Source organism: Scyliorhinus canicula, chromosome 7 (assembly GCF_902713615.1).
Source record: "Scyliorhinus canicula chromosome 7, sScyCan1.1, whole genome shotgun sequence".
In the NCBI taxonomy this organism is placed as follows: Eukaryota; Metazoa; Chordata; class Chondrichthyes; order Carcharhiniformes; family Scyliorhinidae; genus Scyliorhinus; species Scyliorhinus canicula.
In genome coordinates this window covers 111,692,124-111,836,302 of record NC_052152.1, presented here as the reverse complement: position 1 = coordinate 111,836,302, position 144,179 = coordinate 111,692,124, and the positions used below count along the sequence as shown (strand labels likewise).

Here is a 144,179-nt window from a genome sequence, read left to right as displayed (position 1 = left end):
CGCTGTGACGTCACCGTAACCCAGAAACTAAACCAAAGTCTCCCGTCTCTCCCTGCCCGGCCTTGCGCCCTCTCTGTCGTTTCTCCTTCCACCTCCTATATTTGCTCATTTCAACCAGCTTGGATATTCTCTAAGAGTATTTATTGGGAGATGGGGAGGATGTTTTTACTTGTTATTCTGTTGATTTGAAGATCTAATATTGAATTAGTACTCCATGCAATGTGGGCTCCAGTTCTCGTAACAGTGAACTCTTACTCTGTGCTGCACCCCCTCGCATATGTACCACAGACATTGGTGCTGAAAGGGTGAGAGGAAGTTGGGTGTGAGAAAGCTCATGTAGAGCATAAACAGCTGTATAGACCAGTTGGGGGAATAATGGGCTGGATTCTCCGCAGCCCCATGCCAAAATCGCATTCAGCACGGGGTCGGAGAATCCAATTTCACTCCGAAATCGGGCCCGGCGCCAGTCCGGCGATTCTCCAGGACCCGAGAATCGGCGTGATCGTGGAATACGGCGCGCGGCTGGGGGCCCATTGACAAGAGGCCAGCCCAGCGATCCTCGGCTCCTGACTGGCCAAGTTCCCGACAGTGTGGATCTAACCTGGTATTGCCGGTCGGGATGCTCGCATGGCGGCTGCAGATTCAGTCTGCGGCCGTCCTGGTGGGGGGGGCGGGGGAATTGGACACCGGGGGGGGGGGGGGGGGGGGGGGCTTATAGGCGGCCAGGGGTTAGATCCGTACGGTCAGATGCTCGGGCACGCGGCCGAATTGAGGGGGAGGGTCTAATTTTTCAGTCTGCCTCCGCGGTCCGAGTCGGCCATGCAGCTCAGCGAGGCCGCCGCTGTGCGCATGCACGGACTCAAAACCGGAAGTCGGGGGCGCGTAATCCGCAGCTAAAGCTGCGTGAATTACTCCGGGTCCCTGCTAGCCCCCTGCAGGGCATTGAATTAGCTGCACTTTTTTGCAGGAATCTCTAGAAAAAAACTCCAGCGTTTTTACGCAGGCGTGAGGACAAAGTCCCATTTTGGGAGAATCCAGCCCAATGTATTTCTGTTCTGTTCTGTTCTATCATTACAGTGTAATATGTAACTTGTTCTCTATGCCTCCTGAAAGTTTCCCACCAAATATCCCACCAGACAGTTGCATGTCAGGGTCTGGCTTGCGTGGGAAGTATTTGGAAAGCTGAACCTACGAACTGAACCATTGCATTTCAGCGCCCAGCCTCAAACAATTCACCTCAAAATGGTGGGAGGTGGCTTCGGCCAAATTTCAAAATAACGTTGTACCTCAGTATTTTACATCTAAAATTGATCGTCCCCACAAATCGCACGGTGCTGTACCGAATTAATAATTGAAAGTGAGGCTGTTGTCTTTCCTTTTTCTAGAATATGTTTTTTTTTACATGTAAGGGTCCAACTTGGTGTGGTTTCTGAAGGGCTAAGGGCTACTTTCCTTCATGGACTTGACAATGTGTGTGTTTGTGCTGAAGGTGAACGGTGTGTAATGTAACTCTGCTGTGCTTTCCCCAGCGGGCAGTGTTTCAGGGCCTGTCGCAGGAAGCCTTGTCCGCTTGTATCCACTCATTGCTTGGAGCTGCTGATTCAATCATTAAAAACAAGGTTGGTGAAAATCTTTGAATTGTTCACTGTTTGTATTCAGTTCTGTTTTCCTCGCACCCCCTCCCCTCCTTCTCTTGTTAACATTTCTCACTCACCCCATCTTTCCTGAAAACCGGCTCCTTGCTTGTGTGTATTCGTTTTGTGGCTGTTTGACTGCAAGGTCCAGCAGCGCAGGCTGCATAATGGTCAGTGGTCAGGAGCAGACAGACTCTTCCCTCCTACCCAGGAATACTGAATTCAATATCTCTCCATCCAAGCTGACATTAGCCATCTCTGAACAAATACACTGGGCCACCTAGAGGGAAGGTGAAGACGTACTTGATCTTTCTTTGTTCCAGCCAAGATCTGGATTGTCACTTTTTTAACATGTTTTAATGATAAATTTCAGAAAAAGCAGTTTTAAAAAAAAACTTGCATTTATTTATTTATTATTAATTTAGAGTACCCAATTCATTGTCTTTCCAATGAAGGGGCAATTTAGAGTGCCCAATCCACCTACCCTGCGCATCTTTGGGTTGTGGGGATGAAACCCACGGAAACACAGGGAGAATGTGCAAACTCCACACGGACAGTGACCCAGAGCCGGGATCCAACCTGGGACCTCGGCGCCGTGAGGCAGCAGGGCTAACCACTCCGCCACCATGCTGCCCCCGAGACTTGCATTTATAATAGCGCCTAGCTTGACCTCCGGATGTCTTAAAAGTATTTTACAACCAAGAAAGTGCTTTTCAAGTGGCGTCGCCATTGTAAAGTGGGAAACACAAGGTTGCTTTGTGCACAGCAAGCTCCCACACGTGGCAATGTGCTAAGGGTCAGATAATCTGTTTTTGTGCTTTTAGTTCAAGGGCAAGTATTGACCAAACCACTGGGGAGAACTTCCTGCACTTCGAAATACTACCATGGGACCGTTTGCATTGAACTGAGAGGATTGCTGGGATCTTGGTTTAACATCTCACCTGAAACTCAACACCTCCCGACAATGCAGCACTCCCTCAGTACTGCCCTCAGATTTAGGACAGCCCTGATTTAAACCAGTTTATCAAAACAAATCCGCACTGTGAGGGTGAAATCTGTTGATTCAAATAAAATCTTCTATTCACAGGGGCAACCTAGCCCAGCCCCAAGCAGGGTTGAAGGAACTTTGTATTTGAAAATGAAAATCGCTTATTGTCACAAGTAGGCTTCAATGAAGTTACTGTGAAAAGCCCCTAGTCGCCACATTCCGGCGCCTGTTCAGGGAGGCTGGTACGGGAATCGAACCGTGCTGCTGGCCTGCTTGGTCTGCTTTAAAAGCCAGCGATTTAGCTTAGTGAGCTAAACCAGCCCCTTTGTGGTTTTGTTTGTGAATGCACCATGAGAGGTCCATGCTAAATTGCTCTGCATGTCCTTTGTGCTATGCCTGGAGGCGTTCCTTTGTGTTTCCTTCTGAATATACCATTCCCAAATACAGAATAAAAAGAGAGCAGCTCATTATTCAATTTATGCAGTGTGTTTTTAAAAATTGCTGTCTGATGTTTGTATGTTTCTTTAATTATTGGTCCGAATCTTCCCAATTGTAATGTCTGATTGACAGGTCATCTGTGGCAAATAGGAAAAATATTTCAATAAAATGGGTTGGTCAGTTTTTCTGAAGTGTCTTGTGGGGAAAAGCATTGATTCATTTTCTGCATTTCTGTTTCAGACTCAGTCAGATGGACAGCTCTTCCTTATCAAACACCTCTTGATCCTTCGGGAACAGATTGCTCCTTTCCACACTGACTTTGCCATTAAGGAAATTTCCCTGGACCTTAAAAAGACTAGAGGTACTGCTTGGTGCTGGTTGGTAGAACTGGGTGGCCAAATTCTGCCCCCCTTTAACAGTTCAACACAGCTCCAGGTTTATTCTATGTTCACTTGCAATGATCTGCATGCTTTAGGTCCTGTCATATCTTTTACTAACTACTTCTGCTACTCTGTGTTACTCCATATGTTTTTGACCCGTTCTTAGGACAGCCCTGATTGAGTTGACTTACTCCCTTCTAAATGTACTAACTCTGTGTTACATGGACGGATACCAAGGCTGATCTTCAACTTAAAAATAAGCTTTGAGTTGCGAGGAAGAAGTTAGTCTCTGAACTATACCTGCTGATGTTGTAAATTCCAGTAATTATTCTAAACTCTTAATAGAATCATAGAATCCCTACAGTACAGAAGGAGGCCATTCAGCCCAACGGGTCTGCACAGACCCTCTGAAAGAGCACTTTACCCAAGCCCACTTCCCTGCCCTATTTCTATAAACCCTTAACCTAACCAACATATTCCTAGACACTAAGGGGCAATTTAGCATGACCAATCCACCTAACCTGCCCATCTTTGGACTGTGGGAGGAAACCGGAGTACCTGGAGGAAACGCACGCAGACACTGGGAGAACGTGCAAACTTCACGCGGACAGTCACCCAAGGCCGGAATTGATCACTGGTACCTAGCCCGCATCCCCAAAATATTGATCTGAACGCATGAGTTTCTTGTAGTTATTTGGAGAGAGAACATCTGTCACTTCAAATATTTTTCATATGTTACTGTGGTATAGATGTGTAATTAGGGGGTGACAAAGTCATTCATCTAAAATATAAATATTAACACCTATGCAATGCTTGAATTTCTTGACCTTTCGATGACCCTTGCATGCTTGTCTCTGCGGTGGTGCAGTTTGGTTATCATCAGTGAGACCTTGCAAGACATCATTGAAGGCAAAGGGAGAAACTTTGTTCCTCCATGTCAAGTTGAAACTACCGTGGAAATGTGCAACACTGGCAAAGAACGTTGCAGTGTTCCAGTGCATGGAGCACCAAAAGGGGAAAGGGGTCACTGGTTGGAATATTGCAGTGTTCCAGTGCATGAAGCACTGACGGATCACTGGTTGGAACGTTGCACTGTTCCAGTGCACGAAGCACTGACGGATCACTGGTTGGAACGTTGCACTGTTCCAGTGCATGAAGCACCGACAGGGGTCACTGGTTGGAACGTTGCACTGCCGCAGTGCATGAAGCGCTGACAGGGGTCATTGATTGGAACATTGCAGTGTTCCAGTGTAAGAAGCACCGTCAGGGGTCACTGGTAGGAACGTTGCAGTGTTCCAGTGCATGAAGCACTGAAAGGGGTCATGGCAAGGAATATTGCACTGCTCGCAGTGCGTGAAGCACTGTCCGAGGTCACTGGTTAGAACTCAGCAGAGGTCCAGTTTTGAATTCACCATCCAATCAAAGAAGAGTCTTGCTCTCAGTGGCTGAAACCTCAGTCACCCAGGCAGAGGTGACTTAGGAGGGTGAGGAATTTTTGAACTGATTTTTTGAACAACCTTGCTAGGAGCATGGTCTCACCAACATCAGCGGGTAGCGATTAAGTGCCTACCTGGAGTCAATGTTGCTAGGATTTTACTGACAGCACTGGGCATTGAGGTATTCTGATGGTGCCTAAGTTAAACCAGGCTTGCCCACCTGCTCCAGTGGGGCTGCTGAACTACCCACAGCCTCAGGTACTCTGATCGGCCCTCCCGCCTGCACTGACTGCTGTTTGTGTCTCTGTTAAGGTAACGTGAGTGGGCAGACCTCAGAAACCTTAAGATTAGGATTCAGCAGTGATCCCGTACCTCGTTTAGGGCCCTCCCACCTGCACTGACTGCTATTTATTGGTTGTCTCTGATAAGTTAACGTGAATGGGCAGACCTCCGAAACCTTCGAGATCAGGACTCAGAATTGGTCCCGTACCTCGTTTAAGAACAAAGATAATAAGATTCACCCAGCCTGACGGCACCCTTCCTAGTCCACCCTAACCTCTGACAACTGCACAACAATTGAGGTAGAATTTGGAGTCCTTAATAGTGCAATACCTTTGTCATAAAGCACACCCAAAGTTTGCATTAAATGACATTTACTTGTGAGCATATAATTTGTTTCATTTTGCACTGAGCAAACTTTGTACCATGATTTGGAGAATTTGCAATACTGGTGCAGTGATCCTAAAACCGGTCCAATGGTCCTCATCTTAGGCAATCCCTCTGAGTCGAGAATGACTTGTTTCCGCACTAAAAATGAGTTCTCAGGTGACTGAGAAGTTCAATGCACAACCTTGCAATGTCTTGTCACATGTGGGTCAGACGGTGGTTGGAGGAGTCCTGAAGAAGCTGATCACTGTGAGGTGGGGTGCCAGGGTTGCCACGCACTCCTTTTTCTGTTCAATCTAGGTAATGACTGGTAGGTGTGGGGCATCCCAAGTGTGTCATTTGGCTGGCATTTGGATAGTGGCTTCCCCCTTCCTGATGGCGAAACTGGACTAGACTAGAAATACAGTGGTTCTACCAGGTTGGCACATTTATGAATGGACTGAGCTACTTTTGCAAGTAGTTATATCATCTCATAAGCTGCAATTGCATGTTTAGTGAAGCTATACTAGTCGACTGTGACCGTGCGAAAATATTAACCCTGTTTTGTGTCTGATATTTTTTCTCTCAGCTCTATACTAACAGCGTGTTAGCCTTTGTAGTGGATTACACTGTATGTTATGCTGTGCATTCCAGAACCAGTAAGCACTTTCTGCATTGCACTTGAACATTAATAAGCTCCTTGTTTTACATTGTGTGGTTTCTAGTCGAGAGACAGGTAAAAGGGGAATACGTCCTTCTGGTATTGTATGCTGGCTGACTCATGGCTTTGCTCTCACATTGTATGTGCTGCTACCACATGGGCAAAGCTGTGAACCAGCCAGCACATGTGAGGCAATGAGCTGGTGGTGGTAAGTAATCAAAACTCCATGACCCCACAATATAGTAAAACACCGTAAATAAGCTTGAGGCCTAGGAATATTTCTCTTTTTAAAGAACATTTTTAGTTGAGAACTTCACTGTGAATGTTTCATTGTTCAGTCCCCATGCTTACTTCATCTCATCTCAAGGTCAAAGCTGCAAGCTTTGGATGGGAGTCAGAATATTACATTGGTGGAATGCAGATTAAACCTGATTGGGTTGTCAAAGCTCCCTCCAACGGAGACTGGGCGGCACTGTAGCACAATGGTTAGCACTATTGCTTCACAGTGCCAGGTCCCCAGTTTCGATCCCTGGCTTGGGTCACAGTCTGTGCGGAGTCTGCATGTTCTCCCCGTGTCTTTGTGGTTACCTCCGGGTGCTCCTCTTTCCTCCCACAAGCCCCGAAAGACGTGCTGTTCGGAGAATTGGAGATTCTGAATTCTCCCTCCGTGTACCTGAACAGGCGCCGGAATGTGGCGACTTGTGGTAACTTCATTGCAGTGTTAATGAAAGCCTACTTATGACAATGAAGATTATTATTATTAAATCAATTGAACCATAAAAGTATGTTTCTGTCGTATCAAACTACTGCTAACTCTCCACCGGATACTGAGCTCAACTGTAGAGGCCTTTTCTGCAGCAAGAAACCATGCCTATTTGAGTTACAGAAACTCCTGTTGATGTCAAATTAGCTGTATCATTTACAAAGTTCTGGTCTGCTCTACTGGAGATTTGGTTGTGTGCCTGCTGATAATGTCTTTGTCACACCCCTCTGGAACCATGCAATTAACCAATTCAGCGAATCATCTTTGTGGTTGTGGGCGTCTCAAAGGCCTGTGCCAAGATATGAAACCATTCACTCATACACCCGTTACCGTTAGCTCCCGGCTGAAGCCATGTCCACCCTTCTTCTGATCCCACCTCACAGTGATCAGCTTCTTCAGGACCACAAAAGTTCATCGCACACACCTTTCACTCCCCTCGCAAGAACTGACTCACTCTCCTGATTGCCTCCATTTCTTTTGATGGACCAGCGAGAAGAAAGGCACTAAGCAATTTATCCATATCTTGGCAATAGCTTTCATTTCTTGGTTTTAAATAGCTGAACTGTCATGTACTAGCATTATTCTTATCGATGCTGGAACTGTCCTTACAAGCTTTCAATCCTTTCTTTTTACTAAAACACTTCTTTTCCTCAGCAGCTCTCACCTTTGTAGAAAACTCAAATCTTCCAACATTTGACTTCAGTCTGTCAAGCTGGATTGTTCCAACAGCATTTTGCATTTCCGGGCGGGTTGCAAGAAAATAAAACCTTGTCTACGTAATCCTATTCTCATCGCCTATTCTTCCTTTTATCTCCTTCCTCCAGATCATTTTGTCTTTTATTTTCTCAATGCTACGATGATCCCTGCTCTCCTCTCTTTCCAAAGAGAATACATTGTTGTTTCAAAAAATATATTTAAATTTTTCCATTTAAGGGTAATGTAGCTGGCCAATCCACCTATCCTGCGCACCTTTGGACTGTGGGGGTGAGACCCACGCAGACACTGGGAGAATGTGCGAACTCCACACGGACAATGACCTGGTGGCCAGAGTCAGCACCGTGAAGCAGCAGTGCTAGTCAATGAGCCACCATGCTGCCCTGAGAATACCTTGTTAATTCCCAGATATAAAGGGCCCAGCCCCTTCACTGAACAATTTCCCATTGGAATCATTCCTTCAGGAGCTTCAAAACTATGGCATCTTTACTCTCCTTCATAAGGGCGGCACAGTAGCACAGTGGTAGCACTGTTGCTTCACAGTGGCAGGGTCCCAAGTTCGATTCCCGGCTTGGGTCACTGTCTGTGCGGAGTCTGCATGTTCTCCTTGTGTCTGCATGGGTTTCCTCCGAGTGCTCTGGTTTCCTCCCACAAATCCCGAAAGACGTGCTGTTAGGTAATTTGGACATTCTGAATTCTCCCGAACAGGCGCCGGAATGTGGCGACTAGGGGCGTTTCACAGTAACTTCATTGCAATGTTAATGTAAGCCTACTTGTGACAGTAAAGATTATTATAATTATTATGTGCTGCATGCTATCTGTCAGTCCTTCTGACACAAATATTAAAGATTGTGGGTTCATGGAGTTTAAGTTTTAAATTCTTTGTCTTGACGATGTGAAACTACTGACCATTCAAGGTGACTGGAGCTATTTTATACCATTTCAATTTTATTTTAAAATATTTTTACTGGCATTTTCAGTTTTACGTACATCGCATTTCATGTTTGTTATTGTATAGTGCATAAGGTTTTCTTGTACCTATTCACAATTAGTTACCATCTGTCTTAGTGCGCTATCTCCCCCCCTTGGCACCCCTTTGATATCCTCCCTACTTGCTCGGGGGTGCGGCTCCCCTCTCCCCTTCTTTCCTGTGTGTTTCCGATGCGGGCGCCTTGTGGGTGGGGGCTTCTCACTCCCCCTCTCTCTCTGTTCCTTTTATTCCCCTCCAGTTCCTTCCTCTCTTCTTCCCCCCACTCCCCCTGGGTTGTGTATTCCTGTCATTCCTCATTTGAGTTTGTTTTAATTTCCCTCTCTTATTGTTGGCTTCGAACAGGTCTTGGTACTGGCTGACGAATTGCCCCCATGTTTTAAGGAAGCCCTCTTCCAACCCTCGGATGGTGTATTTGATATTCTCCAAGTGGAGAAATTCCGACAAGTCTGCCAGCCAGTCTGCAGCTGTGGGTGGGCACTGCTCCACTCTCATCCCCACAACCTTGGACATCACCTTGGAGAAGGCTGTCCAGAACCCAGCATGTTTGGGGGCCCCAAAACATATGGGTGTGATTGGCCGGGCACCTCTGGCACCGTTCACATTTGTCCTCCACCTCCAGGAAGAACCTGTTCATTCGGGTTCTGGTCAGGTGCGCTCTAAGCACCACTTTGAGCTGCATGAGGCTGAGCCTTGCACAGGAGGAGGTAGAGTTGGCCCGGCTCAGTGCTTCGCTCCAGAGACCCCAACCCACTTCTGTCCCCGGTTCGTCCCCACATTTCCGTCTGGTCTCGTCTAATGGTGTTCGGGCCCTGTCCAGAAGCTGTCCATATATTTAATTTTCCCACAGAGTCCCCTTATTTACTCTTCATATTCATCAGGTCCGTTATAGTGTGGTCTCCAGGGCCCTGGGGTATCCTACTGGCTCTTTGCGGAGGAAGTGTTTTATTTGTAAGTGGATAAAAGCAAATTACTGCGGATGCTGGAATCTGAAACCAAAGTGAAAATGCTGGATAATCTGGAAAAGCGCTAACGTTTCAAGTCCAGATGACTCTTTGTCAAAGCTTTATCAGAGCTTTGACAAAGGGTCATTTGGACTCAAAGTTCGCTCTTCTCTCTCCCTACAGATGCTGCCAGACCTGCTGAGATTGTCCAGCATTTTCTCTTTGGTTTTATTTGTATGTTCCTCATTTCTTGTCCTGTCGGTAGTTCCCATTCCTCCGTCAGTTCGTTCAGTGTCATTAGTCTGTTTCCTATGTAGAAGTCTCTAACTGTCAGCACTCCCCCGTCCTGTCTCGATTTTTAAAGGTGGTGTCTAGCATGGCTGGTGGTTTCTGCAAGTGGGGGTATCTTTTCAATTTTAAACAAGAGGAAATGCTTTCTTATTGATAAAGGGTTGCTGTCAACTGTAACTGCTGTTCTCTGGCAGACATCAGCATGAGAGCTTTTAAAGATTGGTTTATGCTCTGTCTTGTCTCCAACCATTCAATTTCTGTGACAAGACCTCGGAATCTCAAAGCACATTACATTCAATGACATACATGTGAAGCATACTTTTATAATGTAGAAAAAGATGACAACCAGGTCCGATAACAGCAATGTGATAAGTCTCCAGATAATCAATTTTGGGTGTTGATTGAGGGATGAATGTTGGCTAGGAGACTGGGGGAAATCGTTTGTGTCCCAACTGCGAAGGTTGACAGAGCCTTGGTTTAATGTATCAGAAAAGGCACCTCCAAGAGTGCAGCAGTCCCTCAGTAGTGCACAGAAGTGTCAGTGGGAATTATATGCTCAAGTCGCTGAATCCATCACCTTCCAGAGCGCTCTCCAGTGAGTAAAGGTTGATACAAAAGGGGCGAGTTTCAAATCTAGTCTTAATTGCTAAGACTTTATTTTCTTGTTGTGATGACTTGATTTTCTTATTGGTGGATCACCGTTGCAGAACTCTGGGAGGGAGAGAGAGATGAAAAGGGCCAATTGTCTATCAGAGTCAATTCGATCGGAGTCAGTGACATTAGTATGGGGTCGAAGTGCAGATAAAGAGGAGCAGGTTTAAATAGAGGATATTTTTCCAATTTTGTAGATGATGGGCTTTGTGGGTTTTTAAAAAAAGTTTTAAAAAATCTTATAAACCTGTTCGTTAGGGTGCAGATTTTCCGTTGCAGTTTTGTAGCTGTTGAGTTTCAGGTAGGCCGATCTATGTGGCCAATGACTTGTCATTGGAGCATGACACATGTTTCAAAATGCCTTGCCTTCACAATGCATTTCCTTGTTCTCGTGTTGAGATTTTTTTTTAGGCACATTTCCACCTGAAAGATTAGTGTTGGGTCAAAGTTGTTTTAGCTTTGCACCGATTCTAAACCTGGTTGAATGCCGAGGCCTGAATGGATTCCAGAATGAAATGGAACAAGACTCCCTGCTCCAGGAAACCTCTGCCTAAAGCCAGATTGGACCCTACAGCCAATCCAGATTGGATTTGCTTGCTAACGGAATGGGCAAATACACCTAAAGAATGGTGGTAAAACAGATGCAATTGTACCACTAAATGATTCTTTGTGAAGTTTAGCCCTCAAGACATGTTTTGACCCATATCTGATATAATTTGAATCTTACCAAAATGCTTTGACTTCCAATTTTGTTCAAAACATGAGTACAACCCCTGCCCAGTTCCACTTTTTCAAATGGGAACAATATGGAACATTTATCTCACAGTTGAAAACAATGTTTAAAAACTCTTTCTGAAGCAGTGGCTCCAGATAATATGACTCTTGCGCAAGCTGCAGCAGTACTGTTTGATCCAGAAAATAAATTATTTTTCTACATCCCTTTCTTCATTTGTTTCATGCGACTTCCCTTCCTTGGAGCAATAGACATAGAGCTGGTCTCCAAATTATAAGAAGGATACAGAGGCAGTGAAAAAGATACAAAAGTAAAGATTTACAAGGATGATACCACAATTGAGAGGTTATGACCATCAGGAAAGATTGAACAGGTTGGGGCCCTTTACTCCATGAAACAAAAGTTTGAGGGCTGAATCGATGAGATCTTTAAAGTAATGAAGTGATTTGATAAGATAGATATAGTTAGAGAAGATGTTTCACTTGTTAGAGAAGGTTCAAACTATGGATCATTAATGTAATAAAACCATCAATAAATCCCATGAGGAATTTAGTAGAAACCCCTTTAATCGGAAAGTGATGAGAACGTGGAAGTCACTAATGCAAGAGGTAGTTGACGGGTAGAGCTCGATGTATTTAATGGATAGCTGAAAAGACACAAGAAAGGAATAGGCGATTATGCTAATAGAATGTGAGGGGGCTCGTGTATAACCTGTGCACCGACACAAAACATTTAGGCTGAATGGCCTGTTTCTCTGCTGAAAATTCAATGTAATTTTATGTATATTGATTGTGGTACCTTTGCTGATCACTCAATTGATTAGTCTTCACCTAAATATTGATATGGGGAGGTCTTGTGGCACAGTGCATTGTGTCCCTGCCTCTGAACAGGAAGCACTGAGTTAGAGTCCCACCCCAGGACTTGATGGCCAAGGTAACACCTTCATAACGTGGTCAAGCAGGTTGATTGTCAACCTGTAAATCCTTTCAACACACGGCATTGGGAATGAGAGAGATTCCTGGGCAGATGGTAAGAAAGTGGGATCGTCTACCATCGCCGTCCATGACTAGCTCTAGACTGCAGCACGCATGTAAAAGTGCATGTTGTCATAGCAACCTGGGACTCCGAGTGAGCTGTAGCACACCGCCACCAAATTTCGATGCTAGTTTTAATACAAATGGTTCTTTACACAGAGTGGTGGGTGTGTGGAATGCACTGCCAGCGGAGGTGGTGGAGTCAGAGTCATTAGGGACATTTAAGCGACTCTTGGACAGGCACATGGACAGCAGTAAATTGAAGGGGTGTAGGTTAGGTTGATCTTAGATTAGGATAAGTGGTCGGCACAGCATTGTAGGCTGAAGGGCCTGTACTGTGCTGTATTGTCCTATGTTCTATGCTCTGTATTTTTGCCAAATGCTTTTAATTCATAATTCTGAAAAATCCAAGCCAGACCTCTGCAACGTTTTAACTGCTACACAGCGACTGCATTTTAAAATGGGACCCCAGCTGACGACAGCAGCAGCTGAAAATTGTACAAATACACAACAGGCCCCTCAGCAAGTCAGAAGGGAAGGGGCAAAAGACACTTTGGCCGTTGCACCGTCGGAGAACAAACAGCACGGTAGCACAGTGGTTAGCACTGCTTCACAGCGCCAGGGTCCCAAGTTCGATTTCTGCTTAGGTCACTGTCTGTGTGGAGTCTGCACATTCTCCCCGTGTCTGGGTGGATTTCGTCCGGGCCCTCCGGTTTCCACCCACAAGTCCTGAAAGATGTGCTTGTTAGGTGAATTGGACATTCTGAGTTCTCCCTCTGTGTACCGAACAGGTGCCGGAGTGGCAACTAGGGATTTTTCATAGTAACTTCATTGCAGTGTTAATGTAAGCCTACTCGTGACAATAATAAATATTATTATTATATTATTATGTCTTCCAATAAGAAGGAAGTCAGCAAGTTGAATGACCTGTACTGTTTAATATAAAAGTAGATAGCTATTAGACCCCCTTCCTTCCTCCTCCTTTCACCCAAAACACAGGGGCTGTATCATCTTTCAGAATTCAGTTCTGCTTGCACCCCAGAGGTTTTTTTTTACAGATGTTGAACATCCCGCTCTGTACTCGTGTTTTCTGTTGTCATCGCAGTTTTGGGGTTCCTTTTCTTTTTGTTCCCCAATTGACCCTCGGTCTGCCCTGAATTCATGGGGATGAGGGGTTTCAAAGACCGTGCTGTATTGCTGCAGCTCGATTGTTGATGTTCTACCTGTAGTGTAACTCTGATAACGCTTTGTAACGCTTCCAGTGCCTGATTGAATGTGCCTCACAGAGACAGCTCTTGAGAAATGGCGGGTACGGATTAGTGATTTTTACCGCGCATTAAAATTAATGGATGGGAAATGGTCGGCTGTGCGCTCAGGATGTGCTCTTTACTGCAGGGGGTCTGTGTTGGGAATATGGAAACAAAACATTGTAAATATCTGTGGGAAACGAGCTCAAGCAGAGAACAAATTTTCATTTACTTCTGGCCATTTCCATCTTCTTTTAGATTTAAGTTCCGTGTGTTTAAGATATTCTGTATGGCCCTCAATTGCTTTAATTGATATGATGTTTGATGTTCGAATTTTTTCTATTACAGAAGCAGCATTTAAAATGCTGAACCCTAGATCTGTCCCCAGATTATTCCGGCTGAGCAGCAACAATTCCATCCTCGAATTCCTGCTTGAGGTACGGCTCAAAGTATGTTCAGTGTTCTTGGGATCTGTTGGTGAGTGGGGTGGATCGAGTGTATAGTTGTGGAATACACTTCAGCATGTGTACCAACAACATAACACAGGAAAAAGGAGCCAAAATCAGCCTCCTGATTCCCCAGCCGAGCTTGCTCTGCCATTCAGTAAGATCATAGCTGATCTGATTGTGGCCATAACTGCACTCTCCTACCTACTCCCTATAACCCTTGGCTCGCTTATAGATCAAAAACCTGTCAAACTCAACCTTGAGTTCCACATTGAGCAAAGTGTGCCTCAGTTCTCTATCTGGTATCTTTCTACAATATGATGGACAGTAACATTGATGAATAAAGCATGCAGGTACACATAGATTGTTGCAATGCCTCAGTTCAAACTTTTTTAAATTCATTTATGGGATGTGAGTATCATTGGCTAGACCAGCATTTATTGCCCAGCCCTAATTGCCCTCGTGAAGGTGACAGTGAGCTGTCTTCTTGAACCACTGAAGCATATGTGGTGTAGATACACCCACAGCGCTGTTAGGGAGGGAGTTCCAGGACTTTGACCCAGCGAAATAACGTTCGTATATTTCCAAGTCAGGATGGTGAGCGACTTGGAGGGGAACTTCCAGGTGGTGGTGTTCCTAGTTATCTGCTGCCCTTAACCTTCTAGATGGTAGCGATCATGGGTTTGGAAAGTGCTGATGAAGGAGCCTTGGTGAGTTCCTGCAATGCATCTTGTAGATGTTACACACGGCTGCCACTGTTCATCGGTGGTGGAGGAAGTGAAAGGGGTGCCAATCAAGCAGGCTCCTTTGTCCTGGGTGGTTTTGAGCTTCTTGGAAGTGTTGTTGGGACTGAACTGGTCCAGGCAAGTGGAGAGTATTCCATCGCACTCCTGACTTGTGCCAGGTAGATGGTGGACAGGCTTTGAAGAGTCAGGAGGAGAGTTACTTGCCACAGGATTCCTAACCTCTGACCTGCTCTTGCAGCCATAGTATTTATATGGCTAGTCCCGTTCAGCATCTGGTCGTGGTAACCCCCAAGATGTTGATGGTGGGGATACAGCAATGGCAATGCTATTGAATGTCAAGAGGCAATGGTTAGATTCTCTCTTGTTGGAGATAGTCATTGCCTGGCACTTGTGTGGTGGGAATGTTACTTGCCACTTGTTAGTTGAAGTATAACTCTGGATCTTTGTAGATGTTGACTTGAAATGGATGTAAGTATTTGATTCATAGCTGCTTTAGTTGTCCATTGCTCTGGGAAATGGATAACTCTTCTTGTCTTTATCTAGGGGTCTCCAGAGATCAAGGAACACTATATAGATTCGAAGAAGGAAGTAGACCGGAATTTGAAGTCTGCTTGTGAAAAGTTCATTCAGCACCAAACCAAACTCTTTGTGGGGCACCTGGAAGAGTATATGACCAAAGTAAGGACGTTGCAACTTTGTATTATGACCTGGTGTTTGTAACGCTGGGTGATGTGTGCTGGTGACTGGGATCTTCATTCTTTCACCTATGCGATTAAATAGAAGGTCCAGTATTGGGCTGACCAGTTGGAAATATAGGATGGATATGTAATACTTTGTCAAGGCTTTGGTCATTGAAAAGGTTAATTGTTAGTGTAGTACCATGCCTAAATAATATCTTTTCATTTATTGGATCACAGTTAATTGCATGGAAGTATCTACACTGATATTTACTTATCATGTGTCATGTTAGACCTGTATAGACACAAAACCCACTTGTTGCCTATCTGAATGGGATTGGCAACTAAATTGAATAGAGTCCCTTTGCAATGTTTATAGCTGTTGGGTGAAGCCGTGTTGGGACATTGATCCTTCTAGTTCAAAATAATATAAATTTGCACGTTAGAATTTGGGGCATGTTGTGTAATTGCCATTATTCATTTTTAGGATGTGAGCAAACCTGACATTTATTATCTATCCTTCTCTGCCCTACAATAACCATTCAATGCAACTGAGTGGCTCAGGCAATTAAGAGTGTGGGACTGTGGCCCTACCATAGGCCAGAGTGGGTATGGACAGCAGGTTTCCTTCCTACAAATTAGCTGGGTCTTTCCAACAATCTTGCCAACTTGGTGGTGATTTTTACTGACAACAACTTTTTATTTCCAGAGATTTTCTCAGTAACTGAATTCAAACTCAAGCTGCCACAGTGGGATTTGAGCTTGCATTCTGTGGCTTGTTAGTCTGCCCCTCTGGGTCAATAGTCCAATAACTTGACCTCTGCATTACCGTATCCAATTCTTGCAAGTAGTTTAACTTGTTTAGAGATGTAATTCAGCACCAGTTATATTCTTAAAGTACCCAATTTGTTTTTGTCAATTAAGGGGCAATTTAGCGTGACCGACCCTGCACATCTTTGGGTTGTGGGGGTGAGACACACAGACACAGGGAGAATGTGCAAACTCCACATGGAGTGACCCGGGTCTGGGATTGAACCCAGGTCCTCGGTGCCATGAGGCAGCAGTGCTAACCACTGCACCAGCGTGCCACCCTCCGCAACCGTATATTCTTGTGTATTTTAAAACCAAAATGGGTAATTATACACATTTGTCTGTAGATTTATACCATCCTCCTCTGATCTTCAATAATTAACTAAATTTCTGTTTTGTAGGTATCCGCATTAAAAACCATGGGTCATCAGGGAGGACCAAAATATAGTCTAGCACAGCAGCCGTGGGCACAACCAGGTACATAGAATTCCGTCCTGTTTGAAATATATTTTACTTTTTAAAGTTTTTTTTAAAGTTCTCTTTTAACCAATATTACAATACGTTGATAAACTTTTCCTATATTGAGATAGTGTTTGGAGAGGTGATTTTCCCTTATTCAATATGACTGCAAGGTGCATGGTTGTGAAGAGCTGGGATTCTGTCCTCCGTCTGAGCAAAGAAAAGCATCTACCACTTTTCATTCTTGCCCGCACCCATATTTACTGGCAACTGTAGTCTGCCAGTTTAATCTAATATCACCATTGACTGTGACAGAAAGAACAAACTTGCATTATGCAAGTGCCTTATTAAGTCCTCAGGACGTCCCAAAGTGTTTCCCAATGGTTTACTCCAGAAGTTCAGTCACTCTGTTTATGAAGGTGAACACAAGTCAATTATTGTTTTTAAATTTAGAGTATAGATTATTTATTTATTTTTCCAGTTGAGGGGAAATTTAGCATGACCAATCCACCTAAACTACACATCTTTGGGTTATGGGGGTGAAATTCATACAGACACGGGGAGAATGTGCAAACTCTACATAGTCAGTGACCCGGGCTGGGATCGAACCTGGGTCCTCAGTGCCATAGGCAGCAGTGCTAGCCAGTGTGCCACTGTGCCGCCCAAACACAAGTCAATTTTCACTCGGCCATTCCTCTCGTTCAGCAATTCTTAGAAATTATTCTTAGAATTGGGCAGGATACTGGAGACGGGGAATGCCACTTGATGCAGGATCTGACAATACAGCATAATCTTGCTACTGCACAGCTGTATCATCATAGGTTATAAGTGTAAGTCCTGGAAGTGGGGCTTGAAGAGGTGCAGCTGCTGCTCACTGATCCACGGTTGACCAATGTTGCATGAATGGGGGCCAGATTGAGGTTTGGTGCAATGTCGGTGGACATACTGCACTTCTGTAAAAGGTAAATGTGTAAAAGCCAGTCTGAAAGACATTTGTCGGTTGGCTGCCTCACTATGGACATTTGTGCAAGGTTTGTATTCCCAGTGGAGATATTAAAACATAAATTTTTCTCTCTAAATTTTCAGCAAAAATCAATGATGTTGTGGCATCCACATACAAAACAATCAAAGTTCAACTGCCCATGACCTTGAGAAGTCTGACCTTGTACTTATCCAACAAGGATACAGAATTCATCCTGTTTAAACCTGTGCGGGTAAGTCATGATCTTTCTTGTGAAGTCCTTTGATGCACATCGAGACCAGGACTTCAGCTGAGATGAGCCTCCATGCTCTAAAATGAGCTTTAAGGCTGAGTTATCTTTGGCAATTGTATCATGTGTAACTTGTATTGTGTCTGCATTTGTAACCAGTTAGCTCTGAAAAGTATTCCACTCATAATCTGTCAGGTACTTCAACTGCAAACAGGATCTATAATCCATCCTCTGCTCAGTCAGCTGATCTCTGGGTGGAGGGGCTTTGTCCAGTTGAGATCAGCTGGCAGTTGTCCTCAGTGCCTGCGGATTCAGGAGAAGCAAAACTAATACCAAACTGAGTCAATGTGTGCTAAATAAAAGTCACCTGTTTCTGACTGACAGTGACACAGGTGTAAAGATGTAAGCGGTTAAGTTACTTGGCTTAATGGTCTTCCAGTGAATAATGTGATCTCTTCAAAATCTTTAGATGGTTATACCCTGTCTCCTCCAGTTCATCTCTCACGTGATGCAAGATGTTGTAACTGATTTGAAGTTGGGGGATAGTGTTTTGTTCCAGCTTGAAACTTTCCCAGGGTCTGATGGGAGTGGGGGATGACGACAATTCCTTCTTACAGTTATTGTGTGTGTTTCAGTGTCAGATTTTGTCTGATGACGCTCTTTAGGGCATTCAACTGTTATAGGTGCGATATGAATATAAGCTGCTATTAATGGCAGATTCAGTCCAGCAAGCTGTCAACCAAAGTGCTCTCACAGGATTCCTCAGCCTCTTCTTCAGCTAAGCCCACCAGCATGTGAACAAAATTAACCAACGCTTAGATTTTGAGGTGTGAGAAGGGAGCAATTTACTGACAATGTCAAAAACTTTGTAGGTGCAGACCCACCTTTATTCACTGATCCTTGTAACCCGCCCACTTCTCGGTTGTTGCCTTATAATTGAGAGAGGAAAGTTTATAACTTTACTGAAATATTAGGGCGCCACGGTGGCGGAGTGGTTAGCACTGCTGCCTCACTGCGCTGAGGGCCCAGATTCGATCCCAGTCCTGGTCACTGTCCGTGTGGAGTTTGCACATTCTCCCCGTGTCTGCGTGGGCTTCACCCCCACAACCCAAAAGGATGTGCAGGGTAGATGGATTGGCCACGCTAAATTGCCCCTTAATTGGAAAAAAATAATTGGGTATGCTTTAAAATGCTTTAAAAAAAACTTTACCGAAATATTACAGTAAATAATTGTCAAGCAATACCAGTAAAATTCTATTTATTTTAGATTCCCACTACCTCAGGAACTAACCAAAGTTTAATGCCCAGGCCCAGAAACACCCCACCTTGTAGCAAGGTGCCTATCTTCAAATTAACCACAATCTGTTGTTTAACAAAGTATTCATTCAGAGTTAAGATAGTGGTAGGTAGTTACCCTGAAATGTTTCTTTGAAGATTTTGCTTCATTTTGATCATATCCTTGAATGGGTTCTCCCCCTTTTGGATAAGGGAAGGTTATGTTTGGATGCAATACTAGTTCTACTGTGTCAGGCCTGATGGGGTTAGTGCTGGTGCACAGTTTAAAATGAAATGCAAGCTGTCAACCCGTTCAAAAGGCTCTTGCTTTAATACAGAATCATAAAATTTACAGTGCAAAAGGAGGCCATTCGGCCCATCGAGTCTGCACCGGCTCTTGGAAAGCACACCTTACCCAAGCCCACACCACCCTATCCCCATAACCCAGTAACCCCACTCAACCAACACTAAGGGCAATTTTGGATACTAAGGGCAATTTATCATGGCCAATCCACCTAACCCACACATCTTTGGACTGGGCCCAGACATTTGTGCTGTTGCTGGATTTTGTCAATATGGCAAGTCCCAGTTAACAGTGATACTGGCACATCCCTGGCTGATACCCAATCATTTCTTGAAATCTCTCTTCACATAGTCTATTCTTCAAAAAGTATATTTTTCTCTCTTTAGAGTAACATCCAACACACATTCCAGAAGCTGCATGGAGTATTACAGGAAGATTTCAGTGGCGAGGACCTGCAGATTATAGCATGCCCCTCCCTGGACCAGGTAAGAACCAGCTAGTTACAACATGAAGGATATACAGATTAAATGGTATTTCCCAGAATGAGGTCAATGTTTTTCCCTTGAATCGTGACTCATTAGCCCCTTTCATTTTCTATGCTCATGGGTATATAGACCGAATACATCATTTAGTTCTATCATTAGTAAATGTATTCAGTTGGCGTACTTTGGCAGTTATTGTCAAATCCCCTCGATTGATGCTCTGTAAGTATATTTGTTCCAGAGATAGTTAATTTCTGTGGCTCAGTCGTGGGTATTGTGCTAGCTAATCTCCAGTGGCATTGCTCAGGGCTAATCCCTGCTTTGTAAAGATGGCAAAGTTAATACCTTGTAATGTACAGTGTATTCTGTGGTGACTGATAATTCTCCATAGCTTTAAAATTGTTTGCTAGCAGTGCTGACACATATTTATATTCTTGTTAATATGTATCCTGAAAGCTCTGAAAGGTTTTAAATTGCTAATAAGGTGGTTGGGTTTGATACCTAGTCTTCTATCAGTACCAATAACGTGCTGAATTTGGACTCTAGTGAATCCTTACAGGGAAACGTTTTAATGCAGATCAGAAACAGGAGCTACCTCCTAAAGAAACCAAACAGCCGTGCATTAACTCTCCCCGTCTCCAGTACGTGACATGAGTTAGGTTTTTGACCCCTTGCATAATGAATTAATATACTTCATTTGTTTCTAAGATTCCTTTTGAAGTATATTATATTTACATGGAACGTATAGCACAGAATAAGAGGCATTTGGCCCAACAGGGTCTGGGCTCCACATGGGGTACATTTTTATACTTAATTAACATGAAAGTGGTTTATATTGAGCTGTACTCACCCCTTCGTGAAAGTAAATGGATGAAATGAAATGAAATGAAAATTGCTTATTGTCACGAGTAGGCTTCAATGAAGTTACTGTGAAAAGCCCCTAGTCGCCACATTCTGGCGCCTGTTCGGGGAGGCTGTTACGGGAATCGAACCGTGCTTGGTCTGCTTTCAAAGCCAGCAATTTAGCCCAATTTAGTGCTAAACTGGATTGGGAGGTTTTGAATTTGATTTGAAGGTGTATTCTTCCAGTGAATTTCAATGCCCAGTCAAAGCTCATGATTCTTAAAACCATCCTTGACTATTTACTCCCCATGTATGTATAAAAAATCTATATCTTGATTTAAATTGCCTCTTTAAAAGCGATGTGATCTCTCCAGAATATTGCTAATTTTTTTCCCCACTCAATGAGTTGCAAGAGTGATCGAAAGTGGAGAAGACCAAATCTGGAGAGATCACTTGGGATAGGAAATGCAGTTCTCTTGAACTTCAGGATGTATAAATGGTTGGGCCGGTTTCCTCCTCAACTCTGCGGAGATTGAACCAGGAACAGGGCAGAAACTCTTTTGCCCATGTCCTTTCAAAATGACTCTAACTTTATCTCCTCCATTTTCTTGCAGATAAACCTGTTATTGTCTGCTTCCAATTAGAATCACTGTCACACAGTGGAGAAAAAATGTGGACATGTCTGACGCTTAAAACTGGACATCATCTAGACCAGGGAGAAGGCTTGAGTGAAATGAAAGGCATTTGGATTGAAAATCTTGGCTAAAGATTGTTTCAGAGAATACTGACTCTTAGATGTGGCCACTGCAGAATACTGTTTGACGATGAATTTGACATGACACCCTTTACCTGTTAATCACCTCAAAGCTATAAAAGGTCTTCTACTGTTAGTTGCTCACAATTTCAGGTAAAAGGTGACCTGACCCATCGTCAGTTCTTCAATGTCTGACCTGTCTACCAGAGGCTCTGCTTCTTTGCTGAAGAGGATAGGCTTACCTGAAGTAGTTGATCATTTCACAACAGCCAGAGGGATTTTTTTTTTTTTGTTGCTCATGTATATGTATTTGTATATTTTCTCTATTCTGTTTGGGATTGTACATTAAACTGAGGAAATGTGATTGAAATTGGTACAGAAATGGTGATGATTGAGGGCAGCACAGTGGTGCAGTGGGTTAGCCCTGCAGCCTCACGGCGCTGAGGTCCCAGGTTCGATCCTGGCTCTGGGTCACTGTGTGGAGTTTGCAGTCTCCCCGTGTTTGCGTGTGTTTCGCCCCCACAACCCAAAGATGTGCAGGGTAGGTTGATTGGCCACGCTGAATTGTCCCTTAATTGGAAAAAATGAATTAGGTACTCTAAATTTATTTTTAAAAAAAAGAAATGGTGATGATTGCAAAAGTTATGTACGTGAATGTAGCGATATTAAAGGGAGCATTGAGGTGTCTTGTACTGGAGCACAGTTTAGAGTGACTCTTTTATCCTTTGTGTGTTTGTGTAACCCACAGTGTCAGCTGTTCTTTTAACCCCCATTTTTGTACTTGTCAAAGCTGAGGAATGTTAATGTTAGAGAATGGAGCTCTTCCCATTTCAGGTGCCCAGTGTCCGTATCAAGGTACAGCATAGATAGGTGTAGTGTCAAGCTCTCTCCACTCTGCCACAATACCATGTCTCAACTCCAAGTTGCCTCAATGACAGAGGTGGCCCTCTGTGTGACATTTTCCATTGTCCAGCCTTTTGAACGTCATTGCCAGATTAACAATCGGATTGAGACTGCACAAAGTCATATCACTAAAGAGCCAGAATAAAATGGAGACTCATCAGCCTGGGCTGGAGTTCAGGCCAGGTCCCAGAAGTGAAAGACCAGTGTCTCAACATGCTGCGAGTTCCTTGTCAACAGTCCTCTCCATAATACTGCTGAGCTTGTATTGATGTGATTTGGAGGCAATGAGATGTCATAGGGTTTATACTCCATAGCTGCTTTAGCGCCGCCCATGCATTGGTTAGTAATGAATTAGCAAACCAGTGTTGGACTGGGGTTTTTCTACCCTTTCACATTATGCTTTAGCTGCTTTTTGCACCCGTGCAATGAAAACTAATTGCTTCCAGCCAGGAACCACCTTCATTGAATAAGGGAACTACAGTGTGCTTGGCAACTGTGCACCCTCCTATCCACCTGATTACTGAAGCATACCGTAACTGTCACAGTTACAAATACTGTTGTAGCTGTAATAAAGATTGGCTCACAGATGACTCACAGTGGGAGTTCCTTAGTAATAAATTGTATATAAATCACACTTGCACATATAAACATTTGTATTGTAAATATACATCTGAACAAACCTCGGTTCTCAAGTCTCAAACTTCATAAAATTGTATTTCGAAGATCCCTTGATAGATGTTTCAACATCAACAGATTTAACATTAACCAATACAAACTGAACACGGGTAAATTGGAATAAGGTCTATTTTCATTGATGAATCAATTGCACGACCCTTATTACTACTGTAAATTGATTGTAGGATTTATTGCACTGCAATAAAGTTTGATTTAATAAACACATGACCGAGATTAACCCCATATACTACCCTGAAATAAAAGCATCAAATTAGTTTGCTGTTTGGTCACTGACACAATGGCAGCTTAATTTCTCCCATTTCTCTTCACGTGAGTTCCAATGTTAGTTGATTCAGTAATTAGTACAAATGTACGAAGAACCATTCATCAGTCTTTCACTATATTTTGCCTGATTGTCAGCTGAGATACTCGTTTGGAAATTATTAAATACTGTGTGTGCTTGCATAGTGTGGATGAGGTGGGATCACAGTTGCGAATCAGCTTCAATGAAATTCAAGAGCTTTGGAATTGAAATGTCTGCTCTCAATTTGCCTTGTGATAAAATATTTCACATGCAACTCCCCACTTCCTCTGGGTAATATGTGACCTGCCGAGACCAGGAAAGTCTAAGGGGTAGGCCTCTGCTCTGTGCTGAGCTTGCTATCAAAGGGAGGACAGTCAGCGAGTAGGGATGCTGAGCTTTCCCTTCCTCTTCTGGAGTGAGCGTGGGTTGGGGTTTAGTACTGGAAGACCAGAGCCCTATGCTACTTCTGTAGAGAGGAGTTTAAAACGTCCTTAATTGCTTGAGATGCAGGAGTGATCTATTCCTGCTATCGTCCAGTTGGGAGCAGGATTCTGTGGGGTTAAAGTCAACACTTGTTATGCATTCGTGGCGACGTCCAGAACGTTTTCAAGATCTGTTAACTCATGTTCTAACAAATGGATTTGTGTTAAAACAACTTGCATTGAAACACATTGTGTAACATGAATGTATATGTTGTGAAATAACAATGATTTTTCTCTCCAAAATAATAATGGGGAAATGCACGATGTACATAGTTGGTTTCCTTGAATGGAATGATATGACATTTTACTACAGTGTATATAATTGGGCAGGGGTGCGGCAGTACACTTATAAAAAGTACATTTGCATTTTATACTTTAAAACTTTTTAAAATTTTGTCTCCTAGTTGATGCTTTCAGTAGTCTGTTCCAGAGGCGGTTAGAGATGGCTAACACAAGGACCCAACTTACTGATTACATTATTTTTGTTTGCTGATATGTTTTGAAGGGTTTACATATGTAAATTGTATGTACATAATGAGATTAATAATATAAACTTGCTTGCCCCTCCCTTTCTCAATGCAATCTGATAGTTTTAATAAAATGTTTTCAATTAAGTGTGTGCTGCTTTTGGACTCACCTTCTTGCCTTAAAATGCCTGCAGAATGGTCTTAACCAAAACTAACGGAGCACTTCAGTGTTCGAATCAGTAACGCCTTATGTTTACATAGGGCCTTCAATAAGAAAACATCACAAGCTGATTCACAGGAGCACCAGAAAACAAAGTCTGACACCAGGAGGTCACATTAGGAGATGTTAAGTTAGATGACCAAAAGCCTGGTCAGAGAGATTTCATGGAGTGTCTTAAAGGTGCAAAATGAGGCCGGAAGATGTTGGAGGGAATTCCAGAACTTAGGCTGAAGCAGCGGAAGCCACCAACTGAAGGAGAACTAAAAACCCGGGATGCTCTGAGCAGTATTAAAATCTGAGGGTTGTGAGGCTGGAGGAGGTTGCAGAGATTGGGAGGGGTGAGGCCATTGAAAGATTTGAGAACCAGGATGAGAATTTTAAAATGAAGATGTTGCTTGACCAGAAGCCAGTGCAGGTTAATGAGCAGAGGAGTGATGGGTCAACAGGACTTGGTGCAAGTTAAGAAATGGACAGCAGAGTTTTGGATGATTTCAAATATGCAGGGAAGAATTTGGGAGACAAACAAGATGTGCGTTTAATATAGTCTAGCCTAGAGATAATGAAGGCATGGGTGACTTTCAGCAGCACATGGAGGTGGAAAAGGTAGTCTCGGAGATGGTGCCAATATATGATCGGAAACATCAATATTAAATGTTGAATCAGCAATTTGATAATTTAGCAACTTTGGAATCCCGGGAGGTGGTGATCAGCCTCTGTGAAAACTCATACTGTGACTTCCGGATGCGAAGCTAAGCCGCACGGTCAGTAGCTCCCGCTATTTTCGGTCTTTCGGGTTCTTTTCAGGGCCCGCAGCGGTGCTGGTTGGACTTTTCCCTGGGTGGAAACACATCCACTGTGCTTATCTGCCGGTGGATGGGCTGGACCAGGAGTGGAGCGGTCAAAAAATCGGCTTTGGAGTAGAGAAAGGTGCGAGGCAGGAGAAGCAAGATGGCGGCGGGCGGGGAACCGGCAGCGTGGCAGCAGTGGGCGCAGGAGCAGCAGGAGCTGCTTCAGAGAGCTGAAGGCTGAGATCCTGGAACCGTTTAAGGTCTCGCTGGCCAAACTCACGGCGACTCAGACAGCTCAGGGTGCGGAGATCCGAGAGCTACAGCAAAAGGCCTCGGAGAGCGAAGACAAACTCCTGGGCCTGGCAGTGAAGGTGGAGTCGCACGAGGCGCTTCACAAGAAATGGCTGGCAAGTATGGAGGAGATGGAGAACTGCTCCCGTCGGAAGAACCTGTGGATTCTGGGCCTCCCAGAGGGGCTCGAAGGCTCGGATTTGGGGGCCTACGTGGTTGTGATGCTGAACTCGTTAATGGGCGCGGGATCGTTCCATGGACCCTTGGAGCTGGTGGGGGCCTATCAGGTGCTGCTGAGGAAGCCCAGGGCTAACGAGCCGCCTAGGGCGGTGCTGGTCCGTTTTCACCACTTCGTTGACCGTGAGTGTGTGCTGAGATGGGCGAAGAAGGAAAGGAGCAGTAAGTGGGATAATGCAGAGATCAGGATCTATCAGGACTGGAGCGCGGAGGTGGCGACGAGAAGGGCTGGCTTCAATCAGGCGAAGGGAGTACTTCACAGAAAGGGGGTGAAGTTTGGCCTGCTACAGCTGGCTCGCCTCTGGGTCACTTACAATGACCGCCAGCTCTACTTTGATACTCCGGAGGAGGCCTGGGCCTTTGTCCAGGCAGAGAAGTTGGACTCGAACTGAGGACTAGGGGGCTGGGGAATGATGTACAAAGTCCGGAGGCTCTGTCCTCCTTGGTATCCTTTCGTTTTTATTGGCTGTGTTTAATGTTGCCTTTTTGCTGTCTGCTTTTTCGCTTTTTGGGGCTGTTATTTATTTATTGGGGTGCTTTTTCGTTATTTCACTGGTGGAGGGTTGGGGAGCTGTTCGCGGTCCCGTTGGGTCATGTGCCCGTCTTTTTCCCACGTGTTGGGTTGGGGGGGGCGAGGTTTGGGTCGGAAGCGCGGGCTTCCCGCGCCAGAGGTGCAGGGGCGGGGCCAGCACTGGGAGGGGGGAATGGTGGTTGTGTTGCATCGGGGGGGGTCATCGGGATGGCAGGAGCAGCCGGGGTCAGCAGGAGCCGGCTGACTTACGGAAGTACAATGGTAGAGGTTACGCAGCTAGGGGGGCCCTAGCTTTGGGGGGACTCGGGGGGGGGGGGGGGGGGGGAGTAGGGGGGGGGTACCGGGTTGCTGCTACAGGGGAAGTAGGGGAACGGCCGATTAAAGGGGGGGGGTCTGCCACCGTGGGGAACGGGCCTGGGGGGTTCTGCGGGCACGTGGTGAGCCGAGGAAGAGCTTTGGCTGACCGGCGCAGAGGGAGAGGAAAGACCCCCCAGATTCGGCTGGTCACATGGAACGTGAGGGGGCTGAATGGGCCGGTGAAGCGGTCCCGGGTCTTGGCGCATTTGAAGGGGCTGGGAGCGGAGGTGGCTATGCTCCAGGAGACGCACCTTAAGGTGGCGGATCAGGTGAGGCTGAGAAGAGGCTGGGTGGGGCAGGTGTTTCACTCTGGGCTAGATGCGAAGAATCGAGGGGTGGTGATCTTAGTTGGCAAGAGCTTGTCGTTTGTTGCGTCGAATGTGGTGGCGGACAATGCAGGTAGATACGTAATGGTGAGTGGTAGACTTCAGGGGAGCGGGTGGTTCTGGTCAATGTGTACGCCTGGGTGGAGGATCTGGGGGCCCCAATCGAGTTGGAGGAGCTGATGCAGGCGCTGTGGAGCATGTAGACAGGGAAAGCACCGGGACCTGACGGGTTCCCGGTGGAGTTTTACAAGAAGTTTTCGGATCTGCTAGACCCGCTGCTGGTGAGGACCCTGAATGAGGCGAGGGAAGGGGGTCTCTGCCCCCGACGATGTCTAGAGCAATAATCTCACTGATCCTGAAGCGGGATAAGGACCCCCTCCAGTGTGGGTCTTACAGGCCGATTTCGCTCCTCAACGTGGATGCAAAGTTGTTGGCTAAGGTACTGTCCAGGAGGGTGGAAGATGTGGTCCCGATGGTTATCCATGAGGACCAAACGGGGTTTGTGAAGGGGAGGCAGCTGAATGTCAATGTACGGCGGCTTCTTAATGTTACGATGATGGCGTCGGCGGCTGGGGAGGCGGAAATAGTAGCATCGATGGATGCGGAGAAAGCTTTTGACAGGGTGGAGTGTGGGACCTGTGGGAAGTGCTGAGGAGGTTTGGATTTGGTGAGGGATTCATCAGCTGGGTGAGGTTGCTGTATCATCAGCAGGTGGCGGAGTTCCCGCTGCTGCCGCCTAGGGGGGTGCAGGATAGGGTGCTCTCAGGGACGTGGGTCGGTGAGGGTAGGATATCGGCAATTTATCAGATATTGCAGGAGGAGCAGAAGGCCTCGGTGGAAGAGCTGAAAGCGAAGTGGGAGGAGGAGCTAGGGGAGGAGATTGATGATGGGACGTGGGCGGGTGCCCTGGGGAGGGTGAACTCGTCCTCTTCTTGCGCACGGCTCAGCCTAATTGAGCTGAAGGTGCTGCATAGGGCGCACATGACTGGGGCCAGGATGAGCCGGTTCTTTGGGGGAGAGAACAGGTGTGGGAGGTGTTCGGGAGGCCTGGCGAACCACACCCACATGTTCTGGGCATGTCCGGCGTTGGAGGGGTTTTGGAAGGAGGTGGTGGGGACTCTGTCCAGGGTGGTCGGCTCCAGGGTGGAGCCGGGCTGGGGATCGCGATCTTTGGGGTAGCATCAGAGCTGGGAGTGCAGGAGGTGAAAGAGGCCGGTACCCTGGCCTTTGTGTCTCTAGTAGCCCGGTGCAGGATTCTCTTACAGTGGAGGGACGCGAAACGCCCGAGCCCGGAGGCCGAGATCGATGACATGGCCGGGTTCATCAGGCTGGAGAAGGTCAAGTTTGCCCTGAGGGGGTCGGTACAAGGGTTCTTCCGGCGGTGGCAGCCCTTTCTCGATTTTCTGGCGGAGGGTTAGAGGGTGGTCAATCTCAGCAGCAACCCGGGGGTGGGGGGGGAGTTTTGTATTGTTATTAAGTTATTAATTTATTGCTTTGTACTGGGGGGGATTTCTTTTCTGTTTAATTTTACACCTTGTTTACTTTATTGTTGGGAGAAAATTTGTGGTTGAAAAATTTGAATAAAAATTATTTAAAAAAAAAAGAAAACTCATACTGTGCTAGATTATGTAACCAAAGAGACAATCGATAATTAGAAATTGGAGGGGGCTAAGAACAGGTCCTTCGAGTGCACGAGAAGTATCAGCATGGATGTAGGAAGAGACGCCATTACAAGTGATTCTCTGATAATTGTATAAGAATGGAACCAACCAAGAGCAGTCCCACCCAGTAAGGGGATCAGGGGTTATGGGGAGAAGGCAGGAGAATGGGGATGAGAAAATATCAGATATGACTGAATGGCGGAGCAGACCCGATGGGCCGAGTGGCCTAATTCTGCTCCTATGCCTTATGGATGATATTGTGGAGATGTTGGAAAAGAAAGTGTGGTCAACCGTGTCAAAGTCACTACTTGAAAGAAATCCAGCAGGAAATTTGGAGAAGTCATGTGGAACCAGAGAACATTATGCCGTGTTTTTTGGAATTTACATGCTGCTTCCGTCAGTATGATGAACACCCATCATACGCGGGTGTTCCTGGGAAATCCCATGAGGAGTGCAATCGTGAATGATGAACTTGCACACGCGTGGGAAAGGTGACATTTTAACAGTTTAACATGAGAATCTAAATCGCGGACGAGCGAGATGTTGGGATTTGATGGGAGTTGGCTTGACTTTCCAACTTTATTATCGAATTGAAGGCCATAATGGGCATATCCTCCCTGGACTGCCAACTCTGACATCAACCTGTCCAGCCTGTTTAATGTAAACCCATAGGCCAGGCTTCTTGTCCCTGTGTTTACCATTATACTGACTGGAAGGAAGATGATGGACTGTCAAAGATAGCTCAAAAAGGCTCCAGTTTGGTCATGGTTGTCACACCTTGCAACATAGTGTATTTTCTCAAATGATGATATGAAACAGCAGTGGTCATTGCTGCTTTCATTTCTGTACGTTGATGTAAAAGACACAATAGTGCCAACGGTGAAAATCAGAAATTTAAACATAGTGCTCAGGTCAGGCAGCATCTGTGGGGAGCGGAAAAATTAATGTTTGAAGTCCTTATCTTTTGTCAGACCTGATGAAAGGTCAGAGATTTAATGGATTTGTAGCATGTACAGAGGTAGTGAAAGGGCAGGATAGGAGAGAAAAGGAAAGGTCCACGATGGGATGAAAGGCCAGAATGATTAATTTTTGTCTCTTTACTCATCCCTTTACCACCCCTTTTGTCATTTAATCTAGAGGAAGTGTAAATACCTGTAGCAACATCAGAAACATTATCAGCACCTTTGATCAGAAAGTGGGGGCAATGGCCATGCTCTGAAATGTTTGAGTCCAGTAGGCTTGGTAGATGCTTGTATGAAAGAATGTTTCTTGAACTTGCATTAAGCTTTGTAGGAGCGGGTTAGGAGGCAGAGGTGGAATGGAAAATTAAAATGGTATGTGACTGCAGGCTCATGGTCATACGTGACCATCTCCAACAAGAGCGAATCTAGCTATCTCCCCTTCTCATTCAATGGCATTGGGGCAGCGCGGTAGCATGGTGGTTAGCATAAATGCTTCACAGCTCCAGGGTCCCAGGTTCGATTCCCGGCTGGGTCACTGTCTGTGCGGAGTCTGCACGTCCTCCCCGTGTGTGCGTGGGTTTCCTCCGGGTGCTCCGGTTTCCCCCCACAGTCCAAAGATGTGCGGGTTAGGTGGATTGGCTATGCTAAATTGCCCGTAGTGTCCTAAAAAGTAAGGATAAGGGGGGGGTGTTCTTGGGTTACAGGTATAGGGTGGATACGTGGGTTTGAGTAGGGTGATCATTGATCGGCACAACATCGAGGGCCGAAGGGCCTGTTCTGTGCTGTACTGTTCTATGTTCTATTACCATTGCTGAATCCCCCACTATCAACATCCTGGAGGTTACCATTGTCCACAAACTAAACTGGACTAGCCATATAAATACAGCGACTACCAGAGCAGGTCAGAGGCTCGGAATCCTGCAGCAAGTAACTCACTTCCTAACTCCCCAAAGCCTGTCCACCATCTACAAGGCACAAGCACTTGCCTGGATGAGTGCAGCTCCAACATTCCAAAAACTCAACACCTCCAGGACAAAGCGGACCGCTTGATTGGCACCACTTCCAGAAACATTCACTCCCTCCACCGCTGACACACAGTAGCAGCAGTATGTACCGTCCACAAGGTGCACTGCAGGAACTTGCCAAGGCTCCTTAGGCAGCACCTTCGAAATCCATGACCACTACCACCTTGAAGGACAAGGGCAGCAGAAATGTGGAAATACCACCATCTGGAAATTCCCCTCTGGCTCACCATCACCTCTGAAGGGCAATTAGGGTTGAGCAGTTAATGCTGGCATAGCCAGTGCTGCTCACATACTGTAAATTTATTTTTATAATGTTTGGTCACTGATGTAGAGCAACCTGTAATGTGAACAGTGAATAATTAATTGAAACAAGTAGCAGTAAAACTCAGTTTCGTATGGAAAGGGTATTTAGGATCATGGACAGTGTTTCAAGTACAATTCATATACTCTTGTATGTCATAGAATCATTGACCTCCTACCCTCGCACTATAGGATAGATTTTACATCCTCGGCACTTCAATTGGAAGATGTTGGGGGAAGGGTTGGGATGTTGAGGGTGATAGAGAAAGAGACTAGGGGGCTGTGGTCAAAATGCTGAAACGGGAGGGTAGATATGTTTGGTGGCATCACACTGGAGGGGGTTGAAACAATGGAAGATGATACTGAATATGATCACTAATGGGTGGATAGAGGGCAATGGGAACCCTGAGGTAGTTCTAGGAGGGAGGAGAAGAAGTAAAAGCAGAATGCTGGAACTGGGACAGACACAGTTGAGGTGGATACGTGGGTTTGAGTAGGGTGTATAGGGTGGATACGTGGGTTTGAGTAGGGTGATCATTGATCGGCACAACATCGAGGGCCGAAGGGCCTGTTCTGTGCTGTACTGTTCTATGTTCTATTACCATTGCTGAATCCCCCACTATCAACATCCTGGAGGTTACCATTGTCCACAAACTAAACTGGACTAGCCATATAAATACAGCGACTACCAGAGCAGGTCAGAGGCTCGGAATCCTGCAGCAAGTAACTCACTTCCTAACTCCCCAAAGCCTGTCCACCATCTACAAGGCACAAGCACTTGCCTGGATGAGTGCAGCTCCAACATTCCAAAAACTCAACACCTCCAGGACAAAGCGGACCGCTTGATTGGCACCACTTCCAGAAACATTCACTCCCTCCACCGCTGACACACAGTAGCAGCAGTATGTACCGTCCACAAGGTGCACTGCAGGAACTTGCCAAGGCTCCTTAGGCAGCACCTTCGAAATCCATGACCACTACCACCTTGAAGGACAAGGGCAGCAGAAATGTGGAAATACCACCATCTGGAAATTCCCCTCTGGCTCACCATCACCTCTGAAGGGCAATTAGGGTTGAGCAGTTAATGCTGGCATAGCCAGTGCTGCTCACATACTGTAAATTTATTTTTATAATGTTTGGTCACTGATGTAGAGCAACCTGTAATGTGAACAGTGAATAATTAATTGAAACAAGTAGCAGTAAAACTCAGTTTCGTATGGAAAGGGTATTTAGGATCATGGACAGTGTTTCAAGTACAATTCATATACTCTTGTATGTCATAGAATCATTGACCTCCTACCCTCGCACTATAGGATAGATTTTACATCCTCGGCACTTCAATTGGAAGATGTTGGGGGAAGGGTTGGGATGTTGAGGGTGATAGAGAAAGAGACTAGGGGGCTGTGGTCAAAATGCTGAAACGGGAGGGGAGATATGTTTGGTGGCATCACACTGGAGGGGGTTGAAACAATGGAAGATGATACTGAATATGATCACTAATGGGTGGATAGAGGGCAATGGGAACCCTGAGGTAGTTCTAGGAGGGAGGAGAAGAAGTAAAAGCAGAATGCTGGAACTGGGACAGACACAGTTGAGGACCCCTGTCCACCATGGTGGGGGTGGGGGGGGGGGGAATCCTTGATTGAGGAACACAAGACATATCAGAAGCACGGCAGCATTATCAAATCAGAGAAGATGGAGACGAGGGCAATGGAAAACACTCCATTCTTGAACATGTTCAAAATGTAATGGTGGATTAAATCTGCTCAGTCCCCTCAGTGAGGAATCTGTTACCTTTGATCGTCATCGATCAAAATAGAATTAAATTAAACCCAATTGGTGGTAAGTAGTCATTTTAGCACCTAGTTTTCTTCATGGAAGATGAGAAGCAACTTAGAGCGGAGTTGTGCTGTGCCATATCACAAATAAAAGCTAACATTTTTTCATAAAATCCACTGGGTGTGTTACAAACTTTTATTCATAACCAGTAAATTGATTGTGTCAGCAGCCAGTCAGCCAGTCTCCCCCCCCCCCCCCCCATATGAAAGCACAATAGGTGGAGTATGGTTTACTATACAGATCTAGGAATTTCTTACATGCAGCCCAGCAGAGTTTTCTTCAATGTATTTTATTCCAAACATATTCAAAATAAGTACAAAAACGTAAGTCAGAAAACATTCTCCACATCTAATGGTTTACAGTTTGTACAGGTTTTTCTCGCCTTTCACACCCCCTCCCCACGATGAACAATTCCTCAAACATGGTCGTGAAAGTCTCAAAACCCTCCGCTGATCCCCTCAATTCGAACTTTAAAAAAAAATTAGAATACCCAATTGTTTTTTCAAATTAAGAGGCAATTTTGCATGGCCAATTCATCTAAGATGCATGACATTAAGGGTAAAGTAGTAGCATGGATAGAGGATTGGTTAATTAATAGAAAGCAAAGAATGGGGGATTAATGAGTGTTTCTCTGGTTGGCAATCAGTAGCTAGTGGTGTCCCTCAGGGATCCGTGTTGGGCCCACAATTGTTCACAATTTACATAGAGGATTTGGAGTTGGGGACCAAGGGCAATGTGTCCAAGTTTGCAGATGACACTAAGGTGAGTGGTAAAGCGAAAAGTGCAGAGGATACTGGAAGTCTGCAGAGGGATTTGGATAGGTTGAATGGGCTAGGGTCTGGCAGATGGAATACAATGTTGACAAATGTGAGGTTATCCATTTCGGTAGGAATAACAGCAAACGGGATTATTATTTAAAAGATAAAACATTAAAGCATGCCGCTGTGCAGAGAGACCTGGGTGTGCTAGTGCATAAGTCACAGAAAGTTGGTTTACAGGTGCAACAGGTGATTAAGAAGGCAAATGGAATTTTGTCCTTCATTGCTAGAGGGATGGAGTTTAAGACTAGGGAGGTTATGTTGCAATTGTATAAGGTGTTAGTGAGGCCACACCTGGAGAATTGTGTTCAGTTTTGGTCTCCTTACTTGAGAAAGGACGTACTGGCACTGGAGGGTGTGCAGAGGAGATTCACTAGGTTAATCCCAGAGCTGAAGGGGTTGGATTATGAGGAGAAGTTGAGTAGACTGGGACTGTACTCGTTGGAATTTAGAAGGATGAGGGGGGATCTTATAGAAACATTTAAAATTATAAAGGGAATAGATAGGATAGATGCGGGCAGGTTGTTTCCACTGGTGGGTGAAAGCAGAACTAGGGGACATAGCCTCAAAATAAGGGGAAATAAATTTAGGACTGAGTTTAGGAGGAACTTCTTCACCCAAAGGGTTGTGAATCTATGGAATTCCTTGCCCAGTGAAGCAGTTGGGTCTCCTTCATTAAATGTTTTTAAGGTAAAGATAGATAGTTTTTTGAAGAATAAAGGGATTAAGGGTTATGGTGTTCGGGCCGGAAAGTGGAGCTGAGTCCACAAAAGATCAGCCATGATTGTAGTGATCCACATAACAATGATCTCGTTGAATGGCGGAGCAGGCTCGAGGGGCCAGATGGTCTACTCCTGCTCCTAGTTCTTATGTACATCTTTGAGGGGGTGAGACCCATGCAGACACTGGGAGAATGTGCCAACTTCACACGGACAGTGACCCGGGGTTCATTCTAACCCGGGTCCTCGGTGACGCGAGATAGCAGTGCTAACCACTGTGCCGCCAATCCTCAATTGAAACTTAATCTTCTCCAAGCTGTGTTGTCGACTGCCATTCCAGCAAAATCCTTTGCCAGATAACAAGAGAGGCGAAGGCCACGACACCCGCTTTCCTCTCCTCCAACAGCTCCGGCATTTCCAATATCCCAAAGATCGCCACCATCGGGTCTGGCCCAGCCTCTACCCCCACAATCTTTGATATCATCCCAAACACTCTCACCCAGAACCTCTCCACACTCTAACCATGGACTGGGCTCCCAGTATATCTTCTTGATGCCAGTGGCAATGCCGCCGTCACCATGACCCTCAGGCTGGACCCCCTACAGGACTCCTCCACCATCCTAACCCATTCTAACCTCTCTCTCTTTCCCACCACCACCTCACTTTCTCCACATTCACTGCCCAATAACAGTGCAGCAGATTCAGTAACGCCAACACCCCCTTTCTGCCTCTCTAGCAGGGCCTTCTTTACCCCATATCTTTACCTTCCCCGCCCATATAAACTCCAAGATCGCTGCATCCAGTTTCCGTAAAAAGGCCTTTGGAACGAAGATCGGGAGGGTCTGGAATACAAATAGAAACCTGGGCAGGACACTCATTTTTACCACTTAAACCCTCCCTGCCAGTGTCAGGTGTAACGTATCCCACCTCCTAATGTCCTCCTTCAATTTTACGTTCCATTTGAGCATCGTCTCCCACTCCCCCGTCACCTCGACCCCCAGATACCTGAACAGATTCCTGGCCACCTTAAATGTCAACACCCCTAAATTGGCTCCCCGACCCACCTCGTTCACCGGAAACACCTCGCTTTTCCCCACATTCAACTTATAGCCCAAGAAGGCCCAAACCTCTCAATAAGCCCAAAATTCTCCCATGCTCTCCAATGGGTCTGAGAAGGTTGTCTGCAGACAGCAACACCCAGTGTTCCCCACTCCCCCTCGTAATCCCCTGCCACTTCGCTGACCCCCTAAGAGCCATCACAAAGGGCTCTTGCTAGCGCGAACAACAGCGCCGACAGTGGACACCCCTGCCTTGTTCCTCTATGCAACACAAAGCTCTGTGAACTCATCTCATTTGTCCATACATTGCTACCAGAACCAGCCAACAGACACACCTATGCCACAAACTTCAGCCCAAACCCAAACCTTTGCAGAACCTCAAACAGGTACCGCCATGCCACCCGGTCGAAAGCCTTCTCCTCGTCCTTAGATACCACTACTTCCGGTACCAGCGCCTTCCTCCTCTGCCATCTTCCTAATTGTTGCTATCCCACACGTCTCCTTCAGTTCCTTGGCCAGATATTTAACCTTCTTCTGCCGGGTCTGGAAGGGGAGCTCCTCCTCCACTCCTTCAAATGCACTTTCCTGTCAAAATTCCATTTTGGCCGTCACCAGAAGTCCGCTCTTTGCAGAGCATGAAGCTCAGAACCACTCACAATTATGCATATAAGGTGAGCAGTAGTTACTTTTGACTGCGTCTGCAGACAGTGATTAAAATGCTTATATTACTGGACTAGTAATCCTGAAGTTTAGGCTAATGATACAGAGTCATCAGTTCAAATCCCAACAACATTTAAATTTGACTAATTAAATAAAACTGGTTGGAAAAGTGGGCCTAAAAGCAGGTAACCATTGCCCTAAAAACCCATCTGGTTCACTAATGCCCTTTGGGGAGGATACCTGTGTCCTTACCTGGTCTGGCCTACATGTAACTCCAGACCCACAACAATGTAGTTGATGTAAACTGCCCTCAGAAATGGTCTGACAAGCCACTCAGTTGCATCAAACCTCTATAACAAAAAATAATAAAACTGAATGGACCACCTACTGGCATCAACCTATGGACAGCAATGATTAAGGCACATCCTGTACCTTCAACCCAACAACGCCCTTCTCACTGATATTTGCAGGTTTGTGCAAACATTGGGAGAGTTGTCCCACAGACTAATCAAGTTACAGCTTAACAGTCATTCACAGTATCATATATTTCTGCCAATGTGACAGACTTTTCCAACACCATTGCTGTGTATGTCCTGTCCCAAGAACAGGCCAGACCCAGGGGACATGGTAGCACAGTGGTATACAGTTGGGAAGGAGTACTTCTTCATGTCGAAAACTATTTGGAAGAAGCAAGAGCACAGAATGTACTCTGGATGTCCATCACCAAGAGTGGCTTGGTAGCACCACTATTCACTGAGTTGGCCAAGTCCTCATGGAGACAGCTGATAGACCAGGAAGCCTCCGACAGAATCATGAAGAGGGAAAAATCTGTTTGATCTTGTCCTCATCAATTTGAATTTTGCCGATGTAGCTCTCCATTACCGTATCGGTTGGAGTGACCTTGTCTTCACACTGACTTTGGTCTCCATTGTGATATGTGACAATACCAATGTTGAATGGTCAGATCTAGCAACTCAAAACCGGACATTTATGAGGTGCTATGGGCTATCAAAAGCAAGAGAACTTTATATCACCACAGAAAGAACCTCGTTGGCCAGAATATCCCTCATTCATCTTCAAACCAGGTGACCATTACTGGTTCGGTGAGGAGAGTTGAAATGTATGACTGGAGCAGTGAAACATACATCCTGAAAGGTTAGGAAGTAACTATTTGGATGTACTTTACATTGGTTAAATCACTTACCTTTCATTTGATGTAATTTCTGCCCCAGCTAAGAACCAATCTAAGTCTTTTGAAGACACACAGAGACTTGACAATGCACTCTGGAAAGTGAAGAATCTCTAACATCAGTCAATTACTCTTACAGAGTTTTATTGCATGTCCTCTGCTCCTCCCTAATCCGTCAACCTTTACATCAATAAATATACAATCCAGCCCTTCCATAAGTTTATCTGGCCACATCTAAATCTACTGTACCCTAAGTACATCCAGGTGTTAAATCCTATCGAAGTAACTCAAGTTCTTTCTCCGTGGCCACCATATGACTCACCAAATGACTTGGGTCACTTGGTAGCTTTCTCACTTCTGAGTCAGAAGGTTGTGGGTTCAAGTCCCATATCAGAGACTTGAGCATAAAATCTGGACTGACACTCCAGTGCAGGACTGAGGGAATGCTGCATGATAGAGGTACCCATCTTTCAGACCAGGTATTAATCTGAGGCTCTGCGTGGCACTATTTTGAAGAGCAGCAGGGGAGCTATCCCCAGAGTCCTGGCCGATAGGCATCCCTCAATCAACAGCACAAACACAGATGCTCTGGCCATGATTGTCACTGCTGTTTGTGGAAGCTTGTCTTTTGTAAATAAATGCTGCATTTCCTCCACTGTGACAGTGACTATACGTAACTCCTGAGTTGGCTGGAAAGTGCTTATGGATATCCTGAAGTCTGGAAAGGTACTTTATAAAAATGCAACTCTTCCTTTATCATCCTGGAGGACTAAGGCTGGATGTTATATTCCAGCTGCAGTCCAACCAATAACCCAGAGAATGACAGAATGGTCCTTTGATTTGTATTGAATAGATCTATTAATACGACCTAAATATACCCTGTTTGCATTGTTCATGATTCAGTGTTTTGTGTACAATAATGCTGAGATCCTTTTCTCACCACTTTCACTTCACTTGCCTGTAAGTTATACATAGTCTCTGTTGGTTTTTCCCATTTCCTGATGTTTGGTCTAATTCCCTAGCACATCAAAATCATTGTTTGCAGAAGACTGTACATCTACATCCCAAACTGGCTGTATCAAATGTAATAATTGTATCTTGTTCAATTCTGATAGTGGATCTCCTGTTTCCCCTTACATTCAGAAACCTACTTGGTCACAATCAGGTAACAGTGAACAAATTCAGGAATCTTACCGGTTATGCTTGGGCATAAATGGACAATGGCATGAACCTCATTGATCATATTCAAGTAGAGGAGAAGAGAGCCTAAATCTATCCAAGGATTCATTAGTTGTGATTCTCTACTACGCAGTATGCATGGAGACTATCAGATATGATCAGGGATGATAGTGAGAAGACATTGACAAATTTACAGTCTCTGTTGTCGCAACGTGTGAACCTAGTGAGATGGAGCTGTTGGTCAGTGGTAGAAATGTTGAAGTTCTGAACGTCTCAATTATATTGCAATAAATCAAGGAGTCCCTGAATTTTCTGGCTCATTCTCTTGAGGTACATCTCTTCCTTTGTGGCGCCTGATTCTAATGTGTGAAATTGTTCGATGTCTTTCAGCTGCATTGAAGTGAAAGAGAAATGGGGAGAAAAAAATGTTAAAGAGTGACTTTAACCGTGGTATTGTTTAAATGATAACACAGCCAGATAGTGCAGCAGATAGCAGTGGAAATCATACCGCCCAGGGGAGCATCAATGGACAGGGAGCGCAACTCACAAAATCAACAGTGCTGTGGTCCCAATGCTGATCCTCACTCCAGTCGTCTGGGATTGTTAAATTCAGTCCATAGATTGAAGGTTATACTGTCATTGCTGTGAGCTTGGATACCATTTGCAAATCAAAATTTCACCAAAGGTACTAATCCCTCATATATTATGCGGTAAAATTATTTTTAAAGCAGACAATGCTTTAAGCTATTTCACAATAAGGCCAGAGAGTCCCATTACTAAGGACACCTAATTTCCAGCTCAGTGGCATCATCCTCCTCTGCTCACCCTCAGCTCAGCTGCTGAGGAAACCCCCATCTAAGCCTTTGTTACCTCCAGATTTTATTATTCCATCATTCTCTTGGTGAGCCTCCCACCTTCCATAGACTTCAGCTCATTCAAACGTTTGTTGTCCATGTCCTTGCTTGTACCCAATCCAGTTTATTCGTCAATCACTGGCGCCCAATTCAGCAATGCCCTCGGTAATACTCGGTAGCTGCCACCCCACCCCCCCGAACCCTCCGATCTCTGCACCCCTCCACTTCTGTCCTCTCGCTCATCCCCAATTTCAATCATCCACCACTGGCTGATATGTAAAAACAAAAGACTGCAGATGCTGGAAATCTGAAATCCAACAAAGTGCTGGAAAAGTTCAGCAGATCTGGCAGCATCTAAATTAAAATGAAAATTGCTTATTGTCACGAGTAGGCTTCAATGAAGTTACTGTGAAAAGCCCCTAGTCGCCACATTCCAGCACCTGTTCAGGGAGGCTGGTACGGGAATCGAACCGTGCTGCTGGCCTGCTTTATAAGCCAGCGATTTAGCCTTGTGAGCTAAACCAGCCCCTGTGGGATACTATGGAGAGAGAAACAGAGTTAACATTTCAAAGTCCAAAATGACCTCTTCAAAATTAATACTGCAGGTCCTGCTGAGTTTTCCCAGTAATTTTTGATTTAATTGGGTGATGTCTTCAGCTGCCTCGATCTTAAATCCTAGAATTCCCTCCCTCATCACTGTCTTTCCTCCTTTAAGACATTTGTTAAAATTTGCCTCCTTAATCAAGCTTTTGGTTATCTGGACTTCTTAATCCATGATTCATTGTCCAATGTTGTCTGATAATCCTTCTGTGTATTTCTTGGGGACATTCCACTCTGGTAGGGGGAGCAATTGAATGCATTTATTGATGTTGAATTTCATCACTGTTGACCCAAACTCTTTTTGAGGGAAAGTCTGACGCATCTGTGACAACTCAGCCAGACTATCCATATTGCTAATACCCTCCACGATTATTAGGTCAACCGGATGAGACATCTCTCCTTGTTCTAGTTCACTATGATAGAACTGTGGAATAACACCGAGTTCAAAGTAACATCTCCATCTTTAAGATGTTTCAACAGCATCAGCAGTGTTTTCATTTGCACTCAAAATATTCCCAACGCAAGTCCAATATAATCTGAAAAGCCAAATACTGCGGATGCCGGAATTCTTAAATTAAAATGACTCATGCTGGACATAGTCAGCAGATGTGGCTGCATTGGTGGAGAGAAAAGCCAAATTAGCAATTCAGCTCAGGGACCTTTCACCAAAACACTGATTTACAGGAGAATAGCAGACACTGGGAATAACAGATATGCAGAGATTTATTGGGAATAACAGACCTGGCCTGGTACCTTACGAATGGCAGACATGCAGTGATAGATAGGGAATAACAGACATGCAGTAATACATTAGGAACAGCAGACATGCAGTGATACTCTGGGAATAGTAGACATAGTGATGTATTAGGAACAGCAGGCATGCAGTGATGTATTAGGAACAGCAGTCATGCAGTGATATACTAGGGACAGCAGACATGCAGCGACACATTGGGAATAGCAGACATGTAGTGATACATTGGGAACAGCAGTTATTTCACTGGGAATAGCAGACATGCAGTTAAAAATTAGGAACAGCAGACATGCAGTGGTATATTGAGAATAACAGACAAGCAGTGACACATTAGGAACAGCAGACATGCGGTGACATGCTACGAACAGCAGACATGCAGTGATACATTAGGAACAGCTGAGATGGAGTGAAAATCTGGGAATAGAAGACATAGTGATGTATTAGGAACAGCAGGCTGCAGTGATGTATTACGAACAGCAGCCATGCAGTGATATACTAGGGACAGCAGACATGCAGCGACACATTGGGAACAGCAGAATACAGTGATACATTAGGAACAGCAGAATGCAGTGATACATTAGGAACAGCAGAATGCAGTGATACATTAGGAACAGCTGACATGCAGTGATACATTAGGACAGCAGAATACAGTGATACATTAGGAACAGCAGGAGCAGACATGCAGTGATACATTAGGAACAGCAGAATGCAGTCATACATTAGGAACAGCAGGCATGCAGTGACACATTAGGAACAGCAGAATGCAGTGATACGTTAGGAACAGCAGAATGCAGTCATACATTAGGAATGACAGACATGCAGTGATACATTAGGAACAGCACAATGCAGTGATACATTAGGAACAGCAGACATGTAATGCTACATTAGGAACAGCAGACATGCAGTGACACATTGGGAATAGCAGACAGGCAGTGATACATTAGGAATGACAGACATGCAGTGATACATTAGGAACAGCAGAATGCAGTGATACATTAGGAACAGCAGAATGCAGTGATACATTAGGAATGACAGACATGCAGTGATACATTAGGAACAGCAGAATGCAGTGATACATTAGGAACAGCAGACATGCAGTGATACATTAGGAACAGCAGACATGCAGTGACACATTGGGAATAGCAGACAGGCAGTGATACATTAGGAACGACAGACATGCAGTGATACATTAGGAACAGCAGACATGCAGTGATAAATTAGGAACAGCAGAATGCAGTGATACATTAGGAACAGCAGAATGCATGTGATACATTAGGAACAGCAGAATGCAGTGATACATTAGGAACAGCAGAGTGCAGTGATACATTAGGAACAGCAGAGACACATTAGGAACAGCAGAATGCAGTGATACATTAGGAACAGCAGAATGCAGTAATACATTAGGAACAGCAGAATTCAGTATAGGAACAGCAGAATGCAGTGTTACATTAGGAACAGCAGAATTCAGTGATACATTAGGAACAGCAGAATGCAGTGATACATTAGGAACAGCAGAATGCAGTGATACATTAGGAGCAGCAGAATGCAGTCATACATTAGGAGCAGCAGAATGCAGTCATACATTAGGAGCAGCAGAATGCAGTCATACATTAGGAACAGCAGAATGCAGTGATACATTAGGAATAGCTGACATGCAGTGACACGTTAGGAATGGCAGACGTGCAGTGATACATTGGGAATGACAGGCATGCAGTGATACATTAGGAACAGCAGAATGCAGTGATACATTAGGAATGACAGACATGCAGTGATACATTAGGAATAGCAGACATACAGTGATACATTAGGAATAACAGATGTGCAGTGATACATTAGGAACAGCAGAATGCAGTGATACATTAGGAACAGCAGAATGCAGTGATACATTAGGAATGACAGACATGCAGTGATACATTAGGAATAGCAGACATGCAGTGATACATTAGGAATAACAGATGTGCAGTGATACATTAGGAACAGCAGAATGCAGTGATACATTAGGAATAGCAGACATGCAGTGATACATTACGAACAGCAGAATGCAGTGATACATTAGGAATGACAGACATGCAGTGATACATTAGGAACAGCAGAATGCAGTGATACATTAGGAACAGCAGACATGCAGTGATACATTAGGAATGACAGACGTGCAGTGATACATTAGGAACAGCAGAGACACACTAGGAACAGGAGAATGCAGTGATACATTAGGAACAGCAGAATGCAGTGATACATTAGGAACAGCAGAATGCAGTGATACATTAGGAACAGCAGAATGCAGTGGTACATTAGGAACAGCAGAGTGCAGTGATACATTAGGAACAGCAGAATGCAGTGGTACATTAGGAACAGCAGAGTGCAGTGATACATTAGGAACAGCAGAATGCAGTGATACATTAGGAATGACAGACATGCAGTGATACATTAGGAACAGCAGAATGCAGTGGTACATTAGGAACAGCAGAATGCAGTGATACATTAGGAATGACAGACATGCAGTGATACATTAGGAACAGCAGAATGCAGTGATAAATTAGGAACAGCAGAATGCAGTGATACATTAGGAACAGCAGAATGCAGTGATACATTAGGAATGACAGACATGCAGTGATACATTAGGAACAGCAGAATGCAGTGATACATTAGGAACAGCAGAATGCAGTGATACATTAGGAACAGCAGAATGCAGTGATACATTAGGAACAGCAGAATGCAGTGATACATTAGGAATGACAGACATGCAGTGATACATTAGGAACAGCAGAATGCAGTGATACATTAGGAACAGCAGAATGCAGTGATACATTAGGAATGACAGACATGCAGTGATACATTAGGAATAGCAGACATGCAGTGATACATTAGGAACAGATGTGCAGTGATACATTAGGAACAGCAGAATGCAGTGATACATTAGGAACAGCAGAATGCAGTGATACATTAGGAATAGCAGACATGCAGTGATACATTACGAACAGCAGAATGCAGTGATACATTAGGAATGACAGACATGCAGTGAGACTTTAGGAACAGCAGAATGCAGTGATACATTAGGAACAGCAGACATGCAGTGATACATTAGGAATGACAGACGTGCAGTGATACATTAGGAACAGCAGAATGCAGTAATACATTAGGAATGACAGACATGCAGTGACACATTAGGAACAGCAGAATGCAGTGATAAATTAGGAACAGCAGAATTCAGTGATACATTAGGAACAGGAGAATGCAGTGATACATTAGGAAGAGCAGAATGCAGTGATGCATTAGGAACAGCAGAATGCAGTGTTACATTAGGAACAGCAGACAGGTAGTGATACCTTAGGAACAGCAGAATGCAGTGATACATTAGGAACAGCAGCCATGCAGTGATACCTTAGGAACAGCAGAATGCAGTGATACCTTAGGAACAGCAGAATGCAGTGATACCTTAGGAACAGCAGAATGCAGTGATACATTGGGAACAGCAGAATGCAGTGATACAATGGGAATAGCAGACAGGCAGTGATACATTAGGAACATCAGAATGCGATCATACATTAGGAACAGCAGAATGCAGTGATACATTAGGAACAGCAGAATGCAGTGATACAATGGGAATAGCAGACATGCAGTGATACATTAGGAACAGCAGAATGCAGTGATACATTAGGAACAGCAGAATGCAGTGATACATTAGGAACAGCAGAATGCAGTGATACATTAGGAACAGCAGAATGCAGTGATACAATGGGAATAGCAGACATGCAGTGATACATTAGGAACAGCAGAATGCAGTGATACATTAGGAACAGCAGAATGCAGTGATACATTAGGAACAGCAGAATGCAGTGATACATTAGGAACAGAAGACATGCAGTGGTACATTAGGAACAGCAGAATGCAGTGATACATTAGGAACAGCAGAATGCAGTGATACATTGGGAATAGCAGAGTGCAGTGGTACTTTGGGAACAGCAGAATGCAGTGATGCATTAGGAACAGCAGAATGCAGTGATACATTGGGAATAGCAGAATGCAGTGATGCATTAGGAACAGCAGAATGCAGTGATACATTGGGAATAGCAGAATGCAGTGGTACTTTGGGAGTGGGAGACATGCAGTGATACATTGGGAATAGGAGAAATACTGTGATACATTGGGAAGAGCAGAATGCAGTGAAATAAGAGAAATGCAGTGATACATTGGGAAGAGCAGAATGCAGTGAAATAAGAGAATTGCAGCGATACATTGGGAATAGCAGAAATGCATCGATACATATGGAGTAGGAGACTGGGGAACAGCAGACATGCAGTAGCACACTGGGTATTAGCTGGCAAGCAGTGATTAATTAGGAATAGCAGACATGCAGTAGCACACTGGGTATTAGCTGGCAAGCAGTGATTAATTAGGAACAGCAGAATGCAGTGATACATTAGGAACAGCAGAATGCATGTGATACATTAGGAACAGCAGAATGCAGTGATACATTAGGAACAGCAGAGTGCAGTGATACATTAGGAACAGCAGAGACACATTAGGAACAGCAGAATGCAGTGATACATTAGGAACAGCAGAATGCAGTAATACATTAGGAACAGCAGAATTCAGTATAGGAACAGCAGAATGCAGTGTTACATTAGGAACAGCAGAATTCAGTGATACATTAGGAACAGCAGAATGCAGTGATACATTAGGAACAGCAGAATGCAGTGATACATTAGGAGCAGCAGAATGCAGTCATACATTAGGAGCAGCAGAATGCAGTCATACATTAGGAGCAGCAGAATGCAGTCATACATTAGGAACAGCAGAATGCAGTGATACATTAGGAATAGCTGACATGCAGTGACACGTTAGGAATGGCAGACGTGCAGTGATACATTGGGAATGACAGGCATGCAGTGATACATTAGGAACAGCAGAATGCAGTGATACATTAGGAATGACAGACATGCAGTGATACATTAGGAATAGCAGACATACAGTGATACATTAGGAATAACAGATGTGCAGTGATACATTAGGAACAGCAGAATGCAGTGATACATTAGGAACAGCAGAATGCAGTGATACATTAGGAATGACAGACATGCAGTGATACATTAGGAATAGCAGACATGCAGTGATACATTAGGAATAACAGATGTGCAGTGATACATTAGGAACAGCAGAATGCAGTGATACATTAGGAATAGCAGACATGCAGTGATACATTACGAACAGCAGAATGCAGTGATACATTAGGAATGACAGACATGCAGTGATACATTAGGAACAGCAGAATGCAGTGATACATTAGGAACAGCAGACATGCAGTGATACATTAGGAATGACAGACGTGCAGTGATACATTAGGAACAGCAGAGACACACTAGGAACAGGAGAATGCAGTGATACATTAGGAACAGCAGAATGCAGTGATACATTAGGAACAGCAGAATGCAGTGATACATTAGGAACAGCAGAATGCAGTGGTACATTAGGAACAGCAGAGTGCAGTGATACATTAGGAACAGCAGAATGCAGTGGTACATTAGGAACAGCAGAGTGCAGTGATACATTAGGAACAGCAGAATGCAGTGATACATTAGGAATGACAGACATGCAGTGATACATTAGGAACAGCAGAATGCAGTGGTACATTAGGAACAGCAGAATGCAGTGATACATTAGGAATGACAGACATGCAGTGATACATTAGGAACAGCAGAATGCAGTGATAAATTAGGAACAGCAGAATGCAGTGATACATTAGGAACAGCAGAATGCAGTGATACATTAGGAATGACAGACATGCAGTGATACATTAGGAACAGCAGAATGCAGTGATACATTAGGAACAGCAGAATGCAGTGATACATTAGGAACAGCAGAATGCAGTGATACATTAGGAACAGCAGAATGCAGTGATACATTAGGAATGACAGACATGCAGTGATACATTAGGAACAGCAGAATGCAGTGATACATTAGGAACAGCAGAATGCAGTGATACATTAGGAATGACAGACATGCAGTGATACATTAGGAATAGCAGACATGCAGTGATACATTAGGAACAGATGTGCAGTGATACATTAGGAACAGCAGAATGCAGTGATACATTAGGAACAGCAGAATGCAGTGATACATTAGGAATAGCAGACATGCAGTGATACATTACGAACAGCAGAATGCAGTGATACATTAGGAATGACAGACATGCAGTGAGACTTTAGGAACAGCAGAATGCAGTGATACATTAGGAACAGCAGACATGCAGTGATACATTAGGAATGACAGACGTGCAGTGATACATTAGGAACAGCAGAATGCAGTAATACATTAGGAATGACAGACATGCAGTGACACATTAGGAACAGCAGAATGCAGTGGTACATTAGGAACAGGAGAATGCAGTGATACATTAGGAAGAGCAGAATGCAGTGATGCATTAGGAACAGCAGAATGCAGTGTTACATTAGGAACAGCAGACAGGTAGTGATACCTTAGGAACAGCAGAATGCAGTGATACATTAGGAACAGCAGCCATGCAGTGATACCTTAGGAACAGCAGAATGCAGTGATACCTTAGGAACAGCAGAATGCAGTGATACCTTAGGAACAGCAGAATGCAGTGATACATTGGGAACAGCAGAATGCAGTGATACAATGGGAATAGCAGACAGGCAGTGATACATTAGGAACATCAGAATGCGATCATACATTAGGAACAGCAGAATGCAGTGATACATTAGGAACAGCAGAATGCAGTGATACAATGGGAATAGCAGACATGCAGTGATACATTAGGAACAGCAGAATGCAGTGATACATTAGGAACAGCAGAATGCAGTGATACATTAGGAACAGCAGAATGCAGTGATACATTAGGAACAGCAGAATGCAGTGATACAATGGGAATAGCAGACATGCAGTGATACATTAGGAACAGCAGAATGCAGTGATACATTAGGAACAGCAGAATGCAGTGATACATTAGGAACAGCAGAATGCAGTGATACATTAGGAACAGAAGACATGCAGTGGTACATTAGGAACAGCAGAATGCAGTGATACATTAGGAACAGCAGAATGCAGTGATACATTGGGAATAGCAGAGTGCAGTGGTACTTTGGGAACAGCAGAATGCAGTGATGCATTAGGAACAGCAGAATGCAGTGATACATTGGGAATAGCAGAATGCAGTGATGCATTAGGAACAGCAGAATGCAGTGATACATTGGGAATAGCAGAATGCAGTGGTACTTTGGGAGTGGGAGACATGCAGTGATACATTGGGAATAGGAGAAATACTGTGATACATTGGGAAGAGCAGAATGCAGTGAAATAAGAGAAATGCAGTGATACATTGGGAAGAGCAGAATGCAGTGAAATAAGAGAATTGCAGCGATACATTGGGAATAGCAGAAATGCATCGATACATATGGAGTAGGAGACTAGGGAACAGCAGACATGCAGTAGCACACTGGGTATTAGCTGGCAAGCAGTGATTAATTAGGAATAGCAGACATGCAGTAGCACACTGGGTATTAGCTGGCAAGCAGTGATTAATTAGGAATAGCAGACATACAGTAGCACACTGGGGATGAGCAGACATGCAGTGATATAGTAGGACTAGCAGGAATGCAGCGCCACACTGGGAATAGCAGTCATGCACACAGTAGTATAATGGTTAGCACCGTTGCTTCACAGCGGCAGCGTCCCAGGTTCGATTCCCGGCTTGCGTCACTGTCTGTGTGGATCTGCATGTTCTCCCTGTGTCTGTGTGGGTTTCTTCCAGGTGCTCCGGTTTCCTCCCACAAGTCCCGAAAGACGTGCTGTTAGGTAATTTGGACATTCTGAATTCCCTCTGTGTATCCAAACAGGCGCCGGAATGTGGTGACGAGGGGCTTTTCACAGTAACTTCATTTTTTTTTTCTTTTATAAATTTAGAATACCCAATTCATTTTCTCCAATTAAAGGGCAACTTAATGTGGCCAATTGACCTACCCTGCACATCTTTGGGTTGTGGGGGCGAAACCCACGCAGACATGGGGAGAATGTGCAAACTCCACACAGATAGTGACCCAGAGCCGGGATCGAACCTGGATCGGACTTCGGCGCCGTGAGGCAGCAGGGCTAACCCACTGCGCCACTGTGCTGCCCTTCACAGCAACTTCAATGCAGTGTTAATGTAAGCCTACTTGTGACAATAATAACGATTACTATTATTACATGCGGAGATACATTAGGAATAGGAGACCATGGAACCATAGAATTTCTACAGTTTAGAAGGAGGCCATTCAACCTTCCGATTCTGCACCAAACCTCTAAAAGAGTACCCTACCTATGCTCAGTACTCTTCCCTATCCTCGTAACGCTACATTACCTGCACATGTTTATCCACTAGGGGAAATTTAGCATGGCCAATGCACCTAACATGCACATCTTTCGACTGTGGTGGAAACTGGACCACCCGGAGGAAACCCATGCAGACATTGGGAGACAGTGCAAACTCCACACAGACACTCACCCAAGGCCAGAATAGAACCAAGGTCCCTGGGGCTGTAAGCAGTGCTAATCTCTGCGCCACCATGCGCAGACATGCAGTGATAGATTAGGAATAGGAGACATGCAATGAAACACTTGGGAATAACAGACATGCAGCAATTTCCCGGGTCGTGACCGACATAGAAATATTTATACTTTAAACACTATCGGTTACTTACTATCAGTTTTGCTCCCATGTTAATTCTCACACCCCTTTTCCTGGTTTTGAACGTGGTATAAATCTGTCCCCGTGAGATTAATCGGATGCTGATTTGAGAGTTTAGTTCCAGGTTTATTGAGAGATACGGCGGTGCATGGACATGCTGATGGCAATCCCGCCACAGCCATCGGTTCTTGTTAAGTCCTTGCTCAGTGAAGTAAAATCCATTTGAAGGGGTCACATTGATCCTATGGGAAGAGATCACAACACATCTCAGACTCTGTATCACTGCGAATGACTTGAAGCAGAAATTGTAATGCTTCTGTCCTGTTTTACTGTCTTCCCTGCTGATTTTGTGTTCTCACTATTGCTGGCCTGTGTGACAGTCTCAACCTAAAAGGCACCCACCCAGTTCCAGGTCAAGCACTCCCCAAGCTGGAACAACTGGAAATAAACTTGTCTCCCAGTCTTTCAGTGGAAGAGTGGGTGAGGAATCGGACAGGCTGAAGTGCATCTGAATTATAGTGATTTTCTAGTGAATTATTGTAATAGAACATAGAACGATACAGCGCAGTACAGGCCCTTCGGCCCTCGATGTTGCACCGACATGGAAAAAACTAAAGGCCATCTAACCTACACTATGCCCATATCATCCATATGCTTATCCAATAAACTTTTAAATGCCCTCAATGTTGGCGAGTTCACTACTGTTGCAGGTAGGGCATTCCACGGCCTCACCACTCTTTGCGTAAAAAACCCACCTCTGACCTCTGTCCTATATCTATTACCCCTCAATTTAAGGCTATGTCCCCTCGTGCTAGCCACCTCCATCTGCGGGAGAAGGCTCTCGCTGTCCACCCTATCTAACCCTCTGATCATTTTGTATGCCTCTATTAGGTCACCTCTTAACCTTCTTCTCTCTAACGAAAACAACCTCAAGTCCATCAGCCTTTCCTCATAAGATTTTCCCTCCATACCAGGCAACATCCTGGTAAATCTCCTCTGCACCCGTTCCAAAGCTTCCACGTCCTTCCTATAATGAGGCGACCAGAACTGTATGCAATACTCCAAATGCGGCCGTACTAGAGTTTTGTACAACTGCAACATGACCTCATGGCTCCGGAACTCAATCCCTCTACCAATAAAGGCCATCACACTATAGGCTTTCTTCACAGCCCTATCAACCTGGGTGGCAACTTTCAGGGATCTATGTACATGGACACCGAGATCCCTCTACCACACTACCAAGAATTTTACCATTAGCCAAATATTCCTCATTCCTGTTATTCTTTCCAAAGTGAATCACCTCACACTTCTCCACATTAAACTCCATTTGCCACCTCTCAGCCCAGCTCTGCAGCTTATCTATGTCCCTCTGTAACCTGCAACATCTTTCCGCACTGTCTACAACTCCACCGACTTTAGTGTCGTCTGCAAATTTACTCACCCATCCTTCTGCGCCCTCCTCAAGGTCATTTATAAAAATTACAAACAGCAACGGCCCCAGAACAGATCCTTGTGGTACACCACTCGTAACTGAACTCCATTCTGAACATTTCCCATCAACCACCACTCTCTGTCTTCTTTCAACTAGCCAATTTCTGATCCACATCTCTAAATCACCCTAAATCCCCAGCCTCCGTAATTTCTGCAATAGCCGACCGTGGGGAACCTTATCAAACACTTTACTGAAATCCATATACACATCAACTGCTCTACCCTCGTCCACCTGTTCAGTCACCTTCTCAAAGAACTCGATAAGGTTTGTGAGGCATGACCTACCCTTCACAAAACCATGCTGACTATCCCTAATCATATTATTCCTATCTAGATGATTATAAATCGTATCTTTTATAATCCTCTCCAAGGCTTTTCCCACCACAGACGTTAGGCTCACCGGCCTATAGTTACCGGGGTTATCTCTACTCCCCTTCTTGAACAAAGGGACCACATTTGCTGTCCTCCAGTCCTCTGGCACTATTCCTGTAGCCAATGATGACCTAAAAATCAAAGCCAAAGGCTCAGCAATCTCTTCCCTGGCTTCCCAGAGAATCCTAGGATAAATGAATAATGAAATGAAATTACATTTATATCCATGCTCCGAATGTCTGAAAGCTCTTTAAGGACAACAAATTGCTCTTCAAGTATTGTTAACTATTATCAAATGCCAACTGATGCATAAGGTCCCGTTCACAGTATTAAATGAAAGACTTGTATTTAGGTAACACCTTTCATGACCTCAGGGCACCTTTGCAGCCAATGAAGTACTTTTGAAGGATACTCATCATTCCAATGCAGGGAACGCAACAGTTAATTTGGGCAGAGCAAACTCCCACAAATGCTAATCATGACCAGATAATTTGGTTTGGTGCTGTTGATTGAGGGATAAACATTGCCCTGAGAGCGCTTTCCTTCATTTTTTCAACAGTTACATGGGGTGGGGGGGGGGGGGGGGGGTCTAATACATGGAACAGTCCCCTCAATACTGCACCTGAGTGACTGGCCATACTTAGTGCTCAGGTCCTGAGTGCGGCTGGAATGCTCATGTATCCTACTTATAACCAGAAGTGTGTTGTCAGTCGGGAGTAATCAATTTATACATTACTGGCAGCTCTCCTGTGGAAATACAATTTCAAAAATTATCTTTTTAAATTTAAAGTACCCAATTCTTTTTTTCCAATTAAGGGGCAATTTAAGGGCCAATTCACCTACCCTGCACATCTTTGGGTTGTTGGGGTGAGACCCACACAGATATGGGGAGAATGTGCAAACTCCACACAGTGACCCGGGGCTGGGATCGAACCTGGGTCCTCAGCGCTGTGAGGCAGCTGCGCTAACCACTGTGCCACCATGCCACCCTAATTTCAAGAATGATCGGATAAACTAAGCCTCACTCAAAGGGAGCATTTTCTATAAGTGCCACATATTTTCCAACCTGCGATACTTCTCGTATCACTCTTCCTGGTCACATTTTCTTGATATTGCCAGTTATAACAGATGGGACAGTATGTTAGAAAAGGTGTCACAGGACTTAAATGTGACATTGATAAAATTGAAGCATTGTAAACACGACTTTTGATAAGGTATAGACGGGTTTTCAAGATGTGGCCTTTACTGGGCTCTGAAATGGCTTTCGATCAAGTTTTACCATATCACCTTAGAATATATAGCACAGAAACAGGCCATTCAGCCCTACCATTTATGCTCCACTCAAGGCACCCGCCTTCACCGTCATCAATTTATCTTGCTTCCCCTTGTGTGGATCTATCCTATACTGCTCTCTGCAGTAGCGAGCTCCACAGTCACCAGGAGAGTGGTGAGAATGTCTAATATTAAATGGCACTAGTTTTTCTCGCCACCCCTCCCCCTACACAAGTGGAAACACACACTCTTTGTCTACTCTGTCAAAACCTTTCAGAATTTTAAAGATCTCTACCATTTGTTTGACGTTTAGCTGCTGTTGTATAAAGAGTCAAAAGCTCTGCTCCTTTTCACCAACACCTTTATTTCACTTTAATAGACTCTGCACAAAACTCTAATATCACATCACCTGATGCAAAGGCCACCTGAAGCCCCTTTACATAACCAGTGTCAATTATTGGATACTTAACATAAATGAGACAACTAATTGGGATGTCTCTTAACCCATTACTTAAAAGTCTCCCCTTCCTTGGAGAAAAAACATAATTAGGTGAAAACAAAATTACAAGAAACTCAAAATCACACGTAATTTCCCCCCTTTTTTTTCCATTTTTGAAAGAAAAAAAAGTCACAGAAACAGGCGCCCTTCAAAAACAATATCCAAAAGTTTCTGTGAACCACTCCAACTTTTTGTAAAACAGTCTGACAATTGATAGCTACTGTCGACCCATTTAACTTTTGCTATTTCCCTTCTGTCCACCATCTGCTTCAAACTTGCGATGTCTATCCTTAACCTTTTTTCATTGACACATTTTGTAGAGTGCACATTTTCCCACAGGGATTTATTGTCAATGTGACATTCAATGGATATGTTACCGAAATCTCCTAATGCCAAAATTTCTGTCAATATCTGAGATATATAAAAGGCTATATCCACCGCCTCTACAAGGCTTAACGTAAGGGTTAAGAGACATCCCAAAGTGCTTTTGACCACTCTCCTTATTTTCTTTGTTTCACACACAAGAGGGCAACATTTACCATTGTTCCCCAAAAGGAAAATTATAAAACCTCCTGCGCTTGAAACACTATCACATAAATTGGCATAGGATGCATCACTATAAACTATGAGTTTCAAGGTCACCTAAAACCAGGAACTTCAAAACACACGCCTGCATTTTTAGTTTGACCAACGCTTTATTTGCTCTTATTATGTCTTCCACTTTGGGACCATTTATTTTTGTACTCAACTCTAAGACATCAAAACTCACGTCCGGTCTAGTCTGTCTGCTTAACCAATTCAGTTGCACAATTATACTTCGCAGTTGCTCTTTTTCCATCTTTGAATGGCTCACCAGGGGAAAGCAGCAGCAGCCAGGTTCATGGCACCGTGGCTGGCTCTGCTGCACAGGAGGGCAGGAAGAAGAATGGCAGGGTTATAGTGTTAGGGGACTTAATCATAAGGGGAATAGACAGGCGGTTCTGCGGACGCAATCGAGACTCCAGGGTGGTACGTTGCCTCCCTGGTGCAAGGGTCAAGGATGTCTTGGAGCGGCTGCAGGACATTCTGGGGAGGGGGGGAGGGGAAGAGTGAACGGCCAGCTGTCGTGGTGCACATAGGCACCAACAATATAGGTAAAAAAAACGGGATGAGGTCTTACAAGCTGAATTCAGGAAGTTAGGATTTAAACTAAAAATTTGGACCTCAATAGATAGTAATCTCAGGATTGCTACCAGTGCCATGAGCTAGTCAGAGTAGGAATGTTAGGATAGATAGGATAAAGGCGTGGCTCGAGAGAGGTGCAAGAGGGAGGGATTCAAATTCCTGGGGCATTGGAACCGGTTCTGGGAGAGGTGTGATGGTCTGCACCTGGGCAGGACTGGAACCGATGTCCTGGGGAGGTGGGTGGGGTGGGGGGTGGAGTTTGCTAGAGCTGTTAGGGAGGGTTTCAACTAATGTGGCAGGGGGATAGGATCCGACATAGGAAGTCGGGGCCAGAAACAAAGAACAGTAAGGGGGAAAGTGTAAGGCAGAGAAGCCATGGTCAAAAATCAAAAAGGGCCACAGTACAGGGTACAGTGACTGAGCAGAGTGTGAAAAGGGAGGTGGCCAATGCAGGATTGAGGGTGTTGTACCTAAATGCGCGCAATATACGGAACAAGGTAAATGGGCTTGTTGCGCACATTGAAATTGGCCAGTACGATGTTGTGGGCATTACAGAGACGTGGCTGCAAGGGGATCAGGGCTGGGATCTAAATATCCCAGGATATATGTCCTATCGAAAGGACAAGCAGATGGGCAAAGGGGACGGGGTTGCATTGTTAGTAAGGAATGAAGTTAACTCGATAGCAAGGAGCGAGGTAGGATCAGAAGGCATAGAATCTCTGGGGGTAGAGTTGAGGAATCGCAAAGGTAAAAGACCCTGATGGGAGTTATGTACAGGCCCCCTAGCAGTAGTCAGGATGTGGGGCAGAAAATATATCAGGAGATAGAAAAGGCATGTAAAAGGCAATATTACAATAATCATGGGGACTTCAATATGCAGATGGACTGGGAAAATCAGGTTGGTAGTGGTTCCCAAGAAACGGAATTTGTGGAATGTCTAAGACAGGGGTGGGCAAACTTTTCCGTGCAAGGGCCACATTCAGAAATTCACAATTTTAAAGGGCCGCATAGTATATTAAGTAAAATAATTACTTCACTCGGTTATGATTCTGGGAGCCTCATATAGAACATAGAACAGTACAGCACAGAACAGGCCCTTCGGCCCTCGATGTTGTGCCGAGCAATGATCACCCTACTCAAGTCAACGTATCCACCCTATACCAGTAAGTAACCCAACAGCCCCCCCCCCCCCCCATTCACCTTAAAAAAAATTTTTTTTTTTTTAAATGTAAAATTTTTTTTTAATGACTTGGTGGGCCGCATAAAGACCTTTGGCGGGCCGCATGCGGCCCGCGGGCTATAGTTTGCCCACCCCTGGTCTAAGAGATGGTTTTTTGGAGCAGCTTGTGAGCCTACTAGGGAACGGGCAATTCTGGATTTGGTGATATGTAATTAGGCAGACTTGATTAGGGAACTTAAGGTGAAGGAACCCTTAGGGAGCAGTGACCACAATATGATAGAATTTACCCTGCAGTTTGAGAGGGAAAAGCTGCAAGCAGATGTAACAGTATTACAATTAAATAAGGGTAATTACAAAGACATGAGGGAGGAGATGGCCAGAGATGATTGGAAAAGGAGCCTAGCAGGGAAGACAGTGGAACAGCAATGGCAGGAGTTTTTGGGGGTTATTAGGGAGTGTAGCCATCTAAGATGGACACTGGGCTACAAAATGGAGAACCGCAAGGAACACAGGGAAAAACAGTCATAGTGAGGACACACAGCTTGCAAAAGACTGTTTTGCATTTTGCACGTACAGAAACCAGTTTCCAAAGAGTTGCAGAGTTTCAGCCAAAGGTGCAAATGGGAAACAGATCTGCATATTAATGAGGTAATCCCGGTCCAGGCTCAGGTACAATAGAAACATTTAAGTATCAATGGATACTTTTCCATAGACGCCCAGACAGAATGGCGCCAAAGCAACCAAAACAAAGAGCCATAGGGACCGCCCCAAACATCGAGAAACAACCCCAGGATAGGGGAATTCGAATGATATCGATTGGGAAAGACCCAATCGATACCTAGCAGGTGAAAGAGCCCACCCCAAGGGGCATGGACGTCTAGGACCTATAAAGAGAAGGTTAAGCACATGACTCGGTCTGTTGCTTCCAGACTCCGGCCCAGATCTGTTGCATCGCATCCTGACTCCAGTTTCATCACCGGCCATTGAGCATCAGCCATCGAACTGTAAGTGCCAACACAACGATCGCTACGTGATCCAGACCTTGCTAGCTCTTGACAACTTTGCCGATCAGAAAGTTACAGACCAAGAACGGGACGAAGGCCTTGCTCCGTGACCTTGCCTGTTCCTGTCTAGATAAGTATTTAGTTGTTTAGTATTAGAAGTAAGTTAGTCTCTTTAGCGTATGCATGAGTATTTATTATATTTGTTATAATAAACACCAATCGTTTGGACTTACTAATCGGTGTATGGATTTATTACTTTGAACCTGACCTTGATATACTTGTGACGGTGTCTCAATACGGCACCTGGCGACTCCGAGCATAATTACACATACAGAGCCATAGTAGTGTTAAGCACACGGCCTTTAAACGGAGGCGTGTTAATCACACTCCAGTAAAATGAGCAACAGGAGGCACAACAGAAATTCATCCCAAGGAGGAGGAAACATGCGAAGTGGAGGACAAGGCATCCATGGCTGATGAGGGATGTCAAGGGCAGTCTAAAGGCTAAAGAAAAAGCATACAAAATGGCGAGGATTAGTGGGAAACCAGAGGATTGGGAAGCCTTTAAAAGCGAGCAGAGGACAACTAAAAATGCAATAAGGGGGAGAAGATGAAGTACGAGTGCAAACTAGCTAGTAATATAAAGGAAGATAGGAAGAGGTTTTTTTCAATACATAAAACGTAAGAGAGAGGCAAAAATAGACATTGGACCACTAGAAAATGTGGCTGGAGAAATAATAATAGGAAACAAAGAAATGGCAGACGAACTGAATAGTTACTTTGCATCAGTTTCACAGTGGAAGACACCAGTGGGATGCCAGAGCTCCAGGAGAACCAGGGGGCAGAGGTGAGTGCAGTGACCATTACTAAGGAGAAGGTTCTGGGGAAACTGAAAGGTCTGAAGGTGGATAAGTCACCTGGACCGGATGGACTACACTCAGGGTCCTAAAAGAGATAGCTGAGGAGATTGTGGAGGCATTAGTGATGATCTTTCAGGAATCACTGGAGGCAGGAAGGGTCCCAGAGAACTGGAAGATGGTGAATGTAACACCAGTGTTTAAGAAGGGAGGGAGGCAGAAGACGGGAAATTCTAGGCCGGTTAGCCTGACTTTGGTCATTGGTAAGATTTTAGACTCTGTAATTAAAGATGAGATTGCAAAGTACTTGGAAGTGCATGGTAAAATAGGACTGAGTCAGCACGGCTTTGTCAAAGGGAGGTCTTGTCTGACAAATCTGTTAGAGTTCTTTGAAGAGGTAACAAACAAGTTAGACAAAGGAGAACCAGTGGACATGATTTATTTAGATTTCCAGAAGGCCTTTGACAAGATGCTGCATAGGAGACTGTTAAATAAGTTAAGAGCTCATGGTGTTCAGGGTATGATCCTGGCATGGATAGAGGATTGGCTGACTGGCAGAAGGCAAAGAGTGGGGATAAAGGGGTCTTTTTCAGGATGGCAGCTGGTGACTAGTGGTGTGCCTCAGGGGTCTGTGCTGGGACCATAACTTTTTACAATATACATTAATAATCTGGAAGAAGGTACTGTTGCTAAGTTTGCAGATGATACAAAGATCAGGAGAGGGACAGGTAGTATTGAGGAAGAAAGGGGGCTGCAGAAAGACTTGGACAAGCTAGGAGAGTAGGCAATGAAATGGCAAATGAAATACAATGTGGAAAAGTGTGAGGTTATGCACTTTGGAAGGAGGAATCTAGGCATAGACTATTTTCTAAATGGGGAAATGCTTCGGAAAGCAGAAGCACAAAGGGACTTGGGAGTCCTTGTTCATGATTCTCTTAAGGTTAATGTGCAGGTTCAGTCGGCAGTTAAGGCAAATGCAATGTTAACATTCATGTCAAGAGGGCTAGAATACAAGACCAGGGATGTACTTCTGAGGCTGTACAAGGCTCTGGTCAGACCCCATTTGGAGTATTGTGAGAAGTTTGGGGAAGTTTGGGCGTTCTCGGGATACAAGTTAAACGTAGGGGAAAGCGAAGTATTGCTGGTGAATGAGTTGGGTCAGTGAGCCAATTTATGGAGGATGCCATTTAAGTTTGCCAGAGACAGACTTAGATACCTGGGAATTCAGGTAGTGAGGGAATGGGCGATTCTTCACAAATGGAATTTAACAAAACTGGTGGACGGAGTTAGGGAGGATCTGAAGAGGTCATATTCCAGACACTCCCGATCTTTATACCGAAGGCCCTCTTTCGGAAACTAGACACAATTATTTCAGACTTTGTACGGGCAGGGAGGGTGCTGAGGGTTAAGAAGACCCTGTTACAGAGGCAGAGGCAGCAGGGAGGGTTGGCGTTGCTGAACCTGCTTCATTACTATTGGGTGGCAATTGTGGAGAAGGCGAGGTGATGGTGGGAAGGAGAGTGAGTAGAATGGGTTAGGATGGAGGAGGAATCCTGAGAGGGGCCCAGTATAAGGGCTATGTTGACGGCAGCATTGCCGATGGCGCCGAGCAGATACTCAGGGAGTCCGGTGGTGCAGTCCATGGTGAAGATCTGGTACCAGCTGAGGAGGCACTTTAGGATAGAGGGGATGTTGGTGTTAATGCTGTTGTGCGAGCAGGTTGGGGGGGGGGGGGAATAGATTGGTGGGGGGGGGGGGGAGGGATAGATGGCACGCATAGGAAGTGGAGAGAACTGGGCCTGGTTAAAGTGAGGGATTTGTATTTGGAGGAAGGGTTTGCCAGTATAGATGAATTGAAGGAGAGGATGGAGCTCCAGAGATGAGGTGAGTTTAGTGACCTGCGGGGAAGATACTTCGCATGAAGGTTTGGAAAGAGTTCCCCAGATTGCCGAGGTACACCCTACTGGAAAGACTGTTGCTTCAGTATGTGGAAGGCAGGGCAGGATCGGAGACAGGTTATACAGGTGGCTGTGAGAACAGGGAGGTAATTAGGTGGTGAAGTGGGAGGGGGAGATAAACTGGGGATATGGAGTGAGGCTCTACGAAGGGTAAATGCAACCTCCTCGTGCGCAAGGTTGAGCCTGATACAGTTCAAGGTCATACACGGGGTACCGGTGACTTGGGCAAGAAAGGGTTCTTTCAGGGGGTGTCGGATGAGTATGAGAAGTGTGGGCGGGGACCAGTGAATCATGCTCATATGTTCTGGGGCTGCAAAAAGTTGGAGAGATACTGGGTGGGTGGGATCCTGGCTAGCAAGGATAGTGGGGGAGGAGGTGAAGCCGGACCCTTTCGTGGCGATATTTGAGATATCGAAGAAGCTGGAGCTGATGTTGTGGCCTTTGCCTCTCTGACTGCCCTGCGATGAATCTTATTGGAGTGGCGGTCAGCAACACCACCTGGGGTAGTGACCTGGCTGGGGGACTTATATAACTTTCTTCAGCTGGAAAAGATCAAATACGAGTTAAGGGGTTCAGTGGAGGGTTTCGAGGCAAGGTGGGGGATATTCGTGACCATGTTTTAGGAGTTGTTCGTTGTGGAGGGGGTGTGGGGAGGGTGAAAAAGGGGGAAAATGTGCACAAACTATATGGTCTTGTTGGGAAGTTTGTTTCACAAATTGGTTATGTGTAGTAACTGTTCACATTTGGAATAAAATTCATTAAAAAAAAACATCACGTGAGCCGTTCATTAGGGGTCCTTCCCGTTAACGATATGGAAATTGGCCTCAATTGGTGTTGATTGAACCTTGCCACATCTCGGCGGGATCCGGAACTCGTCAACGGGTGTGGGCTGGTTAGATGGGAAACTGGTCGGTGCCCGTCGTGGATTCTGATTTAGGCCTCTCCCGCGATCTAAACCGCTCACACGGATTCACATCAGGCACAGCATGGTGGTTAGATCGCACCCAATATGGTAATAAGCTTTGTCTTTCCACTTGGCAAGTCCCATTTTATAATAAACTAATAGTTTTGTTCTTTATTGAAAAAAAAGAGTATGTTCGAGGCAGAGATGGTTGGATATTTAGCCACTAAAGAAATATATGGGGCTAATGGGGGAAGGTAGGATGTCAGGCAGGATCATATTGAATGGTGGAGCAAGGTCCAAGGGTCAAATGGCCAACTCCAGCTCCCATTTCCTATGTTCCCGTGTTCAAAAGGTCAAAATTAGATACACGTTTAAATCCCTGATGTCTGTGGGACAGGAGAAGGTGACAGAGATAGGGAAGGGCAAGGCCATGGAGGAATTTGAACAATAGATAAGAATTTTAAAATCCAGACATTATTCAGTAGGTAGACATTTGTCTGCCAAAGGTAGAGGCTGTAGGCAGTCTGTCTTCAACATATATACTGGGTTTTGTGATCGAATCTAAGTGCAGATTACGTTTCCCTTCCTTCCCTTCCTTCAGCACGACTGAATTTCACTGTTTTATTTTTACACTCGCAGTTTTCCTGGATTGTAATTGTTTCACTCACCTAATCAGTCCATTCGGAAGGTAACAAGTTCCATGACCATTTGAGCGGAATAATCCCAGAAATTTTGCATTCCAATCCATATCTTGGAAAATCAAGTACACAAACTGACCTCGGTGGAAAGCTGAAATCACTATGGCGATGTTACCAGAGGGGTAGCTGGGCAAAGGGTTAAGGAGAATTACAGTACACGGAAGGAAAACAATTCTAGATAATCCTAAATTATCGATGTGCCGCGCATTTCCTTCCATCAATCGCTTGCACCCCTCTCTCGACTCCTTTATTGTCTTTAGATTGCCAGACGGCTTGTCCAACATAGAGTACTGGATCAACAGAAATTCCCTCCAACTAAACATTAGGAAGCCCAAAGCAGCTGTTTTTGCCACCCACCAAAAACTCAATTCCCTGGGCATTGACTCCTCCCCTCCTCCAAGGCTGAAGCAGACTATTCACAACTGTGCTGTCACATCTGACCTCAAGCTAAGCTTCTGAGCAAACATCTGTGCCAACAGTAAGACCACCTATTTCCATCGCTGGAACATTGCCCAATCCCACCTTGGCTCATTTCATCTGCTGCTGAAACCCTAATCCATTTTGTTACATTGTATTACACAAAGCACTTTTCCAACTTCTAGCTTTGACCCATCATAACTCATCCAAAACTCTGAAGCATGTGTCCTTGTTCACACCCAGTTAGTTCTGTTTCCCTATCACCCTCCTGTGCTCCCGGTAATGCCTTAATTTTAAAATTCTCATCCTTGTCTTTGAATTGCCTCACCTTCCCCACCTCATCCTTTTGGAAAGGATACTGAGGGACAGGATATATGCACATTTGGAGGAACAAGGATTAGCTAGTGACAGGAAGCATAGTTTTGTATGGGGAAGGTCATGTCTCACAAACTTAATTGAGTTTCTTGAAGAGGTGACAAAGAAAATTGATGAGGGAAGAGCTGTGAATGTAGTTTATATGGACTTTAGTAAGGTGTTTGACAAGGTCCCACATGGCAGACTGTACAAAAACTAAAATCACATGGGATTTGGGGTGGGCTGGCTAGATGGATACAGAACTGGCTTGGTTATAGAAGACAGGGAGTAATGGTGGAAGGGTGTTTTTTAGAATGGAGATCTATAGCTAGTGGTGTTCCGCAGGGTGCTCTGTTGTTTGTAGTATATATAAATGACCTGGAGGAAAATGTGGGTGGTCTGAGTAGTAAGTTTGCGGATGACACAAAGATTGGCAGAGTTGCTGATAATGTCAAGGATTGTCAGAGGATACAACAGGATATATATAGATTGGAGACTTGGGTACAGAAATGGCGGATGGAGTTGAATCTGGACAAATGCGAGGTGATGCATTTTGAAGGATCAAATTTAGGTAGGAATTATACTGTAAATACAGAATCCTTAAGAACATTAACATACAGAGGGATCTGGGCATGCAGGTCCACAGTTCCCTAAAAGCGGCAACACAGGCATCCAAGGTGATCGAAAGCATATGACATGCTTGCCTCCATCAGCCGGGGCATTGAGTACAGGAGTTGGGAAATCATGTTGCAGCTATACAAAACCTTGGTTAGGCCGCATTTGGAGTATTGTGCGCAGTTCTGGTCACCACATTATCAGAAGGACGTGGAAGCTTTGGAGAGAGAGCAAAGAAGGTTCGCCAGGATGTTGCCTGGTTTCGAGGGTGTTCGCAATGAGGAGAGGTTGAATAGGATTGTTTTCATTGGAATGGCGGAAGCTATGGGGAGACCTGATAAGGTCTACAAAATTATGAGAGGCATAGACAGGGTGGATAGTCAGAGGGTTTTTTCAAGTGTGGAAGTGTCAATTACAGGGGGCACAGGTTCAAGGTGAGAGGGGGAAAGTTTAAGGGAGATGTGCAGGGTACGTTTTTCACGCAGAGTGGTGGGTGCCTGGAAGTGGTGGAAGCAAGCACATTAGCAACATTTAAGAGGAATCTGGATGGGTACATGAACAGGGAGTAAATAGAGGGATATGGACTGAGTAAGGACAGAAGGGTTTTTTTTAGTTAGGGCATCATGATTGACACAGGCTTGGAGGGCCGAAGGGCCTGTTCCTGTGCTGTACTTTTCTTTGTCCTTTGTTAATCTCCTCCAGCCCTACAACCCTCCTGTGCTTCTCGAGTTTTGGTTTCTTGAGAATTCCTGATTTAATCACTGCATCAATGGCATCCGTTCTTTCATTTTCCTGAACCCCAAGTTCTGGAATTCTCTCTCTAAATCCTCCCCTCATCTCTCCTCGTTCAAGATGCCCCATGAGGCCTACCTCTTTAATTAAGTGCTTGGTCATCTGTAGTAATACCTTCTCATATGGTTCAGTGCAAAAGTTTCTTTGACTGTGCTTCTGTGAAGTGCCTTGGGTGACTTCACTGTGTTGAAGGTGCTATATAAATGCAAGTTATTGTTGGTCAGTGATGGGAAAGACCTTCCTTTGGCCATCTTCCAGAAACTTTGAGGCAGGATATTCTGGATGGCACCTGCAAGCTCGCAAAATAATGATATTTTGCAAATAAGCCCTTGAGGGAATCCAACCCATCACTGGAGTTGCCAGTTACAGATCACCCTGGAGTCTCCACGAGCTAATCTCTTTGACACTGCTAGAGATAAACCTGGGAGCAAACATATATATTTTTAAAATGTTTTTCTTTTCACAACTTTCTCTATCAGATATAAAAATATTGTAGATAGCAAGGGGGGAGGGTGCTTAATGAAACAAGCAGGAAGAAGTCCAACCACAGTTGGTAACCCCACCAATCATTCATGGCAGCAAATAACTTATTTAGCAATCGCACATTTGATACATGTGAGAGATGCGAGAGTCGGAAATCCCTCACCAACACAATTAAGGAAAGAAAGACTTGCATTTATATAGCACCTTTCATCCTGCAAAGTGTAATGCTGGAAATACAGCAGCCAACTTGTATTCAGCAAGATCTCTCAAACAGCAATGTGAAAGTGACCAGATACCCTGCTACTGTGAAGTTTTCTTTTAAATTTACCCAATTCATTTTTTCCAATTAAGGGGCAATTTAGCGTGGCCAATCCACCTGCACATCTTTGTGGGGGTGAAACCCACGCAGACACAGGAAGAATGTGCAAACTCCACATGGGCAGTGATCCAGAGCCGGGATCGAACCTGGGACCTCGGCGCCCTGAGGCAGCAATGCTAACCACTGTGCCACCATGCTGCCACCTGCTATTGTGAATTTGATGGAGGGGCAAATATTAATCAGGGCACCGACGATAACTTCCCTGCTCTTCTTCAAAACAGTGGCATGGTATATTTCATGTGCACTTCAGAGAACATTCGGTGTTTTTATTAATGTTTAATCCAAAAGATGGTACCTCCTTCGGCACAGCACCCCCTCAGTAACTGGGGTATCAACCTAGATATATTCTATTCTCAAGTTTCTGGAGTGGGACATGAACCCATGGCTTTCTGACACCAAAACAAAGCTTCACCAACTGAGCCATGCAGAAGAGCTGCCCGCCAAATTATGGGCTGTAGCTATTTGCCAAGTGCAAGGTGACATGAAACAACATCTTTTTGGCATGTTAACAGCTGAGAGAATTATTGGATACAAAACATTACCAGTTCCATCTGGGAACCTAGTGAGAAACTTTTGACCATCAGAGTAATATTTCTCCACGATTCCAGGGGGTCGCTGTGAAAAACAAATACAAAAGCCATCCTATCATGATTTTTTTGTTGCCTCGAGTTTACATTACCCAAAAGGCGAGTGAAGGGTAAATAAATTAGGAACTGACAAAAGTAGCAGAAATCAAATCCAGGCTCTACTCTCTAAAATAACTGAAAGCTATCAAGTGCTAATTTTCCCAGTTCATTTTCTCCTCAATATATAGTGCCTTTGCTGTTCGTGAGCCTGCAGAAACCAGTCCTCATCCGTGAGCACGAGACACCAAGGTGAAAACAGGCTAATCAACTGGAAGAGACATCACCTACCTTGGCTTTCGTACACTTGCACTTTCCAACAGCAGCCACTAGATGGTGATCAGGAGCAGGAGGTCTGGCCAATCTCCCTCACTTTGCCAGCCCCCAGCAGTTTGGTTTGTTATTTGGGAAACACTTTGCCATTTTATCTCTCTCTCTCTCTCTCCATAACCTTTCTTGCCACAGGAGCGGGCTGAGTGTTTGCATCTTGTATTTTTTTTTCCACTTTCACCATACTGGGTGTCAAAAATCGAGCCTGCGTTCTTGGAGCGTAGACACAGTCGAATTTATTAATTCAGTGCCGTTCCTTCGAGTAGAGTAGGATTCCCGCTGTCCGAGATGCACTGCAATAAAGTGGCTCCAGACCAAATTCAAAGTCTGTCTGAGGAATCTCATTCAGGTACACCACACCACTATCTCAGATTGCACTAGCGGTTGCATTCCATAGGCCATAGTGGGAAAGACAATTTGTCAGCAAGTTGTACAGTGGTCAAAAACTACAGAAGTAATGGGGGACTTTAGTTCTGTATGTAGACTGCAATAGTTATAGTTAGTTGGTAGATAGTTTCTGAAGTGTGTAATCTGGAGAATGCTATGAATCTGCCCAATGAGGAAGAGCACATTGCCGGTTTTGGGAATGAGGTGGTTTGAGTAGGTCTGGTGGCAATAGGGGAACATTTTGGTGTTCTGTGACCATAGTATCCTTAGCTATGGCTTTGCTTCTGGAAAAGATTCGAAACAAACCTGTTGGACTTTAACCTGGTGTTGTAAAACTTCTTACTGTTCGGGAAAAGGACAAGGAGCAAGCTAGAGCAAGAAAAAATAATTGGTGCAAGGTCACTTTCAGCAGGGCCAGGCCCCAGGTATATCGGAATGTAACTGGGCATTGGCTGGCTTTCAGGACCAGGTAGTTCTAGTACAGTTGAAGTGTATTCCATAAGGGAGGGCAATGTAGGGCAAACATATCCAGAGCTTCCTGGATGACAAGGAGAGGTACTGAGCAGCAATGGGTGCACATGGCAGATGTCAGGTTGATAAAACAGGCTGAATATAGAAAGTTCAGAGGGACAGTGAAAAAAGAAATGAGAGAGAAAAAGAGAGGAAGAGAAGGGACTAGCAACTAACTTAAAATGGAATAAATGTAAAAAGTCTTTGATAAATATAAAAAGAGTAAAAAGCTGGTAAGAGGAGGGGTGGAATAGGTTAGGGACCAAATAGGAGATCTACGCCTGGAGGCAGCGGGTCAGGCTGACTACTAAATGTATACTTCATATCTATCTTTAGCAAGGAAGATTCTGCCAGAGCCATGTTGAAAGAGGAGGTAATGGAGATACTGGATGAGTTGAAAGTCAATAGAGAGTTATTCGATAAACATGTGCCTGGGTGGAGGTGGGAACTGGGACTACAGGCACCGTCCCTTCTTGGCTCGTCGTAGCATCGCTCACTTGCTCTTCGTCACTCGAGACTACGATGTTCTCTGCTTGTGACGATCCAGACATTGGGTCATCTTGGTCAAATTCAAGAATGTGAATTTGATAAAAAGACTGCACTTAAAGTCGGTAAGTCATCAGAAGCAGATGGAATGCATCTGAGGATGGTGAGGGAGCCACAATTTTCCAATCTTCCTGAGGTATGGGGTAGGGTGTGCCACAGGATTCGAGAACTGTAAATGTTGCATATTCGTTCAAAAAAGGGAGCAGGGATAAACCCAGTAAACTGCATGTCAGTTTCTTTGATCTGTGTTGGGAAAGCTTTTGGATATTACAAAGGGACAAAATTAACATGTTACTTAGACCAGGGGTTTTCAAACTTAGGGTCACGACCCACAGGTGGGTCGGGGATGGGTGTCGGGAGGGTCGTGGAGCAATCAGTTGTGGCGTTCTCTATCGTGGGAAGAAGTTCCCAATTGCAGTTCCCGATTGGTTACGGTGTTTGAGGGGGCGGGCGGCGCGAGGCTCGGCTGTGTGCTGCTCACTGAGCGCAGAGTGTTGGGGGGGGGGGGGGGGGTGGAGGATGGGTTGATAGGTGTCCACGTGGACGCGATGCTAACAGTGGCGGCCCCAGCTTGGAGCTCCGCTCTGGTGCTCGTCCTTTGCGCGCTGCTCTGCTCGGCTCGTCCCCTGCTACCGATCGGCAGTACGCAGCCTGCGGTTACTTGGTCAATCCGTTCAACGGCCGGCACAACATCCGTTGGCAGTCCCACGATGGTAAGTACTGGTCGGGAAGTGGTGTGTGACTGGGGTGGATACAGTGAGAGAAAGATTTCTAAGAATACTGATTAAACAAGGCCAGTCAAGGGGGCTGACATACGTGAACACTGGAAGAAACCTACAGTCATCACTTTGTGTTGACACACTCTGGAAACCAGGAAGTCAAAGCCTTTGGTGAGAATGGAGCAGGAGGTGACTTGGATGTTTGGATAGTGCAATGCAGTGGAACCAGTAATAAATAGTGTGGCATGATGTGTGTTTGACAAGTTACTTCATCTCCTCTAGTTTGTAAAGTAAGAACAAGATCCTACTTTTTTTTATAATTGGTTATATTTCTAAAGAAATGGGAATATATTTAAATCAAAGTGTGTATCTAAATATAAGGTTGCACATGTTCAACTGAAGTTAATTTAATTTTTAGCAGTAAAAAGTCATAAATTTGGAAAAATTAGGTATTAGAAATAAAGTTTCAAAGGAAATAAAAGAATGCCGTCGTGACCGGTCGTTAAATATGAATGATGAGTCTTTCTGCCAGGGGCAGCGGTAGAAAGAAGGTCATGCATTCGGCACGTCAATGTTTTGGGTTCAACATCATAGAGGTGAGATTATTCCATTATGTAGCTTCAAGTAAGCAAGCGACAGGACTGTGTGAAGAACTGACAATGTGTCATTTTGTAATAAGGTAGAGAGGGCTAGAGATACAAAGAGAACAGGATCTCACAACTAAATTTGCTGGAGAGAGCTTCACAAATGAGTCCATGGTAGGACAAGGCAGTGCTGGTGTGAGCTGTATCCCGAGCTACACGGCCTCTGGTGAACAAACAATTAAGAAGAACCTGAAATCGGGAACAAAGCAGTGTAAAGTTGATTTCTTGAGGTATGGCACTAATTGTGCCAATGCAAATCAGGATGCAAAGCCCATGTGTGTTATATGCAGGGAAGTGCTGACAAATGAAGTTTAAAACCGTAAAATCTTCAAAGGCATTCGAAGACTAAGCATGGCGAGTACGAGGACAAACCTCTTGACTTTTTTCAAAGCATGCAGCAAGAACTTAAAACTAGCTGAAGTCCTGAGCTGAAATGTAACATTGAATGACGAAGCAAGAGATATCGTGAGGACCAAGCAGGCCCACCTGCCACATTAAATGTAAACGATAATGGTATGTCACGACGGCCATCCGGCATGGGTCGCTAACGTCAGCTGGCATGTCTCATGAACGTTGGCTGGAATGCGTCCTGAAGATACGCGGTTGGTAAAAGTGAGTCCCGGGAAAAAAAGTTTGAAAAACACTGACTTAGACAAATGTGGACTAATTACAAAAAGCATTTGTTAAAGCCAAGTGGGATTTTACAAAATTGAGATTTAGTAACTTAAAAGAAAGGGCTTATGAGGATAATAATACGAGGATATTATGAGGATAGTAATAATTATGAGGATAATAAGGGGCTGTTTAGCACAGGGCTAAATCGCTGGCTTTTAAAGCAGGCCAGCAGCACGGTTCGATTCCCGTACGAGTCTCCCCGTACAGGCGCCGGAATGTGGCGACTAGGGACTTTTCACAGTAACTTCATTTGAAGTCTACTTGTGACAATAAGCGATTTTCATTTTCATTTCATAATAATGTTGTGTACATAGGTTTTCAAAAGGTGTTTCAAAAAGTTCCACTTAATAGGCTTTCCCGCAAAGTTGGAAGACCATAGAATAAAGGAGACAGAGGCCAGTGGATAAGAAACTAGCTGAAGGATAGGAAACAGAAAGTAGCGTTGAAAGGCTGTTTTTAAGGTATACATTGGGTTCCCCACTAGAACCACTCCTTTTCTTGATCTTTGTTAATGCCCTAGATCCTGGGCCGAGACTTGGATGTTCAGGGCACAATTTTGAAATTTGCAGATGACACAAAACTTGAGAGCATTGCAAACAGTGAGCAGGATAGTGCTGGACTTCAAAAGGCCAAATTGGTTTATTTTAAACTGAAAATAAAGCCGCTACCATGGCACAGAAAACAAACATCCCAGCCCAGGACTATCAGGGATGGTCGGTCCGAGCCTTGCTAGTGGGATGAGCTAGCTCTCCCAGTCTTCTCCTCTTTCCCCTCTTCAGTTTGAGAACATGATATGCAGTTTCATATGTTTCTTGCTTTTGTGTTTTGGCTCAGCAGCCTCCAGGGTAGTGTTGGTTTTTGCCGTGTCCTCAGAGATCTGCAGAGTTTCAGCTATACCCTGAAGGGCCGTCGCATCATCTTTGGTGGTATGACCATGCCCACTACTGCGGCCTCACCAACATGTGCCTGGGTGGAGGTTGGAACTGAGACTACAGGCACCGCCCCTTCTTGGCTCGCCGGAGCATCGCTCACTTGCTCTTCGTCACTCGAGATCACGATGCTCTCTGCTTGTGACGATCCAGACATTGGGTCATCTTGGTCAAGTTCAAGAATGTGCGAGTGATCTGTTGAGCTGCATATTAAATAATACTGATAATAGTAATAATAATAATTACTTATTGTCATAAGTAGGCTTCAATGAAGTCACTGTGAAAAGCCCCTAATCGCCACATTCCGGCACCCTGTTCAGGGAGGCCGGTACGGGAATTGACCCCGCGCTGATGGTCTTGTTCTGCATTACAAGTCAGCTATTTAGCCCACTGTGCTAAACCAGCCCCTACATGTTGAGATTGTCATCAGCTCTTTCTCTGGGTCAGTCTTGGAGTTGCCTACTACTGCAACATCCGAGTTGCTGCCATCACAGTCATCATCGTTGTCTTCCCATTCATCGTCAGTGTTGTTGAAGACCTGGAACAAGTCACCACGTACTTCTGAGGCCAGTTTTTCCAACATCAGGATGACGTGTTCCGTTTCTGACTCGGTCAGTTGCTGATCTTCCATGGTATCAGCAGCTTCTATTTATGGATGTGCCATCTCCAATCTCCCGCTCATCTCAGTGTCATATAACATTGCAGACGGAATTATGTGTTCATGTAGGAGGCCGCCGAGTTCAAAGTCAGCCTTAAGTTTGGCTGCAGAACTTTGGTTTAACATTCCACGCTGTGGAACTCCAAGAGGACTGAAGAAATGAAAGAACAATTCATTTGGTATAGTTTTTGTAACTGTTCCGTGAGCGCTTCGGCCTTTGTGCTTCGGTTTGGTTTTGATTGTTCTCATTGTTACCTTTTTGCCCTCCCTCCAATCAATTTTGCAGCTTATGCATCCTATGATTTGAGGTTCTTCAAAAGGATGATGGGAGCGGTTGCCAATCCAACTGATACACTTTCGTGATCACCTCATTTGTGAAATACTCATTGGGCTCGAACTTAAACTCCAGAGTGAAGCTCCACGGCTTCCCATGCTCTTTCCATTTAACATTCACTTCTCGCAGATGCTTTAATATGGGCTCATTATGCTCCTGTATCATGCCATCAAGCTCATGCATGTTCTTGAAGACTGTTCAGGGGCTGGTTTAGCACAGTGGGCCAAACAGATGGCTTGTAAGGCAGAACAAGGCCAGCAGCGCGGGTTCAATTCCCGCACAGGCGCCAGAATGTGGCGACTAGGGGCATTTCACAGTGACTTCATTGGAGCCTACTTGTGACAATAAGCGATTATTATTAATCAGAATAGCGGAATACTTGCTGGCTGCTCCGTCTCCTCGTCTGAATTGTTGTCCCCCCCCCCCCCCCGGATTTCTGCCGCATCCTCATAAACCGTGCACATTCTATCATCTTGCAAGGATCTGAAGTATTCAGCTGGACAGCCGCCCTCTGGGATACACAGTCGCTCAACCAAATTCAGGGATTCACACACATCTGCTCCTAGGATGGACTCATGATTTGTGTTCACAATCGAGAATGGCACAAAATGTCTTTTATTGTGCACCCAACTCTTCCAGGTCACATTCCCCCCATTGTCTCAAACTCATTTCCACTGTAGTCGAGTAGCGTCCTTGGCCGGGTTGCAACTGTTGGCATCACCCGCAAACCGTGCAGATCACGCAAACTGAGGAGGTTTGCTTTTGTTCCTGTGCCAAGTTTACACTTCACCATCGTCTCATTTAACCACACTGGAATGGTCCATCTGTTTTCGATGGTGTCAGCAGGGCTATGACTATCATTGCAGTCGGTCACCAAAATGTCCGTCTCGCTTAGTGTTGGATTCAAAGTGCCTGTGGCTGAGATCGAATCCACGAAGAACAAGTCACTAAGGGGCATCTCATTAGCTGCATTTACCGACCACGATTGGTCGAGTGATCTACTGTGGACCTCTGAAGAACGCATGGAGCACTGTTTCACCAAATGGCCAACATGGCTGAGTCTGAAGCAAACTCTTTCAAAGGCCGGACATTTCCGTCGCCCATGTTTTAAAAAAAAATTTAGATTACCCAATTATTTTTTCCAATTAAGGGGCAATTTAGCGTGGCCAATCCACCTACTCTGCACATTTTTGGGTTGTGGGGGCGAAACCCACGCAGACACGGTGAGAATGTGCAAACTCCACACGGACAGTGACCCAGAGCCGGGATCGAACCTGGGACCTCAGCGCCGTGAGGCGGTTGTGCTAACCACTAGGCCACCGTGCTGCCTGGGCCATGTTGAGTGCCACACTTCTGGCACAAGATGGCGGAAGGGGCTTGTCACCCAAAACGGCCATCCGCATCGAGACCACATTTCTTAATGATGTGCGTCACAGCAATAATGACGCTGGCATCTTCCTCTGAGTTGGCACCAAAATTAAGTGAGCAAAGGGCAGTGTTTCACACGACACAAGACACATTTCAGTGTGGCGGTCTGATTGAAGTCCGTCTTTCTGGGTACACGTACTAACTATATTACGTTCACATGCTTTGCCATTTTTAATTGAACAGTACCGTTCAAAGTATTTTAATGCTTCATCATAGCTTCTGTTCTGGCAAAGGTATTATATAGTTCTGCTGCCTGAAGACCTACTGCCGCTAACAGCAATGCAAGAAACCTGTCTTCAGGCTGTGCCTAGAGCTAAAAGGTAGAGTCGGAATTGCTGCTTAAAGAAGCGCCAATTTCTTTTCTATGTTAACCATGAACCAGAGCTGGAGGGGCCCCCTTATTAGGTCCATCCTCTTTTAGAGCATTGAGTCGCCTCAGGTTGCAGTTCACCAGATCGGTCTCAGCCGAATGCCCAATGTTGTCACTGCCATCGTTTTTAAAAAATCTTCAGCACTCGTGGTACCACGCTGTATTTGATGTTCTATGCCATGCTAAGGGATCCACCAAACAAGGAGACTTGTCCAAACCAGGATCTTTATTGAATCACCCGTGGTAAGATAGCGATCTGTTAAGTGCAAGTTATCATGAAGTTCCTTTGTACTCTTCTGGAACTATACCTAGCACGACTGTTCACCTGTATATCTTACTACCATCTCATAACCATCTGGTGATGGCCAGATGTGTCTCTCTTGAGATGGAAGTCCATCGTCACATGACCACAGTCTTGAGACCGCATGGTGCATCTGCACCGCCAGCTGCTGGTTGGAGGTTGCATAGCATCCATCTAGATATTGCTTACAGGCATATCACCACATTCACATTGTGCAATGGAATTCTGTGTGATGAAATTCTGACCATCCCAATTGCTTTTCTGGATTTATTTACAGCCCCCCCCCTCCCCCAATCCCCACCTGTAAAGCAACATCTCTAACAGGCTGTCTGCGGATGCCCTTAGGTGTCAACAGCTTGCCGGTTCAATTTTTAAAAAAATTGTTGTTGAAAATTTAAAGTACCCAATTATTTTTTTCCAATTAAGGGGCAATTTAGCTTGGTCAATTCACCTACCCTGCACATCTTTTTGGGTTGTGGGGTGAGACCCACACAGAAATGGGGAGAACGTGCAAACTCCATATGGGCAGTGGCCCGGGGCCGGGATCGAACCAGGTCCTCGGCACCGTGAAGCACCAATGCTAACCACTGTGCCACCGTGCTGCCCTGGGTTCCATTATAATGAGGTCCAGAGCTCACCATTAGCTATGACTCAGGCCCGTACTTCAGGTGCAAAGACTGTTCCCTGCATCCCCCATATGCCTGAATTTGGGCAGAGAAGGGTTGTTAAGCTGCTGCAATCAGGTCCCTCAAGAGCGGAGGTGTTTGAATCCACATCCTTCTTAGAGACAACAGTGGTACCCCAAGTTCGAACAATTGGGATGTAGGAGCTGGGAGCACCAATGGTTTTCAATTTGAATGAAGTGGTTAGAGAAACCTGCCTCACCTTGGGTTCTTTGTAGGATTCCGCACTGGGAATGAAAATTGAGAGATCTTCAGGTTTCGTAAGGACAGGCAATGGTCTTAACGTCCAACCTTGTTTCTTACAGTATTCCGATGACAGTCTGTATGAGATGGTCTTTAAGTGAGCTGAAATAAACACAAAATAAACAACAAAAACAAATTACTACAGCTGTTGGAATCGGAAACAAAACAGAAAACACTGGACAATCTCAGCAGGTCTGATAGCATCTGTGGAAAGAGAAGGGAGTTCACGTTTCAAGTCTGGATGTCTCTCTATCAAAGCAGAATGAACGAATGGGCCAAATATAATGACCAGAATTTTATGTTGTTTGGGTGGGCGCTCGACCTGGAAATGGGTGGAATTGGGCGAGAAGACATCGGGCATGTATCCACACATCATTGTGTCTAGGTCATCATTGAGCTGCACACTATTTGGGTCGGAAGGTGTGTACGAGAGTCGGATGTGCGTCCGCCAATGGGCAATTTAGCCCATTGAGGCATCGATTAAACCTAATTTTACATCGTCCCATCTGCTTTTCCAGTTGGCGGATGAGCATTTTAGCAAAGGAAAAATATCTGGCACAAATGCGTGAAATGGAAAGTCTAATTTTGTCATCACAGAATCTTTTTTTGGCCCTAGTTGCTGACATGAGAACTTCAGTTGGTACGGTACTATGTGCCATCCAGCTCATCGCCGAGTAATAGGCTGGTTCACTCATGGGTTCAGATCCGTTTGGTGTTCCAATATTACACACGGTTACATTGGATATGTGGCACTGAAACTGGCCATTTGGCGCAACCAGTCTACATTGGCACTCATACTTCATTAGCGTCTGTTCCTGTCCCTCATCTAAATCTAAAATCTATCGTTGTAACCCTTCTCTCTCATTTGCTTGCGAAGCTGCCCCTTAAATACATTACTTCAGGCACCCTCTGTGGTTGCGAGTTCGACAATCTCACCACTCTTTGGGTGAAGAAATTTCTTCTGAATTCCCGATTGGATTTCTAGTTGACAACCTCTTATTGACGGCCTCTAGTTGTGTCCTTCCCCATGAGAGGAAACATTCTCTCGGTATTCACTCTCTCAGAATTTTAAACACCTTTATTGGATAACCCCCTCAGCCTCTTCTTTTCAGGAAATGGTACCCAGCCTGTCAATCCTTTCCTGATGCGTACATCCACACATTACTGATATCATCTTCTGCACCTCCATGTCCTCTTCATCATATGGTGAACAGAATTGCATAGGATTACATGGGAAATATGCTCTAACTTTAACTGTGCTCTAACCAAGGCTCAACACAGATTTAGTACAACTTGTCTACTTTTAAATTCTATCCCTCTAGGAATAAAGCCTTGTGCTCGCTATGCTTTATTTATAGCCTTGTTAACCTGAAGAGCATTGCAACTAATTTCCTGGTCCTGAATTCAGCCCAGTTGAGGGAGGGCATGGAGGAGGGGTCGTGGTGTGAGGTGCTCCGGAGAGTGAATGCCTCAACCTCATGCATGAGGTTGGAACTGATACAGTTGAAGGTGGTGTATAGGGCACACTGCACGAGGACAAGGATGAGCTGACTCTTTGAGGGAGTGGAGGATGTTTGTGAACGTTATGGGAGGAGCCCGCAAATCACGTTCATATGTTGTGGTCCTGTCCAAAACCGGAGGGGTTCAGACCAGCCGGGGTTGGAAGCGGATGTGGAGTCAGATGTCCTAGCCTTCACCTCGCTGATCGCCCGAAGGCGGTTCCTGTTGGAATGAAGGTCAGCTTCTCCGTCGTGTGCCTTGGCGTGGCAGGGGGCAACCCGCTTGAGTTTTTTATTGGTTTCTCGCCACGCTACGGCAAGATTCCAATTTCACTGATGGGAGCTGGCCATTTGAATCGCAAACTGTTTGGCACCCGGCATTGTTCCTGTTTTTGGCCTCTCCCACTATTCACTTGCCTCGTTATGCTTGAGCGCGAGTGTAACGAGGCTGGAAGATGGCGCCCAAAGTGTCATTTTGGGCAGGTTTGATGGGGTGTTTGTCACCAGCTTTTTGGGTGAGATCCAAACTGCTATTCAGCCACACTTCGGTCATTTTTCTGGGCCTTTGGGAGTTTCTCCCCAGTCAAGATCACACTTAGAAATGTTTTCAACACTGGGGAGTTGAATTCGTCAGAAAAACCAGCTCCTTCTTGAAAGGGTGCCCCGATCTTTAAGTGAATTTGAGGGTCCCCTATGCCTCCCATCCATGTGCAATGTCACACTCTGCACACATGGGCATAACCCCCACCCCCCTATGTGAGGATATCCTGCTATCGCGTCGCTGAGGGCCCCCTACCTTTTCAGGCCTCCTCATCCCCCTGTTTGGGCCCTCCACCCCTTCAGGAATTGCCAACCTTCACTCCCCAACCTTTATTAGGCCCCTTCATAACTGCCCTTCACCTCCCAACCCTTCATACCCCCCTCATCCCCCCTTTCATTGGCATGGTCCCCCTCAGGCCCAGATTCCTGGCAGTGCCACCATGGCACCCTGGCAATGCCCCTGCCAGCCTCGCAGTGCCACTCAGTCAGTGCCAAGCTGGCAGTGGCAGTGCCAAGGTGCTTGGGTGCCAAAGGGAGAGCAACAGGGCCACCCTGACCTGTTCCTGACCACCCAGGGGTCTCCAAAGGCCTGGGAGACTGCCCAGGTGCCGTTATGCCTGGTCCAAAATTGTGTGGACCAATACTAAATGGCACCTTTACTAAATGGTTCAGGCATCGATGGTGAGGCTGTTAGTTCCCGGGCCCTGGGAAAATATGACGCAAGTGTATTTAAATGAGCCGTACAGCTCACTTATATATGTAGATCTGGATCTTGCCACCTTGCAAGATTCGGGTGAATCGTCGCGAGAATTCTCAAGGGTTGAGAAATCTTGCAAGATTCATCGGCCTTGTCACACCACCAGGTTGGGTGCAATAAGACTGTAGGTAGGCCTGAAAAGGAAAGGGGCCCAAAACTCCAGCTGGGGCTTAACCAACATGTTATAAAGGTTTAGCTTAACTTCCGTGCTTTTCAGCTGATGAACTTTGCTGTTCTTTGAGCAAGTGTGACCACACTTGGTCGGCCCCCCACTTTGTCTGAAGGGGCAGTAAGTATCCTGTTTTGAACAGGTTTGGTCGCAATCGCAAACAGATGGTTGTTAGGTCGACTCAGTTAAGTGTCCGCATCCACACCCTCTCCACCAATATCAGAGCTCATCATCTTTTCTTGCCGGATGTCTTTTAATTAAATATATTAAATGTTACCTACTGAAAGTGACTTTGTCTCCGTATACCACATAGCTCATGTACATCAGCACTTCTGTATTTTTTGCCCTGCAAAGAATTGATAGAAGGTACAACAAATTACTGACTGTTCAAGAAAAACCTTCAAATACCTTGATAAAAAGGTAGGGGCAGGGATTCTCCGCCAGCAGGATTCTCCGTTATGCCGGCACCCGGGGGTTTCCCGACGGCGAGGGGCTGCCCCACAATGGGAAACCCCATTGACCGGCCGGCGTAACGGAGAATCCCGCCGGCAGGTCGGGGCAGAAATGTGGCACGGCGGGGCGGAGAGTCCCGCCCAGGGTGTCCACTTAAGATAGTGGGCAGCACGGTAGCATGGTGGTTAGCATGAATGCTTCACAGCTCCAGGGTCCCAGGTTCGGTTCCCGGCTGGGTCACTGTCTGTGCGGAGTCTGCACGTCCTCCCCGTGTTTGCGTGGGTTTCCTCCGGGTGCTCCGGTTTCCTCCCACAGTCCAAAGATGTGCGGGTTAGGTGGATTGGCCATGCTAAATTGCCCGTAGTGTCCTAAAAAGTAAGGTTAAGGGGGGGGGGGGGGTTGTTGGGTTACGGGTATAGGGTGGATACGTGGGTTTGAGTAGGGTGATCATTGCTCGGCACAACATCGAGGGCCGAAGGGCCTGTTCTGTGCTGTACTGTTCTATATTCTATGTATAACTCAACCTGCCAGCAGTGGGCTGTTTCTTATTGATTACTGCACCACGCATTTGTTTGCGTTAAGTGATGAAAATTCAGAGAAAGGTCAGTACAGAATCAATGTTTTACCTTCAAAGCTAACACCACACCCCATCTCTGGAAGAATACATTGGTCTTGGAGGAGGTGATGCTGCTAGAAGGGCTAAAATATAAACACAGTTTGCACAGACTAGACCTGTATTCTCCCGAGTTTAAGGAGATTAAGGAATCACCCAATTGAGGTGTTCAAAGTGATTAAAGGTGTTGATAATGTTAGACAGAATCATTGGCAATCTAGTTGTGCAAGACCCTTAGGGATGAGCAACCGTAATATGAAAGAGAGTGAAGTAGTTGATTCTGAGACTCGTGTCCTGAATCTTAACAAGGAAACTACATTGATATGAGGCTTGAGTTGGCTATGACCGAGTGAGGAATGTTACTTAAAAGGATAGTAAGAAGTCTTACAACACCAGGTTAAAGTCCAACAGGTTTGTTTCAAACACGAGCTTTCGGAGCACGGCTCCTTCTTCAGGTGAAGAAGGAGCCGTGCTCCGAAAGCTTGTGTTTGAAACAAACCTGTTGGACTTTAACCTGGTGTTGTAAGACTTCTTACTGTGCTCACCCCAGTCCAACGCCGGCATCTCCACATCATGACTTAAAAGGATGACAGCTGATAGGCAAAGGCAAACGCTCAAGTAGCAGTGCATGGGGAATCTGCAACAATTGTTTATTCCTGTCTGACACAAAAATAAAAGGGGAAAGGTGGCCAATCTGTGGCCGATAAGGGAAATTGGAGATAGCGCTCGATCCAAGGAAGATGCATACAAATTGGCCAAGAAACACAGGTCTGAGGATTGGGAGCAGCTTTGAATTCAGCAAAGAAGGACTAAAGGATTGATTAAGAAAGGGAAAACTGAGGGCAGTACGGTGGCACAGTGGTTAGCACTGCTGCCTCACAGCACCGAGGTTCCAGGTTCAATCCCGGCTGTAGGTCCGTGTGGAGTTTGCACATTCTCCCATGTTTGCATGGGTCTCATCCCATAACCCAAACATGTGCAGGGTAGGTGGATTGGCCACGCTAAATTGCCCCTAAATTGGAAAAAAAGCGAATTGGGTATTCTAAATTTATTTTTGAAAAAAGAAGGGGGAAAATAGAGGACGAGAGTAAGCTCACTGGAAATATAAAAACTGACTGTAAATGTTTCTACAGGTACATGAAGAGAAAAAGATTGATGACGACAAATGTAGGTCCCTTAGTGAGAAATGGGAATGTATAATAGGGGACAAAGAAATGGCTGAGCAACCAAACACATACTTTGGTTCTGTCTTCACAGATAAGATACCAGAAATGTTGGGGAACACAGGGTTTAGTGAGGAGAAGAACTGAAGGAGATCAATGTTAGTAGAGAAATGGTGTTGGGGAAATTGATGGGATTAAAGGTGGATAAATCCTCAGGGCCTGATAATCTATATCCCAGCGTACTTAAGGAAATGGCTCTCGAAATCGTGGATGCATTGGTGATCATTTTCCAGGATTCTGTAGAATCTGGAACAGTTCCTGCAGATTGGAGGGAAAGCTAATCTAATTCCACTATTTAAAAAGGGAGATAGAGAGAAAACAGGGAATTATAGACCAGGAAGCCTGATGTGGATTGTGGGGAAAATTCTAAAATCCATTGTCAAAGATTTTATTTCGAATTGCTCACTTTTGGAGCACTGCTCCTTCCTCAGGTGATTTTATAGCAGAGCACTGTGGCAGGATCGGACTGGATTTATTTGAGGATATGACAATTAGATTTGATGAGGGGGAGCAAGTGGATGTGATATATTTGGACTTTCAAAAGGGTTTTGACAAAGTCCCACAGAAGAGATTAGCGTGTAAAATTAAAATGCCTGGAATTAGGGGTAGTGTATTGAGATGAAAAGAAAACTGGTGGCAGACTGGAAACAAAGAGTAGAAATGAATGGGTCTTTTTCAAATTGGCAGGCAGTGACTATTATAGAATTTACAGTGCAGAAGGAGGCCATTCGGCCCATCGAGTCTGCACCGGCTCTTGGAAAGAGCACTCTACCCAAGCCCACACCACCCTATCCCCATAACCCAGTAACCCCACTCAACCAACATTAAGGGCAATTTTGAACACTAAGGGTAATTTGGCATGGCCAATCCACCTAACCTGCACATCCTTGGACTGTGGGAGGAAACCGGAGCACCTGGAGAAAACCCACGCACACACGGGGAGATCGTGCAGACTCCGCACAGACAGTGGCCCAGCCGGGAATCGAACCTGGGACCCTGGAGCTGTGAAGCAATTGTGCTAACCACTATGCTATCGTGCTGTTAGAATTTTGTAGGTTTCTATGAGATCCCCCCTAGTGCGATACTAGTGTGGTATCGCAGGGATCACTAGGATAGCTAGGACCCCAGCTATTCACAATATATATTAATGATTTGAACGAGGGAACAAAATGTTTTATCTCCAAAGTTTTGCAGATGACACCAAGTTCTGTGGGAGGGTGGGCTGTGAGGAGGATTCAGAGATCCTTCAGTGTGATTTGGACAAGTTGAGTCAGTGGGCAAATGAACGGCAGATGCCGTATAATTTGGATAAATGCGAGGTTATCCACTTCGGTAGCAAAAACAAAAAGGCAGACGATTATCTGAATGGCCATAAGTTAGGAGAGGAATGTGCAAGAGACCCGTGTGTCTTCATATGCCAGTCACTGAAGGTAAACAGGCAGGACAGCAGGTGGTAAAGGCTAATGGTATGCTGGCCTTCATTGCGAGAGGTTTAGAGTATAGGAACAGCGATGACTTGCTGCAATTATACAGGGCCTTGATAAGGGCACACCTGGAATAATGTGTGCAGTTTTGATCTCCTTATCTGAGAAAATATGTTCTTGCTATAGAGTGAGCGCAGTGAAGGTTTACCAGACTGATTCCTGGGATGGCGGGACTGATGTATGAAGAAAGATTGTATTCGCTGGGGTTCAGAAGAATGAGGGGGGATCTCATAGAAACCTACAAAGTTCTAACAGGACTGGACAGGGTAGATGCAGGAAGGATCTTCCTGATGGTGGATGTGTTCAGAACCAGGGGTCACAGTCTGAGGATAAGGGGTCAAGCATTTCAGACAGAGATGAGGAGAAATTTCTTTACTGTGTTTTCCCGATCCCTTTCCCTGCCCGTCTGCTCCAGGGTGACCCATAACCCCCACCGACTGCGATATAGCACTTGGGGAGAATGGGATCAAAGGCTATGGGGAGAAAGCAGGATTAGGCTATTGAGTTGGATGATCAGCCAAGGTCGTGATAAATGATGCAGCAGACTTGAAAGACCAAAAGGCCTCCTTCTGCTCCTATCTGCTACGTATCTATGTAACTGTCGTGGAAATCATAATAAAGACAAATTACTCGAGGTTCGATTTAAGGAAATTTATTTACACAAATATATTTGCGGAGAGAGAGTGATCCAGCTGCAAAAGCCAGTGCACTGCACTCTGAGATTCGATTGAAGAATGCATATCTTTATAGTCTGAACTAACAGCCATGTTTCTATTAAATAGACCTTGGAAAGTACGCAAGCTGAAATAGGTAGTACTTATGTTCTTGCCCTTGGCTAAAAACAACTCGAGTACACATTTTGTTATCTTTCAGAGGACAATGTGTTTTCATAAGGCCGAAAGCAGAATTTTTCGGCAGTATTTCAATTATGTTGCCTGACCTACTTATTTTCATTCAAAAACAGTGTTGAACTATAGTCAAGCATTTCCCAGCATGCTTCAAAGTTGGTTTATGTTAATTTCCCTTCCACAGTAACATACCTCATCAACTCTTGTGTTGGGCAAGATAGGAAATGTTAATATACACCTTCTCTGAATGTGGCAGGGAAAATGGTTTAAAAATAAATTAATCCACGGAATGTGGACATCATTGGCTAGGTCAGCATTTATTACCCATCTCGAATTGCCGTTGACAAGGAGGTGATGAACTACCTTCCAGATCACAACTGAGAGATTGGCCCACCATTTCAGAGACATGTTAAAACCCAATTATGTTGCTGTCGGTTTGTAATCACACATCAGCCAGACCAGGTAAGGATGGCAGATTTCCTTCCCTAAAGTACATTGGTAAGCTCAATGAGTTTTTATAACAATCCTGTCATTTCATGCTCACCACTACTGATACTAGATTTCTATTCCATATTTTCCGATTAACTGAATTTAAATTCCCCCAGTTGCCATGGTGGTGTGTTGTTCTTTGATTTCTGAATGAGGATGGCTTCGAAGTGTAGCGTCTCGCAAAAAAAAAACAAGCAAGGTATTGAACAAAGCTAATTTATTAACACTACAATTAAATAGATTTGACTTGCCTGCTAAGGTATAAAAGATAACAGATTGACCAAAACTATGATTCTAACTACAGAGTTCCTGATAACACGACTATTCCCTATCTCGTCTAACAACCTTTTCCCCGAATCAAAAGTATCACGTAATCCACGTGTATGCACTCGATCGCCATCTAGTGGTTGGATGCAGTTACAGTAAATTGTTAACCCATCATTATTCTTATAATATACATATTGTCACAGGTGGGATTTGAACTCAAGACTCAGAATAATTCTCTGGACTACTCCCAATAATGTTATCAGAACGCCACCGTACCCAGTAATGTTAAAGTAAATCTACTCATGAGGGTTCACAGGTAGTAACCCCCCCCAAAAACATTTAAGAATCTCAAATAGTCCAGTTGGAAAACTATAAAATGTCTCCGCAAGAGCAACTAGACTTGGTTCTTGTTTATCAGCCAGAGGGTTGAGGGTTCAAGTCCCACTCCAGAGGCGTCAGCACTTAATCCAGGCTGACCCTTCTGACATGCTGACAGAATATTTGAGATGTTAAACCAAAGCCTTCCTGCTCTCCCAGGTGAGCATTCAAAGTCGCAAAGCATTATTTGAAGACAAACAGTGGTGTTCGACCACTGTCCTTTTGACAAATTTTTAAAAACAATCACAGATGAGCTGGTCTCATTGGTGTTTGTTGAAGCTCACTGTGTGGGAATTGGTTGCTGTGTTTCCCTACTTTGAATTCACTTCATAAGTACCCCATTGGCTATGAGGTGTTCCAGGATGTCATGAAACTATTACGCAAGTTATTTATTTAATTGTTAACTAAAGGAAGCTGGTGACATAGTGGTATTGTCACTGGACTAGTTATCCATAGACCCAAGGTAATGCGCTCGGGACCCAGGTTCGAATCCCAATAGGGCAGGTGGTGAAATTTGAATTCAACGAAAATTTGGAATTCTGAAACTATTGTGGTGAATGTCCTTTAGGGGAGGAAATCTACCCGTCTTGTCTGGCCTGCATGTTACTCTTGATCCACAGTAAAGTGATTGACTCTTATATGCTTTCTGAAGTGGCCGAGTAAGTCACTCAGTTCAAGGGGAAATTAGGGATGTGCAATGCTGGGACTTGGTGGCAGCGATGTGTTGAGCAGATGCACATCCGATGGCTCTCCTCCCAGTCGGACAACACAGTGAATTTCTTTGAGTTTTTGGTCCAAACAGCCACCTAAAACTCCTCCAAATATAAAAGGCATGAACAGCGATGAGGGGGGGAAAGAAGATGCCGGCATACAGCAGTTCGAAGGGATGTCGAGAAGGCAGAGACAGAAGCGGAGGAAAGGGGCAGGAGCTACGGGCAGACGGAACAGTGGCCCCATGAGGTGAGGCGGAGGCCCAGGCGAACCAGGAGAGGGGAAGATCGGTGATCCGAATGGCGGAGCAGAATCGGATGACATCCCCCACCCCCCTTCACAGGTGAACGGATGGAGGAGCGTTTAAAAAAAGGAACTGCCCGCTATGAAGAAGTTCCAGGTGGTGGTGAAGGAAGTGGTGACGGAAGCGATAGCCACCCTTCAGCGCTCGATAGAAGGCCTGGGACAGAAGGTGGAAGCCCAGGAGAAGCCGATCCTGGACATGGGAGAAGGTGTTGACAGAGCAACAGGATTGTGGGTCTGTAGGCCGAGGTGAAGAGGTTGGTAGCAGCCCAGGGGAAGGTAATGGGGAAGGTCAAGGACCAAGAGAACAGGTCCAGGCGCCAAAATGTCCGCATCGTGGGACTGCCAGAGGGAATTGAGGGAAGGGACTAATTAATTAAATTAAAATTAAAATCGCTTATTGTCACGAGTAGGCTTCAATGAAGTTACTGTGAAAATCCCCTAGTCGCCACATTCCGGCGCCTGTCCGGGGAGGCTGGTATGGGAATCGAACAGTGCTGCTGACCTGCTTGGTCTGCTTTAAAAGCCAGCGATTTAGCCGAGTGAGCTAAACCAGCCCCTGGGCTACATCGCCCAAATGCTGGGCAACTTAGTTGGGAAGGAAGCGTCCAAACCCCCCAGAACTCGAGAGAGCACACCGGTTGTTCAGGCCTAAACCGAAAACTGGGGAGCAGCCGAGAGCAATAATCAAAAAGCTCCACCGATACCAGTACCGGGAAAAGATCCTGAGGTGGGCCCGACAAACAAAGTCGTGCTTTTGGAAAGGGCACAGAATCAGTGTCTATCAAGACATTGGGGCGGACCTGGCAAAAAGAGGACCAAATTTAACAGAGCGAAACCGGCGCTCTACAAAAAAGGGGTGAGATAAAAGCAAATTACTGCGGATGCTGGAATCTGAAACCAAAGAGAAAATGCTGGAAAATCTCTGCAGGTCTGGCAGCATCTGTCGGAAGAGATAAGAGCTAACGTTTCGAGTCCAGATGACCCTTTCTCAAAAGGGGTGAGATTTGGCACGCTATTCTGGTTGATGTACCAGGGGAAAGAACACTACTTCGGCACCCCGGCGGAGGCCGACGAGTTCATAAAGAAGAACAACCTGGGGGGAGAACAGACGTGGCAGCGGTGAAAGAAGAAGAAAGGGAATGAAAGTGGAGGATGGACCGAAAACAAGGACTGTTATGTGGTCGCGCGAGACTATGTTGCCTCGTTTTTGTTTTTGCTTTCCTTTTCAGTTTGAAGATGGGAAACAGGGAGAAGGGAGCAAGAATAGGGGAAGAAGGTAGGGGGACGAGGTAGGGGGGCGAGGTAGGCAGAACGGGGCCAGGACTACATCAGCACAGGGAGGGGAGCCACCGTACAAGCGAGGGGTAGGGGAGTAGCCATACTGATCAGCAAGAGGACGAGATTTACTGAGACCAGGACTGTTACGGACGCAGTGGGATGGTGCGTAATAGTCAGCGGTGTCCTGGAAGGGCCACTGGTGGTGCTGGTAAATGTGTACACTCCCAATTGGGATGACACAGTTTCATACACCCGTGAGAAAAGGGGATCTCGTACTTTTCGCAAGTGTACAAGGCACGCACCTGCGTCGACTTTTCTGCAGTGGGAAACTGATGCTTCCAGGAATTATAGGAGTGGAATTCCGCAATCGTCATCTCTGACCACGCTCCACATTACATGGATGTGAGGTTGGAGACGGGCCGTGCCCAGCGCCTCACATGGAGGCTGGACAGCAACCTCCTGGCCGACAAAGCCTTCTGTCAGAAAACATCTCGGACCATAGGTGATTACATTAGTAACAACCAAAACGGGGACGTCTCACCGTACACATTTTGGGAAGCACTGAAGGCCATGATCAGAAGAGAGATTATAGTCTAAAAGGCAAGCAGAGATAGGGAAGAGAGGGCGGCCAGTCAGCAGCTGGTTAACTCCATTCTGGAGGTCGACATAAAGTACTCCGAGACCCTGACCGTAGAGCTGCTGGTGGAGAGGAAAAATCTACAAATGGACTTTAACCTGCTATCCACCAGCAAAGCAGTGTATCAACTCCGCCAGAGAAAGGGGACCTTCTACAAACATGGGAACAAGGCTGGCCGCCTACTGGCTCACCAGCTGAGAAAGCAGGCAGCCACCAGGGAAATAGCACAGTAAAGAATAGCAGAGGCGGACTGGTAGCAGAACCAAAAGAGGTCGACCATGGATTCGAGACCTTCTACCGATGGCTGTACACCTCCGAACCCCCCGATGGGGAAATGGGGATGAAACAGTTCCTCGATGGACTAGAAATACCAGTTGTGAGGTAAGACAATAGATCTGGGAGAAATCATGGAGAGCATCGGCTCCATGCAGGCGGGAAAGGTACCGAGAACCGACGGGTTCCCCACGGACTTCTACAAAAAGTTCGCGCCAGCCCTGGCCCCACACCTAAGGGACATGTCCCCAGACTCGTTGGCAATCACCTCTGGTGTTCTCTCCCCGGGAGGTTCGTTATTGCATTCAGCAGCTGCCTGCTGTTCGCAGTGAGTTGCCTACCCTTGACAAAGCCCGTTTGGTACCCCGCGACCACCTCTAGTACGCAGCTTTCCAACCTTTTGGCCAGGACCTTTGCGAGTATTTTCGCAACTGCATTCGGCAGCAAAATGCGTCTATATGATCTGCATTCCATCAGGTCTTTGTCTTTTTTGGGTATCAAAATGAACGTACTGCCAAGGTTCCTCTTCCTATTTAGATCCATGCCGCTCTTCATCCCCAAGGCCTTCTTCCAAACATAGACAGCTAAACCATGGCATTTGTGTATGTGTGTGTGTTGGGGGAGGGGTGGGGGGGGGGTGGGGGAAGCACAGTTGGGCAGCACAATAGCACAGTGGTTAGCACAGTTGCTTCACGGCTCCAGGGTGGTTAGCACAGTTGCTTCACAGCTCCAAGGTTCCAGGTTCGATTCCTGGCTTGGGTCACTGTCTGTGCGGCGTCTGCACGTTCTCCTCGTGTCTGCATGGATTTCCTCCGAGTGCTCCGGTTACCTCCCACAGTCCAAAGATGTGCAGGTTAGGTGGATTGGCCATGATAAATTACCCTTAGTGGCAAAAAAGGTTGGGTGGTGTTACTGGGTTATGGGGCTACAGGGATAGGGTGAAGGTCTGGGCTTAAAGGGGGTGTTCTTTCCAAGGGCCAGTGCAGACTCGATGGGCCGAATGGCCTCCTTCTGCACTGTAAATTCTTTGTAAAATTCCAAAGCAGAAACTGCAAAGGAGCAGCCAGAGCTACACATGGGGAAGAGGGCCGCAAATCTAGCTTTTGCTTCCCTAATCGCACGCCGGAGAATCCTGCTCGGCTGGCGATCAGCAGTGCCACCCACAGCTGCAGACTGGCTTGCTGACCTTTCGGAATTTCTCCACCTGGAGAAGATTAAATATGCCATCCGAGGGTCGGAGGAAGGCTTCCTAAATGCATGGGGACAGTTCGTCGGCCTGCTCGAGGCCAGCAACAATGAATAGATAGGGAAACGGGAAAGTTAGAAAGAAAAGAGAGTGGAAGAAGAAAAGAGAAGGGGGAAGCATAAGAACGCGCAACCCCAAGGGAGGGGTGAGGGAACAGGGGAAAGGGCTGGAGAGGCATAAAAGAGACAACATGGGAGGGAGGGGCAAAGCTCCCCCTCCAAACCACAGAGAAAACATGGCGGAAGCCGACGGGGGAAGAAAAGAAAGAGGGGGGGAAGGGGGGAAACACACCCCTAGACCAACGAGGGGGGACAGAAGTGGGGGTGGGCTGTAGGGGGCAGGGAGGGGCAGGGAGGGGCGGACTAAGGGGGGGGGCAGGAGGGACCGCATGCCGAGCCAGAGGGCGGCAGACTCTATATAGGAAAACTCAAGGGAAGGAAGAGACAAACCTTTCTGTACTGTACAGTGAATGAACACACCCAGCAACGTACAAAATTATTTATACTTCTTGAAAACACCAATAAAAAGATTTATTTAAAAAAAGGGATGGGCAATGCTGGCCCATGAACAAAAAAAAAAATGATAATGGCTGTTATAAAAACAAGTTAAAACTTCATCAAGGAGACTTTAAGGGCGCGATTCTCCCGAGTCACGAAGACTCGGGAAGCTGGCGTCAAAAACGGGCGGGTTTGACGCCAGCCTCCGCCCCCCCCGACCGGGAACCGATTCTGCTCCCCGGTCGGGGCTAGCATCGCCTTCAATTATGACATAATATTTTAAAAATCGCTTCCATACCCCAAACCAGTCTTTTTACCTCCTCTGGACCTTTGGTGTCCAAAATGTTGGGGGTGGGAAAGGGAATTTCGTTAAGCCCGCTAGCCAGAGTTAGCGACGGCTGACGCGTCAGATGACGTCAGCCAATCATGCGCGGATTGGACGACTCCAACGCATCACGCATATGCGTGAAACTCGCGCATGCGCAGGCCGGTATGCCCCTCAGCCGCCCCGCGAATGGATACAGCGGGGCGGCGGAAGGAGAAAGAGTGCGCGGGGTAAGTACCCGCTGCCCGTGATCGGTGCCCACCGATCGTGGGCCCATGGCACCCTTGGCACGGCCGTGGTACTGCCGTGCCAATCGGTGCCATGGTTCCCCAGATCGGGACTTAGAACATAGAACATAGAACAGTACAGCACAGAACAGGCCCTTCGGCCCTCGATGTTGTGCCGAGCAATGATCACCCTACTTAAACCCACGTAACCCGTATACCCGTAATCCAACAATCTCCCCCATTAACCTTACACTACAGGCAATTTAGCATGGCCAATCCACCTAACCCGCACATCTTTGGACTGTGGGAGGAAACCGGAGCACCCGGAGGAAACCCACGCACAAACGGGGAGGACGTGCAGACTCCACACAGACAGTGACCCAGCCGGGAATCGAACCTGGGACCCTGGAGCTGTGAAGCATTGATGCTAACCACCATGCTACCGTGAGGCCCGTTTTTACGAACGGTCAGACCAGGTGTGATTTACGTTCATATAAACGGTCGTAAAGGCCTTGGAAATCGGCCCATCGGCCAGGGGTGAATCGCTGCTCGCCGTAAAAAAACGGCGGGCAGCGATTCGTGTCGGGGGGCGGCCGTGGGGGGGGGAGAATAGCGGGAGGGCGTCGGACCAGCGTGGCGGTAAAAATTTACGCCACCCACTATTCTCCGCCCCGTCGTGAGTGCGGAGAATTCCGCCCTAAGAATTTGGGACCAATTCTTGACTCGGCAATGAGGATTGGTTGGAGAATTGAGTGCAAAGATCAAACCCCACCCTGCATGTTGCACAATCTCTGCTCCCCTACCTTTGTGTTAGTTTCTCTCTTGCTTCAATGAGTTCCTCTTCCGTCATTGTGAACCTAGTATGGTCAGTCTCGCTCTCCAAGTAATTTGGATTTTCTGCCCTGCCCTTCAATATCTGTTGATATAGCATCCAGGACATGTTGCAGCAAAAGCACTAAGTGCACAAATTGTGAGAAATAGTTTTTCTTTTAAAAAGTGTGCTGCACTGGCAGAATGCAAACTTTAAAAACAATAATGCGCGAGCGTGGAAAGGTCATCAAAACCCCTTCAATTATGACATGATATTTAAAAAATCGCTTCCATACCCCAAACCAGTCTGTTTACCTCCTCTGGACCTTTGGTGTCCAAAATGTTGGGGGTGGGAAAGGGAAGTCTGATCTGACTGCAGAATTCACAAAAGACTATGCTGGTGGTGTTGATCGTAAGCTTCTGCCTTTCCTAAGGAAAGAATGGACAAAAAGAAAAAAAAACAACTTGTAGCTTCACAAGGGATTAAAAAGATCAGCAGTTGGAGCAAGAAGAGTTTGGCGAGGTGAAAGTGATAGGTTTCAAAGGAGAAGGAACAGTTCCTAAGTCTGTGCGGTTGAGACATTTGAAAGCTCTGTGATTTGAAGATTGGAATGGGGGTGTGAGGAATGGGGGTGTCTGTATGACTTCTTCAAAGCTGAAGACGGCAGAAATTTGATGGATTACACAGCTGGAGAGGGGTTTGGAGAAGGTGGGGCAGAATAGGTCAGGAATAGTTCAAAGAACAAAGAAAAGTACAGCACAGGAATGGCCCTTCTGCCCTCCAAGCCTGTGCCAACCATGCTGCCCACCTAACCTAACACCTACGACACTTTCAAGGCCCAAATCTCTTTATTCCCATCTTATTTATGTATTTTTCAAGACGCCCCTTAAAGGTCACTATCGTCTGGGGATGTGGTGTCGGAGCCAGGGAAAATAAATGAGGCATTTAGGGAGTATTACCAGGGACTTTATGAGGCAGACCCAGGAGGAGAGGAGGGGGACATGGGGTGGTTCCTGGACAAGCTTGAATTTCACCAGGTGGAGGAGCCCCTGGAGCTGAGGGAGGTGCTGGATAGTATCAGGGGTATGAAGTCAGGGAAGGCCCCTGGGTCGAATGGGTACCCAACGGAATTTTATAAGGAATTTGCGACGCACCTGGCACCACATCTGTTGGGGGCGTTTAATGAAGCACTGGAGAAGGGACTTCCGGTTGGGGCTATGCGGAGCTAAGCCGCACGTTCGGCAGCTCCCGCTTTAATAGGACTTGTGGGCTCTTTTAAGGGCCCCAAACGGCGCTGATTCGACGATTCCCGGTGGATAAAGGGGTCTGGAGCAAAACCCCCCGGGATTTATGGTGCGGACTCGAAGTGGGGCGAGGAGAAAAACGGCAGCAGCTCCCCTGGAAAAGCGGGGGAAGGTGGACAAAATGGCGGCCGGTGGAGCCCCTGAGGAGTGGAGGCAGTGGGCGGAGGAGCAGCAGGCGGCCCTTCTGCACTATTTCACGGAGCTGAAAGGGGAGTTGTTGGAATCCCTGAAGGTGACGACGAGTAAGCTGCTGGAGACCCAGACAACCCAGGGTGCAGCGATACTTGAGTTGCAGCAGCAGGCCTCTGAGCGCGAGGAGGAGGTTTCGGCCCTCGTGGGGAAGGTGGAGATACACGAGGCGCTTCATAAAAAGTGGCAAGATCGGTTCGAGGAGATGGAGCTTCAGTCACAGAGGAAGAACCTGCGGATCCTGGGCCTCGAGGTGGGGCTGGAGGGGTCGGACCTGCCGGCCTATGTGGCCGTGATGTTGAACTCGCTGGTGGGGGCAGAATCCTTCCATCTGCCACTGGAGCTGGAGGGGGCCCACAGAGTACTGGCCAGGCGGCCTAAGGCGAATGAACCCCCGCGGGCGGTGCTGGTGCGGTTCCATCGGTTCAGTGACTGGGAGTGTGTTCTGCGATGGGCCAAGAAGGTGAGGAGTAGTAAGTGGGAGAATTTGGTAGTGCGTATCTACCAGGACTGGAGTGCAGAGGTGGCCAAGTGGAGAGCCGGGTTTAACCGGACGAAGGCGGTGCTCCATGGAAAGCAGGTGAAGTTCGGCATGTTGCCGCCTGCGCGCCTGTGGGTCACCTACAAGGACCGGCATCACTACTTTGAGTCCCCGGAGGAAGCGTGGGCCTTTGTGCAGGCTGAAAAGGTGGACTCGAACTAGAGATTGGGGGCTTTGGGAGTTTTTCTATTTCTGTATCATTGTTTATGCTGTAGCGGGTTATTCTGTTTGATTCTGTTTTTTCTCTCGCTTTCGGACAATGTGGGTTATGGTTTTGTGTTCTAAGTGGGGTACTGGGGTTTGTGGTTGATCCGTGTCTTTGTTTGTACGGAGTTGGTGGTTGGTTTGGGACTGCGGTTTGGGAGCTGCGTTGGTGGGGTGGGGCAGTGTGAAAGCGCGGGCTTTTCTCTAGTTTCCCGCGCTGCGGTACGAAGGGGTGGAGCTGGTGGCGAGGGGCATGGTTATTAGACCGGGTTTCCCGCGCTGAAGCGGTGCCAAGGAGCTGATGCAGGGGAGGAGGGGGGACCTCATGTCGGGAGGGGTCGGAGTTAGAGCGGGAGCTGCCGGGGTCAGCAGAAGTCAGCTGGCTCACGGGAGTACTATGGAGGGAGCGTTGCGGCTAGGAGCGGTCCTAGCCTGGGTGGGGGGGGGGGGAATACCGGGTTGCTGCTGGATTGGCCAGGGAGGAGTTGGTGCGGGTCGGGGGGGTCGGGGTGAGGTTCTATCGCCGTGCGAAACGGGCCGAATGGGTGCTGGCCAGGGGCGAGCAGTCGATGGGCTATGGCTAGTCGACGGGGGAGGGGGGCGGGGTGCCCCCTGATCCGGCTGATTACGTGGAACGTGCGGGGGGTTGAATGGGCCGGTTAAGCGGGCCTGGGTGTTTTCGCATCTGAAGGGGCTGAAGGCGGACATGGCTATGCTCCAGGAGACCCACCTGAAGGTGGCGGACCAGGTCCGTCTGAGGAAGGGGTGGGTGGGACAGGTTTTCCATTCAGGGCTCGACTCGAAGAACCGGGGGGTGGCGATCCTGGTGGGGAGGAGGGTGGCGTTTGAGGCGTCTGAGGTTGTGGCTGATAGTGGCGGCAGATATGTGATGGCGAGCGGTAAGCTGCAGGGGGAGAGGGTGGTGTTGGTTAATGTGTACGCCCCAAATTGGGATGATGCTGGTTTTATGAGGCGTATGTTGGGCCGCATTCCTGGCCTGGAGGTGGGGAGCTTGATCATGGGGGGGGACTTCAATACGGTGCTGGATCCCCTACTGGATCGTTCTAGTTCAAGGACAGGCAGGAGGCCGGCGGCGGCCAAGGTATTGAGCGGGTTTATGGACCAGATGGGAGGAGTGGATCCCTGGAGGTTCGGGAGGCCGAGGGCTCGGGAGTACTCTTTTTTCTCCCACGTGCACAGGGTTTATTCCCGCATTGATTTCTTTGTTTTGAGTAGGGGACTGGTCCCGAGGGTGGAGGAGGCCGAGTATTTGGCTATTGCGATTTCGGACCATGCTCCGCATTGGGCGGATCTGGAGATGGGGGAGGTACAGGACCAGCGCCCGCTTTGGCGTCTGGACGTGGGGTTGTTGGCTGATGAGGAGGTGTGTAGGAGGGTTCGGGGATGTATCGAGAGGTACCTCGAGGTCAATGACACTGGGAAGTCCAGGTGGGGATGGTGTGGGAGGCTCTGAAGGCAGTGATTAGGGGGGAGCTGATCTCCATCCGAGCCCATAGGGAGAGGGGGGAGAGGAGGGAGAGGGAGAGACTGGTGGAGGAGCTGTTGAGTGTGGATAGGAGGTACGCGGAGGCCCCGGAGGAGGGAATGCTGGAGGGGCGGCGTAGCTTGCAGGCCAAGTTTGATTTATTGACCACCAGAAAGGCGGAGACACAGTGGAGGAAGGCGCAGGGAGCGGTCTATGAGTATGGAGAGAAGGCGTAAGCGGGACGCGGCTAGGGAGATTGGTGGAGTGAAGGATAAAGATGGGAATGTGGTGCGGCAGGGGGCAGAGGTCAATGAGGTCTTTAGGGACTTCTATAGGGAACTGTACCGGTCGGAGCCGCCGGCGGTGGGAGGGGGAATGGAGAGTTTTTTGGACAGGCTCCGATTTCCAAGGGTGCAGGAGGAGCAGATGGAGGGACTGGGAGCGCCGATCGAGTTGGAGGAGCTGGTCAGTGGGATTGGCCACATGCAGTCGGGGAAGGCGCCGGGACCGGATGGGTTCCCGGTTGAATTTTATAAGAAATACGCTGAACTGCTGGGCCCCCTGTTGGTTAGGACCTTCAACGAGGCATGGGAGGGAGGTGTCCTGCCCCCGACGATGTCTCGGGCGCTAATCTCCCTGATCCTGAAGCGTGATAAAGACCCCTTGCAGTGCGGATCATACAGGCCGATTTCACTGCTGAATGTAGACGCCAAGTTGCGGGCGAAGATCTTGGCCACTAGAATAGAGGACTGGGTGCCGGGGGTGGTACATGAAGATCAGACGGGTTTTGTGAAGGGGAGGCAGCTGAACACTAACGTGCAAAGGCTGCTAAATGTGATAATGATGCCGGCAGCAGAAGGAGAGGCGGAGATTGTGGTGGCATTGGATGCGGAGAAGGCCTTTGACAGGGTTGAGTGGGGTTACTTGTGGGAGGTGTTGGAGAGGTTCGGGTTTGGGGTGGGGTTTATTAAATGGGTGAGGTTGCTGTACGAGGCCCCGATGGCGAGTGTAGCGACAAATGGGAGGAGGTCCGAGTACTTCAGGCTCCACCGTGGGACGAGGCAAGGGTGCCCCCTGTCCCCCTTGCTTTTTGCGCTGGCAATTGAGCCTCTCGCCATGGCTCTCAGGGAGTCGAGGAGGTGGAGGGGTTTGGTGCGAGGTGGGGAGGAGCACCGAGTGTCGCTGTATGCGGACGACTTGCTGTTGTATGTAGCAGACCCGGTGGGGGGAATGCCGGAGGTGATGGAGATTCTTGCTGAGTTCGGGAGTTTCTCAGGATATAAATTGAACCTGGGCAAGAGTGAGCTGTTTGTCGTACACCCGGGAGATCAGGAGGAGGGGATTGGTAGGCTCCCGCTAAAGAGGGCAGTGAGGAGTTTTAGGTACCTGGGTATTCAGGTGGCTAGGAGCTGGGGGACTCTGCACAAGCTCAATTCTACTAGGTTGGTGGAGCAGATGGAGGAGGAATTTAAAAGATGGGACATGCTGCCGTTGTCGTTGGCGGGTAGAGTACAGTCCGTTAAAATGATGGTGCTCCCGAGGTTTTTGTTTTTGTTTCAGTGCCTCCCCATTTTCGTTCCAAGGGCCTTTTTTAGGAGGGTGAACAGTAGCATTCTGGGATTTGTTTGGGCGCACGGGACTCCGAGGGTAAGGAGGGTCTTTTTGGAGCGGGGCAGGGATAGAGGGGGCTGGCGCTGCCCAACCTCTCTGGGTACTATTGGGCGGCTAACGTCTCGATGGTACGTAAGTGGGTAATGGATGGGGAGGGGGCAGCATGGAAACGGATGGAGATGGCATCCTGTGGAGGCACGAGCCTGAAGGCACTGGTAACGGCTCCATTGCTGCTCGAGGCACACTATGAGCCCGGTGGTGGCGGCTACCCTCAAAATTTGATGGCAGTGGAGGCGACACAGGGCGGAAGTGGGGGGCTCGGTGGAGGCCCCGCTGCGGGGGAATCACCGGTTTGTCCCAGGGAACATGGATGGCGGGTTCCTGGGGTGGCACAGGGCGGGAATTAGGAAGCTGGGAGACCTGTTTATCGACGGGAGGTTCGCGAGCCTTGGTGAACTGAAGGAGAAGTTTGAGCTCCCACCGGGGAATATGTTCGGGTACCTTCAGGTCAAGGTGTTTGCTAGGCGACAGGTGGAGGGGTTCCCTTTGCTGCCCCTGTGGGGGGTAAGTGATAGGGTGCTTTCGGGGGTGTGGGTCGGGGATGGGAAGGTGTCTGACATCTACCAGGTGATGCAGGAGGTGGAGGAGGCGTCGGTAGAGGAGCTGAAGGCTAAGTGGGAGGTGGAGCTGGGGGAGCAGATTGAGGAAGGGACATGGGCGGACGCCCTGGAGAGGGTGAACTCCTCCTCTTCATGTGCGAGGCTTAGTCTCATCCAGTTCAAGGTGCTGCACCGGGCCCACATGTCCGGATCTAGGATGAGTAGGTTCTTTGGGGGCGAAGACAGGTGCGTCAGGTGTTCGGGGAGTCCAGCGAACCATGCCCATATGTTCTGGGCATGCCCGGCACTGGAGGAGTTCTGGAACGGGGTGGCGAGGACGGTGTCGAGGGTGGTGGGATCCAGGGTCAAGCCAGGCTGGGGACTCGTGATATTTGGGGTTGGGGTGGAGCCGGGAGTGCTGGAGGCGAAAGAGGCTGATGTCTTGGCCTTTGCGTCCCTAGTAGCCCGGCGGAGGATCTTGCCGCAGTGGAAAGATGCGAGACCTCCGAGCGTGGAGACTTGGATCAATGACGTGGCGGGATTCATTCAGCTGGAGAGGGTCAAATTCGCCCCGAGGGGGTCGGTACAAGGGTTCTTTAGGAGGTGGCAGCCTTTCCTCGACTTTCTGGCTCAACGATAAGGTACTAGGTCAGCAGCAGCACCAACCCGGGGGGAGGGGGGAAGGGGTGGGGGGTTTAGGGGGATAGTGTTTAAGTTAATTTGCTTATTGTTAATTTATTTTGTTGTTTATTGGGTTTGGTGGGGTGGGGGGTTTGTTATATGCGTTGTTACGGGTGCCGGGGGGGGGGGGGGGGGGGGGGTGTTTATTGCTATTATTGTTTTGTTGATATATATTTTTCAAAACATTCCAATAAAAATTATTTTAAAAAAAAGAAAAAAGAAAAAAAAAGAAGCACTGGAGAAGAGGGAGTTGCTGGAATCGATGATGCAGGCAGTAATCACACTAATCCCGAAAAAGGGGAAGGACCCGGTGGAATGTGGGTCGTATAGGCCCATATCACTATTGAACACGGATGTGAAAGTATTGGCTAAGTTGTTGGCGTGGAGGATGGAGGACTGTGTCCCGGAGGTGGTGGCAGAAGGTCAAACAGGCTTCGTGAAGGGCAGGCAGCTTGCGAGTAATGTAACACAGCTGTTGAATGTGGTGATGAATACATTGAGGGCTCTGGTACCAGAGGTGGTAGTGTCCATGGACGCGGAGTAGGCATTTGATCGGGTGGAGTGGCAGTACTTGTTTGAGGCTTTGGGAAGGTTTGGGTTTGGGCCAAGATTTGTGGCATGGGTGCGGTTGCTGTATGTGGCGCCAAGAGCGAGGGTGAGGACAAATGATATGAGCTCACAAAGCTTTGACTTACACAGGGGTATGAGGCAAGGGTGCCGGCTGGCCTTTGAGCCATTGGCGATGGCTTTCAGGGGTCGGCGGGATAATGAGGGGACAGAGGGAGCATCGGGTGTCGCTCTATGCCGATGATCTCTTGTATGTTTTGGATCCGTTGGAGAGTATGGGAAGGATTATGGACCTGCTGGGGAGGTTTGGAGGGCTCTCGGGCTACAAGCTGAAGGTAGGGAAAAGCAAGGAAGGTGAATGAACAGCACAGCGGGCTAATTTAGGTGGGATGCCATTTATGGTAGCGAGTAATAGGTTTAGGTACCTAAGAGGAAATGCTGGAAAATCTCACGTTTTGACCTTTTGACAGATGCTGCCAGACTTGCTGAGATTTTCCAGCATTTTCTCTTTGGTTTCAGATTCCAGCTTTCGCAGTAATTTGCTTTTATCATAGGTTTAGGTATTTGGGGATTCAGGTAGCGAGGGAATGGACACCTCCCCATTTTGGTTCAATTCTACACAATCTTTAATCACATCCCGCACTTTATCACAAAATCCTCTACCTGCCATTACCCTTTGTTGGCCCGACGGTAAAAAGAAAAAACCCTCCACATCAAAGGAAACAAAAACAAAACACCCCTCCCTCCAACCCCCACTCTACCCGTATTTTCAGTTACTTCAAAGAGTCAGCACCTCCATCGCCCAAAATTGTTCAGTTCTCCCCCAGTTAATGCTCCTTGGTAAAATCATTGGCAGCTTCTGGGGTATTATATTCCTGGCCTTCATTAGTCACCCATAGGTTCGTCGGGTAAGTCTGATCCGCTGTCGATACTGCACTGCCTTTGCCGTCTTGAATCCTGCACTCCATTTTGCGAGCTCAGCTCCAATGCCCTGATATTTTCGGACCTTGTACCCCTTCCATTCGCAGTTGCACTTCTCCCTGGCCCCACTGCAGAATCTTCTCCTTGTCCACGAACGTGTGGAGCCTCACGATCACTGGCCGCGGCGGCTCCCCCGCTCTAGGCTTCTGCCTGAGAAACGTGTGTTCTCTGCCCACCTCAGGAGCCTTGTCCAGCACCCCCTCTGCCACCAGCCCCGCCAGCATCCTCGAAGCGTACCCCGTGGCACTCACACCTTCCACTAGCCCAGGCAGGCCAACTATCTGCAGATTCTGCCTTTTCCTGCTGCTCCACCTTTGCTCTCAACATCTTGCAAAGGTCTCCCAAGAGCCCCACCTCCAACTCCAATGCCACCATCCGATCGCTCTGGTCCGACATCACGCTCTCAATCACTCTGATCTGTGACCCCTGTGTCTCCAAGCATTTTCCCATCCTCTCCATCGAGCCCTTCAGGGTTGCCACAGCCCCTTCGATGGCCTTTGAGCAATCCTCCTGCATCTCCTTCCTCTGCTGGCGGAACTCTTCCTTGATGATGTTCATCAACTGTTCCATCTGAGGCTTTGCTACTTGCACTGGCTCTTTCCCCTCCGCCATCCTTCCACTTCGCCATAGGTCCCTTCCAACTCCTTGGCTAAGTCCTTCACCTTCTTCTGCTGGGTTTGATAACAGCAGACATACCACTCCCAGGGGGAACTCCTCCTCCGATCTTCAGTAACACTTTTCCGTTGAAGTTACACCCAATTTCAGGTAAAAAGAGCTCTTTTCTATGCCTTCAAGCAGGAGCTGCCCTGTGTGCGACCATTCACAACATACTGCCACCGGAAGTCCCCGACAAAGCTGTCATGGGCACAAGACAAAGGGGTGTTAATCGTAACATTAAGGACGAACATAAACGATAAATAGCAGAATGGGTTAAGAGGTGAACAAAGTTGTTCAGCCTCGAAACATTAACACTGTTTCTCTCTCCACAGATGCTGCCAGACCTGCTGAGTTCATCCAGCATTTTCTACTTTTATGTCAGATTTCCAGCATCTGCGGTATTTTGCTTTTATTTTAGTTAAAAATGAAATGAAATGAAAAATGAAATGAAAATCACTTATTGTCACGAGTAGGCTTCGATGAAGTTACTGTGAAAAGCCCCTAGTCGCCACATTCCGGCGCCTGTCCGGGGAGGCTGGTACGGAAATCGAACCGTGCTGCTGGCCTGCCTTGGTTTGCTTTAAAAGCCAGCGATTTAGCCAAGTGAGCTAAACCAGTTGATAGGATATTTAAATTCAGAAATGAATGACACAAGTTATTCTATTTATTTGGAGACACCCACGTGCAAGGCTGCTGATAGATGTTTTATTAGATTGTGGGTGGTTACATTTTTCTAAAAATCCATTTGAAAGATTTCCCATTGTTATGAATGGCTCTAAGGTCTGTATAGTGAATACTGGTACAGTGGTGTTGAGGACACATGGGTGTGCATGGAGGGGACATGGGGTATGAGGGGTACATAGAGTTGGCGTAGGGGTTTTTAGGGTGAATGGAGAGTGTGTGAGGAGTAATAGAGTATGGCGGTCATGATGAAAAGAAGGTATGAGCTATGGGAGACCATAGCGAGGACATGGGAAATGAGTGGGGGTGAGGATTAAGGGGTATATGACTCTGGAGAGCTGAGTGATGTTCCAGAACTGAGGCAGGCCTTCTAAGCAGCCCGCTTGCGACGCACATTTCTCCGAGACTGCCTGGGGAAGTGGCAGATCTGAACCTAGCCACCCCACCCCCACCCCAAATATCCTTAGGGGATACAAATATGGTAGAAATGGGAAGGAGATGAGAGGTTTCGGTGAGTAAAGTCAGGAACTGTGGAATTTTATAAAATGTTGGGGGGATCTGGGGCCTCTGCTGGTGATGGCACATAATGAGGTGAGAGAAAATGGGGAACACCCCCCTACATTATTGCAGGAGCCCATATCCCTAATACTGAAGAAAGATAAAGATCCGCGGCAGTGTTGGTCCTACCGTTCGATATCGCTATTAGGCCTCGCGTATCGATGACTGTGTGTCAGGGGATGATAGGGGAGACCAGACAGGGTTTGTAAAGGGGAGGCAATTGTCGGCGAATGTTAGGAGATTATTAAATGTGATAATGATGCCACGGAGGGACAGGATGTAGAGGTGGCAGTGGCAATGGACGCAGAGAAGGCTTTCGATCGGGTGGAGATTGAATATTTGTGGGAAGTGTTAGGATTGTTCGAGTTCAGGCAGCGGTTTGTGGACTGGGTCCGGTTGTTGTATAAGGCACTGGTAATGAGCGTGCGGACAATTCGGGTGAGCTCGGGGCACTCTGGTTACACCATGGGACAACACTCCCTGTTGCTTTTTGCCTTGGCAATTACCCCACTGGCAATGGCGCTTAGAGTGTCGAGGAGTTGGAAAGGGATTGGGGGGGGGGAGGAGCGTTGAGCACAGTGTCGGATTGTGGGGTGGGGGGGGGGGGGTGTTGAGCACAGTGTCTTGCTGTATGAAGACGGCCTGCTGCTGTATATTTTGGATCCACGAGAGCAATTGGGGGAATCAAGCGTATCCTGGATGGGTTTGGCCGGTTTTCCAGATACAGGATAAATTTGAGGAAGAGTGAGTTGTTCCCGATCAAGGCCAGGGGGCAGGAGAGGAGGTTGGGTGAGTTGCCATTCAAGGTGATAGGGGCGAGCTTCAGGTATTTGGGCATCCAAGTGGCGCGGGGATGGGCGCAGCTGCATAAGCTGAACCTGGCTCAGCTGGTGGAACAGATGAAGGGGGATTTTAAGAGGCCAGATGTGTGGCCACTGTCGCTGGCGAGGTGGGTGCAGACAGTGTTATGGGCCAGGGCTTAGAAACTCCAAAGTGTATTATGAAGTTCACCTGACCTGTAAATTTATGTTGAATTTGGCAAGGATGAGCACAAGAGTCTTCACTTCAGGTGTGATTCACAGACTTCCTCGCCGCTTTTATCAAAACCAAGTTTCTTATAAGAATGTAGTTAACATATATAAAACACACAACAGCTACAGTAATCTGTGTATATAACTCTTAATGAATCCCCCTTAGCTGTTCCAATTCAATACAAAATCCAATAAAACCAAAACCCCTTTCAAGGGCATGGCCCAGCACACTGTAATCTCACTTGAATGGAACTGGTCCATTCCCTGAGATCCAGCCTCCAAACAGGAAAATTCAAAACTCCTTCCGGAAAGCAACTCTATCTTTAAAGTTACCGAGGCAGTTTGCCACACCCAATGTGCTTTCAGTTTCCGAGAACAGCTTTAAAATGGAAACAGGGAAAAAACTGCTTCTCTTCTGCAGTCCAAAGCAACAAACCAAAACTGAAACCCAAACACTAAACCTCCTCTCACTTGACAGCCACAGCCCAGCTCCACCCACAAGTGGTATCATTGAATCCGTTCTACAGGTCATGTGGTGAGACCAAACCTTTCTTAAAGGGACACTCACGTGACAATAGTAAAAATGACGGTGCTGCCGAGGCTCTTGTTTGTCTCTCAGAACCTCCTAATCTGCACCCTAAAATCACTTTTTTAGAAAGTCACGCTTCGATTTTGGGTTTGTATGGGCGGGGAAAACCCGTCAGGTGAAGAAGGTGCTGTTGGGGGCGAGGGGTGGGGGTACAGGCTGGCCTAGCCAAACTAATTAATTATTATTGGGCAGTTAATATAGCCATGGTTAGGAAGTAGGTAGTGGGGGAGGGGTCGATGTGGGGGCAGATGGAGGCGGCCTTGTGCAGTGGAACAGGTTTAGGGGCATTGTTGACATCACCTCTGCCAAGTGCACTGGCTAGATTCTCCACAAGCCCAGTGGTGGTGGCAGCCCTGATGGTATGGGGGGCAGTGGCAGCAGCATCTGAGGTTGGAAGATGCCTCGATGTGGGCACCGATTTGCGACAATCACAGGTTTGCACGGGGGTGGGGGGTGCTGGATTCTAGGTTTGTCGGATGGCGATGGACAGGGATCGAGCAGTTTGGGGACCTGTTTGTGGGGGCCAGCTTTGCGTGCATAGAGGACCTGGTAGAGGAATATGAGCTGCCCAACGGGAACTGGTTTAGATACCGACAAGTTCGAGACTTTGTGGGGAAGCAGGTGCCATCCTTTCCCGGTTTGCTGTCTTTGGATTACAGCATAAGGTGCTTTCGAGGGAAGGAGTGGGTGAGAATAAGGTGTCTGTGATTTATAAGGAGCTAATATACTGGAGGGAGCCCTGATAGGAGATGGGAAAGGGAAATGGGGGGAGGAACTGGGAGAGAAAATGGAGGCTGGGTTGTGGGAGGGGACTCTGAGGAGGGTTAACGCATCCTTGTCGTGTGCGAGGCTCAGCCTTATCTAGTTCAAGGTAGTTCATAGGGCGCACATGACAATGGCCAGAATGAGTAGGTTTTTAGAGGGGGCAGAGGATGGGTGTGCAGGGTGCTCGGGCAGGCCTGTTGCCATGCTCACATGTTCTGGACATGTCCGAAACTGAAGGAATTCTGGCAGAGGTGAAGGTGGTCCCGAGGCCAGAAGTGGCGATATTCGGTGTGTCTGAAGACCCAGGTGTCCAGGGGGCGAGAGAGGTCAATGTGCTGGGCTTTGCCTCCCTGCTGTCCGAAGACGGATTTTGATTAGGTGAAGGGACCCGGAGCCACCAAAACTGGAGGTGTGAGTGAGCGACCTGGCGGAGTTTCTGTCGTCTTGAGAGGATCGGTCGATGGGTTTGCCTGGAGGTGGAATCAAGGAGGATTGAGGTGCCAGCAGGTGGAGGAAGAAGGGGTGGGAGGTAATGGGGAAGGCAGGACAGGAAAAGGGGAATGGCAAGGTGGTTTGGGGGGTTGATTAGTTAGTTATTTATTATGATGTTCCTGATTATTCGTGTTATTGTTTTTGTTTGTATTTACTGTTTATACAAATGCCTTAATAAAAATATTTTTAAAAATACAAAGTCACGAACTGCCCCACCTCACGCTTGCTGAACCTGAGACGGAAACCCAGCCCAATGACTGTAAAATGTCTCTCAAAAAGAAATTAAACAACCTGGGACTGGTTAGAAAAAAGGAGTTCTGAGGAAATAAACCAAAACAGATTGGAAAGAAAAAAGACTACAACGACATAAAGGAGGTGTTGAATATAAATCAACAATAAAATCTGCTTACTTCTTCGACTTCAGACGACGATTCAATCACAATGTCTTCAAAGTCACTCTCGTCAATTATTGATTTACTTTGCTATATTTCATCATTCAGTAGAAAAAATTGAAAACAGAAAGTGAGACCAAGTGTAATCTCTATATCTATCTAACTATATATATATATATATAATATAATATATTATATATATATATATACACAAAATTCTTGATCCTTAGTTTAAAAGCATTCCATGCATTGCTCTTTTACTTCCATTTCATCATTTGTGCATCAAAAATGGATCGTAATTGTCTCTTCATAGCTCTTGGCCTCTTAATAACCAGCCTCTCCAATTCCCACCCATCTCGCTTCCACACCCGCCCTATCACAGTCCTCTCAAATCGAAGCTGTCAAAGCAATCACGTTGGCCCACAATTTCACACACTTTGCAAGAGAAAATCTTTTACATTTGGTATACTGCCCAATTCTCCCAGTAGGTGTTCTGCTGCATTGCTCAACAATTATACTGTTTTCTTTAGGATGTAAACTTCAATCCACAGAATGAAAATGAATTTAAAGAAGACACAAATTCTGAAGATAAGAAGAATTAATAGCCAGAGGTCAAAGGTCAATAGCTGCAACAGATAGCACAATTTAAGTACCTGAGAAGCAATTGTCGGACGATGGTTACCTCCGTAAATAAATCAGAGTGAGAATAGCAATTGCAAAAAATGCAGTCACCAAGGCATAAAGAATTGCTCAACACAAGAATGGAGAGAGATCTAGAAAAGAATAATCAAAACTGTATTTTGGAGCATCTCGTTGTACAGGGCTGAACTGTGGACCTTGAGAAATGTGGACATCCAAACATCAGGAAGTTGAGACATTGTCGCACGCATGGTCAGGTAGGAGGTCAGAGAGGCGAAAACCATGCATGAAGCAGATTAATAAAATTCAACAAGAGACATAATGGGCACGACTCAACAGAAAAATTTAAAAGTCCGGTTTTGGGCACTTTTGACAGGGTGTCCAGCGACGGATTTGACAGGGTGTTTCGCGATGGCCTCGTTGGTGAGATCGCGGCGTGTATTCAACAGCACATAGTGGCAAAATAGAGCCCCCACGTGATTCTTGACATTATTGACTCCTTCGCCGTCTGATTCAGCCGACGTGTGCATCAGCAGCACGCCGCTGACAAGGGGAATCTACTTTTAAGTGCTTCCTCACCACTCACTCCCAGTCAACACACAAGCATGGCAGCCCGCAGACCTGCTCCTTATGAGACTTCCGGTCGCGGCATGAAGGTGGAAGTCATACGTTTGGTTGCTCCTGCTTGAGGCTCGGTTTTTTAGAATTTACCGCTCGGTCCCAGGGGCAGGTTTTGGATGAACAGGTGCAGGAAGACATGAGGAAGGAGGGGGATGTTGGAAGAACCAGAAAAAAATCTGTCTGGAAGAAGGATGTGCATGTTCGCCGTAGAGCAAATGGGTCAGCTTGGCAGCAGGAAAGATGGTGGAGGCTGGGTCACTGGATGAGGCTGTGCCCTTCGCAGTAGAGAAGATGACCAAGGTGATGGCCGGGGAGTTTGAATAGCAGTTTGCTAAGCACATGGAGGTGACGAGGAAGGAAATGATGGCAGTGATTAAGGTATTGGTGGAGGAGGAGATAGCCCTGGTGAATGCGGCGGGTGTTGAATACACTGGCTGAGGTACGGGAGCAAGGAGAGAAGTTGGAGGGGGCGGAGGAGGCTCTGTCACAGCATAGTGACCAGTTCACCTCGATGGGAGAGGCGCTGCGGAGGGTGGTGGAGACCAACAATGGACTGAGAGCCAATGTGGATGACCTGGAGAACAGGTCGAGGCGGCAGAACTAAAGAATTGTGGGCTTGCCCGAGGGGTTGAACTGCATAGGGCTCATCTGTTACTGAGGCCCAAACCAAAGACGAATGAGCCACCAAGAGCAGTAATAATCTGCTTTCACAAGTACCAGGTTAAATGATAGATAATAACAAACAAATAATCTTTATTGTCACAATTAGGCTTACATTACACTGCAATGAAGTTACTGTGAAAATTCTCCAGTCACCACATTCCGGCAGAGTCCACACAGACAGTAACCCAAGCTAGGAATTGAACCCAGGTCCCTAGCACTGTGAAACACAGTACTAACCACTGTGCTAAAGAGAAGGTCCTGAGTTGGGTGAAATGAGGCGTGAGCTGCAGTGGGCATGAGTTGGTATATGTATATGCCAGGACTTAACCGTGGAGCTGGCAAGAACGCGGGTGGTCTTCAGGCGGGTGAAGGTGGCACTCTACAGCCATGGTATGAGGTTCAGAGTGGTTTAACTGGCAAAGTTGAGGGTGACCTACAACTCAAAGGACGTTTACTTTGAGATGGTGGAGGTAGCTGAGGCTTTCGCGAAGGCTGAAGGACTGGGGTTAAAATAAGAAATGAGACTGGTGTTTGGATTTAGGGTAGGGGAGTGAAATGTTGTGTATAGTTTCATTTCTTGTTAGTGGTTTAAGGATGGTAAGTTGCTTGTATGGAAATGGTTGGAGTTGGGGTTTTCTTTTTTGAGAGTTGGTCGGTGGGGATCTCAGTGGTATGGGAGTAAAATCTTGGGATGACGGCATTTTCTGGGCCACGGTGTTTTGCACCGGGTTTGTGTATTTGATGGCTGTTTTTGTAGGGACTGGGCATGGGGGAAGAGATTGGGGGGAGGGGGGCTGGGCAGGGGCCTCCACACTAGTAAGCGTAGGTTGGCTAATGAATGGGTGTGGGGGGGGGGGGGGGGGGGGGGGGAGTAATTGGAGCCTGGTCGAACAGGTTTCGATGGATGGGCTTGGAAGGTGTGAAAAGTTGGGGGAAGGGATCGATACTGGGAGAGGTGTTTTCAAGAGCAAGTTGATGGGGGGATTCTGAGGGGTGACGGGAGGGGTTTGATGGCAACAAAGGAACGGGGCGGGCCAGGTTCAGTGGGCAGGGCCCGGAGTTATGATGATGGCGGAGAGTGGGGGAGGGGGGTTTGAGAGACCTCTGGTCAGAGAATAACGTGGAATTGATCATGGGGTTTTGTCCTGAAAAGGCAAGTTTACCGTTACATTGTGCAGCATTGCTCATTGACTGAGATGCATTATAGTATTTTCCCCTTTGGGAAAAGCATTAATATTCATTCAAAGCTGTAGAAAACAGTGTTTGGAAATCCTGTCTTAATTTGAATAGTGATTTAAATGTCCTAACTGCTTTAACTTAGAAAAACATTGGCCTGCTGCATAAACTTGAGAGGGAAAAAAACAGCCACCTGCTCCATTTCCTCTACTGACAAGCCTTTTGCACTGAAATAGAAAAAAATAATTTCACTGTTGGCTAGGCCACCATTTATTGCCCATCCCAATTGCCTTTGAGAAGGTGGTGAGCTGCCGTCTTGAACCACTGCAATCCATTTGGTCTCGGCACACCACGGTGCTACCAGGGAGCAAGTTCCAGGATTTTGACCCAGCGACAATGCAGGAACAGCAATATATTTCCAAGTCAGGATGATGAATGACTCGGAGGGGAACTTGTAGGTGGTGATGTTCCTATATATCTGCTGCCTTTTACCTTCTAGATGGTGGTTGCCATGGGTTTGGAGGGAGCTGCCAAAGGAGCCTTCGAGAGTTCCTGCATGTATCTTGCAAATGGCACACACTGCAGCTACTGTGCATCAGTGGTGGAGGGAGTGAATATTTGTGGAAGGGGTGCCAATCAAGATGACAGCTTTGTCCTGGAAGGTGGTCAAGCTTCTTGTGTGTTGTTGGAGCCCCACGCATCCAGACAAGTGGAGAGTATTCCATCACACTCATGATCTCTGCTTTTTAGATGGTAGACAGGCTTTGTGGAGTTAGGTGGCGAATTATTCATCACAAAGTTCCTTGCCTCTGACCAGTTGTTGTAGCCATAGTGCTTATCTGGCTAGTCCAGTTCAGTTTCTCCATTGGCTCTATTGTCTGGAGAAGTGATTGTTTGTTTTGACAGGTGATGGATATCAAAAGCTAGTGGAGTACTTAGCTTAGTAGGTGGCTGCCTAAACAGTTGTTCAGGGGGCTGAGAGCATGTTATGATTGACATTTTTAAGAGGTTATAATAGGATTACTTGCCTTTGATAGGATTTATGATTGGATGTTTGTTTGTTTTAATGGGCACTTGAGGGATTTAAGTTTTGTTTCAATGAGACTGGAGTTTGTTTGTTTTCTGTGCAGTATGAGTGGTTGTTGTTTGATAGACAGTTTTATTAGAATGTTAGGGGTTTAATTTTTTTCTAAAAGTCAATTTCATAGGCTTCCTGTTGCTATTACATGGCTCTTGATGTCTCTACATAGTGAATACTGGGTGAGTGGCTATGGAAGACACATAGGGCACGGTAGCACAGTGGTTATCACTGTTGCTTCACAGTGCCAGGATCCCAAGTTCGATTCCCGCTTGGGCCACTGTCTGTGTGGAGTCTACACGTTCTCCCCGTGTCTGCGTGGGTTTTCTCCGGGTTCTACGATTTCCTCCCACAAGTCCCGAAAGATGTGCTTGTTAGGTGAATTGGACATTCTGAATTCTCCCTCTGTGCAGCAAAACAGGCGCTGGAATTTGGCAACTAGGGGATTTTCACAGTAACTTCATTGCAGTGTTAATGTAAGCCTGTTTGTAACAATAATAAAGATTATTATTATTGGGTCACAGAGGAGGCATGGGGATGTTATGCGACCCCCGAGCTCCTTCATTAAATGTTTTTACGGTAAAGATAGATAGTTTTTTGAAGAATAAAGGGATTAAGGGTTATGGTGTTCGGGCCGGAAAGTGGAGCTGAGTCCACAAAAGATCAGCCATGATCTCATTGAATGGCGGAGCAGGCTCAAGGGGCCAGATGGCCTACTCCTGCTCCTAGTTCTTATGTTCTTATGTACTTATGTTTGAGAGGTACTGGAGGAGGATCAGGTTTATGAGGGTGAATGGAGAGGGTGTGAGGTTATGAAGGGGCAAGGATTATGAAAGAGAGCATGGAGGGGACATGAGGGTTTGAAGAGACATGGAGTTATGAGAAAGCGTTGAGGTGGCATGGGGCTTGAGGAGGTTTGGAAGGGGCATGGAAAATGAGTTGGGGGTGAGGGGCGAAGATTAGGGGGAGGAGAACAATATGGAGAGCTGGGCCGATGTCCCAGAGAATTGAGACAAGTTTTCTAATCAGCCCTCCTCAGGACCAGCACTGCTCCAAAACTGCTTCTTGTTCCCCCTAAAAGATGGTAATATGGTGGGTATGGGAGAAGGTGACAGGTTTGAGTTGACAATGGGTGACATGGTGGTGCAGTGGTTAGCACTGCTGCCTCATGGCACTGAGGACCTGGGTTCTACCCTGACCCCGGGCCCAAAGATGTGCAGGGTGGTGGATTGGCCACGCTAAATTGCCCCTAAATTGGAAGGAAATAATTTGATACTCTAAATTTATGAAAAAAATGGTATGGGTTGACAAAGTCAGGAAGTGCCCTGCCTCACGCTTTCTGAACCCGAGACAAAAGCCCAGTTGAATGACTGTAAAAGTCTCCCAAACAGAAATTAAACAACCTGGAACTGGTTTAGAAAAAAAGGAGTTCGGAAGGAAATATGCCAAAAACGGATTGGAAAAAGACTGCAATGATATAAAAGAGGAATCAATTATAAATCAACAATGTTATCCGCTTACATCATCAGATTCATCTTCAGTCTTCTTCCCCAACTTTCATCATCAATCATTCAGCAAAATAGAAAGAGAAAGAGAGAAGAAGATTTGAATTCGAAGTTAGATGATATTAAACTTGTCTCTCACAGCATGGTGGATGTATGCCTTCAGAGACACTTGGTGCACTCTGCTGCTCCAGAACATCTGGCACCAGCCGCAAGCGCCTAGACTAGTGAAACAAAAACAAGCTTCCTGACTTCCCATCCCTGCCTCTTCCACAAAAATCCATACCCCAGTTACAGTGGTGCTGGATCTGCAGTGAGAGGAATTGTGAGCTAGTCTTATTGTCAGGTGTCTAATTTTTAATCCTGCTGGAGTAACCTGCACATAATTACAGAAGGTAAGATACATGAAGGTGAATTCCCCTTTTCTGTGCCTATTTTGTCAGGTGCAAAATAGATGGAAACACGAAGGAAGGTCCATTGTGGCTGTTTTCTATTCCCTTTATGCTACACAAGCTTTTGGAGGGGGCGGTTCTCCTCGGGCATAGGGGACTTTTGAATGGAACTGGTCACTATCACTCACCTTTCTGCCTGCCCCAATAAAAGTGGACCTTTGACATTGTGTGTAGCTCCCTCAGACTACAGCATCTGAGAAGGGACAGACATCGGCCATCTTACACCATCCATCAAATAGGTTTTTCCCTTAGAAAGGCTGGAGGCCTTCATGTTAAAAGGCCCTGCAACCAGCAGTCATTGGTGCTGTTGCCCACTTCTTGAGTGGGCCGCACTGGTACACTTTCCTTCACCTTCTTTGGGACAAGCCCCTTTCCAAGGTGGCACTCCTGCACCAGGGAAATGCTGGAGAAGTGATGGTGTTCTGAATTCAAACTGGCCTGAAGGAGTGGGTTCTGGACCCTTGAGAAGAAGACCACTTTGGGTGCCCTTCACCTAACTGGCCTGAAGGAGTGGGTTCTGGACCCTTGAGAAGAAGACCACTTTGGATGCCCTTCACCTAACTGGCCTGAAGGAGTGGGTTCTGGACCCGTGAGAAGACCACTTTGGGTGCCCTTCACCTAACTGGCCTGAAGGAGTGGGTTCTGGACCCGTGAGAAGACCACTTTGGGTGCCCTTCACCTAATTTACTCTCAAGTGGAAAAGACTGAAAGTAAATCAACCCCATGTAGTCTTCAGTCAATATAATATTAATTCAACTCATAGACCTAATAATAAAGCAAACTTACAATTGTCTTTCCTGTGACTCTTGGCTGGATGTCTCATAAATACTACAAACACCAGCAGAGTATCAGGTATCCCCCTAGCCAACACATTTATTTGCAGAAGCATTGGGAAATTATGTTTATCTTTAAAAGCCAAGGGTTGCCCCTGTACCTGAGAAGCAATATTTTTGTCCTTGGAACCAGGGATGTTAGATTATACCCTTTGGATACAGACGTATTTAACCATTGCTATCAGTAGCTAAGAACAGATATCCATTAAAGAAGAACACTAATTGTGTCCTAAACAGACCAGAGTACAATAACCTATTCCCCGTTCTGCAGTAAATCAACAAGCAGTATTGGAAGTTTAACACATCCTTGAGCCAAGTCTAATTAATGAGCTGACGAGTGTTAAATAGTGTCTATAGAGGTCCTAGATCGAACCTTCCCTAAAGAACATAGCAAGTTTATTTTTTATTCATTCTCAGACTGTGCTATCACCATCTTTTATTGCCCAATTTTAATTTCCCTTCATGTCAAAATAAAACAACTAAGCCTTCGCAATATTCCTGGGCAAAAGCTTCACCAAAAACCTTTCAATTCTAGAGGACATTGATCTGTATGGCAGGGGAGAAGTTGGGGATGTAAATTCTCATTTTACCTGGGTTGTTGTCTGACGAGTGGAAGCTGCCCATTGGACAACCTACCTGTGTTTCATTCCATCACTTTCAAGACAGGAAAATCAGCTGGGTATTGGTAGGGATGTGCAACCTATCCTACCCGAATTTCCTGCCTGCTGCATTGTCCAGCTAATGTTTAATGCTCAGGCAGTAAAGACAAAATTCTACCCCTTCTAAATGATTTTGCAGAGTGTCTGAAGCTCTATAAATCCTTTGGGAGGTTGGGTGGGGTGGGGGGAGTAGCTACTGTAATTCATAGACATGTTTTTCATGCGGACTTTACAACGTAGAAACAGGCCATTCAGCCCAACTGGTCTGTGCAGGTGTAAATACGGCACATGAACCTCCTCTCACCTCTCTTCAGCTCACCCTATCAACGCATCCCTCATAATCTGTTCCCCTCTCATGTACTAATCTAGCTTCACTTTAAGCACATCCATTATCTGTTAGTCTCAACTACTACTTATGGTAGCAAATCCCAGATTCTAACCACGCACTTGGTAAAGAAATTTCTCCTGAATCCTTTATTAGATTTATTAATTCATAGGATTGAATCCCTACAGTACTGAAGGAGGCCATTCTGCCATCGAATCTGCACCAACCCTCCAATAAAGCACCCTGCCAAGGCCCAATCCCCTGCCCTATCCCCATAACCCTGTAATCCCACCTAACCTAACCTTTGGACACTAAGGGGCAATTTTATCATGGCCAATCCACCGAACCTGCATATAGAACAGTACAGCACAGAACAGGCCCTTCGGCCCTCGATGTTGTGCCGAGCAATGATCACCCTACTCAAACCCACATATCCACCCTATACCCGTAACCCCCCCTTAACCTTACTTTTAGGACACTACGGGCAATTTAGCATGGCCAATCCACCTAACCCGCACATCTTTGGACTGTGGGAGGAAACCGGAGCACCCGGAGGAAACCCACGCACACACGGGGAGGACGTGCAGACTCCGCACAGACAGTGACCCAGCCGGGAACTGAACCTGGGACCCTGGAGCTGTGAAGCATTTATGCTAACCACCATGCTACCCTGCTGCCCTATGCAGGAAAAAAAAAAGCAACATGCTTTTTGAGTTGTGTGGGTGAGACCCACGCAGACACGGTGAGAATGCACAAACTCTATACGGACAATGACCTGAGGCTGGGATCAAACGCGAGTCGTCGGTGCCGTGCGGCAGCAGTGCTAACCACTGCACCACCGAGCTACCCTTTTCCATCTTCTTTAATGTCCACCTGAAAGGACAGACAGGGCTGCCAACAGAGCAGCGTTCCCTCAATGTAGATGCCTAGATTTTGTTGTCAGGTCACTAGACTGGGATTTGAACCCATGATCTTCTGACTGCGATATACCCACTGAGCCAAGGGTGCCTCCATTACCCCTGTTGACGTCAAGGGAGAAGGAATTGGATGGCATATGGGGAAAAAGGCTGGTTAGAAATGGATTGCTTGCCTACTTACGAGATAAGAATTAAAGCACGGTGTACGGGAACTCACAATTGGGAAGGTAAAACAAACAGATACAAACTAAAAAAACAAAGAACCATAGAAAGATGATGCATAGGACGAATTCATTGTGTCTGTGCTGGCTGGAAACCTCATTCAGCCTAACCCTACTTACTAGGAGTAAATGTATAGGTTACAGCACTTCAAAGTGCATATCCAGGTATTTATGCCCCTGCCATCCTTTCAGGCAATGGTTCCAGGTCCCCATCACCCTGTGGATGAAAATAAATTGCTCTTCAACCATATCACTTTAACACTCTGCTCACTGCTTATTGTCCTCTCTGCTCATAGAGATAGAGTGGTTAAGAAAGATCCATTTTGTCCCCTCATATGCTTCAATTAAATCTCCCCACAATTGCCTCGGCTTCTCCTATACTATGGGGAGGCAGTGGGGCAGTGATATTATTGCTGGACTAGCAATCCAGGAATAAGTTCTGGGGACCTGGGTTCGAATCCCACCATGGCAGATGGTGGAATTCAAATTCAATAAAAAATCTGGAATTAAAAGTCTAATGATGACCATGAAACCACTATCAATTGTCATAAAAACCCATCTGGTTCACTAATGCCCTTTCGGGAAGGAAACTGCCATCCTTACCTAGTCTACATGTGACTCCAGACCTACAGCAATGTGGTTGACTCTTAAATGCCCTCAGGGATGGGCAATAAATGATGGCCCAGCCAGCGACGCCCACATCCAATGCAAATAAAGGATCCAATTCAACCTTTCCTCATGGCTAAAATTCTCCAATCCTGGCAACATCCTGGTGAATCTCTTCTGTACTCTTTCTCATGTGATCACAGACCACATGTAACAAAACCTACCTCAGTAGAAGTCTTCTGTGGCTCTTCCCCCCCTTCCTCCCCTATTTTAGAAATCACTGGTCGAAGTTCTATAAGAGGAGAAATTAATTGTTAGCAGATCTTCCATCATGGCTGATGTATCATCTTCAGGGGGCACCAGAGATAACGGCGCGGGAGCAGGAAGAGAAGCAAATAATCCTCTGTTTACAATAGATAGATACAAATGCAACAGGGTGGGAGCACTTCTACCCAGCTGGACTATAATAGTGATGGTGCAGTCACCCATGTCAATTGTTACAGATAGGTTGAGAGGGTGAGGAGGAAAAATCTTTGTCACAGTTACAAAAGATGCAATTTGTGACTTTGATAAGAGCTGTTTCAGTACTGTGGTAGGAGCAAAAGCCTAATTGAAGGGATTGAAACATGGAATTTGGAAATGAATTTGGGAGGTGACAGAACATTAAAGGAAATTGTAGAGGAAAGGGAGGCTGTTAATGGGACGGTAGCTGCAGGTCAAGGGTTAGTTTTTTTGGAGAGGGATCATGCTGCAAAATTGAAAGGAGAGCGAGGCAACACCTAAAGGGAGAGAATCGTATACAATATTGGCTGATGTTAGTAGCTGGGGGGGGGAGCATATCTTTTCATGTCTGTGCTTAAGAGAGCAGAGATGAGGGTTGTACCGGGGAAAGTGTCCGAATAATAATAAGAGAACGTAATGGTTCAATTGGGACTAGCACATCAAAGGTAGAGACGAGGGTGTGATAAAGTAAATCAGTAGCTGCTGAGATGCTGCAGCAAATAGAGGGTCAAAAGGCTAGACAGTTGGGATCTGGAAAGTGAATTTTCCAGGGATGTGTATAGAAGGAGGTAGAGTTGGTGCATGGAAGGGGGCTGTGGGTGGTAAGCGGTCAGAAATTACCTCCTCTATATTTGATATGTTGGGACTAGTAAGGCCACAAGAGCTGACAAGGTCAATAGGTGATTATGAAATTGGGTTGGGAGTTTACATGGAGGGAGAGATTTAGCAAGGATGATAAATTTGGGGCGCGATCTAATGGCCGCACTGTGCCAGCCTTGAAACGAGCGGGCTGGTTAGATTGCTGGAGAATCCGAAACGGGAAGAGCACCACGCACCGATCAGTTTCAGATCTAACCGGCCCGCTGTGGCACAAAACCAATAATCACTAATAAAAATCAATCTCGATCCCATTAACGGGAAGGATCTCTATCAATCGGCCTCCCGTGATCTAACCAGCACCCCAGTGAGCGGTCACCTGGATGTTCGTGAAGCACCATTAGGTCCTGCTCTATTCTGCTAAACTGCAACTCTGTAATTGCTATTCACAATGGCTGCTGTGGGGATCGGAGGAGGTGAATAGCCATCTTTGAGATCGGGTAATCAGCCCAAGGGCACCGTAGCCTGGGGTGGAGGGTGGGTGGCACGCAGGGCGTAGTTGAGGGAGTTGGTGACTATAGGTGGGGGGCGCAGCTGGGAGCTGGGGAGAGCGTGAGGAGCTCAGCAGCCATGGGACCGACATGCCATATACCCATACCAGGGGCAACTTCAGCTTCTGCCTGCAAATCCCACCGAACATCCCAAGGACAAAGCAGGGTCATGGTAATATGGTACAGGTGACTTCAATTCCCACTGACCTTGCTGGCCTCTGGCTGTACAGATGAAGGCTTTCGCTAATAGGGAATTGGCAATGTTGGTAATGTGAGCACTTCACAGCTCCCAAGTGGATTCCCGTGGGTAGATGTGCCATGTCGCAGGCAGGTGTAACTGCCTGATATCCCAATCAGACCGTCTTCTATCCTTGAGGACAAAATTTTCGCTAACAGTTTGACATCAACATTCAGCAGGGAGATCGGCCTGTAAGACCTGCATAGTTCAGGGTCAGTAAGATCGAGGCCTGTGACATTGTCAGGGGAAGAACACCGCACTCTCTTGCCTCGTTAAACATCCTCACCAACAATGGGTCCAGCATCTCAGAGAACTTTTTATAAAACTCCACTGGTAACCATCTGGTCCCGGGGCCTTGCCTGACTGCATGTCCTCCAGTCCATCTGCTGTTTCTTCAATCCCTATTGGGGCTCCCAGCCCTTCTACCAACCCTTCGTCCACCTTCGGGAATTCCAGCCCTCCCAGAAATTGTCTCATTCCTTCCACTCCCGCTGGGGGTTCTGACTCATATAGCCTGCAGTAAAACTCCTTAAACACCCCATTAACCCCTGCTGGGTCCAAGATTGTGTTCCCTCCTCTGTCCTTCACTCTCCCTATCTCCCTAGCTGCCTCCCTTTACCTGAACTGGTGTGCCAGCATTCTACTAGCCTTCTCTCCATACTCATATATCGCCCCCTCGCCTTCCTCAACTGCTCCACTGCGTTCCCAGTAGATAACAAGCCAAATTCCACCTGTAGCCTCCGTCGTTCCTTCAGTAATCCTACCTCCGGGGCCTCCGCATACCTCCTGTCTACCTGAAGTATTTCCCTGACCAACCTATCCGCCTCTGCCCTCTCTTCCTTCTCCCTATGGGCCTGAACGAAATCAGCTCCCCTCTGACCACTGCCTTCAGTTCGTTCCACACCATTGCTGCTGAGACCTCTCCCATATCATTAATCTCCAGGTAGTTCTGGATAGATTCCCTCACCCGCCCACACATCCCCTCATCCGCTACCAGTCCCACATCCAAACTCCATTGCGGGCACTGACCACCCTCCTTGCTCATCTGTAGGTCCACCCAATGTGCGGCATGGTCCGACACATCAATCGCTGAATACTCGGTGTCAACCACCCCCGCCAGTAAAGCCCTGGTCAAAATAAAAAAGTCGATCTGGGAGTATACTTTATATACATGAGAAGGGGAACTCCTTCGCTCTTGGCCGTCCAAACCTCCATGGGTCTGCCCCACCCACCTGCTCCATGAACCTCTTTAGTTCCTTCATCATTGCCGGCACCCTGGCTGTCTTTGAACTTGACCGGTCTAGCCTTGGGTCAATGACCGTATTGAAGTCTCCCCTCATGATCAGCTTGTGTGAATCCAGATCCGGGATCTTTCCTAACACCTGTCTTACAAACTCCACATCATCCCAGTTTGGTGCGTAGACATTCACAAGCACCACCGGCAACCTTTCCAGCTTCCTGCTAACCATGATATATCTACCCCCCATATCCGCAACTATTCTCGCCGCCTCAAAAGACACTCGTTTATTAATCAGGATCAGGACCCCTCTAGTCTTAGAGTCCAGCCCAAGTAAAATACCTGCCCAACCCATCCCTTCCTCAGTCTGATCTGTTCAATTACCCTCAGGTGTGCCTCCTGCAACATTACCAGCCTTCAATCCCCTCAAATTTGCGAACACACGAGCCTCTTAACCGGCCCATTCAGCCCACTGATGTTCCATGTGATCAGCCTGCTTGGGAGACTTCTCCCCCCCTCCCCCTCCACCCCCCACAGATCAACTATCCCCCTTCCGAGGCCAGCCTTCAGCTCATGCCCCGCACTCCCTCCGGCCCACCCACAGGTAGCCTCCATCCCCGACCTCCCATTTATCTCCAAACAACCAACTCTCCCCTGTCAGCAGAACAACGCCCCCCCCCCCCCCCCCCCCCCCCCCCGTTAACAGCACAATTAATGCAACCCCCTTCAACAAGCAAAACATCTGCTCACCCCCCACTGCACTTCTATGAACCAACCCGCCCAGCTGGTTTGGTGATGCCCCCCATAGCACCAGACATCTCACCTCCTATTGTTCCCTCCCTCTCCCCCCGTTCGGACATACCTATTCGAAAAGCACATCCAAAGAAAAAACATTAAAGATTCACCCACCCTTCCCCCACCAGTATAAAGGTAACTCACAAAACTTAGCAACAGCCCCAAACAGATGTTGCAAAAGGCATTTCTCATGTAGTGCAAAAGTAGGAACAATTTTAGCAGAATCCCTACAGCCTCTATCTAGACTTTTGTTTTTCACAAAGTCCATTGCTTCATCCGGCGACTCAAAGTAAAATTGCCGCTCTTCATAGGTGACCCATAAACGAGCTGGATAAAGTAGGCCAAACTTCACATTCCTCTTGAAACGGGTCGATTTCACTCGGTTGAAACCCGCTTGGCCAGGTCCGCACCCAGATCTTGGTAGATGCATAGAATGTTATTCTCCCACTTACAGCACCATGTCTGCTTGGCCCAACGCAAAATCTGTTCCTTATCCAGGAATCTGTGCATTCATACCACCATCGCCCTCGGTGGCTCATTTTCCCGCGGCAACCTCGCAAGTGTTCTATGCGCTCTGTCTACTTCCAGGGGTCTAGAAGACGACCCTCGCTCATTAACTTCTCGAGCATATTCGCCACATAAGCCCTTGTGTCCGTTCCCTCACATCCCTCAGGGAGGCCAACGATCCTCAAGTTCTGCTGGCGGGGCCTATTCTCTAGGCCCTCCATCTTGTCTTGCAGCCTTTTCTGTTGCTCAATCTTCAGCCCCACCTGCGCCTCCAGCGCAGTTAGGTGTTCCTCGTGCTCAGCCACTGTTTCCTCCACCTTCTGGACCGCACGATCTTGGGCTTCCAGTCTCTGCTCCACCCGAGTGATCGACTCTTTGATCGGCATTCCTTTTTTTGCTTGGCAAAGCCCTCCCGAATAAGCTCCACCAGCTGGTCCGCTGAGCCAGTACCCTGCAGATCCGCCATGCTTTCCTTTGCTGCAGAGTCTACACGTGCCTGCTTGATTCCGTTCTTCCTTCCCTTACATCCACTGCTGTACCGTGTCTCCATATACTGGGTGGGATTCCACCTCATAGTCTAATCCACCACCGGCCTCTCAACAAAATTCCAAAAAAAGTCGGGGGAAAAAGGTCCAAAAAGTCCATCACGAGCGGGAGCCACCAAATGTGCGACCCAGCTCCCTCATGGCCGCCACCGGAAGTCTCCGTGTAACATAGAACATAGAGCAGAAGGAGGCCACTCAGCCCATCGAGTCTGCACCGATCCACCCAAGCCCTCACTTCCACCCCAACCACTTTGGACACTAAGGGCAATTTATCATGGCCAATCCACCTAAACTGCACATCTTTGGACTGTGGGAGGAAACCAGAGCAACCGGAGGAAACCCACGCAGACATGGGGAGAACATGCAGACTCCGCACAGACAGTGATCCAGCGGGGAATCGAACCTGGGACCCTGGTGCTGTGAAGCCACAGTGCTATTCACTTGTGCTACTGTGCTGCCCGTGTTTTAATGGTGAACAATGGTGACCCTAACTGTCCCTAGTTGCCGATGGTGCAATTCCGAATCCTCCCCAGTGCCCTCTCAAGTGATACTCAATCTTCTTGGCTTTCGATGCTCTGCCACTAGGTGTGTCCCCAGAATGCACATCTTAGGTGGAGGCAGCCTGCTGATTTCCATGTCCTGTGGCCTTTGATACCCCTGGCGGGCATTCTCTGGAGGACCTGGGACCTGGGACCAGAGGGTCCTGGCTGCCTTGGCAGTGGCTCACGCCTTGCTGTGTCACATTTGTGTGTGGGCTGGGGAATTTTAGACTGTGGACAAGGTTTCTCTGAACTGTGCAGGTACACGGCTGCAGAACAGTGGAAGATATGCCATGGAGAGCAGTGATGCCTTCAGGGTGTGCAGATGCACAGTAACAGAAAGGGGTTGTACAGCACAAGAGACAGGACACACACAGCACTGGAACTTAGGGAGTTGGATTGGAGTTGTAGGGATGTTGGAGGTGGGAGGAGAGATCTGGTCAGTGAGAAGAGCAGCTATAGAAATAGAGTGAGGTAGAGGGCAAGGGAAAGTTGGAGTACATCACAATTTAGACACTCCTCATGGAAGCTATAGATCACAAGAGGCCCTTCAGTCCATCAAAGCCCTGCCGGATCACTTCAGAGTAATCCTGTAAGTCCCATTCCTCCTCTCAGTCCCCATAACGCTGCAGGTTCATTACTAATATGAATTATTATAATTAAAAATTACTATTTTGATTCCATAACATTCAAATAAACGTGATAAATATATCCAGTCCATACGATACTGTCATATGATAGTACCTTTAAGTAATGGGTGTTTATTACTGCAGTGATGTCTGAGAGTGGGTGGAGCTGGGCTGTGTCAGCTTTTTACTTTCGTTTTAGGCTGTTTGCTGCAGGGTGTGTTTTAGTTTTGTTTTCAGAGCTGGATAGCTGCAGTCACAGCCAGAAGGTGTATGCGAGCCTCTCTCTGTAATCTAAAGACTGTAAATCAATCCTGGTGATTTAAAACTAATGACTTTAACCTGATGTGCTCCTGCTGAAAGGTTTTGTTTCAAGTCTTCTGGATGTTAAAAGGACAGCTTACGGATTACTTAGTGTTGTATTCTTTGGGGATGTATTTGAATTGATGGTTACTAAGATGTTCACTGTATGTTTTAAAAATGTTAACTTGAGTTCATAGAATAAACATTGTTTTGCTTTAAAAAATACTTTTCCATTTCTGCTGTACCACACCTGTAGAGTGGGCCGTGTGCTCCCCGTACCACAATCTATTAAAGGTTGTGGGTCAGATGAACTGCATGATACACTTTGGGGCTCTCTAAACCCTGGCCCATAACAATACCCAGAGGGTAGTGAATTGGTGGAAACCTTTACCGCGGAGGGCTGTAGAGGCTGGGTCATTAAGTATGCTCAAAGCTGAGAAGGACAGATTTTTAATCAGTAAGGGAACCAAGGTTAATGGGAAAAGGCAGGAAAGTGGAGTTGACAGTTATCACATCAGATCAGCCATGATCTCATTGAATCGGGCGGCATGGAGGCATAGTGGTTAGCACTGCTGCCCACGTCACTGAGGACCTGGATTTGAATCCCGGTCCTGGGTCACTGTCCGTGTGGAGTTTGCACGTTCTCCCCGTGTCTGCGTGGGTCTCACCCCCACAACCCAAAGATGTGCAGGCTAGGTGGAATCTCCACGAAAATTGCCCCTTAATTGGAAAAAATGAATTATGTACTCTAAATTTATTTTTTTTAAATTATAAAATTATCTAATTGAATGGTAGAGCACAATCGATGGGCCAAATGGCCTACTTCTGCTCCTTCATCTTATGGTCCTATGGATAGAACTGGGACGCAGTGGTAGTGTACTCAGACTTTTGAGCTTTCCAATGCAAATAAGAAAATGCTTGTTTGTTCTTCTGCTACTAAGGAACTAAATGTCCCTATCATTAAAGGTAACCTGTACAAAATGAAAGTCCATTGAAACATGACCCAGGTGAAATATGCAATGTAAAATGCAGAACACCCAGACTCACCCATCTCTGAAGTAGCTGGTGTGTTCCAGGACACCCAGATCGTCTGAGTGTCAACTGTTTTAAATTCCCTTTGATGTTCTCCCTCACCTTGCAGGGTTGTAAGAGAATGTGAATTATCGCTGGTGAATCTTGCTGCACCAGGTAATTCATATTTCCTGTTTATAATGATCATCACATTGAAAAAAAAAAATGAATTAGGTAAAATAGAACAGCAGCAAGCCCAACCCCAAAGAGCGGATGTTCTGCAGATCTTTTCCAACTTTCAGCTTGAGCTAAATAATAAACAATCTTGGTGGAATTAAGGGTATATTATCAAAGGCTGACTGGAATTTTCCCCTCCCAGCAGCTGTGGCCATTTCTGTAACTCCAAAGCTTTTTAAAAATGCTGAGGGTGCACCCTACATTGGAGGCACCTCCTCCCGGCAACAGGGATTAGCTCCTTCCGTGCTGCAGGTCTATTGGCTCTCCAGCTTTGAGAGCCCATCTGCCATCCTTAATTGGACAGAGTACACTCTCTTGTCACTGATTGGCTAATTGGCGACCACTGTCAATATAGTGCGGGGTCAGGACACACTTTTGACCCCGATGTTGGCTTCCAGATTCAATACGCAAAATCCTGGTCCTAAAGAAAAAAAGGATACAATGAGAGTAGTAAGAACTGGAGAAAGGGAATATGAGGTAAAGAAAATGCGAGGGCTAGAAAGGAAAATAGTAAAAGTCTTAAAAGTATAGTGATATAAAGAGGGCTGCTGACGGTAATAACATGTGCAGGTTACATTTTAATTGAAGCTGAGGAAATAGCAGTGTTGATAAATGATTACTTTATATCAGTCTTGGAATTTGAGGTTCAGAATAAAATATTAGATGTACAAGTAACACTTAAATAAACTTATTAGATTTAATACAAGTTTTAAAATGATAATGGAGAAAATATTGGGACTAAAGACTGATAAATTAATATAATAATAATCGCTTATTGTCACGAGTAGGCTTCAATGAAGTTACTGTGAAAAGCCACGAGTCGTCACATTCCGGCGCCTGTTCAGGGAAGCCGGTACGGGAATTGAACCCGCGCTGCTGCCTTGTTCTGTATTACAAGCCAGCTGTTTAGCCCACTGTGCTAAGCCAGCCCCCATCGTAATATTTATGATGAGAGTTAAACCAGGAATTTTTAGCGTTATTACCCCAATATTGCAGTGGGAAAATTACTTTAGAACCTGTTATTTAAGGGACAGTGACTGGACACTGACAAATAAGGGCTGATCAGAGAGGGCCAGCATGAAAATGTCAACATGGAGACATAGAAAATAGGAGCAGGAGTAGGTCATTTGAGCCTTTGAACCTGTTCTGCCATTCAATATGATTATGGCTGATTCTCTATATAAAAGTTATATCCCATACCTTCCCCATAACCCTTGGTACCTTTAGAGTCTAGAAATCTATCTATTTTCCATAAATATATTCAGTGACTAGGCCTCCACAGCCTTCTGTGGTAGAGAATTCCACAGGTTCACCACCCTCTGAGTGAAGACATTCCTCCCCATCTCAGTCCTAAATGGTCAATCCTGTAGCCACCGAAGCTGGCCACTTCCCGACATAAAATGGAGAATTGAAATGCATGCAGGGAAAATTGGACAATATCAGAAAGACAAGCAGGCTGCAGAATCTCTCTGTGTATTCTGTCTGCAAAGAAACCAGACAGCACTGAAACTAACAGTTGCTCATATTAATTGAGCGATTCCCGGTGATTCCCGGGCACAATGGACACAATCGAGAATAACAAAGGTCAAGCCAGACTCTTAGGCGCCAGCAGGAGTCCCGGACAATAAGTTACAAACAGCCCCAAGAACCGCCCAGCGATCGGGAAACAGCCCCAGTATTGGGGAATTCAAACCAATCGATTGGTCTGAGGTCCAAACGATTGCAAGCAGGTATAGGGTCCGCCCAGATGGGCGCGAAGCCCCTGTGACCTATAAAGGACAGATCTCAAGTCCAGCTCTCTCTCTTAGCCGGCCATCCCAGCAGAACACCTTTGCAGCAGCTCTCTAAGAACTTGAACATGAGAAGGAGTGGCCTGGCCAACAGCTACACCGACAAGTAAGTGTCCAACCAACGCTCGCTACGAGAATAGACACTCCTGACCCCTTAGCCCGTACCAACTGGGAAGCCTGCAGTCTCAGGACAGAACAAGAGGCCATTGTTCCCTGATCCAGTGTGTTCCCTTATCGAAGATAAGTATTGGCTTATAGTGGTAGGAATAGTTTAGTCCATTAGTATTAGTTGCATGAGTATTGATTTACTGTGTAATAATAAATGTGTTTGATTGAACCTTACTAACTGGTGTATTGAGTCATTGATCTGAACTTGAACTTGAACCTCGTGGCGGTATCATAAAGATACCTGGCGACTCTAGAGCTAAGGAATAAAACAGAGCCAATTGAGTGTTAAGCACACTCACCCAGAACGAGCAACATTTAGTGGCAAACTCTGACGGGACTCGACTAGAAGTGGCTCCCCCACTCCAAGAGAACCCAGCAATTTGAATCATAAATCCAATTGGGAAAAGGAAAAACCACCAGTGTTCAAGTAGGTCACATAATTCAGAAGCGTGTTTTTGCATGCGTAACTAACAGGGTTATCACTTCCGGTGGCGGCAATGAGCAGTTAAGCCGCACATTCGGCGGCTCCCGCGGAGAAAGGACTTTGGGGCTCTTTTCAGGGCCCCCAACAGAGCTGTAGCGGCAAATCCCAACGGGAGAAGAGGACAAGAGTCGACCCCAACGGTCCCATGGTCCGGACCAGGAGTGGGGCAGAGAAAAAACCGAAGAAAGCACCCCTGAAAAAACGGGGGCAGGAAGATAAAATGGCGGCCAGCGGAGGCCTCGAGGAGCTGAAGAAGTGGGCCCAGGAGCAGCAGGCGATTCTGCTGCGCTGCTTCCAGGAGCTGAAGTTGGAGCTGCTGGAGTCCCTGAAGGTAACTAACAGGGAACTGGTGGAGACCCAGACAGCCCAGGGGGCTGCGATCCGGGAGCTGCAGCAGCAGGCCTCCGAAAGGGAGGATGAGTTTGTGGCCGTGGCAGGGAAGGTGGAGATGCACGAGGCGCTCCATAAAAGATGGCAGGAGCGGTTCGAGGAGCTGGACAACCGGTCGAGGAGGAAGAATTTGCGGATCCTGGGCCTCACGGAGGGGCTGGAGGGGTCGGACCTAGCGGCCTATGTGGTTATTATGTTAAACTCACTGATGGGGGCTGGGTCCTTCCAGGGGCCCCTGGAGTTAGAGGGGGCCCACAGAATTCTGGCTAGGAGGCCCAAGCCGAACGAGCCGGTGTGGTGAGGTTTCATCGGTTCGTGGAGTGTGAGTGTGTGCTCCGGTGGGCCAAGAAGGAGCGGAGCAGCAAGTGGGAGAACACGGAGGTGCGGATCTTCCAGGACTGGAGTGCGGAGGTGGCGAGGCGGAAGGCCGGGTTTAACCGGACGAAGGCGGTGCTCCACAGACGGAGTGAGAAGTTCGGCATGTTGCAGCCGGCGCGTCTATGGGTCACCTATAAGGATCGTCACCATTATTTTGAATCCCCGGAGGAGGGGTGGGCCTTTGTGCAGGCCGAGAAATTGGACTCAAACTGAGGGTCTAGGATGGGGGATGTTGTATAATACTGTATTTGCATTTGCTTGGTTTAGTGTAAGAAGTGGGTTGGCCTTAGGGTGGGTGGGGTGATGTCGTACTGTTTTTTCTATATGGGTTTTTAAGTAGGGGTCAGGTGGGCGGGTTCGGGCAGAGGGGTAAACGGGGAGTTCGGGGAGCTGGTGCGGGGGGACTGACAATGGGTGTGGCCCTGGAGGAGGCGGGGCCCGGCAGGGCGAAAGCGCGGGTTCTCTGGCGGTTTCCCGCGCTGTGAGATGGTGGGGATGGGGCCGGGGCTGAGAAGCGCGGGTCGTTGCTGGCTGTTTTCTTTTCCCGCGCAAGAGCGGGGGGAGGGTGGACCCGTTGACGGGCACAATGGAGGAGGGGCAGTCCCACGTGGGGAGGAGCCGAAGGTAGGGCGGGAGTTGCCGGGGTCAGCAGAAGTTAGCTGGCTCACGGGAGTGCTGTGGAGGGAGGGGCGCGGCTAGGAGGGGTCCTAGCCTGGGGGGGGGGGGGGGGGGAGGGGAGGGGGGGGACCGGGTTGCTGCTGAAACGGTCAGGAAGGAGCTGGAGGACGCAGGGGGGGCTGGGGGGGGGGGAGTCAGCGCCGGCCCTAGGGTTGCTGGCGCCCCGGGCAAACTGAACTTCGGCGGCCTTCGGGGGAGCGGGGCCAGGGGGGGCGGGGCCGGGCCCGGGGGGGGGGGGGCGGGGCGGGCAGGGCCAGGCCCGGGGGGGGGCGGGGCCGGGCCGGGGGGGGGGGGTGGGGGCGGGGCGGGCGGGGCCGGGGGCGGGGGGGGGGGGCCCCGGCGGGGGCCCGAGGGGGGGCAGAGGGGGCCGGAGGGGGCCCGAGGGGGGGTGGGCCGGAGTGAGCCCAAGGTGGGGGGGATGCCGGAGTGACCACCGGCGAGCCTGGATCCATCCGCCATGTTTGTGCGGGGCGGCCTGAGGGAGGGCAGCCACCGCGCATGCGCTGGTTGGCACCGGCCCAACTGCGCATGCGCGGGACCCGAGTCTTTTACGCGGCGCCCCTAGCACATGGCGCCCCGGGCGACTGCCCGAGTTGCCGGTACCTTGAGCCGGCCCTGGGGGGAGTTGCCGCCGTGGGAAACTGGCAGAGCGGGGGACGCTGGCCGGGGGTGGGCAAGGCATGGGGTATGGCTAATCGGCAGGGGAGGGGGGCAGGGAGCCCTCGGATTCGGCTGATAACCTGGAATGTGAGGGGGCTGAATGGGCCGGTCAAACGGGCCCGGGTATTTGCGCACCTGAAGGGACTGAAGGCGGATGTTGCCATGCTCCAGGAGACACACCTGAGAGTGGTGGACCAGGTTCGGCTGAGGAAGGGATGGGTGGGCCAAGTATTCCACTCAGGGCTGGATGAGAAGAGTAAGGGGGTGGCGATCCTGGTGGGGAAGAAGGTGTCGTTTGAGGCGTTAAATGTGGTGGCTGGCAGTGGCGGGAGATATGTGATGGTGAGTGACAAGCTGCAGGGGGAGCGGGTGGTGTTGGTGAATGTTTATGCCCCAAATTGGGACGATGTGGGGTTTATGCGGCGTATGTTGGGCCGCATACCGGACCTGGAGGGGGGGGGCCTGATCATGGGGGGGGACTTCAACACAGTACTGGATCTCCCATTGGATCGATCCAAGTCCCGGACGGGTAGGAGGCCGGCGGCGGCTAAGGTGCTGAGGGGATTCATGGGGGGGGGGGGGGGGGGGGGGGGGGTGGACCCCTGGAGGTTTGCAAGGCCAAGGGCCAGGGAATACTCGTTTTTCTCCCACGTACACAAGGCCTACTCGAGGATTGATTTTTTTGTCCTGAGCAGGGGGTTGGTGTCGAGGGTGGAGGATGTGGAATACTCCGCCATTGCCATTTCAGATCATGCCCCGCACTGGATGGACCTCGGGCTGGGGGAAGAGAGGGACCAACGTCCCCTCTGGCGCTTGGAGGTGGGGCTGCTGGCAGATGAGGAGGTGGCCGAAAGGGTTCGGGGGTGTATCGAGAGGTACCTTGAGGCCAATGATAACGGGGAGGTTCGAGTGGGGATGGTCTGGGAGGCATTGAAGGCGGTGATGAGGGGGGAATTGATCTCCATCCGAACCCATAGGGAGAGGGGGGAGCAGAGGGAGAGGGAGAGACTGATAGGGGAGATGGTGCAGGTGGATAGGAGATATGCGGAGGCCCCAGAGGAGGGATTGCTGGGGGAGAGGCGTAGCCTTCAGGCCAGATTTGACCTATTGACTACCAGAAAGGCGGAAGCTCAGTGGAGGAAAGCACAGGGGGCGGTGTATGAATACGGGGAGAAGGCGAGCAGGATGCTGGCACACCAGCTCCGAAAGCGGGACGTGGCCAGGGAGATTAGGGGAGTGACGGATAAGGCTGGGAAGGTGGTGCGGAGGGGAGTAGATGTTAATGGGGTCTTCAGAGACTTCTATGGGGAACTGTACCAGTCGGAGCCCCCGGTGGAGGGGGGGTGGAATGGGGCGCTTCTTGGACAAGCTGTGATTCCCGAGGGTGGAGGAGGAGCAGGTGGAGGGACTAGGGGCGCCGATCGAGCTGGAGGAGGTGGTTAAAGGGATAGGGAGCATGCAGTCGGGGAAGATGCTGGGGCCGGATGGGTTTCCGGCGGAATTTTATAAAAGGTATTTGGACCTGTTGGGCCCCCTGTTGGTCCGGACCTTCAACGAGGCAAGGGAGGGGGGGGGGGGGGGGGGGGGGGGGGCTTTGCCTCCAACCATGTCACGGGCGCTGATTTCCTTGATCCTGAAGCGGGACAAGGACCCTCTGCAGTGCGGATCATACAGGCCGATTTCGCTGCTGAACGCCAATGCTAAGCTGCTGGCAAAGATCCTGGCCACTAGAGTAGAGGATTGCGTGCCCGGGGTCATTCATGAGGACTAGACGGGGTTTGTGAAGGGAAGGCAGCTGAATACAAACGTACGAAGGCTCCTCAATGTTATTATGATGCCGGCTGTGGAAGGGGAGGCGGAGATAGTGGTGGCATTGGATGCGGAGAAGGTCTTCGATAGGGTTGAGTGGAAGTATTTGTGGGAGGTGTTGGAGAGGTTTGGGTTTGAGGAGGGGTTTATCCGGTGGGTGAGGCTGCTCTACGAGGCCCCGATGGCGAGTGTAGCCACAAATAGGAGGCAGTCGGAGTACTTTCGGCTGTACCGGGGGACGAGACAGGGGTGCCCCCTGTCCCCCTTGCTCTTTGCGTTGGCAATTGAGCCCCTGGCCATGGCATTGAGGGAGTCAGGGAACTGGAGGGGCCTGGTGCGGGGTGGGGAGGAGCATCGAGTGTCGCTGTACGCGGACGACCTGTTGCTGCATGTGGCGGACCCGGTGGGGGGGATGCCGGAGGTGATGAGGATTCTTAGTGAATTCAGGGGTTTCTCGGGGTATGAACTTGGGCAAGAGTGAGGTGTTTGTGGTACATCCGGGGGATCAAGAGGAGGGGATTGGTAGGCTCCCATTGAGCAGGAAGGGAAGAGCTTCAGGTACCTAGGGGTCCAGGTGGCGGGGAGCTGGGGGGCCCTGCACAAGCTCAACCTCACAAGGTTGGTGGAGCAGATGGAGGAGGAGTTTAAGAGGTGGGATATGTTACCGCTGTCACTGGCGGGGAGGGTGCAGTCCGTTAAGATGACGGTGCTCCCGAGGTTTTTGTTCCTGTTCCAGAGCCTTCCCATCCTTATCCCGAAGCCCTTTTTTAGGGGGGTCAACAGGGGTATCACGGGATTTGTGTGGGCGCATGGGACTCCGAGGGTTAGAAGAGTGTTCCTGGAACGAGGCAGGGATAGGGGGGGGCTGGCGTTGCCCAACCTCTGTGGGTACTATTGGGCTGCCAACGCAGCGATGGTGCGTAAGTGGGTAATGGACGAGGAGGGGGCAGCATGGAAGAGGATGGAGGCGGCGTCTTGTATGGGCACGAGCTTGGAGGCGTTAGTAACGGCGCCGTTGCCGCTCCCTCCAACGAGGTATACCACGAGCCCGGTGGTGGCGGCTACCCTCAAAATTTGGAGGCAATGGAGACGGCACAGGGGAGAAATGGGGGGCTCGATGGAGGCCCCGATACGGGGGAACCATCGGTTTGCCCCAGGGAGCATTGATGGCGGATTTCTGGGCTGGCACAGGGCAGGGGTTAGGAGGTTGAGGGACCTGTTTGTGGAGGGGAGGTTCGCGAGGTTGGGGGAGTTAGAGGGGATGTTTGGGCTCCCCCCGGGGAACATGTTTCGGTACATGCAGGTTAGGGCGTTTGCCAGGCGGCAGATGGAGGGTTTCCCCTTGTTGCCCCCATGTGGGGTACGGGACAGGGTGCTCTCGGGGGTGTGGGTTGGAGGAGGGAGGATTTCGGACATATACCGGGTAATGCAGGAGATAGACAAGGCCTCGGTGGAGGAACTGAAGGGTAAATGGGAAGAGGAGCTGGGTGAGGAGATTGAGGAGGGGACGTGGGCGGATGCCCTGGAGAGAGTGAATTCCTCCTCTTCCTGTGCGAGGCTTAGCCTCATACAGTTCAAGGTGCTGCATAGGGCCCACATAACTGGGTCGAGGATGAGTAGGTTTTCCGGGGGCGAGGACAGGTGTGCTAGGTGCTCGGGGAGCCCAGCGAACCACGCCCATATGTTTTGGGCGTGCCCAGCGTTGGGGGAGTTTTGGAAGGGGGTAGCAAGGACGGTGTCGAGGGTGGTGGGATCCAGGGTCGAGCCAGGCTGGGGACTCGCAATTTTTGGGGTTGCAGTGGAGCCGGGAGTGCAGGAGGCGATAGAGGCCGGTGTTCTGGCCTTTGCGTACCTAGTAGCCCGGCGGATGATCTTGCTCCAATGGAAGGATGCGAGGCCCCCAAGCGTGGAGGCCTGGATCAATGATATGGCGGGGTTCATTAAATTGGTGAGGGTGAAATTTGCCCTGAGAGGATCAGTACAAGGGTTTTTCAGGCGGTGGCAGCCTTTCCTGGACTTCCTGGCGGAACGGTAGGGAAATAGGCCGACAGCAGCAACAACCCGGGGGGGGGGGGGGGGGGGGGGGGGGAGGAAGAACTGTGTACATGGGTCTGGGGGATGTGGCGGGTGCTATCTCTTTCCCTTTTGTTGTTTGGGTGCTCTTTTGGTTTTTTCTTTTTCCTTTTGTTTGAAGTTGCTCTTGAAGTTGGGGGTGGGGGTATTGTTCTTGGGGTGTTACCGCGGTTGTTTGTTAATAGAGTTAAGATGTTTATATTTTGTAAAAATGTCAATAAAAATTATTTTTTAAAAAAACTAACAGGGTTATAAGGTAAAACCGAGAGATTTTTAGCGAAAAAACTATAGGGAGTTTATACTTCGGAAATTAGCGAAAGCCGTACCCATATTTTATAACACCGCCTTAGCATTCCTTGTTCTAAATTTGAGAGAGAGCATTAAGATGGCCATGCAGGCAATGGAACGCCTCATACACCCCCAGGAATTCGTGGTCGCAGCGACCAGCAGCAGAGTAGGAACATGTCCCGTTTGGGAACAAGAGATCAGAAAGTACCTCAAAGGGAAGAGATGGGCCCTTTGGAGCGAATTCTTTTTTCATGAGGAAACAGGCCCCGGGAGTATAGGACATACTTGGTGGGAGGACCTGAGCGCAATTCACAAAAGGAATCTAGGAAAAGCACGTAAGCCTATGGCAATTGTGTCCTGCTTGGAACAATTGCGAGGCACAGAGGAGGTCGTTCGGACGCTCCGCGCAGAATTAGAGGAAAGGCATCGCATGAGTAAGGTGGATGTCAGTGATATAGAAAGAGAGAATCTAGAGTTCAGAAAGAAGTTGGCAGATAAGGATAGGGAGGTGGATGATGCCAAGAGGGCACACCAGTCTTGTCTAGCCCATCTGAGCAGCTCCCAAACGCAATATGAAAAAGCCTATCAGGATGTGCAGCGTGCAGTCTTGATAAGACAGGAATCAGAAAAGCAGGTAGAGGCATTGAAGAAGCAGTGCAGCGACCTGAAGGCAGCTTTAAGGGCACTCCATGCTGCCACCACTGAGCAAAGGCAAAGCACAGTGGACCACGCTAAATGTAAGAAGCAGATTGTGGAGCTGCAATCTCTGCTTTCTGTTCAAAATGGGTTCCAAACCACGTTTGGGACACAATTAGAGGAAGAGAATGCACCAGATTGGCAGGAATTGCAGGAGACAGCGCAGCGATATGTTCAGGGAACATGTGCGCTAGAAATGCAGCAGAAAAGGAAAGCGCCCCAACCCCCCACAGATCAGATAGCACCCACATCAATGGACCCAGTCACCACCCAACGAAAAGCAACAGCAGATGGCACACCCAAGATCACTTATACCACCCCCTTAACCGTGACCCAATTACGGGATGCGTGTGAGAAAGTCACACCATTCCTCCCTACTTCAGACCCCACCATTTCTTTGCGAAGGTAAAACAGCAGGCGACAATGTACGGCCTGGACGAAAGAGAGCATGTTAAGCTCACGGTTTTGTGTTTAGACACGTCCGTGGTAGCAGCCCTTCCCGACCCACAGAACGTTGGAGGAGGAACCGTAGAGCAAATGCATAGAGCGATACTGGATGTAATCGGGTATAATAGAGGAGACCCCGTTGAAGGCCTGAACCGATGTAGGCAGAAAAAGACCGAGCACCCCACAGCGTTTGCAGGAAGGCTGTGGATTCACTTTACTGCAGTTTTTGGAGACTTAGAACGCGCTCGTTTGGCCCCAGATAACATGGCCAAATGGACCCGCATCCTTATCTCCCACGCCACAAAGGCAGGACAGAAAGCCTGCTCTAACTATGACCCCACAGAAGAGGCCCATAATGAAAAGTGGGTACTTAAGACATTGTCCCGCGCTTGGGAGAAATCTGTTCATGGCAAAGCAACATTTAAAAAGCCCGAAGAGGCTCAAGCTGATGTAGACATTCAGGCAGTAAGAGCACACCAAAACCCCGCATGGGTAAATGAGGGACAGAAGTCGCAGGAATGCTATAACTGTGGGCAACTGGGACACTTTGCCCGGGAGTGCAATGCCCCACAGAAATTGCAGAGAGGCCCGCAGACAGGCACTCTGAACCGCAATAGGACCAAGCCTATACATAGCTTCAGCACCATTCAAGGCGATATGAACGGCACGGACTGACGGTGTTCGGGCTCCCCCACTTGGGTCTGTGACACCCTTTGGGACACGTCCGGACGACCGGTAGTCACAGCGAAGGTACGGGGACAGCCCATAGAATTACTCTGGGACACAGGAGGGTCCCGCACGACCATAAATTCCTCCACTATGTACCAAAAGGAAATGTGGCCCACTACAGCCACAATCACACTCAGCGGCTTTACAGGCCACTCACAGCAGGGACACATTAGAGCCCCTGTACCCATTCAGCTAGGGACCATTACCACCAGACACCCCGTTGTTCTAGTTGATCTGCCCCACACAGCAGAACACATACTAGGCATCGATTTTATGAATGCACACAGCCTGTCGTTCGACCCAGTCAATCAGTGTGTCTGGCGAATGGCAAGATCAGAAAGAGCCCCCGCAATGGTCACAGTGGGTGAGTATGAAAACAGGATTAGCGCAGTAGGGGAGTATTGCTTTGATCCGACCACGCTCTCCACAGACAAACAGGTTAGGGCAGTTTTAAAGAGAAACAGATCAGCATTTGCCAGTCACAGGCACGACTGCGGCAGAATGACTGGATCGGTTCAAATTACAGGACCTGACCCTAGACCACAACGACAATACAGATTTCCCCAGGAAGCAGAGGGAGAAATCGCGAAAGTAATAAAGAGCTTATTAGAGCAGGGCGTACTTAGATCAGTAGCCTCAACTAATAATGAACTGATTTGGCCAGTGAGGAAGCCCGACGGATCATGGCATCTGACCATTGATTATCGGGAACTCAATAAAGTCACCCCCGCAGTAGCCCCCACGGTAGCCACAAGTCCCGAGACCATGCTCAAACAGGGACTCAACTCCAAGTACTTTACGGTTTTGGACATTAGCAACGGCTTCTGGTCAATCCCATTGGCGAAGGCGTGCTAGTACAAATTTGCATTCACTTTTAAAGGTCAGCAGTACACATGGACATGCCTTCCACAAGGATTCCACAATTCCCCCTCCATTTTCCACCGACAGCTGGCAAATGGCTTATCAAAATCTTCCCGCCCCGAATGTCTGGTACAGTATGTGGACGACCTATTACTGCAGACAGACACCAAGGCAGAGCACATCACGCTTCTGTCTGAACTCCTGGAACTATTGCAAACAATTGGATGTAAAGTGAACCCCAGAAAGGCCCAAATATTGGAGAGTAATGTGATGTATTTGGGTACAATCATCACGCACGGCAAACGCGAGATCGAGTACAAAAGAATTGACTCGATCATCAAATTGCCCCTTCCCCAAAATGTTTCAGCCCTCCGGTCATTTTTAGGACTGGTTGGGTACTGTCGGAACCATATTGATGGTTTTGCGACAAAGGCAGCCCCCTTTCAGACCTCCTTAAGAAAGGAGCCCCTTGGGAATGGCTTCCGCAGCATACGGATGCTGTGGACAATTTAAAAAGAGCCCCCGCACTCCAAGTTCCAGACCCGCTTTCCCCCTATGCAATTGAGGTAGCAAGCACAGATCTGACCCTCTCGGCCGTGCTCCTTCAGGAACGGCACGAGCAGCTACGACCAGTGGCTTATGCCTCCAGACTTTTAGACCCAGTAGAGCAAGGATTTTCAGCCTGCGAAAGGCACCTACTCGCAGTATTCTGGGCAGTACAGTACTTTCCGTACATTACCGGACTCAACCCCATAACAATTCTGACCGAACACACCCCCACACAGCTTCTATTAGACGGACGACTGAAGGACGGTTCAGTTAGTCACATCAGAGCAGCTAGGTGGACCCTTCTTTTGCAGGGACGGGACATCACTGTGAAACACACTAAGACACTCACTTTTTAGCAGATAACCTCCAGTACCCAGGAACACCCCATGAACGTGAGATCATATCCCCAGTTCACAATACAGGACCCTTCATTGCAAAGACACCCCCCAGGAAGATAGGAAGTTCACCCCAGTGCCCCCAGCACACAGGCACGTGCGCACCTTTGAAGATTTATATGGATGGTTCATCCTCCGTTTTAGATGGCAAACGTATTACTGGATGCGGTATATACGTTGAGGACGCGCAGGGCCGCGCCCTTGAAGAGATCGCATTGCAACATCCAGGTCACTTAGGCGCGCAGGCAGCAGAACTAGCTGCAATCGCATATATAGTGGACCACCCAGATTCGTTCCCCAGCCTGGCAGATATATATTCTGATAGTCTATCTGTCTGCAACAGTTTAACTGAGTTCCTACCCCTGTGGAAGACAAGAGGTTTTGTTTCCGCAGACGGTAAGCCCCTCCCATCAGCCCCATTACTCCGACATATTTTAGAGAAGGCAAAGGACAGGACTTTCTGGATAATAAAAGTTAGAAGTCACTACCGTTCTTCCCCACCTGGGAACGTGAAAGCAGACGCATTGGCGAAAGCAGGTTCCAGACGTGGTTACTTTTGGAACACCCCCGAATAAGCCCCAGAAAGCGCATCAGTTAGTGCAGTACAGATATCACAGACTAATATTGAGGATTTAGTCGCAGCCCAAAAACAGGATAGCAACCTCAGGGAGATTGTTAAAGGAAAGTACCCAGCCCCGTTCGAAAGATTTATAAGATCACTGACCACCCATGAGGGTGTTGTTTTAAAAGATACTTTGTATGTGGTTCCTGAGCAGGATAGGAATCAGCTCATTTGTTTATTCCATGATGGTCATGGACACCAAGGGATAGACCCCACTACTGCCCACCTCAGACAGCTCTGTTGGTGGCCAGGAATGAAAGAAGATGTAACGCATTACATTGAGAATTGCCTTATCTGTACCCAGAATAACCCAGACAGATACGCTAGGAAAGCACAGCTTAGCCACACCCGCCCCGTTAACGGCCCCTGGACGAATCTCCAAATCGATTTTATTGGACCATTGCCCCCGTGCCGGAATGGTTACAAATTTGTGTTGGTTGTGATAGACACCTTCACAAAATGGGTTGAAGCCTTCCCATCACGCACTAATATGGCCAAAACCACTGCTAAAATGTTGACACACAAGGGGCGGCATTCTCCCCTACCCGGCGTGACGGAGGGTCCCGGAGTAGGGGAGTATAGAAGTATAGAACAGTACAGCACAGAACAGGCCCTTCGGCCCTCGATGTTGTGCCGAGCAATGATCACCCTACTCAAACCCACGTATCCACCCTATACCCATAACCCAACAAACCCACCCCCCTTAACCTTACTTTTTAGGATACTACGGGCAATTTAGCATGGCCAATCCACCTAACCCGCACATCTTTGGACTGTGGGAGGAAACCGGAGCACCCGGAGGAAACCCACGCACACACGGGGAGGACGTGCAGATTCCGCACAGACAGTGACCCAGCCGGGAACCGAACCTGGGACCCTGGAGCTGTGAAGCATTTATGCTAACCACCATGCTACCGTGCTGCTCCGATCCACTCAGGGGTCGCGCCTCCTCAAAGGTGGGGAATTCTCCCCACCTATGGGGGCCAGCCCCGCACCGGAGTGGTTGCCACCAGAAGACCGGCACAAAAAACCGGCGCCCCCGGCAGCGGGGCTGGCCGAATGGCTTTCGCCGGTCCGCGCATGCGTCGGCAGTGACGTCAGCGGCCAGCTGCAGCTGACGTCACTGCCGACGCATGCGCGGTGTGGGGTTCTCTTCCGCTTCCGCCATGGCGGCCGCGGAGTAAAATAGTGCAGCCAGGGCACTGGACCGGAGTCTGAGCGGGGGGCCCCGATCGCGGGCCAGGCCACCGTTGGGGGACCCCCCGGGGTTCGATCGCCCCCCCCCACCCCCCCAGGACCCCGGGGGCCTGCTCGCGCCGCTGATCCCGCCGTTCCAGAGGTGGTTTAAACCTCGGCGGCGGGAGAGGCCTCCCAGCGGCGGGACTTTGACCCATCCGGGCCGGAGAATAATTAAGCCTCAATGAACAATGGCATCCCGCCGGCGCCAGCCGTTCTCCGAGGCGGGCGGCGGGATTTGAAGAACGCCGTTTTATGGTGGGTGGGAGAATTTTGAACATGGCGGGAGCGGGATTATCGGCACCCCCGGGCGATTCTCCGACCCTGCGTGGGGTTGGAGAATTTCACCCCACATCTTTACAAGATGTGGACTCCCCCGCAGCATTGCATCAGACCAAGGCTCCCACTTTACGGGACGTGTCATGAAGAACGTCCTCATGATTTTTGGCATTACCCAAAAATTCCACATAGCATACCACCCTCAGTTGAGTGGTATCGTGGAGCGCATGAATCGGACCCTAAAATCCACCCTCCGTAAAATGGTCCAGGAAAATAATACGACTTGGGATTCGGTGCTCCCATTCACGTTGATGTTTTTACGGAATACTGTTTCAACTTCTACAGGTTTCACACCACACACGCTCATGACCGGACGCCCCATGAAAGGAACAGAGTATTTGTTAGGGTTCGATTTGACCACCCCAGAATTGACGGCCCTCACACGAGAAGGCAGTCAAACAAATGGTAGAAAATATTAAATCGGCTCAGCTCGCAGCCGCGGTAAAGTTAGGCACCAGAAGGAAACAGAGCAAGGCCTGTTTGACAAGACGGTACATGCCACTGAGTTTACAGTAGGGCAGCAAGTTATGCTCTCTGTCTACAATCCCAGTACATTCCTCTCACCCTAATACTCTGCCCCTACACCACTGCAGATAAAGTTAGCCCTTCCATTTACAAAATAAAGTACCCCAATGGGAAGACTGCCTGGTTCCATATTAACCAGTTAAAGACATATGGAACACAGTCCAACCACACACATCACGTCATGCTTGACGCAGCACGCCACGCCCCGCCCACAAGAGGCGCATTTCCACCCTCCCCCTCACAGACCAGCACCTCCATGGACTCGACCTCGACTCCGCCCATTGACTTTAGACCCCGCCCCTAAATTCCCACAAGCTGCCACAGCAGAGACAGCGACTGTGACTCTGACGACAGCCACAGCACTCCTCACTACTGCCCCGATACAACAGACCCCACATACAGCAACTACGAACCCGACTCCAGTGATCCCTTTGAGATCACATACATAAAGGCTCCAGACCCCAAACCCCCGCCCCACAATGACAACCCCGCTTTCGTTCACTCAATTTTTGACACAACTCATTGGCACCGCAACAATTCATCCAGGCTCGTCCGGAATGACGAGATGGACCCCCGTTCACGCAATGCAACCATAGCACTCCTGAACCATACAAGGGTATGGGATCCAGGAGAAGAGGATGACTTTAAGTCTGACTCCCGACACGGCAACCCCTTTGCGACCCTGTTCGCAGAAGATGATGATTGAGGTGTTCAGATGATGTAAAAAGAGGTACCGCTTGAGAGATAAACGGTGTCCCTTTCTGATGGAACCTGCAAGTATGTTTGTTGCATGTTTGTTTGTTTGTGTTTGTTTGTTTTTTTCATGAACAGCAGCTCTGCAGCCAAACACCAAGTTTGTCCGCAGAAACCTAGGAGAATTTGCCAGACGCCTTATCAGCTGAAATGTCTGAAGTCCAGCCAACAGGCATATCGGCCGAAACCTCTGAGAGCTTGCTAGCTCCAGTTTCGTAACTGCTCTTCTGTTTGGAGGATAGGAGAGGCAACCCCCATGATGACTACATTCTTGCCCGTTCGTTCCAGGTCGCTCAGACAGTGGAGTAACGGCATTGAGGACCCGCCCTGTCTGAGGACCCCCCTCTGGTCAGCTAAGCTCGGTTACAGCACAGCACGCCCTACCCGGGGACTCCACCCAAATCTTACCCGTCGCGGCCCATACGCAACTCATTTCTAAAATCTTGGTTCTAAAAGTTTGGTTTTGTTTGTTTCATTTTAGGTAGCCCTTTGGTTGCCAATTCCACATGCTATTTACATCCAGGAACACTGGGATGGTCAATTGCACAGCCTGCGAGTCAGCTCGCAGTGGTACAGTATTTAAGTGTATGTCTGGTCCTAAATTCGTTTTGATTTTTAAAAATGAGGGAGTCACAGAGAGTGACCATTCATAAAGGGTATTTGGCAGTACAGGACAGACAGACTGTAAGATCTGAGATGTTAAACAAGATAGTAACAGAAACTATGCTTGATCCAACAGAATCCCAGAAGACACCGGAAGAAAAGAAAAGAAGATGAAGACCCCAGTTGTTGTTGTACTATGGATTATGGAATCCATGTGGTGGCACGCGGACACGAACCCCCTTACCCCCACTCCACCGGCCGTCAATGTTTCACTTCCTCAGACCACTCAAAGCCCAGTAACAAGCAGCAGTAACCCGACCTGGTGTACCAAATTTATGAATTGATACTCCTTGTCATATGTAGTGGAATCACTTTTGGCGATAGCAGTAATCTGCATCATAGTGCAGACCTGTCGAATGAGGAAATGGCGAAGGAGAGCCTACCGCTCTCGTACCTCGACGGTATATAGGATGAGATCCCCTATCGTCGGTTTCCACCAGTCCCCCGAACCCCTTGAAATGTAATAAAGGATTTTTTCGTTGTTGTTGTACTGTAAATAAAGAAATGTGCTTTTGAACGATTGTGTACCTCTGAGCTCGACTGCCGAGCCAGAGAAATGAACCATGAATGCTGCCATTATTGTTGTATTGATAGGAAGTTAGAATGATCGAATGTAAGTTGAGTATAGTTTATTAAGGATAGTTAGAGGTTCCTGTTGTGATTTGGTAATGCATGTCCCCTATGACATAGCGCCAAATAGAGATTGTAAGGTAAAATGTTCTGCCTAGTTGAGGAAAGTGCAGAGGCCATGGAACTCGCTGAGGTCAGGGAACAAAGACACCGTATTTGTGTGATCCTTCACGCTATCATGTTAGGATCACAAGGAGGGAGTGCAGCCGCCAAAGCTGGCCACTTCCCGCCATAAAATGGAGAATTGAAATGCATGCAGGGAAAATTGGACAATATCAGAAAGACAAGCAGGCTGCAGAATCTCTCTGTGTATTCTGTCTGCAAAGAAACCAGACAGCACTGAAACTAACAGTTGCTCATATTAATTGAGCGATTCTCGGTGATTCCCGGACACAATGGACACAATCGAGAATAACAAAGGTCAAGCCAGACTCTTAGGCACCAGCAGGAGCCCCGGACAATAAGTTACAAACAGCCCCAAGAACTGCCCAGCGACCTGGAAACAGCCCCAGTATTGGGGAATTCAAACCAATCGATTGGTATGAGGTCTAATCGATTGCAAGCAGGTATAGGGTCCGCCCAGATGGGCGCGAAGCCCCTGTGACCTATAATGACAGATCCCAAGTTCGCTCTCTCTGTTAGCCGTCCCTCCCAGCAGAACACCTTTGCAGCAGCTCTCTAAGTACTTGAACGTGGCAGGGGGGAGGGAGGAAAGGGGAAGTGGGGGGGAAGAAGGGGAAAAGTGGGGGGGAAGGGGTTTCTGTGACATGGCAGGGGTGAGCGATGACATGGTCAAGGACGAAGAAATTGGGATGGGCTAGGTACAGATTGGAATTAAAGGGGCAGGAGTTAAGTGGGGAAGATGACGGACGGTCGAGGGGATTGGAGGCACAAGCCCGATCCGGTAGGTTGGTAACGTGGAACGTCCGGGGTCTGAATGGGCCGGTTAAAAGGTCACGGGTGTTCGCGCACCTCAGGAGCTTGAAAGCGGGGGTTGTCTTTTTGCAGGAGAATCACCTCCGTGCGAAGGACCAGGTTAGGTTAAGAAAGGGGTGGGTCGGGCAGGTTTTTCACTCGGGGTTTGATGTGAAATTGAGGGGTATGGCGATCTTAATGAGAAACAAAATGGGTTTTGTGAGTGCGAAGGAGGTGAGGGATCCAGGTGGGAGATATGTGATTGTGAGTGGGGTATTGGAAGGGGCACCGGTAGTGTTGGTAAATGTGTATGCACCAAATTGGGATGATGTGGGTTTTATGAGGGGGTTGCTGGCAGCAACCTCGGATTTGGCCACGTACCAGTTGATCGTGGGAGAAGATTTTAACTGTGTCCTGGAGCCGAGGGTGGATATAGTGAGCCTCAAGTCGATGGTAGGGAACGAATGGCAAGGGAGCTGGGGGGATTTATGGCGAGGATGGGTATGGTGGATCCATGGCGCTTTCAGAACCCAGGGGGAAGGGAGTATTCCTTCTTTTCACACGTCTCTAAGGTGTATTCGAGGATTGATTACTTTTAGTGAGTCGGGAGATTTTGGTTGGGGTGGAGGGGGCAGAGTATGCGGGGATAGTTATCTCGCACCATGCACCCCACTGGCTGGATATTCGGTTCAGCACAGGATGAGAGCAGAGGCCGGAGTGGAGGTTTGTCTCGGGGTTGTTGGCAGATGGAGGTTTTTGTGAAAAGGTGCGGTTGGCGATTAGGGATTATGTGGAGTTCAGTCAGAATGGGGAGGTGTTAGCCGGCATTGTTTGGGAAAAACTGAAGGCAGTGGTCCGGGTACAGTGGTCCAGAGGAGGGGGACATGGGGTGGTTTCTGGATGAGCTGGAATTTCCCCAGGTGGAGGAAGCAAAGAAGCAGGCGTTGGAGGAGCCCCTGGGGCTGAGAGAGGTGCTGGATAGTATCAGGGGTATGAAGTCGGGGAAGGCCCCTGGGCCGGATGGGTACCCAGCAGAATTTTATAAGTAATTTGCGGAGGACCTGACACTACATCTGTTGGGGGCGTTTAATGAAGCACTGGAGAAGTGGGAGTTGCCGGAGACGATGAAGCAAGCAGTAATCACACTAATCCCAAAAAAGGGAAGGATTCAGTGGAATGTGGGTTGTGTAGTCCCATATCACTATTGAACACGGATGTGAAAGTATTGGCTAAGTTGTTGGCGGGAGGATGGAGTATTGCTCATGAAGCTTTGACTTACACAGGGGTACGAGGCAGGGGTGCCCGCTGTTGCTGCTTCTGTTTGTGCTGGCCATAGAGCCATTGGTGATGACTCTCAGGGGGTCGGCAGAGTGGCAGGGGATAATGAGGGGACAGAAGGAGTATTGGGTGTTGCTTTATGCCGATGAACTCTTGCTGTTTGTTTCGGATCCGTTGGAGAGTATAGGAAGGATTATAGGCCTGTTGGGGAGGTTTGGAGGGTTCTCGGAATACCAACTGAATGTAGGGAAAAGCCAGGTATTCCCAGTGAATGAGCTGGCACAGCGGGCTAATTTAGGGTGGACGCCATTTACAGTAGCGAGGGATAGGTTTAGATACTTGGGGATTCAGGTAGCGAGGGAATGGACAGGGCTCCATAAGTGGAACTTAACGAAGCTGGTGGAGGAGGCCAGGGAGGATCTTGAGGTGGGATACACGGCACTTAACGTTGGCGGGGAGGGCCCAAGTGGTGAAAATGGATATTCTGCCAAGGTTCTTGGTTATCTTTAGGCTCTCCCGATCTTTATACCAAAGGCCTTTTTTCGGAAATTGGACACGATCATCTCTGACTTTGTATGGGCGGAGAAGGTGCCGAGGGTTGGGAGGACCCTGCTACAGAGGCAGAGGATTTGTATTTGGAGGAAGGGTTCGACAGTCTGGAGGCGCTAAGGGAGAGGGTAGAGCTGCCGAGGGGTACTGAGTTCAGGTATCTACAGATTAGGAAGTTTGGGGAGGGAAGAATTGGGGATATATACAAGTGGCTGGGGGAGCAGGGAGGCGAGCGGGTGGTGAAGATCAAGGAGAAATGGGAAGCAAAGTTGGGAATGGAGATCAATTGGGGAGTATGGAGTGAAGCACTGCGAAGGGTAAATGGGACCTCCTCTTGTGCAAGGATGAGCCTCGTACATTTTAAGGTGGTACAAAGGGTGCATATGACTCGGGCGAGAATGAGTGGGTTCTTTCAGGGGGTAGCAGATGAGTGTGAGAGGTGTGTGGGCAGGGGCCAGTGAATCATGCGCACATGTTTTGGGATTGTGAAAAATTGGGAAGATTCTGAGCGGGAGTGTTAGCCAGGATAGGGGAGGAGGGAGTGGCCCTGGACCCCTTGGTGGCGATATTTGGAGTTTCAGAAAAGCCGGAGCTCATGGAGAGGAGGAAGGCCGATGTCTTGGCCTTCGCCTTTCTGATTGAATTTTGCTGGAGTGGCGGTCGGCATCGCCACCGGGGGTAGCAGCATGGTGGGGTGACCTGTATGACTTCCTGCGGTTAGACAAGATAAAGTCTGAGTTAAGGTTTGAGAAAAGGTGGGGGATGTTTGTGACTGTGTTTGAGAAGTTGTTCGTCGCAGGGGGGTGGGTCATGGGGGAGGGGGAGGGAAAAAGGAGAAAAGTTTGTACAAACTGTATAGTTAATTGTTGGGAAGAATGTTTCCCGGGGTGTTTATTTGCTGTAACCTGTTTTGATATGTTTGAATAAAATGCGTTTTAAAAAAAAGAGAAAGCAACCACTGTCCTTTGATACTCAACATCGACATTGCATTCACTGAATTCCCTATCAATATCCTGGGGTTACCAATCACCAGAACTGTAATAGGATCAGCCCCGTATGCACAATGGTCACTGGACCAAGTCAGAGGTTGAGCATTCTGTGACAATTGGCTTACCTCTTTACTCCCCAAGGTTTCAGCACTATAGACAAGGCACAGCAGGAGTATGACAGAATATTCTCCATTTTGTCAATGGGTGCAACTACAACAGCATTCAAGAAACTCAAATACGGCGCCGAGGACCCGGGTTTGATCCCGGCCCTGGGCCACTGTCTGTGTGAAGTTTGCACACACTCCCTGTGTCTGCGTGGGTCTCATTCCCACAACCCAAAGATGTGCAGGGTAGGTGGATTGGCCATGCTAAATTGCCCCTTAATTGGAAAAGAAAAGAATTGGGTACTCTAAATGTATAAAAAGAAGCTCACATACAAAGCAGCCCACTTGATCAGCAGTCCATCAGCCATCTTACATTCACTCCCTCCACCAGCAGGGGCAACAGTGTGTACCATCTACAAGCTGCACTGCAGCAACTCGACAAGGCTTCTTTGACAGCACCTTCCAAACCTCGGGACATCCACCACTTAGAAGGGCAAAGGTATCTGGTGCTTGGAACCATCTGCACATTGGCACATTCCCCTCTACGTCACACACTACCCTGACTTGAAACGATATCATTGCTCCTTCAATGTCACTGGTTCAAAAATCTGGAACTCCCGTCCTAATAGCACCATGGGAACACCAACACCACACGGACTACAGTTGTTCAAGAAGATGGCTCACTACTACATTCTAAAGGACAATTAGACATGAGCAATAAATGCTGGCCCTGTCTGTGACCCTTGAGTCCTGAGAATGAATATCCAAAAAACAAACACTTAGTAAGTTAATGGTTAACAGTAGAATTAGTGTTTAGGTGTATAATAATGCAGTATTATATACTGTATTAATTATCTAGAAGCCTGGACTAATAATCCAGAGCACATTCATTCACATTCTTACTGGTGATGTCCATATGCGAGAACAAATTAATATATATATGTTTATATGTGGGGCAGCACGGTGGCGCAGTGGTTAGCCCTGCTGCCTCACGGCACCGAGGACCCAGGTTCGACCTCGGCCCCGGGTCACTGTCTGTGCGGAGTTTGCCCATTCTCCCTGTGTTTGCATGGGTCTCACCCACACAACCCAAAAAGATATGCAGGATAGGTGGATGACCACGCTAAATTGGCAATTAACTTTCCATAATAATTTACCAGGCTCAGAAAAGACCGAAGGTCAGTTGTGCTCTTCGGAGTTGGGGCTCCTTTTTTAAAAAAAGGGCAGCACGGTGGCACAGTGGTTAGCACTGCTGCCTCACAGTGCCAGGGACCCGGGTTCAATTCCAGTGTTGGGTGACTGCCTGTGTGGAGTTTGCATTTTCTCCCCGTGTCTGCTCTGGTTTCCTCCCACAGTCCAAAGATGTGCAGGATAGCTGGATTGGCCATGATAAATTGCCCCTTAGTGTCCAAAAGGCTAGGTGGGGTTACAGGGATAGGGTCAGGGCATGGGCCTAGGTAGGGCACTTGGTCCAAGAATTGGTGTAGACTCAATGGACTGAATGGCCTCCTTCTGCACTGTAGAGATTCTAAGTAGAGATTCTAAAAGTATAGTTTGAAAGGATCACACTGCAAGAAAATATGGCTCACAATAAAATGGGTGTCAGCTGGTGAACAAAAACAGATAGATGAATAGAGGAGATGGACAAAGCAAACCAAATACTAGGAGTTTAGAGCATATTTCTGCAGAAGTTTCCTTCTTAGAAGATTTAAACATGGGGCAGAGTCCATGGTAGATTGAAATTTACTAGAATGGTTCCAGGGATGAGATTTTCCCATTATGTGGAAAGAGTCAAGAAGCTCGGGATCATCCTTCGTGGAAAGGTTTACATTTAAGTAGCACCTTTCACAACAGCAAAATGTCCCAACATGCTGATGTACTTGGATGGTAACTATTGTAATGTAGGAGACAAGGCAGCCAATTTGTATACACCGTGTCTGTGTGGGTTTTCTCCGGGTGCTCCGGTTTCCTCCCACAGTCCAAAGATGTACAGGTTAGGTGGATTGGCAGCGCCGGCCCTAGGGTTGCTGGCGCCCCAGGCAAGCTGAACTTCGGCGCCCTTTGGGGGGCGGGGCCGGGGGGGGGGGGCGGACGGAGGGGGGGGGCGGGGCGGACGGGGCGGACGGAGGGGGGGGCGGGGCGGACGGAGGGGGGGGGCGGACCGAGGGGGGCGGGGCGGACCGAGGGGGGGCGGGGCGGACGGAGGGGGGGGCGGGGCGGACCGAGGGGGGGGGGCGCGGCGGACTGAGGGGGGGGGCGGAGGGAGCCGCCCTGGGGGAGGGCGGCCACCGCGCATGCGCTGGTTGGCACCGGCCCAACTGCGCATGCGCGGGATCCGAGTCTCTGGCGCCCCCAAGCACATGGCGCCCCGGGCGACTGCCCGAGTTGCCGGTACCTTGGGCCGGCCCTGTGGATTGGCCATGATAAATTACCTTTAGTGTCCAAAAGATTAGGTGGGGTTACTGGGTTGCGGGGATAGGTTGGAGGCATGGCCTTGGATGGGGTTCTCTTTCCGAGGGACGGTGCGCACTTGATGGGTCGAATGGCTCCTTCTGCACTGTAGGGATTCTATGATTCTATTCTATTCTATGAAATTATCTGTGGAATGAACAGGCAGAATAACTTTTTCGCATTCACATATATGTTTATTATCCTACATACAGGGATCCTATCTTAGTTATAAAACAGTTGTTTCACCTTTCAGTCTCAGAGGTCCGCAGGGTATTGGAGGATAACGTAGTTTGAAGACTTAATTCTGAATCTGCTTCAGAGCCAGACAGACTGTTCAACACGCCAATAACTGAAAGTCAAAAATAATCACAATGAATCCTGTTCAGTTAACCCAGTACAAGCTTTTGTAACGGAAACATTATTTTCAAGTTACCTTCTTCTATTGTGCTCCTACTTGCTTCCGAGGAGATTTGTTGGGCTGAATTGACCACAGATACAGGTTCATTGATGTCCACCTCGGCGTTCCAATCAACAAGGTTGCTGCTGAATGTGATCTGTGAACTTCTCTCAGAAGGACCGTAGATCTGCGTGACATCATCCTGAGCGGAACGCTCCAGGGCTAATTCTTCATCAGTGCCCGAGGGCTCTTGGAGTTGTCCCAGTACCACCTCTGATGTTGTGTGTCCAGGCGTTGGCTCTGCTGAGAAAGAGAGCTGATCCTCCTCAACTCCATTCTCGTTAGCTGACCTGTGTTCTTCACTCATCCTCCTGCAGTCTGAACACTCTGAAGCACTTCACTATCAAGTAAGGAATTTAAGTAAGAACACAACCAGAAAAGAAACTTTCACCGCACAAGTAAACGTAACCTTGCGTCACCTTCTATAACATAAAATCTCACAGTACAGGGGGCCATTCAGTCCATTGTGGCTATGCCAATCTTTGAAAGAGCCCGCTGTGCCCCCGCCCCCCTCACCATCACCTTGCAAGTTTCTCCTTTGCAAGTAGATTTTGAAAACACCTATTGCATCTGTTCTCCCTGTCCTTTCAGACTGTGCATTCCAGATCAGAACAAATCAACTCGTAACACATTTCTCTTCAACACCATTAACTGTTTATGGCAATTATTGAAGTAAATCCCCTCAGTTGAGTGACCTGTCCAGCAGTGAGAACAGTCTCACTCTATCAATGCCTTTGCAGATTTGGAATTCCAAAAGCTAGGGGGGCCAGAGTGGTGGTAGGGATGGGGGGGGGCAGAGTGGGGCACGGGGGAGGAGCAGAGTGGTGGGGGGAAGGCAGAGTGCTGAGGGGGGGGGAAGAGTGGTGGGGGGCAGAGTAGTGGGGGGGGGGCAGAGTAGTGGGGGGGCAGAGGGGGGGGGGGCAGAGTGGTGGGGGGAAGGAAGGTGGTGGGGGGCAGAGTGGTGGGGGGGCAGAGTGGTGGGGGCAGAGTGGTGGGGGCAGAGTGGTGGGGGGGGCAGAGTGGGGGGCAGAGTGGTGGGGGGCAGAGTGGTGGGGGGCAGAGTGGTGGGGGGCAGAGTGGTGGGGGCAGTGGGGGGGGCAGAGTGGTGGGGGGCAGAGTGGGGGGGCAGCAGAGGGTGGGGGGGAGGAGCAGAGTGGTGGGGGGAAGGCAGAATGGTGGGGGGGCAGAGTAATGGAGGGGGCAGAGTGGGGGCAGAGTGGCGGGGGACAGAGTGGTGGGGGGAGGAGCAGAGTGGTGGGGGAAGGCAGAGTGGTGGGGG

At 47.6% G+C, this 144,179-nt stretch overlaps 2 protein-coding genes across 7 annotated transcripts in view; one reads left to right on the top strand and one right to left on the bottom strand.

Annotated features, from left to right (window-relative positions):
• The window catches only part of cog3 (component of oligomeric golgi complex 3), a 104,460-nt gene extending 79,924 nt beyond the window's left edge, over nt 1-24,536 (top strand). Inside the window, exons 16-23 of the mRNA XM_038802687.1 lie at nt 1,530-1,619; nt 3,301-3,421; nt 13,896-13,984; nt 15,283-15,417; nt 16,628-16,703; nt 17,772-17,899; nt 19,862-19,960; nt 21,415-24,536. Of these exons, the coding sequence (XP_038658615.1) occupies nt 1,530-1,619; nt 3,301-3,421; nt 13,896-13,984; nt 15,283-15,417; nt 16,628-16,703; nt 17,772-17,899; nt 19,862-19,960; nt 21,415-21,444 (768 nt within the window). The 3' untranslated portion in view covers nt 21,445-24,536. The remainder of the gene's footprint in view (nt 1-1,529; nt 1,620-3,300; nt 3,422-13,895; nt 13,985-15,282; nt 15,418-16,627; nt 16,704-17,771; nt 17,900-19,861; nt 19,961-21,414) is intronic.
• A 10,581-nt stretch (nt 24,537-35,117) lies between these two features.
• LOC119969277 (glutamate-rich protein 6-like) lies at nt 35,118-143,235 on the bottom strand. Of its 6 annotated transcripts, none has more exons than XM_038802680.1 (14): nt 142,877-143,235; nt 142,690-142,792; nt 118,794-118,948; nt 111,532-111,599; nt 107,314-107,346; nt 101,634-101,705; nt 88,602-88,715; nt 88,280-88,431; nt 76,503-76,567; nt 73,216-73,358; nt 64,409-64,491; nt 60,807-60,962; nt 49,451-49,679; nt 35,118-38,936 (listed from the first exon to the last, which is right to left on the bottom strand). In XM_038802680.1, the coding sequence occupies exons 1-14, from the start codon at nt 143,205-143,207 to the stop codon at nt 38,820-38,822; spliced, it is 1,821 nt and encodes a 606-aa protein (XP_038658608.1). In that variant the 5' UTR covers nt 143,208-143,235; the 3' UTR covers nt 35,118-38,819. The 6 variants fall into 6 exon arrangements, with proteins under 6 accessions (XP_038658608.1, XP_038658611.1, XP_038658610.1 ...); XM_038802683.1 differs by having other exon boundaries at nt 88,280-88,392; XM_038802682.1 differs by lacking the exon at nt 107,314-107,346.
• Between the last annotated feature and the right edge of the window lie 944 nt (nt 143,236-144,179).

Bases quoted from the DNA above. Each gene is read 5' to 3' on its own strand.
- LOC119969277 (XM_038802680.1), bottom strand. From the start codon at position 143,207: ATGAGTGAAGAACACAGGTCAGCTAACGAGAATGGAGTTGAGGAGGAT. The intron at 64,492-73,215 runs GTGAGGCAGGTT...TGTTTTTCACAG, and splicing joins AATCCTACAAAGAACCCAAG to CGACCCCCTGGAATCGTGGA. The intron at 38,937-49,450 runs GTAAGTAACCGA...ACTTCAATGCAG, and splicing joins ACATGGGAGCAAAACTGATA to CTGAAAGACATCGAACAATT.